General features: G+C 39.1%; 4 protein-coding genes across 5 annotated transcripts; 1 reads left to right on the plus strand and 3 right to left on the minus strand.

The window, feature by feature from the left end:
• The first annotated feature begins 311 nt into the window (after nucleotides 1-311).
• LOC121943924 (transmembrane protein 255B-like) lies at nucleotides 312-1,791 on the plus strand. The gene is made up of 2 exons (XM_042487537.1): nucleotides 312-440; nucleotides 1,555-1,791. The coding sequence occupies exons 1-2, from the start codon at nucleotides 312-314 to the stop codon at nucleotides 1,789-1,791; spliced, it is 366 nt and encodes a 121-aa protein (XP_042343471.1).
• Nucleotides 1,792-4,241: 2,450 nt separating this feature from the next.
• Nucleotides 4,242-22,240, minus strand: gas6 (growth arrest-specific 6). Its single transcript, XM_042492565.1, has 15 exons — nucleotides 21,716-22,240; nucleotides 21,334-21,494; nucleotides 18,576-18,600; nucleotides 18,409-18,471; nucleotides 15,634-15,756; nucleotides 14,507-14,626; nucleotides 12,844-12,966; nucleotides 10,808-10,929; nucleotides 10,500-10,618; nucleotides 9,580-9,769; nucleotides 9,326-9,490; nucleotides 8,529-8,697; nucleotides 8,182-8,321; nucleotides 7,901-8,102; nucleotides 4,242-6,246 (listed from the first exon to the last, which is right to left on the minus strand). The coding sequence occupies exons 1-15, from the start codon at nucleotides 21,786-21,788 to the stop codon at nucleotides 6,095-6,097; spliced, it is 1,947 nt and encodes a 648-aa protein (XP_042348499.1). The 5' UTR covers nucleotides 21,789-22,240; the 3' UTR covers nucleotides 4,242-6,094.
• A 4,032-nt stretch (nucleotides 22,241-26,272) lies between these two features.
• pros1 (protein S) lies at nucleotides 26,273-39,543 on the minus strand. The gene is made up of 14 exons (XM_042492577.1): nucleotides 39,379-39,543; nucleotides 38,161-38,318; nucleotides 35,710-35,734; nucleotides 35,529-35,609; nucleotides 35,290-35,412; nucleotides 34,986-35,111; nucleotides 32,140-32,268; nucleotides 31,725-31,965; nucleotides 31,086-31,272; nucleotides 30,128-30,292; nucleotides 29,772-29,940; nucleotides 28,867-29,003; nucleotides 28,544-28,772; nucleotides 26,273-26,905 (listed from the first exon to the last, which is right to left on the minus strand). The coding sequence occupies exons 1-14, from the start codon at nucleotides 39,455-39,457 to the stop codon at nucleotides 26,712-26,714; spliced, it is 2,043 nt and encodes a 680-aa protein (XP_042348511.1). The 5' UTR covers nucleotides 39,458-39,543; the 3' UTR covers nucleotides 26,273-26,711.
• A 1,809-nt stretch (nucleotides 39,544-41,352) lies between these two features.
• Nucleotides 41,353-99,860, minus strand: rasa3 (RAS p21 protein activator 3). 2 transcript variants are annotated; one of them, XM_042492609.1, is made up of 24 exons: nucleotides 99,631-99,860; nucleotides 81,185-81,302; nucleotides 79,062-79,165; nucleotides 76,643-76,737; nucleotides 70,702-70,778; nucleotides 62,739-62,819; nucleotides 62,569-62,641; nucleotides 59,384-59,457; nucleotides 59,197-59,301; nucleotides 57,238-57,394; nucleotides 56,994-57,142; nucleotides 55,854-55,968; nucleotides 55,645-55,719; nucleotides 55,424-55,547; nucleotides 53,838-53,944; nucleotides 52,325-52,402; nucleotides 52,094-52,171; nucleotides 51,862-51,935; nucleotides 49,115-49,221; nucleotides 48,027-48,109; nucleotides 47,717-47,925; nucleotides 46,085-46,188; nucleotides 45,771-45,954; nucleotides 41,353-45,430 (listed from the first exon to the last, which is right to left on the minus strand). In XM_042492609.1, the coding sequence occupies exons 1-24, from the start codon at nucleotides 99,683-99,685 to the stop codon at nucleotides 45,355-45,357; spliced, it is 2,502 nt and encodes an 833-aa protein (XP_042348543.1). In that variant the 5' UTR covers nucleotides 99,686-99,860; the 3' UTR covers nucleotides 41,353-45,354. The 2 variants fall into 2 exon arrangements, with proteins under 2 accessions (XP_042348543.1, XP_042348536.1); XM_042492602.1 differs by lacking the exon at nucleotides 99,631-99,860 and adding an exon at nucleotides 81,469-81,572.
• Between the last annotated feature and the right edge of the window lie 6,185 nt (nucleotides 99,861-106,045).

Consider the following 106,045-nt stretch of genomic DNA (forward strand, 5'->3'; position numbering starts at 1 on the left):
TATCAGTACTAAAAACTCAGTAAATGTCAAAACATGAGTGGTAGTCTTTCTCTTACACATGAAAATCTCTTATTTTAATAGTGTTAATGGTCCTGATTTTATGATTATTGTTCCTGCAGTGCATTAGGCAGCAATCATACTTCATTACCTTTTATGTAATGAATTATGTTTCATGTGTAATTGTAACATGCTTCATCAAATGTAGCCTGAAGGCAAATCTGAGCGATTTGCCTTCAGGCTACATTTGATGACTTCCCATCTTATCCAAAAGGTATTTTTACTTTTTTCTACTGTAGAAACCGACTCCTCCAATGGCTCCCAGCCCCACGCCGCCACCCCACATCGTGTACAACCCAAACCAGCACATGCTTACCTACACTGGCTTCTGCCCTTCAGGACAGACTCTGCCCGCCTACCCCAACTACCCAATGCCCATGCAGGTAAGAAACCCACACCATAACAAAAAAGAAGCATTAACAGACCCTTTTCAGAGACGCGGTAGGAAAAGCACAGCTGTCTCACTGTCTTAGTTTACTGAAATTCTGGAATATAACTGAACCACTGTTGATGTTATTAGCAACACCTGTCATTTCTGCAGTGAAAAAGGCCAATATTTCACTTCAGTGTGTTAGTTCTGCAGCCAGATGAGCAGCACTGGATCACATTTATTTTTGCTGAAGTTGCACAGCTGTTTAACATCAAAGCACCTGACCGGAGAAAAACCGTCATATTACCTCTCTAAAAGAGAATCCCTGTTGAATTAACCTAGCTCATGCACATCAAGTGTAATTTTGAGGGGTTTGGATCTTTTTCTTTATTTTTTGTAATAATTTTGTTTTGATGGTTTTTTGCGTGTGTTTCTAACGATTTGTCTGCATTGGGTAACTTATTTTCAATACTTTCAGTACATTTCCCTGAGCCTACTTACTTATTTTTGCTTAAGTACCATTTTGATGCAGGGATTTTACTTATAACAGGGTATTTTTACAGGATAAAGGATCTGAATACTTCTTACATCACACATTTAAATCAGCCTCAGTTGTACTTTGTGCTTATTGCTAATTACTTAATATTAGAACTAACTAACTTAACTAATAAACATGTGAAACGAACTTGCTAAACATCAGCATGTTAGCACCGTCATATGTTGGCATGCTTTCGGCTCAAAGCACAGATGTGCCTAAATAGTTTCACAGCGCTGCTACCATGTCTATAGTTTCCTCTACTGGTCTTGTTTCATATAACAGAGATCTTTTTGTTTGGTGATCTTCCAAAAGCCTGATAAAGACAGGAATGTGTGATTGATGCTTTACAAATGGGTGCCATAAAGTAAAATGGGACATGAGCTGTAGTTCTAAAACAATCAAGGTGACTTTTTGTCTTGTTTATGGTCAATCTTTGCTAGTGTTTCTGTGGCTGCTACCAGACAACCAAACTACACAAACAGAATAAAAACCACACCTCACATAAAAGTGTCAGAGATGAATTTAGGTTGGCTCTGCTTCCACATACTGATGCAACCTACCAATCCCTGTCTCTCCACCTCTCCCACAGCATAACAGCAGCTATCAGCCACCTGCTACTCCCCAGATAATCCCCGAAGGAGGCCCTGCCTCCAACCCCTGCCCGTCTGAGGAGAACCAGAACCAGCAGCCCTCTCAGGCTCCCACCCAGCCGCTGCCTCAGGGAGCCACCCAGGAGCCGGGGGGCTACATGCTGTCACCCAACGCTCCTGTTCTCTACGGATCCACCTACAGCCCCTTTGAGAAACCGCCGCCTTATGCCTGCTGAGCTCTTAGACAAACATCTGGGGCCTGTTGGATGAAAAATATCTTGATTTGGTCAGACTGAATGTAGCACAAGATGTTTCATAGGTGACGGGAAAAAGTCAGTGAGCTTCATGACTACTCTGTCTTTATATACAGTGTATCTGTACTAGTAGAAATGCAATGTTTCATGTGTTTGCACTGAGGAGAGATGCAGATTTAGACCACTGCAGTGTGACTATAAACATGATTTATGAGTTATTTCATGTGTATACATTAAAGGATACAGTTTCGGAAATATGCTTATTTACTTTCTTGCTGAGACTTAGAAGGCTGATACCTCATATAAAATCTCATATCTCTAACTGTAATGTAAATATAATGCTACAGCTAAAAGCTGGCTAACTTAGCTTAGCACAAAGTCTGGAAATGGATAGCCTTGCTCTGTACAGTTAAAACAAAATCTACCTGCACCTCTAAATCTCACGAAATAATGTGCATATCTCAAATTTAATCTGTACAAAAACTGCACTATAAAAATTACAAAATGCCATTTTATGGGGGGGGTTATGTGCAGGACGTTACCGCTTATCTGCAACTTTAAAGAAAGCAAATAAGTGTATTTCCCCAAAAAATTTTCTTTAAGCCTAAAGCTGGCTTTCAAATGTTTATATTACATGTGATTAAGTGTATAGTAGTACACTTGACTGTGATCTGATAGTTATTTCCGTTCTAACTTGTGTAGATTGGATTACAGGTCTCTCTGTGTATTGTCTCACTATACTAAACTACTTTACGAGCAATTAAAAGGGCTTTCTTGAATTATGAACTGGAAAGTAAATGACCCTGATGCTTTTGTTGTTTTTCATTCTATTAGTGTGAATCATTTAATGTGCACTTTAAAGTCTATACGCTGTATATATTATTGATGATGCATGTTAACTGCTCTGGGATGGGGTTCTGTAGCTGCTATAAAATACATTATGTATTAAAGATGCACCTTTAAGAGATGCATATATTCATGATGCATGCAAATACACATTGAGTAAGGGCTTCATCAGAATTGCACATTTAAAGGAGGAGTTTGACATTTTGGGAAAATTGCTTACTTGCCAAGAGTTAAATGAGAAGATCCATACCACTCTCTTTTTTGTACACTAAGTTTAAAGCTGCTAGTTAGCTTTGCTTAGCTTAGCATGAAAGAAAAACAAACAGAAAACAGCAGGCCCTATCTATAAGTAACAAAATCTGCCTTCGAGCACATCAAAACTCACTTGCATGTTTAATTTGTACGCAATCAGAAGTGTTAAAACTGCAATTTGCTGTTTTACAGAGAGAGCAAGATCAGCGGTTTCCAGTTTTTGTGCTAAGCTAAGTTAGCAACTTCTGTTGGTAGATTTATAATTAAAGAGTAACTTAAGTGTTTTTCAACCTGTACCCTATATTCTTATGTTTCCGTGTCAAAGTCACAAATGGGAACAACATTTTTTGAAACTGGTCCAGTATTGAGCAAGACCACTGCAGCCAGCGGCCACAAAATAGGCTTCAATGTAGCCAATCGGGGTATTTGTTCGTCAGTTAAGATCCAGTGAGATCAGATTGTTACTGTATGTATCAACTTATGGAAATGATCCCTCTGTAGATGGATCTTTTTGTTAAAGCAAAAGATATTTTTTGTTTAACCAGAAACAGTCCACAAAGTGCCTCTATTTAAATAAACAGTAATTTTAGTGTGCATAAAGTCAGCATATTTTACCACCTAACTGTGTGAATTAAGGGTTTGTTTTAACCTAATCAGAGTTGGCGGTTGTTGGAATAGTGAAAAGATGGAACAAGATGTTTTTTTGTAAGTTTTATTTTGTTTCTGTCGACTTTGAATGAAGTGAGTTTTATGATGATACAAGTTTTGTTTATGTATATGGACTCTGGTGGGTTTGGCAATGGCAAACAAGAAGGTCGATCTCTGTAGGGACACTTATAATATCATTCTGAGCCTGTCAGAGGCAAAAACAAGCACTTTTAGTAGACATAAAATCACAGCGCAAAATAGCACATTAACACTACACTGGAACCTGGATCCCAGCTGCAGCCCTCAAGCTGAATACTGAACCAGCTTCAAAAGTTATCTCCATTTATCACTTGGAAAAAAAACAGTCTTTCCACAATAAACTATTTCCTAAAATGTTGAGCTTTTCCTTTAAAATCTCAATCATCAGTAGTACTGTTTTTACTGCCAGTATTTTAGTGTATTGTTTTGCCTTTAAGTGAAGACTATGTGTGTAACTTTTCAAAGAAATCACATGGTTCTTCCTCTTAGAAATAAAAAGCTGAATTCATACTCAATACAGTCAAAAGCTGTTTTGGAAAAAGCTAGCACATAAGTTAACCTTGAGCTTAGAACTTTATATGTTGGACATGTTTAAGTAACCACACGGCATACCATTATTTTTTTGAAAATACAATTTTACTCTATGATTTTCATACAACTGCTTTTATTTTTGTTTTTTTTTTAAATAGGATTTTCACTGTTGAGGGAAGTTAAAACTCAAAAGGCAGACTCCTCTCAGCATTGTACACATACTGGCAGTTAAAGTGAAAAATGAAAACTAAAGTTCAATATACAACACGATAAAAAAACAAAAACAAAAAAAAATTACTCGTCAAGCTCTATATTCTGGCATTCATTCATCAAAAAATAGAAAATAATACATTACAGAGGGAAGTAAAATAACAATGGAGCCCTTTTGGCATTCTCAGTCACAATGCTCCTGACATTCTTTGTTTTTATTGTGTTTTGATTTGCTCAGCACCTATTAAATCAAATTAAAAAACTGAAGACTTACACTACTTTGATCCCTGGCTATTGCTTTCACGGTCTCACAGGTCCTATTCCAAGAAAATAAGTGCGCATTTGTTGCTTTTTAAAACGCAGATGGAGTTGAGTGACTTGGATTACGGTTTGACTTTGGATCAACTTAAATGTGCAGAAAACCTCAGTGAGCATAAGGTAGTGTTTTTGTTTTCTGTCTTCTATAAAGCATTGTACAGTCACATTATTTACATATTCAGTATATTACAGCGCACTCTTTTTACTCTCAGTAGCTTGTGTGGTGCGTTCGGTGCAGTGCTCACTCGCTCTCCTTCGAGGAGAGGGCCCCTTCCTGTCTCCCTGTGCTTCTGAGACTTAAACTCATCATCCTCAGATTGGAATATGGCAGGTTTTAACTTTAAGTGGGTGATTCTGAGGGAAAGAAGGGGCCTTTGTGATCAAGTTAGTGATGAAAGATTATTGAGAATCAGGGTGTCAGTTCTTTAAAATATACTCTAAAATGCACAGGTGGAAATGCATAGTGTGTTAACTGCAATGAGTACAATTCATTACGAGAAGCTTAAGCTCTGTTTGTGTGTTACAGTACTGCACCTTTGTGAAATGATTCACCGGTTTGGAGGGAAGCTGTGGTGAAGTTTGGGTTGGTTGTTCTTAGTAGGCACATGGTTGATTTTTAAGGTTGCAGGCAGACATGGAGTGCTGCTTCAGCGGGTTCACAGGCAGTCCATTCCTGCCTGCAACGATGTGCAAGGTTTTCTACAGAACACAAAGTTGTGCCTAATAGCACGCCACCGCTGCTGTGGTGACGGAGGGGATTCAGCTTGTTAGGAGCAAATTCAGTCCCCAATCAACCCCTAAAGTCACTCATGCAGATATGAGCACCTATTCACACATTTTCTCTGAGTAGGGCGGCTGATGAAGGACTATTTGTCTGGTCCCCATTATTTTCATTTTATCAGATTCTACATGAGCACTTGATTATTTCAAGCTCTGTGAGCGTGGGTCTTAGGTGGACTGGATGTAAGCAACATGACTGCTGCAGCAAAGAGTCACTCTGCCTACAAAGTTACAGTCAGATCTGCATCCAAGCACAGGACGCCAGGCGTAGTAGGCTGACCCAAGACCAGCCACTGGACATTGATCTAGATAAGGCCCTGTGTGTTCCTGTGGGCTTACAAGGCTGTGATACATGGGCAGTTTTTGAGGCAATGTTGTGCAGCATTTATTCCCGTATCTTCTGCCTAGTACAGGGGATATTGCTCACTGGCTTGAGAATACTGTGAAAATTCCTGCAAATGCCTCTAGGCAGCAGTGTAATCACAGTAAAAGGACAGGGTGATCCTGGGCTAAGGCTCCAGCTGAACCACGACACCTTTTTTTTTGACATTCCAATCTAAAACATCTCCCCACTGGTCAAAGCTTTTATAAATATAATGGAATAATCACCATTGCCTCAATGAACTGCTTATGGATCCGTTTTGGCAGACTGGTGTGCTGGTCACTGGTGAGAGTCCAGCAGGGGGCAGGAGTGTGAGCGAATGTCATTGTGTTTGTGGATGGCCTGGTCTAAGTCCAGAGGCTGTCCGTTAACACTGACCCCCATGCAGCCGCTGTAGGGCGCCGACACCAGCGTGGACACCAGAGGAACATCTAAGGGAAGACAGGACAACATGTTGTTAACAAGAAAACAAGATGGACTGTGTGGGTGTCCTTACTGTGACCTGATTTGTGTGTATGCAAACAGTATTAGTCACTGTACAGAATCAGTAAACACATGAAAGGTCCAGTGTGGAGGATTTAGGGGCATCTACGGGCAGAAATGTTCTATAATATTCATAACTATGTGTTAGTGTATAATCACCTGAAAATAAGATTCATTGTGTTTCCATGACCATAATATGAGCCGTTTATATCACCATAGAGTCCGTCATTTTGTTTTTAAGTAGCCCAGAATGGACAAATCAAACTCTGGCTCTAGATACGGCCATCTGCATTCCCACGTCTGCCACTGCAGTTCTCCTACACGCTTGGCACAAAAGAGAGGTTTCAGTTCTGCAACCTCACTGCTAGATGCAACTAAATCAAACACACTGGACCTTTAACCAACACTTTTATTAAATACACATGACAATGCTCATCAAGGCAACAAGACAAAATCTTTTTTTATGTTTACTTTCAGCTTAGAGAGTGTTGGATCCTGAAATATTATCACGGTTTGCTAAACTCACAATAAAAGAAAACAATGTTAAATGTATAGCTGAACTTTTGGCAGGAGTCACCTTTTATCATTCAATGGATGCCTAATATATCCATATCTTTCCTACTACAATATTATATGGGCCAATACATTTATTTCCCCAATCTAACCAGTATTCCTTCTTAAGAAATGGTATGTTAGAGTTGACAGACATTTTCTAGCTTCATGCAGCCATCTGCCTCAATATTTTAAAAAGTGAAAATGTCATCTGTTTTTGATATCAACAAATTGTATCATCAGGACCAATCAGGACTGTGCCGATTCCAATCAGAAAAAGCCGCTGCAGACTACCAGTAACTAAAGCTCGAGTCCAAGTTGATGTTTATGGAGGAAATTTCTTCAAAACCATCTTTTATCACGCTCACAAGAATGAGACCCAAGGTGACAGTGACCTTGAACTTTGACGAACAAAATCTAATCAGTTCATTGTTGAGTCAAAGTGGACCTTTGTGCCAAATTTCAAAAATTTCCCTCAAGGTGTTCTCGAGATATCCAATTCACAAGAATGAGACAATGAGGTCACCGTGGCCTTGACCTTTGACCAACAAAATCGAATTAGTTTGCCACTGATTCCAGGTGGACGTTAACGCCAAATTTATAAAGAACTCTGAAACGCGTTCTTGAGATACTGAATTCACGAAAAATGGAACGGATGAACGGATAACCTGAAAACATAATGCCTCAAACCATGGCTGTCCCCGGCGCTGAGGCATCAAATAAAAGAGAGAATCGCTGCACCTTAGTAATGGTCAGGAAGACCTTGCGGTTTATTCTGACATCATGTAATCATGACATTTTTATGTAAACAAATGTAGACATGTAAACACAACGGGAATAGGTCATGCCTATACATGATCTGAGTTGATAATGTAATTATTCCTCCTCCATTTCCACCCCGATGTAAAATATGTCTGACAGCTTAAGATGTCTCTACTGTTTATTAGTGCTCAGCATCAACACGTTTCCTGCATGCTGAGGACATAAAACTCTGCATACTGCATAAATAATATCTTGGTTAAATGTGTAAATAAATGTGCAAGTTCTCACCAGGTAGGCCTCCTATAAAGGTGCTGGACTGTGACAGGACGTCAGTAGGAATTTCGGTGTCTTCACTACGTCCAGACTGACCGTCGACCAGCAGCAGGGATTGGTTGCCTGAGATCGTCACATGGATTTCATGACTCTCGCCGTCACACAGGGGGGCAGGAGAGCTTGCGATGATGACATCACCAACAGATACCAGAACAAACTGAAGACACACAAAAGGTCAGTTCGTAGATCAAACACACATTAACAAATACACACAGGTCGAAATTTTAAGTACTTACATCTCTCCACTCGTCAGTGCCGGGATGATAGTCAGCCAGAGTGATGGAGAGAGGGACTCTGTCCTGGTGAACAAGTGCAAACAGCACTCCGATCGCAGAAGTTGGACGCAGAATCAACTGTATGGTCAGGTTCTGTGATTCTGAAGTAGCAATAACAGAAAGTGAAAGAACAGGTCATGAACTTTGTCGACAAACAAAATGAGGAAAACTATTGACAAAAGTGTTGGTGATGACGAGAGCCAACTAACATTCACCCAAACAAAATTAAACATTGACTAAGTACTTGAGTAAGAATGCTAAGATGTGCAATCCCTTTGCATACAGTCCCACACATGCACACACTGCACCATAGCTGATGTTGAAGAGAGCGAAGCCTGTGCCGGGGTAATACGCTCCAGGATCCTCGGTGCTGAAGCACTGCATGTTATCATTGGACCGAATGGTTTCTTGTATGGACGTATCTTCACCAGTCAACCACCTCCACTCCTTCATACAGCCATCAAGACGGGGATTCACCTAAAGAATAATCACACCAGTTGAGAATTATGATAAGAACTTCTCTCTGTGGTACATGGTTCTATGCTAGAAATTTAGCCTTGCCGTTGTATTCTTCAGCTAACCAGTCAAGTTGCTGCAGCAGTTTGCATCCATGTCTGTCCAGACTCATATGTGGCCATGACAGTAGAGAATGCGTCAAATATGGATGTTGCTGCACAGAAGCTGCATATTCTAAAACGTAGATGCTTCACACACATCTTCAACCTGGCAGCACAGAGGATCTATACAATCAGCACATCTCAAGGTGGACACCCACAATTGTCACCAATTCAGTATCTGACTAAATGTCTCCCCCCTTCTGTTCCTGAGTTATGGCCAAAAAAGTGTTTTTGTAGAACATAATGATGTCACAGTGAAGCTGACTTTTTCAAAAAATATATTAACACTTCAATTTTATCCTATTAGCCATTTGTGTGAAATGTTGTCATTAATAACAAACAAATTCTTGCGTTACAGCCAAAAATATGTTTTGAAGGTCAAAGTGACCCTGACATTTGACAACCAAAGTCTAATAAGGTTATTTTTGATTCCAAGTGGACATTTGTGCCAAATTTGAAAAATTACACAAACACATAAAAATAAGCACCTGATTGACGAGGCCATCTTCTCTGAAAGGGACTCCTCCGACGGTGAGGTTAAGCTCATGCATGCCCTTCTTGAGTGTAAACAGATCACCATTTACTGCAATCTTCATGACAGCCTCCCTGTCTATCTTAATCACTAGACTCCGCCCCTGCTCCTCCACCGAGATCTGAAAACAAGAAAACCAGACATTTACGGAACTTTGAATAACCCAATGAAGCTGATGTAGACAAGTATTTCATAACAGAAGCCTCCAACCTTTCTCCACTGGCCGTCATTGACGATGGGTCCGCTGCTGGTGACCCTGCTGACTGAGCCATACTTCAGCTGCAGCTCCAGCTTCCCATGATGCATTGCCAGCACGATCCAGGAGCTGTTAAGGTGACCTCCGGCAAAGAAGATCACCCCCTCGGGGTCATAGGTACGGAAGTCAAACTCTGCAGAAAAGCTGGGGAGCAGTAACCAGTAAGTATGTTTTATGACGAAGACAATTGAGAATAAATAAGAAATAAAGGGAAAATGTTAAAGACTGGATAAGAAGAAAAACAGTTATACGTGATATTTGACATTTTTTAGAATGAGTTGATTCAGAGTAACTATGTATGGTTAATTCAAAAATTAATTAATCAAATTATTATACCTTTTTTTTTCTTTTGTAAAGATTATTTTTGGGCTTTCACCTTTATTCTGATAGGACAGTTTAAGTGTGAAAGGGGGGAGAGAGAGGGGATGACACGCAGCAAAGACAGGTGGCTGGAATCAAACCCGCAGCCACTGCGGCGAGGATTTAGCCTCTGTGCATGAGGCGCCAGCTATACCAACTGAGCTACTGGGTGCCCTCACTTTATTATTTTTACATGAACGTGCACAAAAAACAAAAATATGAAACAAGAATTGAAAACAGAACTTGATTAAAGCCTGAAGCTTAAATTGTGCTTCAGCTCATTGCTTTTAAAAATGGAATTATTTTACCTTCTTAATCTACCCAAATCAACAAACACGAAGGGGGTTAGGCAATATGTTTTAAATTTAATGCAATTCCTCGGACAGCATTGGGTTAATTTGTAGCCCGTGTAATACTTAAACCAACGAGCATGCTGGAAAAGTTTTGCTCACTCCATTTAATCATTTATCTGTCATTATACTCAAGTAAAAATAAAGCAAAGCAGTTTTCTCACCCAGTTTGAATCCTACGACGGAAACGCAGCCTCACAACTGGCACACCACTGAACATGCGGCCCAGGTAGAGGGAGCGAGAGTTCCTCTTCAGAGATGGCGACATACAGGGAGTTATGGGCTGTGAAAATACAGACATAAAGCTAGAGATAACTCACGCTGCTCCTTCATGAGAACCACTTGTGTATTTAAGACTTTTAAAATGGTTTAACCAATTATGAATGCAGTTTTTTGTTCACACTTGACAACAAAGGTGAGAGCTGAACTATGAAATTGCCAGTTCATATTTGCTACAGTTCATGTATTTCACCTTACAGCTCCTGAGGTCCTGGCCAAGCTTCATGCCCTGACGACCATCACAGAAGCAACGGAAACTCCCAGGAGTGTTCAGACACTCCTCTGCACACACACCCGACTCACACTCATCCACATCTGACAAGAGCAGGTTGGAGAAGTAAAAGAGAAGGAGAGGAGAAAGTCATGAGTGAAGTATAAAAGGTTACAGAGAATCAGAGAGTTCATTAAGTTATCAGAGTCCCATCTGTGGAGGATTCAGTCAAAACTTTCCAAGATTTAAAAAAAAAACATCAGTTCCAGGAGCATTAACAAATGTCAGATGTCTTTCCTGTCAACATATCAGGGAATGCAAACAACACTTGAGTCAAGAGGTCTTTGACGTTGACTGGGTGGTATCTCTCTGCTCCATGTACAACCTTACATGGCCATGAGAAGGTTGGCTATAATAAACGTTAATTCTCAGAGGAGGGACACTGAGGTTATGAAAAGTCTGGTTTCCACTGCAGAGCATAACAGGGCACACGAGTGATTAATGACTTCGGTTAAAATTCTTATTCCATGTTTTACCAACAGAGCTGTTGTTGTGATTATTTATCTTAATATGTTATCTTATTAAATACCACAACAGCATGTTTTTGGCCTTGGACGTTCGCCATTCTTTGAGTATAAGTATATGTTGAGCAGCTAGCCGCTTGAGAAAACATGAGATAAAACTTGTTTGACATACAGTAAACAATATCATATTTCTACATCTTGTGCTCTTAAAAATAACATTTAATAAGATCCAAGGCTCCTTGAGGATTTGGCTTAGTGATGCTTCTGTAAATGCACAGATGGCTATGAGGGTTTTTTCAAATCATTGCATGTTTAAAACATGATTTTGTGTGCTTAAAGGGCTTATTTGCATGTTTTGAAGTAAGGATTTATGAGGTACTTTACATAGTTTTACCTGCAGTAGATGTCTGTCAGCAAACCCCAGTTTGGAGAAGCTAAACACATTGCAGCCACCTAAAAAAAAAAACCCACCTAAAAAAATCTATTAGACTTTTAAGTGTATGCAATATTGATAATATTTTTACTAATGCACCTTTTAGTCCGACAGCCCGTTCTGACAGAGAAGCCGTTAAAGTCTTCAGTTCCTCATCTATGTTCCCCTTAAAGCCAAGAAACTCCATTGATCAAACCAGTAATTTTGGCTCGCTGCACACAGGAGCTGCTGGTCTACAGCTGCCTAGTTTAGTTAGCTAGTTTATGTTCTTGTGCTTAGGTGAATCCAAAATAACCCTTTAAAAGGGCAAAGAAACAAACTAATTGATCAAGGCAGCAATAGACCAGAAGCTCCTGTGTTCAGCAATGTTAAATTACTGCTTTTCTCAATGGAGTCTGGCTTAAAATAGAGCAATATTACAGCTTCAGTTCCCTGTCGGGAATCACTGTCTGAAGGTAAGGTAATGCAGTAAAAATATTCTTAACATAAAGCGCACTTTTTTTTAGGTGGCTAAAATACATTTTGTTGCGGATCCTCAGCAGCGGTACATTGTTTTGCCTCAGTGCCAGACTCAAGCCTGCTTCTCCAAACTGTGGACGGGCTGACTAACATCTACTGTAGGTAATAAGTTCCCCATAAAACCACCTTCAAAAGATCCAAAATATCCCTTTGAGATGACTTCGAAAAGTGAAAGACACTTCTCATACCTGCAAACCCATCACATCTCCTGTGTTTGTGTATTGCACTTCAGATTTACCTTATCTATTTTGCATTTATAACAGTTTCTGTCCTGACCCCATTTAAAATCAAAAAGACATTCTAGCAAAAACATTAAGTACGGAACAACAGTGAATCACAGGGTCAGTCTGTGTATTTTCCCACTGAAATGGAGACGGTGACCTGTTACCTACTTATGCAGAATTTCTTCAAATGTGTTTGCATTCCTTTCCTGACCCCTCAACACAGCTGCATCAAGTCCTGCTGAGGCTGAAGCTGCTCCTCACTCAGTTCTCATGAAACTGCGTGTGTTTGTGTGTCTGTGTGTGTGTATATTCACTTACCAACACAGCTCTTGGTTATATTGTCATAGACATATCCGATATCACACAAGCAATCGTAGCTGCCCTCCTTATTCTCACATCGTGCCGTTCCACACACACCTGGATCCTCACACTCGTCCACATCTGAAAGACACAAAATGCCGTCAGCTGGTCAACATCTGGTGGAAGTTCAACAGAATCAGGAAGACCATAAAGTCAACTCCTCTGCTGGAACAACATGATCTGAGGTGGTTATCTGTACATTTGCTCATTAGTGTCAGGAATAAAGTGGGCCAGGAAAAGACACCAGACACCTAAAATTAATCTGGATTAATTTGAGCAGTGGGAAATTATAATCAGCCGCAAGACAGATGCTCAAATCTCGTGCTGATTGATTAACCACTTGAATTAAAATGACCTTAATATTAAATTTACCCCATCAAGTCTTTAAAATTAGGTTAGTATTTATTTTTTATTATATAAATTATTAATATTACAAACACAAATTAAACTTTTGGTAGCCTAGTGGAATAATAAAATCAACCTGCTATTTCAGTCCATCAGATACATTTTGCTGCAGTAAAATAAAGTGTGATGAGCAGACTGAAAACTTTATCTTATTAGATGACACTGATGTTGACAAAGTTTTGCTTCAGGGACATAAACTGCAGTTGAAAAAAGGTAATAAATCAATGAATCCCAATATATGGTCTCTGGTGATTCCAACCCCTACAGAAAAAATGGTAACATTTTCAAGCACTGGCCAAGTGTAAATTTGATTGCCAAAGTCTTATGTTGCCTTACGCCAAAACAATATAGAAAATGCAATTTAATGCAACTTAGTACAGCTTCTCTTAACTTTGACATGTTTAATAATTGACATTAACATTAACAAAATGAAAATATATAATCATTTTTTATTTAAATTGACAACTCAAGATCTTTGTAAACATACGGTACATAACATTGTCTCTATTGTCATTCTATTCTTGCCATTGAATCTCCTTTTTCCATTCACTCCTGAATGGTTGTTGTACCTTTGTTTTTCATGGTCCCTTTTGTGTGTTTCTAATTTTTCTGTAAGGATAGTTTCAGCGGTTTGTGTAGGCTTAGTAAACCTATGCTTCAGTCACTCCGTCATATGGGTAGCCAGCCAGAAACAAGTTTTATGAATTCAAGTAATGTAACCTTTATTTAGACAGGTAATCTCACTGGCACACAGTCTTATTCTAATGAGAGACTTAGTAAAACATGGTGGCCACAGGGAGGCCACTGACAGGCAATATATGGTGGCCACTGAGTAACTTTTTGTGGCCACAGGCCATTGGGCCATTGTTAATATCAAACCCTGTGTAATGTTGGACCTGGCAAAGGGTCTGTGAAGTGGATGTTTTTTTGTCGTACTCATTGACTAAACCATTTATTGTTTATGGACCTACAATGATGATTACATCACAAGACAGAACGACTCTAACTTTGGATTACTATTGGGATCGAAAACAGAAAAACTCACGTTTCAATCCTTGCAAATCAATTAAAAATATTCACATAACCAAAACTACATTAATAATATCCATTTTATAGTTTGAAGTGAGTTAAAGTTTGTTCAAACACAGACTGAATCAAAGTGTTACTTGCATCTACTGTATTGACAGGTTTCTAGCTGAGTACATGATGTACTAACCGTTACACATGTGGCGTCCCACCAACATGTAGCCTTGGTGACAGGAGCAGCGGTAACTGCCCATAGTGTTGTTGCACTCATGGTCACACCCTCCGTTTCTCTTGCTGCACTCGTCGACATCTGCAAACAGGATGGTGGTACAGTCAACATGAACGCAGGAAAAACACCATCATGGGTTTGGGCTGTCTGGCTTGTGTTAAGATTTCCCATAGTAATTTAAAATCACGCTGTGCTTAATGAAACTGATTTTTAATGTTATATTTTGAAATCCTGAACAGGAGCGCACAGTTTGAAACAGTTTGAATTTGTACTTTGTTAAACGCCTCACAAATAACTGACACACTATGTCATTGCGGCTGAGTGTTGCAGCTGAGTGTTTAGGAGGAGTGCGGTCGTCAAGTGGAAAAGGCTCAGTCCGAGTCAAACTGAATCTGTTTTGGTTTCCTCTAACAGTAAGGTGGCAGGATGAGTCACAGTGGAAATGTGTGGAATGGTGGCTGTGCCATAAATCAACGTGTTTCCCTCTCCCACACAGTGTGTGTATAAATTATGTGTGTTTTCCAGTTCCTGCTTATACTCTTAATATTTGTTACATTTCCCTTGTAAAGTGGAACCAATGCTCTAACTTTCAATGCAAGCCTCCCCTTCACATACACAGCAACAATAGCTTTGACCTCTAATGAGACAAATAGATTCCTGTTGCGAGTTCCCGTACATGCAGTTCATATTGACCTGACACACAATTCACACATCATTACTAACAGCAGCAGCTGGATATAAAGAGGCAAATCAACAACAGCTTTGATTGTAAAATAGAAGTGAAAAAACATTAGGAGAGTTTTGCAAGATCAAAATAAAACATAACCATCAACATGATGAGAAACAATGAAAATATTTGACAATTACATGACTAATGAAAGTGGTGGGAGGCCTGATCTTTGTATCTGTGGACGTGACAGGAATTAGCTGTGAGAATCAAGGTCACAGAGACCATGACATCTATCCAGAGACACTGATGTGACACTGAATGACGTTGCAACAATTCAACCTCTGCTGAGCTCTAGTACACACAGTCCACCTATACCTTTATATATATCCTTCCTCACTTTCCATCACAATGGCAGTACCTTTCTCACATCTGGCTCCTGCCCAGCCTGTGAAACAGTGACAGAGGAAGTCGCCCTTTTTGTCCTCGCAGCGCACTGTACCTCTGGCATTACAGGGAGATGGTGAGCACTGGTCTGGAATATCTACAAGTGAGAGAATAAAAAATAGACACACACAGAGGGAAGGAGTGTTATTATTGCTTTAAAATGAGTCTGTGCAAACCAGAAGCATGCAATGAGTGTAATTGTATACTGATACTGGACAGAGGAAGGGCATCTCTTATGTTCTGCATATCAGGAGTTCAATAAAAAATAACCTGACGCTGGCTAAGCCCTCCTGCCGGAGATGCCCTAATTCTGTCCTTCCCAGCATACCTGTCCTCCAGCTCACAAAACACAAGATCAAACGGAAATTCAATCTTACTGTTCACTTTTTTTTTTCTATTAAATGTTTTCACTTTAGCCCTCTCTCTCACTCCCAGCTTGTGTAAGTGAGCACATGTGTAAATCTTTTCTCTCCCAATACGCTTTCCTTTTCTTAGAAGCGGAGACTGCTCGACAAGTCTGGGCATGTTAGTCGGAGTTCAGAGAGAGAACAGGACAGTGTGGAGAAAATGAGGGGAGCAGAAGTGAGATAAGCTCACATGTGAAAAACAAAGGCACAACCTTTTCACTGAATGATGCACAGTATTATAAATACCTCAATTTCATTAGTGAAACCTCCAGCGCTCACAGTGATTTAAGTTTAAGTAAACACTTTGCACATAATCTAGCTTTAGTATATGCACATTGACAGCAGACTCGCCTAAACAACACTTCTTACCTGCTAACACATGGGTGCTACATATAGTTAGAAAATCAAATCAGCATCAGTTAAATCTTCAGAATAAACAAGGTGATGACAAAACGTAATAATACCTACAAATGTAATCAAAACTAAACTTAACCTGACCGAAAATGTAATCAAATTATGTAATAACTTGATCAAAAATGTAATGCATAGTCAGTAGTAGTATTGTAGTATACTTTTAGTTGAACCAGAAGATATAGCTTTGATATTTACCAAAACCCTTTAGTTGATGCGACACTGTCGGACAATTACAAAGAAGCTGGAAATGTTTTACAAGGTAAATATCAACAGGGCTCAACAGTAATGTCTAAAAGTGGTTGCCAGAGTCTCAACCAGGCATCAGCTACTCTCTTAGATAATTTTGTGAAATTTGTCAATATTAGCATGAGTTATGTCCACTAACATGTTTTGTGAGGTCACGCTGACCTTGACCTTTGACCACCAAAGTCTAATCAGTTAATCGTTGGTGCCAAATGGACATTTTTGCCAAATCTGAAAAAAAATTCCCAAGGTGTTCTTGAGATATCGCTATCATGAGAATGGGGCAGACGGACGTACAGCCAACCCAAACACTTACTGCCTTTGGCCAGTTATCGCCGATCACAAAGACATAAAAAAAAAAAGGAAAACTCTGCAAAAATAAAAAATAAAGAAATGTGAAAATATCTTTATCAGTATTGGTACTTGATTCTTTATACCGCATGCCTTCTTCTAAGGGCAGTCTTTCAATAAATCAGAATAAAGCTCCTGGTCAGTAATATATCGGTAACATCAGGAGTCTCACTTGTTTCCTCTCCTTAAAGTTTTAGAGGTCCCTTAACAGCATGTCCGAGCTTAATTTCATGTAATAAAGCTCACACTGTGGGCTACCACAACAATGACTTGGATAAGCCTTTCAACGTTTACACAGCAGCAACATTTCATGTCACTTATGCTAGAGAATGGGCAGACGTATTTTTAATTATTCTAATTTTTCTGCTGTAACTCATAATACACTTGAGTCTGCAAACTGCAGGAAACAGAGAACAGAAATGAAGAGAAGGAGAGTGATAATTAAAACTGCTGTGCTTACAATAAAATCAGCTTTTTGTATGTGTATATATGAAGCTGAAACTGTATCATTCCATACCATGCCATGTATGTGAAATCCCTTTTCTGAAATATTCCATAAATGGACTTAGTGGAAAGTCATGATCCGCTCTGATACTAGTGTACCACCCACCATCTGCAGGAGACAGATGGGCAGAGATTTGCAGCGAGAAAGAGAGATAAAGAGAGAAGTGGTGAGAGAGAGAAAGGTGCTGAGCTGCCGTGTCATGATGCTGCAGCTGAGTCATGGAAACCCCCCCCGAGCTTCCTCAGCCAATAGCAGTAAAGCCGGGTCGTTCTCTTGTATCCTGATGCAGCAGAAATCCTGCGCTCCTCTCACGTCAGACTTTTTTTTTTTTTCACGTCACTCCTCCTGCTCAGCTCACGAAGACACTGGTGCAGTCACCCAGAGAGAGCGAGTGAGTGAGTATGTGATGTGACGACTGAAGGGGTGTGCCACTCATTCACCAATCTGCAGCATCACTGTAGCAAAGTGCTGCAATGTTACTCATGGATACCTGAGCTCACGCACATATAGCACACTCAGGCTACTTCAAAATCACAGTGAGGTGCGTCACGCTGCAACAACTGACCTGCAGTTGCTTAAGAAATTCAGCACCTTTTCATCATCTTTCCTCCTTTTCTGCTTAGAGAGTGTGTGCCTGAGGGTGATGCAGAGCGGTGCTACTGCAGTGCAGCCCAACCCCACACTATAACTAAGCGCCTGTCCTTAGATGTAATAGTACTCACAAAGTGAAAAGACAGAAAGGAAGAGTGAGAAAAAGACATCGATCAATCTGTCTACAGTCCTGCCATCAAGCTCTAAAATTAAGTAAGGAAGAGGGCATAAAACTCACTGTGGACACATGTAATCAGATCCTGTTTCTTCTTTTCGGCATCTCCAAACTTCTCCACACAGGCTAGACGGAAACGAAAATGAAAGCAAAGAGATAACAAACATATAATCAGTCAAGCCGGCTGTTAGAAGTAGAGATGAAGAGCTTTGGTCAGCGCAATAACTTACCTAAATACTTGGGATAGAAGTAGTCCTAAATCAGGGAAAAGAAGTGGAAAGAGAGAGGGATAAAGTTACGAAGGCGTATAAACAAAAATCTAAACAGAACAAGATAATCTAAATAAATGCTTACGATTAGTGCAGGGTTTTTTTTTTAAATACTTGACAGAATCTAGGATTTGGTTTCGTTTCACGGCTGATCTTTACGCTCACTCTCATGAAAGTGAAAGCAGGCTCATAAACGATCATTAATTTTGACATTTGTGTTTATGTATGTGTGCTTAATGTCCAATGAAAGATAACAGTGATTAGTTAATAATATGTGTTTGTTCTCCCTCTAATGGGTGCGGCCCTTTGCCAAAGGCTTCCTGAGAATTCTCTGCATTCCTGATAGTAGCAGCATCCATCCCGCCTTCTGGCTGCAGTACTCCTCCACATGTAGGTCAAAATTTTGGGATGATCTACCAATGGAAAGACTTGCTCTGGAGGCACAGAGCCTTTAGAGAGCTTTTGCTGCAGTATGAGCCACATGCAGCAGGATGAGATAAAAAAAAAAATCAGATATCAGGCAAAAGTCTAGGGAAATATTTACACAGCATAATTACCTGATTATACCCCTGATTTGCTGCAACAAATGATTTGCAAAGGTCAGTCACATTTGGTTAGGATATAGTGCGGCCCCAGAACTAGTTTGCTTTACTTAGTTTTTTTCACCTAAGAAGTAAGAAACCAACAACTTGGGAGTCTCCAAAGATAATCAGGAGTATCCAGGAGGAACACCCTCTTCCTGCAGAGCCAGAAAGCTGCAGCAGAAGAAAATGCGGAGTCAGAGATGGGCACTTTCAGAATGAATAATGCAGCTATGAATGAGTCTGCAGCTTTGTGGCACGAAATGGAAAACTACAGGCACGCAAATGCTTTTGTGATGATGATGTACGTCCTCGAACTGAACCAGAAGGGACATCACCTGACTTCACCTTTTCCTCTGAACCCAGCTCAACTTCACTTTAATCCTCCCTCCCTCAGCTTCCATGTCTGTCCACTTCGCTAATCTGACGAGTAATCTCTGACTCTGATCGATTGCCTTATGCACTCCCTTCACCGCTGCAATTCACAACAGCAAAACTTAATAGTAGTAATAGCGAATGTTTAAGACCACAGCATCAGCTGTCAAAATGTCATCTGAATCTGATTTACAAAACAAGTAAAAACATTAAACAATGGCAAGAAATACTTTGGACAGCTAATATTTAAAAAGGGGTTTGAGCAAGAGTGCGCAAAAAAGACACACACACACACGCGCAACACACGCAACACACGCAACACACTGCACACAGCCATCCTGTAAGGACTTAAAAGTCAGATAGCCTATTTTCCATGTTTTGTGATATATTATGTAATTTATAGCCTATCTTTGGAGCTTGTTTGCATATATAGCATATATTCAATAAGCCTATGTATTCACATGAATGGAAAGGCTAATCTGTGCATTCATGAATGCAGAATGGAAACTAATCTGCAGTAAAGATTTCTGAATGCACACACTGTGATGGATTTTGTTTGTTGGTAAATATCGAATGGAAAAAGAGGGTGGAAGCTATACAGATTAATGAGGCAATACTGTGTTGAATGAATGAGCCACATTTCTCAGCCCATGTTCAACAGGAAACAGCTAATCAGCTCCAAGAGAGACCAATCAGAGTCAGGAGTTTGTTTGTGTAATTTGCATGCATTTCAGTGTGTGGATACTTGAGAATAGTCATGTGTGACATACAACCATACAGGTAGCGAAAACAGGGATAGAGTTTCCCATATTTAGGAAGAACCTATGCAGATCTCAAGTAGATCGGGCTAAATTTAACTAAACTGAATTCATTTAAGCTAAAAAGAAATTGTGTTTATGTGTTCATATATGAGCATGTGTGCATGTATGAAGCCGAGCATAGGGATTGCAGTGTCTTCATTGACACTGTATTTCATAAACTACAGCTTAGTCATGTTGACTCAATGTCTGTCATAGAAACAAACAAAAAACATGCCAAGTATTTGATGAGAATATTATGTGCACTGACAGCTATCAGCTGTCTGGACTTATTGGAGCATGAACACCAGCAGCCCAGACAATGAATCATTAGTCTACTGAGGCCTTGCACTCATCAATTTACAGTCAACATGAACATGATGTAAACAACCAGCCTTGCAGCTGTATGTTTTCTTAAAAATACCAGCTGATAAAAACTAAAGATAGAGGTCAATTCTAAGTGGTTATGGTGTTTTTGGAAAGTTAGCTGACATCGTTTGTCTGTCCATCCTGGAAGGGGATCCCTCCTCAGTTGTTCTTCCTGAGATTTCCACCATTTTTCCCCAGCTAAAGGGTTTTTTAGGGAGTTTTTCCTTATCTGATGTGAGGGTCCAGGGACAGAAGGTTGTCATATGTTGTAAAGCCCTCTGAAGCTACTTATGATTTGTGATACTGGACTTTATAGATCAATTTCAATTGACAGGAATTACTATTTGTTCAGCCCTTTTGGGCATGCTTTGTGATTGGGCTACAATGAACTTTGAGTTGTTTAATCTGTAAAGAACTTTGGGTTCCCTTTGAGAATGAAATGTGACATAAACAAATTTGCCTTGCCTCTGTTTTAGTGCTGCAGTAGCTCAGTGGAGAAGAAGGTGTGGTACTGAGGTTGTGTTTTGGTCGCTGCATGCAACCTTAGCATGAAAACCATCAAAACTTTAATAGTGCCATAACATTTAATGCACTCACCGTCTCTGGGTCGTTTTCAAACACTTCTCTGGCCTCTTCTTTGCTGCACTTTTCCTCCACACACTCCCTCTCCAAGTGTCCTTGCTTCGTCTCCTCGAAAACTTGGTTTGCTCTCTTGTGTCTGCTCAGAAACTGGTTCGCCTCTTGGGCAGGCAACGAAACTTAAAAAAAAAGACACCCCAAAAATACATTAATTAAGCTACAGGAACATCAGAAGGTGAAATAAACTCTGGATTCAAGCACTATTTTGGCTCCAAAAGGTTGCGAAACATCCAAGCACCATTAATGACGTTAATAACATGTCTCATCATTAGCCACAACACAAATGTCAAAGGGGACTTAGCGAGCTAGCTAGCCACCTAGCATGTAATTGTTTACTTACTGCTGTCGGACCAGCGGACAACCAGCAGGATTAGCAGGGCTAATGAAAGGGACTTTGTCGGGGTCAACCGCATTGTTTAACCGCTGTGTCTGCGCCAAGCTTTGAGAAACTTTCTCCTGTCCCGTGTTGTAGTCCCCTCTGTGTCTCTCAATCGCTCAATGTCACCGAGCCGAAGCTAACGTTGGAGCGAAACACACTGCAGGTATTCAGGTAGTTTCCGACCGTCGGTTGTCAACGTTTTTGATGTGAAATCACCGCCGCGGAGCGCTGCTGCCTAAACTGTCGTGTGTTTCTCCCACATATCGTTCAAGCTAATCAAGCGACCGTCCTGTTGTCTTTGCGGTTCAGCTCGTCCCCCATTGCGGTCTGTACTTTGTGTTTTGACCCTCCTCTCTCGTGTTGAGCCCTCTCTGGCCGGACTGAGTCCCCTCTCTGCGGAGAAAGACAGCACGCCTCTGCTGCTTCAGGAGGGGGAGTAGCTCTGGAAAGTGCAAGCAGGAGTTTGTAGCGATGCAGGCACCTCAGCCCTCCCTCCCCTCCTTCACTGTGTGTGTGTGTGTGTGTGTGTGTGTGTGCGTGCGTGCGTGCGTGTGTGTGCGCGCGCGCGCAGACAAATAAAAAAAATGCAAAAATTATAGCTCACTAATAGGCAATGGTATGCTTTAATCTTCAAACTGTTTGTTTTGATGTCTGGTGGTGGAAGAAGTATTCAGATCTTTCACTTAAAGGGTAGCTTAACTTCGATATTTTTAAAACTGGACCCTATTTTCCCATGCTTTTGTGCTTAAAAAGACTGATGTGAACGTTTTTTAAAAAAATGGTCCAGTATTGAGATAGACAGCTGCAGCAGAGAGCTGCGCAAAGCCCCCAAATATAAGCAAATGGGGCAACTGTGCACCGTCACTGAACATGCATTTAGGGTGGTTTTACACTAGAGACCCAGGCCTGGATCAGAGTACACACAATTTTGCAACATTTTGTCATGACAAAGATCTTCATCAGGCATTTTCCTGTTATCCAAATGCCTGACGAAGTTCTCGGTCAGAGAGAAACATTGAAAAATTACATTTTACTGGGAGCTTTTAATACAGTGTGCAGTTCTTTTGTTTGATTCTTGTCTTGGTTTCATTTTTTTTGATCCAGCATCTGTAAAAGTCCTTTGGATATGCATGCCCTCCACTTTGCTTATTTCTAAATATCTTATCCCCAAAGTCCAGTTTATTTCATTAGTGTGAACACCAGTGCACCAGACTCCACCACAGTTTGTGAACCGTGCCAGAGTCTGCATAAAATGTGTTGTCGGGCACGATTCATGTGTACTTGATTACGGTCCACAGGAGGTGTCGAGCCATGGTCACTGCCATAATAACATAACTTTTGTCACTGGTTAGTTAGCTTGTCTATACTATTTTATATTCACTGTAGAGATCAAAAGAGAATATTCTTGTCATCAACTGGTCTGTTTTTCACCTCATGGACAACCGCAAGTTGCAGCCAGCGAGAAAAGTTGTAAAGGCATTCCTCAGAGTCTCTTGTCTCTTCCAACACCTTTGGCCAATTTCCCATTCGGACCATAAACAAATGTGCCTAGTTGATGCAAGCCCCCAGGAGGAGCACCAGGCTTTGATGCAAATTTTACATAGTGGCCAAAAGTGAAATTACCTGGTGCGTCACATGATGCCACAGGGCCCAAAAAGACTTTTTCCAGTTGACTTACATTGGGAAAGAGCCGTCTGTAAATCAAAAGTTGAGAAATGACTCATTTCACTATTTAATAAATTAAGTTTGATAACATTTGGAAATTCTAAAAGATCCACAAGATTAAATGATTTGATCGCAATTCAAGATAACCAAACGCTCAACCAGAAGAAGATCCCAATAGTGAAATAAGTCATTTTGCAGGATCGTGACATTTTAAAAATATATCCACCGATTTACAGACATCGACATTTTAGGCTTTCATTACACATTGAAAGAGAATCTAGTAAGGATACAGTTTTGGGGATCAAATTAAAGTTAAGAGTGTGACAACCAACCCCGTTCCTGGGGGCCTGCCTCACATGGTGACTGCCTTAGTTTTTATACTTGCTAATAATACATATTTTTACTTAAGCACATATTGGAATAGGTTTTTTTCTCATGATGGAGGATTTTTTATAGTGTGTTATTGCTAATGAGTACTAAGTAAGGAAATCTGACAGCTTTTTCCACCTCTTAAATTGTGCTAACTAAGCAGCTTAAATGAAACTTCACAGGAGTTTATTATAGACCCATATCTTCTTTCTGAGGATTTTTTCTTTGTTTCGTTTTCCCCAAATCTTGTGTAAGCTAAATTCTGTTGTAGTTCCTGTCCCTGCTTTCGCTATCTCATTTCTCAAAAATTCAGCCTACGCAAGTCCTCTTTTCTGATTAATATGCTTTTTCTCTGAATTCCCATTTCTCTGTAGGCCATTACGTCATAGATTTACACATCTTGAACTTCTTGAACTTCTACTATATGAAAAATCAAGATAAAACCGAAGTAACTACTGCTGAGTTATTGAGTGTGATGTGCATGAAAGCAATATTTAAATGTATGTTTTAATGTTACTTTAAATGTTAACCATTAAAAAAAAGAAACACCAAGAACATTTCACAGGCTATTCTAACCAGTATTAAGAATAAACCAAAAGTCTAACATTGACTGATATAACAGAAAAGTATTGCAGTGATTTCAACAAAAGCCATGGGTGTGATGCTACTAACAATACAACACCATACTAATATGTGAAGTATATTTGGCAGAATTTGCATGAAACTATGATTTTGCAACCTAGTTTAATGGAGTTCATCTGTCCCTGAAGATATTTAAGGCAGAATGACTTGATTTTGAACAAAAACACAATGGGGTCAAACAGTGTTTTGTCAATAAACATTTCTAAGAGTTTGTTATGTCACCAAGGACTTAGGAAAGACAGCCACAGAAAAGTTTGAGTTGAAGATACACCTGACACTAAATTAATCGTCAACTCTTTTTCTTGTGTCATTCTGATCAAGCTGCTACCTTCAGCTGTGGACTCGCATATTGTTTGATATACTAAAATATGGAGCATTATTATTTCAAGACTACCCGAAACTAATTTTTCAATATCTTTAAGAAGAAATTGCCTGTGTGGCCTTCTCCCCTTAGCTTTGGCAAGAAGACTGACAAATGCAGTGTTGAAATTCAGTACTAATAGATAATGTTGCTCCAACCATTTATATTAAAACAAACATAGACACAATGCTGGACAACTTTCAAGTTATATATTAAAGAAGGCTTGTTTTATGTACAAAGTAAATTCTGAACACAGACCAACCAGGAGAACCCTGAAGATGAGGACAAAACTGGTCATGATGAGAGATGTTTACATCTGAAGACAACCATGGTGGTTCTGGGTACAATAAAATTATAGAGTGCTCCAAGGTTGACGTTTTTCTGTAGGTCGACCCAGAGGCTAACGTCGCCCTGGTTCCCCTGTCAAAAAGGCAATGGGATTTTTCCATTGGATTTTGGATCATTGCAGAAAGTTACATGTTTTGTTTTGCAAGATAATCTTCACAAATTAATTCCACTCCCAGGATTTTTGAAACATAAATGCAATAGCCAGAAATAAAAAGCTAATGTTGGGCTATAAATGAACAACACTACGGTCGCATAATCACCAAAATGAGGCTGTAAAGCCGCGTTCGTCGTGGTTCGCTGTGATGACAATCGCACCACAAACAACTTTACATCCTCATTGTTGTGGTGACAATGCAATCATACAATTATGGTATTGTTCATTTCTAGCCTGACATTATAGGGTTAGGACAGCAACAGTATATTTAGCACTGAGACCAAAATTTGGTATTAAAAAAGAAAATATTTGCACTGAAGACATAAAATATTATTTCATTTTATTTTATATATATTTTTTGCATTCTGATGAATTTTTCAATGACAGTCAATTTTTTTCTTCACATCTTTTTTTTAGTGTTTTTTTTAAAATATATTTTTCTCAGTTTCAACTCTGTCACTGGTGTGGTGTATGAAACAACTTACACTGAAAAGTAAAAAACATGAAAAAAAAATAAAGATTGTCATTGAAAAACAAATGACAGCAAAAAATATTAAAACAAAATAAAATTATTTTTAATGCTTGCTTTATGCTGTTGTTGTTTTTTTTTTTCAGTTCCAATGTTTTCCCTTTTCAACACCAAATTTTATTTTAAGTACCAAAACTTAATGCCAATGTTTAGCTCCATATATTGTTAGCTTTGCACTGGCAACTAATATGGTTCAAAAATCATATAATGGACATGCATTTGTGAAGATTATCTTGCCAAACAAATCATGTAAGTATCATGCATGTTTGTGTGCCACAGTGCCTATTTTCTGCAATAATCCAAAAATCGAATGGAAAAATACATTTGGCTTTTTGTGGAGGGAACCAGGGCAACGTTGACTTCAAGGCTGGCCTGCAAATAAACGTTATCTCTGCAGCACTCTACAAGAGGATCAAAAGATGATGCAACAACATGGAAAAGAGATGCAGGTGGTCTCAAAGCCTGGTCAACAGTGACCATTTGTTTATTTGTCTACACAAACATAACCATTTCTTGCTCAACACATGGTATGTGTGCTACAGAGCTCAGCTCTTGTCGAATGTTTCTTAGAGAGCATTTAATTCATTGCAACAAACTGTCACAACTACGTCATCCAGTCATCCAGCTTCTGACTAGCTCACTGGCAAGCCAGCTTTCGTTGTGCCTCAGAAAAAAAAAAAGATAGAACAATGCTCCTAAGACAGGAACAATAATACTGTATGGATGAAAAGCATAAATGAACCCCATCATTGAAAGTCGACAAAAATGACTATAATCGCCTACCCCCTTTCGTCCCACCCATCTCCTCTCCTTTCTGTATCTCTCTTTCCAAAATATCCCAAGAAGTGGGATGCTGCCTAACGTGAGGGCTTTTTAAGGTTAATTAAGGTCACTTTCGGTGCGGGTGTGGGAGCGGTGCATCAGGGGGACTCTCAGGGACAGATACCGGAGGACAGGAATGGGACTTAATGCTATTATGTTTGCTGAGAGCCTCATCGAAGTCCAGCTGCTGGCCGTTGATAGTGATGTCCATGCAGCCGTGGTAAAAGGCCGTCACAGGGGTGTTAGGTAATGGGACATCGTCTGAAAGAGAAGGAGAGAGGGGGGAAAGTCTGTGAGACTTACAGAGAGATTTTTAATGCCAAAGTCATAACATGCTACACAAAAATGCTTGAAATAATATCACAAACAACAAAATAAACTCATTCAATAGGTACAACATTTAATTTAGGTTTTAATCTAGCGCCATCACCTGGTCATAAATGTAAACTGTCCAATGTTTTGGTGCAAGAATCCTGCAAAAGTAATGATATTCCCTCTCACCTCAGTTTTACCTATGCATTTAATGCTAATAGGATCTCTGTACTCTGTTATATAAATGAAGATGATGATGGTAAACATCATTCCTGCTAAACATCAGCATGTTAGCATTGTTACTTTATGACAGCATCCTGATAGGCATTCAGCTCAATGTTTAAGTATACACTCACAGAGGACCTCACATGAGTAGCCAACAGTGATGTTGTTACAGCACATTAAAGAGGATTTTCCATCTAGCTTTGCTTGAACATTTTCCAGGGTAAGGATAATTCAGATAAAGCTGAGAAAAAGATGAGGACTGGTTGGTATTCATACTGAAATGAGTATAACCAGGAAGCCACGATGGCCCAATAAAGGAACACTAAACCCATCAAATGACCATTTTTACATCAAGTGCTCAAAAATATATGATATAAATTGTTTTGGAGTTTTCTCGCATGCTTCAAGTGAACAAGAATCCAAAAATGGCAAATACTAGCCCCTTTCACACTTGCACTGCAAACCTGATATTATCTAGACATTAACCAGAGCTGTGTGTGAGAATGTAAATGTCCAAATCAGTTGATCCGGACATTAAAATGACTTTAGCGTGCCTGCTCCCTGGTACAAAGTCTGTGTAATGTCCAATAAAGCTCATGTGAATAGAGTAGGTAACTGTCCAGTAAATTCCCAGCAAGCGACTGGGCTTGTTATTGATGTTTCTATCATGTAGCCCATGCAAAAAAATCCAAAAAACTGGCATCCAAGGGTGAAGAGGAAGGGTCATTTACACAAGGACCGCAATAAAAATGTCCAAATGGAGACATTTTGGAACTTCTGTCAATAAAGGCCAATGCCGAAATCATCAAAAAAATTCAAGGAACAGCAAGAGACTCTCTTGTTTATGACCAAATGACCTGCATCCTGCATATTTTATTTTATCCGGGCGCCGCTCCTTGCCTGGACCAAAGGGAGTATTTCCAGTAGGTGGGAACGCTTCTTACTCAAACAATCTCCTCTTGTCCGCTACATGTGTAACACTGAAGCTTTGGATATTGTTCAGACCATTGGAGTTCTTATAAAGAAAATGGCTTTGATGAATTGAAGTCACTGGCGACTGGGTTACACAACAGCAAAACTATATTAAAACATCCGTTTACAAACTCTCTCACAACTTATCCAGTACAATACAAGTCACGTGCATCCAAGAGCAATTGCGTCATTTTTGGATTCTTTGTTCAATGTAAAGGCATGTGTGAAAAATGTTTTCTTCATAAATTCAAAGGTCACGGGGTAAGTTATTGATATACAAATGGTCATTTGGGGGGTAAAGTATTCCTTTGATGGTTCAGCTTCTTAATCATGCTCATAGTTAATTTTGAAATAGTTACTTTTGTACTTTTGCTCTGTACTTAAACTAACCTGGTATCCCACCAATGTAAGTGCTGACAGGGTTCTGCATGGTGCTGTTGAGGCGCTGCAGTGCCTCCCGCAGGTCCCCAGACTGCATGTAGGTAACAGTGGACGAGTTGGCTGAGATTTGGATTTCTGTAGAAGTCACATTCAGCTGCAACATCAGCCGGTCAGGGTAACACAACATCAGCGAGTCCAGCGTTGCCACGGAGACACCGTCCAAGAACACTTGCAGGTTCTGGAGCACCACATCGCAAAAGTTTGTTTGTTTATGTGTGAAGACACACAGAGATACACATGCTAACTTCCAACAAAAGTGTAAATAAACTTACAGCATCTTCTTCTCCCTGCGTTACAACAGCAACCGACAGGGGGACAGTGTGGTTGTGGACAAGAGCAAAGAGGACACCTGTGCTGCTGGACGGACGTATATTCATCTTAACATCCACGTTCCAGCTCCCAGAATCACCTAGACGTACACAAAACAAAACACAGAAATCTCTCTTTGAATATTCTCCAAATATGCTTGTCAAGAGAGTTTTTGTTCCTAAAATCTTGAAAGGTTCTTGCTGTATAGCGACAGCGCACCAATTTGTTTTTAAACCCCTTGAGTTATGGGGCTGAATAATGTCTGAAAAGTATTTTTGCAGAACATTATGATGTCACAGTGAAGATGACCTTTTAGCTATAAAATGTCATCACTTCATCATTTTATTCTATTTTTATCAAGACATTTGTGTGAACTTTTGCAACAACATAACATAACAAGTTAATCTTGAGTCCAAGTCCACGTTTGTGCCAAATTTAAAGAAAGTCATTCAAGGTGTCCTTAAGATACCAAGAATGTGATGGATGCAAGATCAAGGTGATCGACATTTGACCACCAAAATCTAATCGGTTCATTGTTACATCAGTTCAGTTCATTGTACAAGCAAACATCTGTGCCAAATGTTAAGAAATTCCCTCAAAGCATTCTTGAGAATGGGACAGATGGACGGACAACCGGAGCACATAATGCCTCCTGCCTTGGCTATTGCCGACCTGGAGGTTTAAAAAAACACACACATTTGGTGACACCCCCACGCTGCCTTTAAAATAAGGCACATTGCTCCAAATATTTGGTCCTGTGACACTGTGCTTTGGCTGCTTAATGTCACAAAATATTTATGATGGATCAAACACAGAGGCCAAACTTTCCCATAGGGGTTAATAATAAAGTGTAACTTAACTTACTCACTGTAGTCAATGTTGAAGTGTGCCAGTCCTCCCCCGGTAAAGAAGGACCCTCGTTCCACATACACAAAGCAATGTTTACTCTTCTTCTCTTGGATGACCTCTTTCACCCCAGACGCTCCCTGATTCATCAGGTTCCAGCCCCGGATGCAGCCGTCAAGTCGAGGGTTGATCTAATGGATAAGTGGATACACACACTGAGTACAACACTAGTTTGGAGCTAGTCCAATGTAAATCCTAATTTATTGATTTCACTAATTTTATTAAGGTGATTCAATCAGATGTGGTCAAAAGGAAGAAAGAAAACTATGTTTGCCAGCTGATTGATTGTGTGTGCATGCTATCAGACCACTTGCTTACTGGTTTGATGACGTTGTCGGTGCGATTGGGCAGACCAGCGATATACACCTTGGTCTCCAATTTGCCGTTAACTGAGGTGAAGAGACTCTCTGGGCTGTTGATGCTCATCACAGCTTCCTTGCTGATCTTCACGCTGATGCTGCTCTCCAGTTCATCCACAGAGATCTGCATGTTGCAAATATAGTATTATCATAACTCCTTCTCACTGTGAGATAACAGTTTAGCACCACTGCACATACTTAAACAACCCACTTTCCATCATTTCAGTTCATCGATAAGCACTTCAGCTCCCAAAATAGTTCAGAAAACGTTTATGTCACCAAAGGGGCAATTTGTGGTAAAGCACAGCAAACAAATAACATAACATGGACACAATTTCAACACAGAACATTAAGACGACAAACGTCTATGATCATCATCTACCAGAAGAAGTACCGCCTCAAGGTTCAACGCCTCCGCCAACCTGTCAAGTTACAGTTTACATCCAAGTCTGTCCAGACTCATATGTTGCCATGACAATAGACAATGCTTCAAATATGAGTGTTGCTGCAAAGACGCTACAAACTCTAAAAAGTGGACACCCAAAATTAGTTAGTATTATCAATCTGAACAAATGTCTGCCCTTCTTTGTCTTCTTCCATCTTCAAACTCCTTACATGTGATCACCAATACACAGCGATTAAGTTTTGTGACTGCATCTTGCACAGTTACAACTCTATTGTTATTCTGTCATTCATACAAACCCCTGGCAATATACTCAAAATGACTTTGGTGGTTGCTACAACTGGTGCCATTAGTCCACATGTTGCCATGATGACACAAACACACACACTCACACAGACTCACAAAATGAAAACAATACCAGACATTGGGACATTTTCATGGCCGGTTAAGACATATTTTTGCACCGTTGTATGTGTATTGTTTAGGAAATTTGTGGACGACAGCTCTTTCTCACCACATGCCACTGTCCATCGTTGATGGCTTTCCCTCCGCTGGTGACCTTGAATGTGTGCTGGTTTTTGAACTGGACTTCGATGCGACCGCCCCTTAGCCCCAGCATGAACCATGAGTCCTGCGAGGACTCTGCGTACAGCACGACTCCCTCTGGGTCAAATGTGCGAAAGTCAAACTCTGCTGCAAACCTAACAGCCAGAAACAGGAAAACAGAAACGTGACTTTACACAGTAATGTAACAGTAATTATACTCAGATGTTATTGTATTGTACGCATATACCAGTGTTTTATTCCAATCACTTTCCAAGCATTTCCAGATTACATTCATTTCAGTATGATATGAAAATCAATTTCAAGCAACCTGGAACTTGCTTGGGATGATTTCATAATTGTCTTTGACATTTTTGTTTCACGTTCTCTGAGATGGAGCTTTAAGCTGCATCTTATGGTCTGAAGGTGATCAATATTTATCTACTCTATCCTGAAAGCAGAAAAAGTACTGCTTCCAGTGTTAAAGATACTCTGACTTTTTGTTGTGGCATAAAGCAGTCCAGGTGTTAATTTACACTTAATGAGGTAAAAGACACACTTTATGATCCTTTAATAAAAGTACATTTGCGTGTCTGTAAGAAACCCTTACTTTGTGTTCTCTGGCAGACGGAAGCGCAGGTAGATGACAGGAAGACCTGTGAACTGCTCCCCGAGGTAAAGCATCTCTGGGTGTCTGTAGTCGTACAGTTCCACACACACAGGAATATTTTCACAGTATCGTTCATCCTCCGCCAAACGCAGACCCTGACGACCATCACAGTGGCACGCATAGCTGCCAACTGTGTTTATACAAGTCCCGTCGCACACGTTAAACTCGCACTCATCTACATCTGCAAAGACGAAGAGAAGAAAAAAGATTACAGGCTATGCAGTCTGTTGTAGCTGTTTAACTGAAGGTGTGTAATTACAAAATATGTACCTTCAACACACAACAGTCTGATTCAATGGTACAGTTTTGTCAGATGTTGGATTATATGACTCTTGATGGTAATTTCAGGGCTCACCGTTGCAGGTCTTGGAAGTGAAGTTATATTTGAAACCCAGGGGACACTGGCACTCATACATGCCCGGCGTGTTGACACATTTAGCCGGTTCTTGACAGATACTGGGGTACATCAGGCATTCATTGATATCTGGAAAAACAGTAAATAAAGATGAACAATGGGACACGACTGAAAATACTGCCATTTGTTTTTTGCCGAGTGAATAAACATGCTTGAGTTTAACTGCCTCATGTATTTCAACTCTGTACTGTTAGGCTAACATTACTAGGTAACTTTAGCTACTACTTTCTGCCTGCTAGGTCAACCGTTACAGAGATCAGGTGAAATGCTATTAAAAATCTGGGTCTCAGCTGAAAACATGCAGAAATTGTCACAGAGCATTGCGATAGCAACCAACTTGAGCCGCTGCAGCAAAGACCTAGTCTCTGTACATGAGGCGCCCACTCTTACTGAGCTACTGGACGCCCCTAAATCTGCTGTTTCTCATTGAATTTTTAATATCTTTTTTATTTCTCCCTTTTACATCCTACTATTTTTGGGAATTTGTTTGCTTTTGGCCTTTGTTTTTTTTCCGAATTTAATTAAGCTGTAGCTTATGTCAATTATAAAGCTAAAACAATCTCAACTGTGAATATTTGCTGCTGTTCTCTTTACGCTGTTTATCTGACAAAATAAACAATTTGAAGATATTACATTGGGCTTGGGGAAAAGGTGAGGCTTATTTTTCCACATTTTCTCATTGAGATATAAATGATTTGCTTTAGAAATATTACCTGAAAAATTATTATTGCTAACCTTAATTCTTAATCAAGAAATAGTTATAACAAAGCAGTGTTTGCTTGCAACTTGTATGTTTTGTTTTGGAACATGTCAACATCAATCACTCAACATTCATGCATAATTTGGGATACGGGCCACGTGCAAAACCATCTGTACGTGCTTCTTAATCTCTGCTGTCCATTTTAAAAAGGACAAAGCAAATTTACCAAAGTGATTCAGTCCATGTTTGTGAAGACTTTGTACTCAGCAAGCCTTAACACACTCTTCGGTAAACACTGAGTGAACATCCCACTCAAAAAGTGGACAAGTAGAAATATGCAGAAATCAGATGAAAATCATCAAACAAGCAGGTTCTGACAACTCAGAGATGTGACTCTGGTGGTCTGTTTACAGTGAAAAAGGATGGATCTTTTCAGATGTTAAAAGCTTTTTCACATGCTGTTACATAAGGGGTCACCTCAGGTCAGCTTTGAAATAACAAATGGATCAGAGCCCGAGGACAACAGCTGGACGACAGAGATTTTGTTATGAAGTGCTTAGGGTTCCACCGTCTATATGAATAAATAAAAAGGAAGTTATCAAAAGGGATAAAGCGTCCTGTAGAAATGTGTGTGTTTGTTCAGCTGCTTAACAGCACTATATGTCCCTCTTCCATAGAAAAACAGATGGATGTCTTCATATACAGTATGGGACATAAGAGCCAATAATACACACATATAAAGTACATAGACTGTATATTTCATTTCTTTGCTGTAAATAATTAATTAAAGGGATAGCTCACCTCAAAATCAAACATACATATTTTTCATCTTACCTGTAGTGCTATTTATCAGTTTAGATTGTTTTGGTGTTGAGTTGTCAGTGTTGGAGATATCTGCCTTCTCGTGAATATAATGGAACTACTTGCGGGGCTCAAAGCACCAAATAATACATTTTAAAAACTAAACAAAGCAGCGTTTTTGGATAAAACAGTTCTGGTGACACTCTAAAAGAAACGGCCCACTCAGTAGCTACCCTGAGAACTACATACCTTCTGTTTGCACCTCAGTGGTTATATATGACAACTTTCGCTTTGACGAGTCAAAATCGCATTGTATTTCCTCCACTGCATATATTCTCAGTAATGCTTGGACTTCACTGTCACATCTGTCTGTGTTTTCTTTCGTTTCTTTCTTTACAAGCTGTTGGGGTTTTTTTGTGTGTTTTTCTGTTGTTTACACAGCTAAAAAGTTTTTAAAAATGGTGGTTGCTGGCAATGCATTAGCTATATTTGACCAAAAAAATGTACACTTACAACGCCTGGACCAATCACCGTACAATTACATCACTCATTGTTCCTCCTCTGTTTGAAGAGAACCAAGTCTAAAATAGGAGCAAAAAATCCCTCAAAATGGTTCTATAAGAACTACAATCATTCTTAGTTCTTATGATGTGAACACAACAAAAAGGGAGGGAACAATAAAAAAGTTCCTCAGGTTTGAAAACACTTTAGTCCTTTTCCAGAAATCATATCCCGGGGACTGATCCACAGACCTTGATATGAGCAGTTTCATGTAGGAACTATTTTCTTTCTACTGGCCACCATATCACTGCGCAGAAGGAAGCATGCATCAGCTCATGGACAAAAGGCTCATGCTCGTGACAGCTCAAGATGCAAGCAATAACGGCGTCCTCCTCGGCTGAGCTGTAACATTAGTTAGCTCAGTGATGCTAGGTGAGCTCACAGTAGATGTACACTTTCTTCTGCACTATTATACGGATGGTGGGTGAAATACTAACTACATGAAACTGGTTGCAACAAGTTTGTTGATTATCTTAAATAACCAAGTCATGATTTCTGATGAGAGTCAATACTGTTGAGTTTTTCCCAACGTATGTTTTGGCACTTTGAGCACCACAAGCCGAGTGCCATCTAGTGCCATTATATTAAAGACAAGATGATTACACATCTCTACAGCCGATATCTCCCAACACTAACTGACTAACTAACTGTCACTTTAAAATTTAAATTATTCATAACATTAATGCAGTTTAGCTGCACAAATTGCAACTGAACGGAGTCTTACCCACACAGTTGATATTGTCATTGATGAAGTAGCCATCTTCACACATGCAGTGGAAACTGCCGGGTAAATTGTAACATTTTTGGTTGCATCCTGCTGGAAATTCAGGATCTGAACACTCGTCGATGTCTGCCCAGTAAACACAACACACGACATTTATCATCAGCCCATTCAATGATTTCAAAGAAACTTAAATTTATCGCTTTATATATTATTTTTATATATACAATAGATAAAGAATGTTAGACAAAAAAACACAGAGATGTTTGCTGAACTAAAACATTTAAAATCCCAAACCACAACTCACCATCCTCACAGCGTAGCCCTTTCCAGCCAGGTTTACACTCACACGTGAAGGAGGCCTGGCCGTCCACACAGCGCACTGAACCTTCCTTGTAGCATGGAGGTGGTGTGCACTGGTCACTGATCTCTGCCACGCAACAAACAGTTTTGGACACACACAGGATGTTAATAAAAGCCTTGATAGAAGCCTTTTAGATTATCTTTATTAGCCCTGCAGACTAACTGACATAAAAAGCCCCTCACCCTTCACGCAGGTGCGAAGGTCTGACGGGATGGCGTCTGAGTTCGGGTTATTGATGCCGACACGATGTGAACCCAGACATGCTGCAACAAAAAGTTTTCTTTATCGGAAAAGACTGGTAGACGAAAAATAAAACTGATACCAAAACATATTAAGAGTCACAAAAAAATTCTGCAAACTTACCAACATATCTGGGGTAGAAGTATTCCTAGAAAAAACACAACACGTTTATCCAGTTTATTTAAACTCACATTGGACAATAAGGAAAGGAAGACAAAAAAAGGAGAGAGATCACAGCCCACTGTGCTCTGAATACATTTTCTACATTTTCCAAAATATTCTGAAAGTAATTGGATATTTCAAAATAGGGCTGGGTGGAAATCAAATATCACAATGTTTCTGACCAAATAACCTCAAAATTGATATTGCAAAGATACCATAGGGTTGACTGTGTTTTTACAAAATATTTAGATGAGATTTTTTTTTATAAATAATCATCAGTAATGAAGACTAAGTGGGTTAAGAAAAAAAAACAGCATACTCACATATTACAATATCCTAAATGTAAGATGTTATCTTGTCTTGTGTCATAATATATATGTATATATAAAACAGAGCCCTATTTCAAAGATAAAGCCCTGATCTGGAGCTGAAATGTTTAGTCTATAAATCTACTAGTCAATTGAAAGTTTTTATTTCAGTATTTGATTTCAGTAAAAAGGAAAAAAACTTAAAATGAATTAGCGCTGTCTTAATAATATTGTCATGATATGTACAGGAAAATTGAAAAAAAAAATCATGGCAAATAAATTACGCTCAGAATAGTGTAAGGAGAGTCCATGACATTATTTGCTATTTTCAGCTTTTTTTTAGCAACACATTCATCAATAATAAAAATGATCATTAGTAGCAGCCCTAGTCTGACCTTTTCGCTCTCACTGCTTAAATGTCCAGTGTGTGGGATTTAGTGCATGGATGTACACAGAGAACCAGATACAGCATTTGAGGCCGCCCTGTTCACTTCAATGAAAGATGCTCAGTGGCCCACAAAGCAAAAAAAAGCTCGACTTCTCATGTGTGGAGCAAGTGTACTGCAGACTTGTGCCGGCCAAGGGGCTAAATTAAAAGTTTAGCCCTCTGCTAACTTGATTAAAGATAAAATTATTTAATAGTGTGGCTCTACTAGACTTTCAAAATGTTAACAGACTGAATGGATCATATCCCAATAGTGAAACCAGTCATTTATTGGGGGCTGTGACACAACAAAAATGTATTTGCTGATTTACTGACATCTTTTTTACAATGCGATGCAATGTTTTTTAGGCCCAATGGAATCTAATGACAGACCTGGAAGCTGTAGTTACATGGTTTGGCTACTATCAAAAAAATGGCCTCGATGCCTTGCAAACTTTCTGGGGGACAGATTCAAGGGCATCTAGCCTTGAGGTTGCAGAAGTGAAACTGAATTTAAACTTGGGGCAGCTTTGGCTCAGATGGTAGAGCGGGTCGTTCTCTAATCGAAGGGTCAGTGGTTCGGTCAGTCAACATGTCAAAGTATCTTTGGACAAGATACTGAATCCCAAATTGCTCCTAATGGCTGTTTCTTTGGTGTGTGAGTGCATGCAAATGTTTAAAAAAAACTGAGTAGCAGGTGGCACATTGTAAAGCGGCCTCGAGCACCAGTGTATGAATGTGTGCGTGAATGTGACTCAGTGTGAAAGTACTTTGAGTGGTCAACCTACTAGAAAAGTGCTATAAACGTGCCATGCAGGCCTAAACTTCTCCCGTATGCAAGGTGTGTGGAAGAACTACGGAGACTGACGCAAAAACGTGAAAAAGCGAATGGCCGTATCTACAGCCACTAGGTGGGTTTCCATTAATGCAAATTGAAATTGTGAATACAAAATACGCCTAATGGAAACAAGTCAATTTTAAATAAACTCCCATTTATCACAAATATGTTTTTACGCTTGCATGAGGTGGTATTTCAGGCAATCCGAAAAAGCTATATTTCGCAAAACGTTTTTTTTTGCTTTTATAGGTCACATGATGAAGAAAGTGGCTTCCTCGGGCAGGCGCTACAGGAGGTGTTATTGCATCACATAACTCTTCAAAAGTTGATCATCCGGAAGTTTTGAGTCCATAATTGTTGTCTATCACCTCCCTCATACGTGGTCACTCCCATGTATAATCGCTGGCATATCACGCCTACATTGCCTTCAATTGTTAATAATGACGGCTGGTGCGGTGGCTGCTACAGAAATAAGCCTGCTAATATTCACCTTGCTTCTTGGAATGTTAGTTTTGCTCAAATCTGTAATGGGAACCCACCTACTGTTTGGTTTGTCTATTCTGTGCTACTGTGAAAACAACATGACAGACTCTGTGGAGGAGGACCCACTCCATTTGTAGATATAAATGGCTGATTCTAAGTTAACTAAAACAAACAAAAATGACAACATTATAAATATTTAATATAATTTCTGCTGATAAATGATGCAAATCCCACACACTAGACCTTTAATCCATCTCCGACTTTTCACTTCTTCTTTCACACTCCTAGGGGGTCTGGAGCCAGGCTACCTTTCCCTCATAGCAAACCAATAAGATCAGGGGTCGCTGCTCATCTCTTACCGTCTCCGGCTGGTTCTCAAAGATCTCCCTGGCCTCCTCCTTGTTGCACAGCTCCTCGATGCACTCCCTCTCCAAGTTGCCCTTCTTGCTCTCCTCAAACAGAGAGTTGGCTCTCTTGTGCCTGCTCAGGAACTGGGAGGCTGTGCTCTGGCTCAGGACTATAGAGAGACACAGATACAACTCATTTAAACATGCAATGTGAAGTAGGGGTCAACAGATAATGGCAGATTATTGGGGCCGATATTTGGCATTTTGCCGATTATCTGTATCAGCATATTATCTTAATGATCACTGATAAAACTGATTAATGAATAAGTGTACGTATTACACTCAGCAAACACTAGGGCAGGCAGTCTGCAATACATGTAAATAAAGTATCAGCATGGAAGGCACTTTTACATTGTTAAACCTCAGGGAGCTATTGTTATTCATTCATTTTATCATTTAAACTTTCATTGAACTTTCTCAAAAAAAGGTGAAAGGATTTTTCTGCATATGATGTTGAAAGTTTCACTTTTAATTAAACATTTTCTGAAGGTATTTAAACAAAGTTTTGTGTTGGAGTTTGTTATATTTCAAATTCTAAATATATTAAGATGTATTTTAATCATTATTGTAAATATTAGTTCCAAAGAACAGTTATCAGTCTCATTAACTACTAATAATCGATATTGGATGACCCCTATTGTAAGTGCTCGTCTACTACAAAAGCAGAACTATACAAACCCATTGACTGTGCAGTGATACTCTAACATGTGTGATTAATACAACCAGGCATATGCAGCTACATTATAACAACACATGACTGATCCCAGCAGGAATTCAAGTCCTCCTGACAGATGGCTGATGTGGCTGCTGTCTGCATGGACAAAGTGGACAACCTAATTACTCTTCTGTGATTTGGTTTGAAAAAAAGAGGGGGTGGGGGGTCATTGCGAAATCGTTATTTCCCAGAAATGACCTCTGGTTGTTGTAAGAAGCAGCTCATGTTGTCCAGGCATTATTTCACGGAGTAGAAAGGAGTCATGACCCCTCACGCTTCCCATTTTGCTTCTAAAGTTATAAAAGCCGTTTCCAACTAGTCACATCCAGGCTGAAAGCTGCTTTCAATCTGAGGCTCTGGGACTAAACACAACTCTAACAGGCGATTCCGTGAACTGCTTCACTACGTAAGGGTTCAAAATGCAAACCGCAAAAAGCAAACACTGACATACTTACATCGATAAGCATCGACGAGCGTCACGAGAAACACGAGACAAGCCAAGGATTCCCCAAGTGCCCGTTTCTTTCTCCACATAGTCGAGCCGTTCTTCCTGCTAGGCCACGGTTTGGCTCTGCGTAAAGACTGGCTGAGGGCAGGAAAAAACTTTATTCTTCCCGAAAGTGTTTTCGTAGGGCGAGGGGGGAGTGGAGGAGGCTGCCAGGAGAGCAGATATACACAGGGGTATGACTGGAGGCAGCTAGGGAGCGCTGCTGACACACACACACACACACACACACACACACAGAGACACACACACACACACACACACACACTGTTTACTTAAGGATACATGCATGTTGCTGCTTTGAGTAGCTGCAACTGGCAGAAAATATCTCTCTGCAAGTTGCACTCACTTTGTAAGTCACACACTGTTGGAGAGCAGTGAACTACATCTGTGCAAATTGGTTTGATTTTGGAGAGAACAACTTAACAAGCCATGGCCCAAAAATTTGGAATTGAAATTACTGGAAAATAAGGAAAAAGAGTAAAAACTAAAACAAAAAACAATGACCAAGTGTTGATTTTTTTTAAAAGGGCATTTATTTAATAAACACATATTTTAAAAATAATAAAAAATAAAGCACTTTATTTATGGGCACCTTTCAGGACACTCAAGGTCACCTTACAGAAATAACAATAATAAAACAGCAAAATATCAGGACATAAGTAAAACAATATACTGTAAAAGGCTAAAAAAAATACAGTAAAGGTCACAACAATGGTCACAGAATAAGCAAATATATGTTTTGAGGCTGGATTTGAAGATGGGGACAGAGACGATGTCATGGATGGTTTGTGTTCCAGTGATGAGGGGCTGCACAAAAATATTATAATTATTATATAGTTTTCTGGGCATTTTCCTTATTTTTCTTTTTTCTTTTTTTTTTAAATAATGTTCCAATCAACTTAGTATTTTTATTCCTTCTGTCTTCTAAGTTCTTGCAATTTATGGTTTATTTCTCTTCATGTTTAAGAAAGAAATTAAACCAATCTGCTCAGGTTTCAAGGGGTCAAATAGCTTGTGAAAGGCGTCTGAACGCAGCACAAGACAACTGATGTAAAATTTTGCAGTAGTTCAACTATAGTTGCATGGTCATTTAAAACAGTAACTTTTTTTGCCATTTTTGTCTGTAATCAACTACTACAGCCTACAAACAATTTCAAAATTGTTGCATGCTGTTTAAGAAGTTACATGGTAAACTATATATACATATACATATATTCCATTGGAGTATCTGTACAGTATCCCAGCTTTATGTTAGAAGTTGCTAGAATGACATTGCAGTTTGAATCCCATATTCAATGTTAGTGATTTCACGAGTGTAAAAGTACCACGTTTCTCCACATCTGCTGTTCCACTGAAAGACTCGCACCAATGGGATCTTTTTGCTCCACCATTTAGACAGAATAGAATATGCATGGCATGCAGTAAATGCAACAAAGACTAGGATTTCAAATAGACATTTGAAAACAGCATCCTTTTGAAGTTAGGCCAAAAAAATCCGATGATTCACTACGTGATGGTAGACAAAAGAAAGCCGGTGGACCACAGTGGAAAATAGCTTGACATCATTTGGAAGGCATGTATCTGACATTGATTGTAGACCTTTTAACAGCAGATGTTTGACTTTTTTTGTGGGAAAAAAACACATAAAATCTGTTCCATTTGTCCCACTAAGCCACACCAGGAACACACATTAATTTATGTTATTAATTACACCTGTGCTTTTCCATCAAAATGTGAAAAAGGTCCGGAATGATCGAATTGAATTTGCAAAAGGCAAAATGCACCACAGCTAAAAAGGCAAACATGAAAACATCCTCCCAAGTCCATTGTGTGACTTAATTGAAACAAAATTAGGCTTTTGATATGAGTCTATAGTTTAGAGGCAGACTGCATGTGTATAACAAATGACACAGACACCACATTTGCATTAATATTGGTTTCATTTAGTTATCCAGGGGAAAAAAACACATCACATTTTCACCATTCATTCAACTGTTTTATGTACACATATAACAGGCTTATTTAATACTTTTAAAATATTTGTACAAAATACACTGTTCTCCCTTTGTAATATGTGTTTATTTTACTGCAGTTTCACTGCAAAAGGTCAGCAGATGTGCGTTAATCATTTGTGATAATTCGATGGGCTTACTGAGGGGTTGTTATCATTATTATTGCATGCTGAAACACCATTATTGCATAAGTCATTCCTTTGTGGGGCTTTGGGGCGGAGGAGTTGCCGTTACTGTAAGTGGCATTACCACACCGAGTGAGCCGATGTTTCTGGGAAGGTTTCGCAGAAAATGATAATAAATATGATTACCAACTTAGGGATGAGAGCTGTTTGGTGGTTTATGCTTCAGTCTGAGTCTCCTCGGTTTTGGCAAGAAAAGAACGCAGCGCTGAGTTTCATAAACCTGAGAAGAGTTAGTATCTGGTGGAAACAAACACTCAAAGTTCAGAGGCTACAGCAATGTCTCAATGATACTGTGTTACATAGATAAAATGAGTGGGGAGAATATATTGGCAAAAGGTTCCTTTAAATGGAACAGTGGTTCTATACAAGAGAAAAGAAAAGATGCACCATATCAGGCCAGAGTAGAGTGTTTCCACACTCTGACGACAGTCTTTAGTTTAATTACAGGCAGTGATTTCTCTTTTTTAACAAGTGGGACTCTGCCTTTCCTGACCTGTAACACTGGGATAATTCAATTGGCAATACAACCCGTCACGTCAGTCGCTCATGCACAGACTGACACACACACATTTGCACAAAACACGCACACACACACACCACAGTCATTCGATTCAGATATACAGCGAGATCTCTGTATGACAAGACAAAGATAGAAAACAGAGTCGAACTGTTGTTCCGTATAGATCAACACGCTCGATAAAGAAAAAGATGTCATCGGAATAATCGCTCGGCTGTTCTGAAAACAGTTTTGAGATTTATAAAAAAACATCTCTCAACAATGATTTTTTTTGTTTGTTTTTCAAAAATTTTATAAAAGTGATGACTGGCACTGTTTGGGATCCTGTGATCACGGGAAACACCCGTGAGGCTACATAACCAGGTACTTAGTTTTGGAAAATACAAAAAAATTGTGGTGGTTTGTAATCACCTGGTTGCACAGGAGGCTACCGTCGCTGTGACTACAGGTATACTTCACATGCACAGGTTTTGGCGAGAGTGAGTGCTGATGAATATGAACGCCAACAAGAGTGGTTGCCTTTGGGGAGTGTAGAACAACACAAAAACAACGATAAATCCGGTACCTTCAACAGATTCTGGGGTTGCTGACTGGTAAGATTCACAGCAGGCAGTATTCTCAGAGGAATGCATATAAATAGGTTTAAAACTACAGGGCGCAGCTTCTCCAAAGTAAGACAAAGCTAACTCACAGAAACAGAAACATTATTAGGCAGCCAACAGGGCAACACAACCAGTAACACACTATCCATTTCACAATCATAACTGGAGACAAGATTGGTTAAAATGTTTGTATATCAGTTAATTAGTAGTTAAAAACTGTCCTTGTTAATGAGCTGTGCTAACATGTAATTTCTGCTTTGTGATAGTTGAAGGAATAGTTTGGTGTTAGTGACTTTTTCCATGTACTCATGATACGTATCCACAGGGGCGTTTTTGGATGTGAGAGGTCACGCCGCTACCCGGCTTTAGATGCTTAATGGGCGCGCCACTAGGTATATGTTCTGTCTTCCCCTGGATTTCAAATCAGACCAACATGGTGGCTGTTTCCCAAACTTTCTTTTAAACTAAGAAAGACTTTCATTAAAATGTGTTTCTGAAAACATCTGAGGTGAATCATTAGTCATGCAGTTGCTGAATCGGTCTTCTTTTAAGATTGACAGCAGTTGAAATGTTTTTCGGGGGTTTCCAGAGGCAGTGAGTCTCGGTGGATGCTGCTGATTTACATAAAGTAACCTACATTCAACTTTATGCAAAAGAGGTGCAGACACCCTGTCTCTCCAAATTCAAGACAGCATTACCAGACTGCATTGCACTGCTGCTTACATAGACAGTGAATGGGAAAGATGAAAATGGCAGATCCTGTGGACACATGTCAGCACCGTCAAACAAACATGGACTTTATGATGTCTTTATGATGTCAAAAATACACATTTTTCCTCTAACTTGTTCTATGTATCAGTCTAGATTGTTTTGTTGTGAGCTGCAGCGTGTTGGAGATATTAGCTGTAGAGATGTTTGTCTTCTCTCCAAAACAATGACATTGGATGGCACTCTGCTTGTGGTGCTCAAAGCGCCTAATCATATAATTGAAAAACAGCAGTGTCTTTTTCCAGAAATCATGACCCTGATTCTCTACATAATTCCCAGACCATGTTGTGAGCAGTTTTATGTAGGAACTACTTTCTTTCAACCATATCACTGTGCAGAAGGAAGTGTGCATCTACTCATGGACAAGTGGCTTCGGTTTGTGACAGCTCAAGATGTGAACATTAACAGCGTCCTCCTCAGCTGAGCTGTAAAGTTTGCTCTCTCAGGGATGCGAGGCGAGCTGGCAGTAGTTGCACTCTTTCTTCTGCGCAGTGATAAAACTGGTGGCTGTAGTTCTGTAGCAATTAAACAGTTCCTCCATAAAATTGCTTACAACAAGGTCTGTGGATTATCTTGAGTAACCAGGTCATGATTTCTGTAGACGCATTGCTGTTGAGTTTTTCAAATGTATTTTTTTTTTTGGCGTTTTGAGCACCACAAGCCAAGTGCCATCTAGTTCCATTACAGCCCATATCGCCAACACTCTTCAATTCACACTAAAACAGTCTAAATTAATAAAGAGCACTGAAGGTAAGAGGAAAAATGTGTATTTTTGATTTTGGGAGTGAGACATCACTTTAAGAGAAACTCCAACTTGACATCCATAAAGATGGTTTTTTAAAAAAGGCATCCATGTGTTTTTCTGACTCATTGTCAAAACTCTCTAAAACTAAACTATTCCTTTAACCCAGATTACACAGGAAAGTGATCTCTAACCGCAACAGAACAAGGCTTCAAATAAAATGTGAAAACTTCATCTGCATCTGTTAGCATGCTAATGATGAGGATTACAAATGAGGGATGAAAGTCATAGCTAACATCAAGCTGCTCTTGGCTGTGCTTGGTCCCGACAATCCCTTCTTGTGTGCCCTCGACCTTCACAGCCTTCCTGAGGGAGTTGGGGACAAAAAAAATAAAAAATAAAAATGGGGGCAACACCGGCGCTTAAAGAGGGGAAAATTACAGTCTGTCCTTCCTTCCTTCTGGAGTGAAATACAATGAACATTTGAACCAATAAAATACAAATCAAACAGATAAAATAAGCTTTTTTAAAAGTGTGCTGCGAGGCTTGTTCATCCATAGATTTGGAGGCAATTAAAGTGCGTGTCATTCACTGTCAAAACTGTCCAGTGAAAACGTTTGTTCTCTTGTCACATCACAGAAAGAAGACCCAAATAGATGTATGCTGTGATTATCTCTTCATTCGTATCCCTCCTTTCCTCCACAATTGTTCCTCCGTTTTTTGTTTTTTCATGCTGATCTGAGGTCTGTCCTCCAAATTTGGAGCGATGCATCTTGAGACACTGCAAAGAAATGTCCATCTAGACAATTCACTCAGTCTAGTATTGACTATTAAAACTATTATTTTCCTTAAATAAGCCAATCAGATGACACTTGTTTCCAAAACAGCATCCAAAAAAGTATAGAAAAAGTGAAATATTCCTTTTGAAGTATGAATACATTGCTTTGGACATAAGTAAAAATGGCTTTTTAAATCTTGTTTTAAGGAAAAATAAAGGTTTCAAACTGAATACTAGACACAGGGCATTGTTAAGATGGATGTTTTTGCAGTAAAGAAAAATATGCTGGTTCTGGGCATCATAAAAACAGTACTCAGGGCTAGATGGAGTAGGTGGAGCTCTCAGACTGCTGGCGGATGTAGCACTGAAAACTCTTGTCTCCGATCGGATGCTCCCTGAGGAGACAAAGAGAAAGATGGTGTTGGCAGGAGGTTACAGAGTGGTCTTTGGAGCTAAAAATAGAACATAAAGAACTATTTTTTGTGGTTAGATTATCAGGTAAGCCTGCAGAGCTACAGGCCAGTGTTATAATGCCAAGATTATGTTATTTGACGTGTCAGCATGTGCAATTAATAACGGGTAATTGTTGACTGTACGACTGCACCACCCGCTGGCCCAAATGGGAAGTTGCTCAGTAATATCTCACACCTAACAATGTCCCCACAGTTCTCAGCCTCTATTGCATTTTAGCTGTTGTTTACGGCTACAAGCATAAATAAATATTAAACTACATACTGGCTGCCGATCTTTGTCTTCTTGAACTTGTCCCGTTTGTACTTGGTATGCTGCTGCTCCAAGGTCTGCACGGCTGAAACAATGAGTTTCAGTGTTTTGTAGGTCTCCTGGGGGTCATCGATGACGAAGCTGGAGTACTCCTCCTGTTCGGGCCCGTCGTACACAGACTTACTGCCGCAAGCCTCTGCAGGAGGACACAGAGAAACAGGCAGTAGAGAGTGAGAGAGAACAAAAGGGACAATGTGAAAGTAAACATGGAAACTGTGCAGTCAAACGCATGCCAGATCACTTGAAAACAGTCGTGTGTGTCTGACCTTGCATCTTGATCAGTTTGGTCATGTATGTGCTGAACAGGGAATAAATCCTCTCGGTCTCTCGGTCTCCATCTACGTCCAGCTGGATGTTTGCTGGGAGACCACTGAAAACAGATGCACAAAGGAGAATGAGAGAGCGGAAACAAAGAAAAGGAACCCTATGTTGGATACATTTTACAGCTGGAAAGATGGTCTGGGCTGTCAGAATCATAATACGATTCACTGACAAGTAGGTTTTCACATACAAGGCATTTGCTTTGGTGTATTGATGCAAAACATGAACATAATAATAGAAAAATTAATTAAAAAGTAAAAAGAGGTACTGCAAAAATAAAGAGACATAAATATAGGATATGATACAGTTATAATAAAAAATGCAAGAAAAAATACTAACATTATGTACAAAATATCTGCATTAAAATGAAAGAGATGTGAATTTCTTAGAAGTGGTCATAAGGAAAGAAATGTGCAAAATTTGTCCAAGGGATGTGCAGTGGAAGGAAGAACATAATTGGTGCTACATGACCAGAGAAAACAAAGGAAAACAGCTGTACCATTCACTTTAAGTCAAGAGGCAGAAAAACCTATAACTACCAGAATGCACTGTGCTGCACCAGACCAAAAAGCGCTATCGCTGGCAGGTGACGTAATGCAAGTAAGTTTAGGCTGACATAAATCAATATGGCAACCAGTTGGGAACAAATGATCCTGTATTACAACTAAACCGTGCACTAAAATATTTTCTGAAGACATTTTAAGTGAGAATTATACAACGCAGCAACACAATCCTGGTTTATATTTGATCTGCACTTCTTAGCTTTACTAACTAATCTGAATTTGGTGTGTGTTTAAGAGAGAGAGAGAGAGGGGTGGCTCCCTCTCACCATGCACTTTAATACTCTTTGTGTCCATGGTGGCAGCAGGCCTGTAAAATTTAGGAAATACAATCTGTAGTACAAGCAACAGCCCTAGAGACAACAAAAATCAGTATTTTCTGTTGACTTTGAGCACGAGTGAGAAGATGGTTTAAACTAACATTACAGAAAGCTCTTACTGTCGGTGAATGGCGTCAGTTATTTTCCGCACCCCACACTGATGCATTTGCCAGTGATTGTCTTAACTGCATATTACTTTATTATAAATTCATGTCATCACCATTTTAAGTTTAAAGTCAAGTAGTAAAGAAAAGACAAAGTACTGATTCTCCTGTTCAGGGTTACAGTGATTACATCAATTTATGTGTCAAAACAATCCTTTTGAGTTTGAGGTCCAATACTCTCATAATCAAGCATATGACAAATACAGTCTATAATCATTAATATTATGGTACAGCAGCAACATGGAAATTTGACTAAATCTTTTAATTTCTTTTAGACAAGATGATTAAAAAAAATTGAATTGTACTGACACTGTTTTTTGTATTCATTTTTGGGTAAATGAACTGTTATATTAATTGATAATAATTTTAATTTGATAGATTATTCAATTACCTGAAAAAAATACTTTCTAGATTAACTGAGAAAGAAAAAAATGGCAGGTGCAGCCCTAGTTCATTAACACCTACAAGCCACATCGTTATGATGCAAAGCTGGTTGAAAGTCATTAAAGCATCCCTTTAACAACTCTACGTACCCAGTGCAGGGCGTACACCCGGGGGCTGCGTCCGCTGAATGCTTGCAGCAGAGCCAGTGGCCGTTGAGGTAGGCTGAAGGATGGTAGGTGCTGAGGCGTTTACGGTTGCACTGGCTGACTTTGGTCAGGATGTCGATCCAGTCCCGCGCCTCCACACAGTTGTTGGCCTGGATGTACAGCGCCCGCTCCGGCTGAATGACCTGGAACATCTGGAGGAGAGAAGAAAAGACAGAAAGTGAGAGGAGACTCTAAATGTAGGTGTGATTTTGGACCAAATGGTCAAAGCTCCAAAGATGTGTGCGGTCCTTACGTTCTTCATCTTGAAGGACTCCTCTTCGAGCCTCTCCACAGCCAGGATGTTCTCTATGGGGATGCTGCACAGAGCGCTCTCTCCTGGAGGAAGAAGGAAACACATCAGACAGAAATGACAAAAGAAAGTTAGGATGGAGAAATGTGAAAAATTGTAGCTACATAGATTAACATGAGTTGATAAAACAGGACGCCATGTCAGTCTGCCATTCCACTGTCCATTTTATTTTGGGACAACACTGTCCATCCACAGCACAACTAAAAACAAAAACTGAAAAAAAATGTAAGTCTGCATTAGGAGAGGTTTATTATAGTTAACCAAAACCAGGGTTCCCACACATTTTCATGGATAAAATTTCAAAACTTTTAAACAACTTTTCAAGGACCCACAATATATTTTTCTTTGTCCCACTTTTTCAAACACAGTTTCATCTGGCAGGGATATATGAAGATATGAAAAACAAACTAAAATTTAAAAAAATTGCAGGAAATGTCTTTTGTTTAATTATTTATCAAAAGCATGAGGAGGCATTGTAATACCTCTTCTGAACTTCTTGAGTCTTACTACTGACAAATATAACCATATTGTAATAAAAAACTAAAACTTACTCTGACACTAATAAAAACCTGATGAAAACTAAACACCACAAGAAACCACAAAACTGAAATAAGCAAGCCCACTGTGGAAACTAAAACTAAACTTAATTAAAAATTATCTATTAATTAATTAAAACCGGATAAAAATAAAAACTAATTAAACATACAAAACAATAGCTTTACATACTTATTTGAGCATTTTTGATTTTGTCACTTTAAGAAAAACCTGTTATTGTAGTATGAAATCTAGAAACTGCTCATCTGTTTTGGCCTGAGATTGTTTGGATGCAGCACAAATGTGTTGCCTTCGCAGTAACTTAATCTCCTCCACATGTGTTGAACGCACATTGTGTTCAGACTAAACGCACCTTCAGCAGATTCTGTCTCTCCCTCCCGCTGATTCTCTCTCTCTCTCTCTCACACACACACACACACACACAGACAAGGAAACAATGCCCCTGTAAGAGGATCCTGAGTGACCTCTGAGCTCACCTTTCGTCTTGTGGTATGTAAACTCGTGGTTAGTGAGACGAAACCATCGCTTCTTGAAGTTCTTCATTCCAAACCGGTTTCTCCCCTGTGCCCTCTTTATCATAAATCTGAGGAGAAATTGGCGAGAGAAATATGACTGAAAACCCTGACAGATGAGCTCATGTTTCACAGAATTTTTTATCACAATATTTTTTATTTATCTGGCACAATGCATCCATATACATGTCTACAGTACTATATGTAAAAGACCATTGTGAATATAAAATGATTACTTTGCATAATACAAATCCTGTGCAGTTACTAGTCGGCATTTATCATTCCGTTCACTTGCTTGCAGTTTCTTGTACTCACTGTTGCTGTACACGTAAAACACTTACAGCACTCGATTCAACAGTATGAGTACCTGTGTTTTTGCATATTTTAACCAATGACCTAAAAACTGTGTATAAATACCTACTGACTTTTTGCCAAATCATAACACAAGATTTTAGTTTTCCTTCCAAACAGCCACTGGTTTCAAATATTGTTTCAGTGCATTATAATAATCAACTTGCAAAGACAACAATTCAGTGTCATGTTTATTTTTGTTGGTGTGTTATGGCCCAACCCTCTGAGCATCCTTTTTAATGCAAGGTAGTGATGTGGTCACAGTCTGCACAAAGGGTATAAAGGGTCAGGATGCGGGATCCCAGAAATGTTTGTACAGTAACCAAACCCTGCTGTCACTGTCACACCAAGCATGTCTGGCACGGCGAGGATCGAGAAGGGCTGTCAGCACTACAGAGGGCTTAAAGGCGTTAACACTTTACTTTATACCATCATAGTCGCTGTACACTCAGTCTGCTGCCATGTAAAATGCAGTGCAACAGACAGGCCGCTTATTGACCGGATATAAAGTAAAGTGAAGCAGCATCTACAGCAGCGCGTGTTGGTGGGAGAGAAAATGGCTGGCTTGGTTTAGGGAGGTACAGTGCACACACACGGGGGGGTCACAAGGGCAAAGCCGTCATTCAGAGAAGCTCTTACCTGCCCTTCGTGCCTTTTGACCCCTTCCCATCAACCCTCTTTATAGTGAGTTTTACACTCCTACGCCCGGTAGCAGAAACAAAAGAGGGTGGGGATGTTGATGAGCGAGGCGCTGGCACAACTCCGCCTTTACAGCCTCATTAGAAATATCATTACAACAGAAGCCCATGTGTTGTTAGAGAGGGCTCACTTTACAGCCTCGTTACTCCAACTGCTCATTTTGTTAATCAATCAGATCACAAGGGCTCAAACATGTGAAGGTAAAATCCAGCTCCACTTCAGTGACAACTCAAAGGAAACAGTGTGACATTTTGTGAAAGTATTCGTTTTCTGGCAGAGAGTTGAATGAAAGGACTGCTACAACTCTTGTGTCTGTATGTTAAATATAAAGCTACAGCCAGCAGCCAGCGTACTTACCAACTGTCACGTGTCCCTTCCAGGGGTCACAATTCTCACATATTTTTCCCAATTTATGACAAATTTCAACATTTTTTTTCCTTTTCCTTACTACAACCTGTCTCCGGCAGCCCTAAAAGTCTACGGTCTCCCGGACAACAAAACAGCTACACAAAATGTTTTGTGGAATGGGGTTTCCTCCTCAGTGAGAGAGACGGAGAGTATTAAGAGAAATAAATACTCTAAATACTAGATAAATACTAATACCATAAATTTCACCTGTCCTGGAAAGCAGAATTCTCATATCTTACATAAAAGGCATGTGATAAAATGAAGGACGTGAGTATTAGTTGATGCCAGAAAGTTACATTTTATGATGTAACTATGTTCGGATTAAACAAACAATGTACAATATGTGTAACCTTTGCACAGAGATAGGCTGTCTCACCGGCTGCTGTCCACAGATACAAATCAATTATAGTGACGTGAGTGGTGTCAATCAGAAGAAAAATACTTCTAAAACCTCCTTCATTCAAACTGCCATAACCATCTTAAATAAAAGGTAATGATCAATACATCTATGCCACTTTGCACACAGCAGTATACTGAGATTTGTATTTGTCTAAATTATTGTATTAGGTATTTATTCTGTTTTATTTTTAGGAACACATGCTCTATATTTATTGTCAAAGTTTGTTTTGCATTGTATGTTGAGCCACATTTGTTCTGTCATGACAGACAATAAAGTTTTCTGAATCTGAATCTTCTCATCTAGCTCTCTGCCAGGAAATGAATATTTCCAAAAAATATCAAACTATTCCTCTTCATTATCTGGACAGTTGAGTCAACCCAACTGTGTGACGCTAGAAACAAGTGCCAAGACAACCTTAAAAGTATACTATGCAGGATTTTCCTAAAAACTTCAGAACCCACTACAAATGTGTATTTGCCTCTCGAGACCTGTCTTTTTTTTCATATCTTCTTCTAATTTACAAAGAAGCTGCAAAAACTGCATAAACAATACTAAAAAAATGCAAATATTGCAAGGCAAAACGTCAAGTTTCGCTTTCACCGTCGCTGGTGATCCTGTTTACAAACAGTCAGCGACTATTCCTGCATAGTAAACCTTTAATAAGATGGTAAAAAGACAAACATTGAAGCTGCATATTGGAAGTAAGAAGGTGATTAATGTTACTTATTTAATATCACAGATGTAAGACTTCTTAGCAGTGGTGTTGAAAGATCTGTTACATTTTTTAGTCATGTTTTTTAATTTAGGTTTTTTTTTCCATGAATATGAGCTTAACAATAAGTCGTCTCCTTACCCTTCTTTGAGCATGATCGGTGTTTCAATACTCTTCTGATCCCATTTGCCCGAGGTGGAGATCAGGTCCAGGAACTGTGAAGGAAATCAAAGCATGTCTTATAGTATCTTTGTCAAATGTCTCCACACTTTCACTACCTATCTGACATACAAGACAAAGCGGATATCTGTTCGCTGGTCTTCAAACTGACTGAGATTTATTGCACGTAACACAGAACAAAGCCAACACTTACATTCTTCACAGCGTCTGCATATTTCTGCTCATTGAAGTAGTCGTAAAATGCAGCCATGTAAGACTCTTTGAAATTGGCCTTGAAAGGAATTAAGTAAGTGAGAAGAAAGAGTGACAGAGAGAGAAAAAGGAAGATTAGCAAGTTGTGCTTAAAATGTAACTTTTTCTGACTGAAATTCAGTCACAGAAATGAAAATAGGGAAAAAAAAGGACTTTACTCAGAGAAACTCACAGATTTAGACTTGGCGAGACTTCCCAGGGTCTGGATCGTCTTGGAGATGAGGGTGAGAGTTCGAGAGGTGGCGGGATCCTGGAGAGAGAACAGAGACAAAATCGAACCTTGAGAAATCAGTGATTATACTTGACCACATTATAAAAGCTTTGCATTTGTAATATAGAGTGGACCTGGTGGGGTCATATAAACAGCTCTTTTTGGTGAGTTTCCAGCTTTGATGAACCTGACGGCTGATATAACAGAAAACAGCTACTTTGTGGATTTCTGTCGTGTAGCTGCAATTGCAGCATTACGCTGATGTGGTGGCACTGCATCATAATCAGCATAATGCACCGAGAAAGGCGCTGCCAAAACGTCCAAAGAGGAAGAAAAGAGCCGTATGTTCTGGGATTGCAGCTAAACGAGGACCAGCTCAGTGGGCCACAGTGTTTCCACCAGTAACATCTTACCACCACAAAAAAAACACAAAAACCCTTCTTTTTCCTGCTGGTCGATGATATTTCCATATTGCCCGTTGGGGTTTATAAATGCTGCCGCAGACTCAGCATTTGTGAAAAATTATCCTGTACTGAGACTACAAGGTTTAGCCCAAACTGGTTTTAATCCACTTCATTGAATAGAGAAGATCAAAAAGACATCTGTAAAACATGATACGATTTCATCATGAGAGCATTACTGCCACATTTACTGGCAAAATTAAATAATTTAAATAGGAAGTAAACTCATCAAAATAAATTACATGAAAAAGAACAGGCTGTGTTATAAAAGTGTCTTGTAAAAGTGTGTGAGAGGATATTACTTAAAATACATAAAAATACAAAAAAAAAACATTAAAAATATATTAAAATTATTTTTTAAAGGCTTCAAAAACAGGAGAAGATTTACATTTGTGTTATTTGTGTTTATATTCTCAGTTCAAAACAGCTTAAACAAGCCACATGATCTGCTAGTTTAGTACACAAACAAATATTACTTGGACCACAGAAAACTGCAGATGAGACAGACATTTAATATCCAGGAATTCGCATTACAGACACAATCTATGCAACCATTTGGTCACAATATATCAATAATTGTAGATTTATTTTCCAATAATATAATTTTTTAATAAGTTATAAATTGTGTGATGTGTAAAAGTGTTTCCTTGAGCCAAGGGAAGGCTCGGTACACATGCATGTGTGTGCTCGTGATCAGGATGGTAACGCGACCGGCTCATTTTGAACCAAGAAAAATCCCGTTAAGCTTTTACACCGAAAGACATGAGAGCTCCTTGATGTTTAAATTTAAACAGAAAAAAATGATCTAAAAACTAACTCTGCTGGGGAAAATAACATGACATAATGGAAAGCTACTGTTTCCAAAGTCTAGAATGAACTTTAAATATTATCTTAATATCTTTCTATTTTTACATTCTTAGCTGCATTTAGCATTTCATCAGCACTTATTTTTGGAGGGACATGTTCATATGCAAACAAATTGGTTGCGTGTTTGTTTTAAAAACCAAACTCACTGGATGGTGCGGCCGTAGGTGGAACAAGTTGGGGGAGAGGATGGCTGGAGCGAAAAAACGCAGAAAGATGAAGCTGCTCACCGCTGTGTATCGTACATCTTGGTCAACTAGAGAGCAGAAGGAGAAAAAAAAAGATTTATCTGACAAACATTTGACAAAATTACATGTACGACAAGCAGTGTGGAAGAAGAACAGCGAATCTGTTCGATGTACTGTCTAAATGATATAGAAAATTAATTTTATTCTTAAATAACTTGACATTTTTTAGGGCTGTTAGCATTAACACGTTAATTATGAGGCAATTATGGTCTGTAATTAACACGTACATTTTTTAATCATTAATTTCCGATATCCCTGTCGTTAAGAGGCTGTGCCAGTGTTGTGTTGAAGACTGTTTCCACGTTAATAGGTGTCCCCCATCTAAACTAGACCCAAGCTCGTAGTTTTTTATGATGTCTGGACGTACATAATTTTATTTATTATTTAGAATTTTTTGGTATCTTTTATGTATCTTTTATCCATTTTTATATATATTTAGTTTCTTATATTTGTGTTATTCCCTCTTTCATCCTCCCCCCCTTTTGTTATTCAAGATGTCATTTTAGTAACTTTAAATGGTAAACCATAAGAGCTACATAACTGATCCTTTCTCTGCCCCTCCTGAGCATGTGAAATACACCCTTTTTATTCTAATGTAATTTAATTTAATTAAAAAATAACCATATGTGATTTTAATAAGGAGAACTTGAGCTATTTTTTACTCACCTAGTCCATGTGCACCAGTGCCCCTACAAAACCTAACCACTGAGGTGGGAACTATGCATTGACGGGAGGAAACACTACTTGATGGGGGAACACAGTTTGGTACAACACCAGACTTAGTTTTAAAGCTGGAGTGATGATATAGTTATCATAAGAAACTAGAAGACCTGAGGAATCCTGTGGGACCAACTATGTCGTGTTAGCTTCTCAGTAAGGGCGGAATAATGCTCCAAAGTTAGGCTAAATTGTGGAAATGTAAAAACGACATGGCCGTTTTACTCAAGATATCTGAATAAAAATGGGCTCTGTGGATATCCATGAGTCTCCCCTTTACAGACATGCACACTTTATGCTATTTCCATACATTTTTTTTGCTGTCATTTGATTCCTAATAAAGACAAACAGGTAAGAATCACTTCTCCTTGTCAATATGGACATAAAAACTAGTTTGAAATATAAAGTAATGGAATTGAAAACATGTTTAAAAAATGTGATTAGTCACAATTAAATATAGAAATTTAGAGATAATTTGTTTTCACAACAGCTTGCACATCTTGTGGCTGCGGCGCCCTGTGACGGCCAACAGGAGGCAGCACAGTATGCGACACTGGCTGCACACACTCCACACACTACACATCTCCATAATGAGTGTGTGGGAGGCTTAAGTGTTTTCAGGTTTGACACAAATAGCAGAGTACGAAAAGAAGAAAGTGTCCTTGGACACATCTTGCACATCCTGTTCTTTATTGTCTGTTTCCTGTTCCTTAATAGCAGCTTGCTTTCTTTCCTCCGTCTAATGGTAGGTCTGTCAGGAGGTGAGTTACCTTGGAAACGAGTGGCAGCGGACTCTCTCAAAGAGAAGAAGATATCACACATGACAGTGGGGCAGCGGACACCAGAGGTGGTGATAACATTGAAGATACGATCCACGTACTGACGGAGGTTTTCCTAAGGAGAGGAGGCAGGGCAGATGTGTCAGATAACACACACACACACACACACACACACACACACACACACACACACACAACAAACATCTTCTTACCCTGTTGGTGTCCAGGTTCTCAGACTCTTTCAGCTTCACTGGGTCGATTTCACAGGGTTTGTGTTCTGTGCAGATCTGTGAGGAATTATCAAAGTATTGAAATATCAATTCATACCTGATTTAGCTACAGAGAAAGATGTGACACGACTGAAATCAAGACATAAATAGAATGTGACGAAAACAAATATGTAAGTATTGCAGCGTTATACCTCATCTATGATGGGTTTGAGTGTGACCTGCAGATAGTGCATTCCTGCCAGCTTCATGGTCTCGTCAATGCACTTGGAAGTCAGCGAGTTTCCCCGGAAAATGGTGTTAGGATCCCTACGCAGAGAACAAATTGAAAAATCTTGCTGTTTATTAAGCTGCAGTTTTTTAATAAGCAATAATAAATTACATCACTGTGGCTGCCTATATTTTAAGAGCCAAGTCAAAATGCGAAGCTACTTGATTTTCCCATACAACCTGATGAACTCATTTCTACAGTCACTTTAATTAATATGATTTAAGAATAAATCTGCACCTGATTTATTACTGAAATAAATCCCCATCCATTTAACACTCAGAGGGCTTATGTTTAAGATTGTTTCATATAATTGCTAACAACAATGAAAATGCACATACATGTCAATGAAGGATAAGATGTCAGCAAAATTAGAGATGGATATATGTTATTTAATATATTAAAGGTTTAGGTTTAAGATTTATTTCAGGTGATATAAGACTGGAAATATAATAAGTATGTTTTCTTTAGTGTATAATAACCTGAAAATAAAGAATTGTTGTGAGATTTGAGAGAAGGAGAGATTTATATATCTACATAGAACAGACAAACCAAACACTGGCTCTTAGTAGGGCAATTTGCTTTTTTTGCATTTGTCAGAAAATCAGTGATTTTTTTAACATGAAACTGCCTTATTCAGTGTTTTTAAGAGTTTAAATCACCAGGTCGGTTTGTCTTGGAAAGGAAGAAATCTCTGCGGAGAATTTTGCTCCCAATAAAACTCTCCTGAACATCTGGATCTTAATTTATAAAGAGAAAAGGGGAACACACATTAGCAGGTGCTGGGCCGACAGCCTCTCCCTGACATGCTGAACACCATCTACGAAACACTGATTTGTGATGGGAAGCTGCCTTATTCAGTATTCAGTCAGTATTCATCCGTTTTCCAAGAGGAGGAGATCTCTGCGGATGATTCAGCTCCCAGTAAAAACTTCAGCTGGTTGAAATCTGCAATCCTCCCTCTAAATCTTCAACACTGCTAACTGACTGAATCTTGACAAGCATTAGTCGATTAGCTGTAGTTTCTGGTGTTGTTCGAAGATAAAAGACCCAACGAGACACTCACTGTGTGCGGTTAACTTCAGCGTGAGCAATGGCGCTGATAAAAGGCACAATCTTGCCATAGTGGAGAAACAGTCGCACAAGGGGAATGGCAGCTTCTTGTTTTTCTCGACACACCTCCCCGAGAGTGTACGCCGTGGATGCCGACACGGGCTGAACAGAGAGGAGGAAGCAGAGCATTCAGACAGTGAAGTGTGAAGCTGTAAATAGCACAAGATGCTGCTGCAGGACGTCATACACACACACACCTCTACATTAGCAGAGTGCAGCAGCAGATCTCTGAGGGGAGTGTAGTGTTCGGAGGGGAAGACGTGGTCTTCAGTGTAAACGATGTTCAGACGCAGAGAGCCGAGCTCTTCTACTTTCACTGACTTCCCTCCGTTCTCTCTCGGCTGGAGAAAGTACCTGAAGAAGAAAACGTATATAAACTCACAGATCACACTAATCAGATCTTCTCACTGATTGGATTGTGATGAAAGCTGAAGAGATGATGCAACAATTTTCTTTAAACATTTAAAGATTAGACACGCAATAGTGCTAAAACATTTGTTTAAGCCTTTGAAGCCTGTGACTTTTCTCGTGCTGCTTTCAGACATCTTTCACAATTATTTAAACCTTTGAACAACCTTTGAGCAAACTGGTGTGATTTCTGTCAAACATATGGGGAAAAAGGCAAAAAGCAACTTGGACAGAAAAGTTTCACAAATTACAAGAAATTAGTAGATTTAGAAAATTATTTCAAGCTCATTTTCCAGGTCATTTGCTTCTTTTTTAGTTTTCTTTCATTTTTTTAAACTAATTTTCACAATTTTTGAGTCAGTTCTTTTTTTGTTGCTCATTGCCTTCTTCCCATGTTTTTGAAAGAAGTCAAGCCAAATTGCTCAAGTCTCAAAGGGGTTAAAGCTGCATCAATTAATATTTTTATATTAGCAGAAATAAAAACGTCTACGGTCCTAAAGTTGTTGCTTGACCGACAAACCCATCAAGAAATATCACGAGTTGTGTCTTTTAGGTTTGGTCTTAAGGCCCCACAACTTTATTGTATGGTTCCAAATGAAGTAGCTTTGTGTCTAATTGATGTATAAATAACAGTAAATAAGCAACATTTTACTAACATGCTGACCTTATCAGTCTTATAGGTCATTATATGTCAATATTGTGTTTACAGCTTGTCCTAGTGCCACCAGTTCAGTCAAATAATTAAAAAAAAAAATTTACAAATTCATTAAAAGAAAAAGTAATATTATAGACTGAATCACTGTAACGTTGAGCTAATGACAATAACTTCTGGGTAGACAACTAGCATTGAGATAAATTGTAAACCGTAGCCATAACATTCAAAAATATATAGTTAAACACAGTGATCCTAAATATCTGATGTCTCTGCTATGCACATTTAATTTACCGTGTTGCTTTGGTAGCATCTTTGATAAACAAAATTTACTGGCACAAAAGCTGAGTGTATTTAAACCACCTAGACAAATCAACATCAGTTTATGTGTATGTTATATGTGTCATATTTTCCCAGCTTTACCTTACAAACTAACTGGCTGAGGCAGTGGTAGACCTGCAGCTTCTGTGTTCAGCAAAGTAAAATGATTGGTCTTGTCAATGGAGTAAAGCCATGAAAATATCTTAAATATAATATTCACTTAAATTTGTGTTTTTACGTTTTTAGATGGCTAAAATTAAATCCATGGAGATAACATTAGCTCTGTGCCATTTTATTTTATGTGTGTGACACAGGGGTTTTCAATCCGGAAGTCATTGAAAACACACATTGTGATTTGGTCTATTCCCCTCTGACTGCACTGAAAAAACAATTTTTATTCTCTTTATTTACAAGTCAAAAGCAGTGATTCGATCAGTCATGGAAGCAAAGGGTTTTTCCAAAAGACATGAAAAACTAAAAAAGCCTCTGTTGGGTAGGCAATGTTTGAAAAGAGCATTCATGCTCAATAAAATCTACCCTGGTTAAACAGAAACTTTAAAGACGGTCAGTTGTCAGTGTTGATACTTGTTGCTATGGCTCTGCTGTTGCTGTGGAAACACATACTCAAAGTGTCAATGATGATAAAATCAAACGCACCCAGCCACAGCAGGGTGCTGTACAGTACTAGTTCAGTAGTAAACAAAACATAAAAAAAAACCAAAATGATTGACAGAGTGTGTTAAAGAAGATGATGTGTGAGCGATGCTCCTCTCACCATGCGTCGTGGACTCCAGCCTGACCCAACACCCGCAGAGGAACTCGCACACCTCCCAGGAACTCATCCCCGAATTTTAGGTTGCTGGCGTTCCACAGATCCACCCTGAACACAAACCACGGCATACAGTTCAGACATCGGAGAAGCTTCAGTGCTAATACTGACACACTTTCCTCAAAACACTCACCTCAGTGCCAGCTTGTCAACATCCTCTTCTTCTACATCAAACTGCCGCTTTGTGTAGCTTAATGGCCGCGTCACCTAGAAATGAAGCAGAGTAAATATTTAGCATACACTATTCAAAGGTCAGTTTTTCCTCCGGGTAAGTTACAAGGTCAACTATATTCCCAAAGCAGGCTGGTGAAAGCAGAGAAAGAACACTGAGACTAGAACTCAAACCAGAACCACAAATCAACTCGTTATCAAATTAAAAGCACTAAAATTCAGATATTTGTTTGACCACAAAACGGTTCACATCTGATACTATTACCGCACGGTATCCAAAAGTAGTTTGAAATGAAAGAAACTCAACAGGACTTGAGTGAATTTTTATATTTACAAAAAGAATTAGAGTGGAATGCTAGATAACACTGTATTACAGTCAAAGGAACATTAAAGGAATATCTGTACTGCATAAATTAAATTATTTAGAACATTTAACAAATTGAACACATCTTTAAATACAACATATTGAGGGGATTTTTTGTTTGATTTGATTGGTGTGTTAATGTTGACCACCAATGTGGAAAGTTTCCATTGAAAAGTATTTTGGTATGCTGTGATGACATGACCAGTGCACTGCCGGGAGTAAAGAATAAAAAAGGAAGCAGTCTGGTAAGGAGGGAGGATGGGATAGATGATAGGTCACAAAACAAAGGAATTTTCCTCTCTGAGTCATTTTAAAGTATGTCCTCAATATGTTTTCTTTCCTAAACCAAACTACAGTAGTTGTACTTGCCTAAACCCAACCTCCATAACTTTACCTTAAGTGCATTATTTTACGTTAAGTACATCATTCATGGGGCGCTTATTTGTAGGATATCACATCTTTTATATGATGGTAAATTTACATGTTTTTTCAAAAAAAAAAAATTCTTAATTTTACTATTGGTATTCACATATTTTGAAAGTCACCTATGTGACTATTTTCCAGCATTTTACAAACAAAACAATTCATCCAGAAAGTAAGGCAGATTAATAAGTAACGAAAATGGTTGGGAGCTGCAGCCATGATTGAGACATGAGGTGCTTCACTATTACATGCAAAACTTTTTTTCAAACTGCACACTACTATGTTGAAATTAGTTGTTGTTTTATTGTTGAGCCAAATTGAACTCTCAGCTCAACATCTGGCAGATTTGGATCCACATGGAATTTATCAGAGTCTGTTTAAGTTTGGAAAAATGAGAAAATAAAATCCAAAACAACAACAAAAGACAACAACCACATGAGAGCAACATGATAGATGGCCTGTGTCTGTGCATGGACGAGGGCCTCAGAGGGGGGCTGCAGGCAGAAAGCACCACAGGGTACGAGTCCCGTTCATGTAGTGGTCGGGGATAAATGAGACAGTCTTGTTGGATAGAAATCAATGGGCCAGATTGTTTGGTGGTTTGTCCGAATCAATCATACTCTTGTCCTGCCGTCTTTTGGTGCTGCAGCGGGGAGGCCAGAGGGAGGAGCGACGCAAAAATGTCAGAGCAGAGTGGCTGGTGAGCGAGGGTTAACGGGGGCAGTGTGAAAGACAGTGTGTGTGTGAGTGTATGAAAAATATCTATAAATATAAACTCATGAATATGAATAAATGTGAACTGTGACAACATTTCACGATTCAGTGATAAAAAATACAGCAAACATTTCTGTGTTTCCAATTGCTTTTGCTAATTTTCATGAATTTTTATTACACTCTCGGGCTGTTTCTGGACCTACAGATTGAACTTTTTACCTCCCGCCACAACGGATGCAAACAGTGTAGAAGTGGCAAGCAGCCCCCCTGTCTCTCACAGTCAGACTGAACTTGGATTAAACGGTAAAACTAGAAAGTGCTGATCAAACATGAACCAAAATTCTGTTACTGTATTGCCTATTTCTCGCCCAAAATGTTTTCAGAAACATTTTTTTGGCTAAAATACAAGAATTTGTGAACATGAAGAGGCATCGTACTGTTTCCTGTATTGTGAAAACAGAGACTGAAAAAAATTGACATCAAACGGTAAAACTAAGCAGGGCTGGTCAAATATGAACCAAAATTACTGCATTGTCTATTTCTTGCCTAAAATGTTTTGTTATGATGTTTTAAGTTACTCTTCAAGAGTGAAATTGCATTGTTTGTTAACATCTGGCCACCATATCGTTTTCAGAAAACCAACTTGCATACGTGACCAACCAGCATGAGCGTTAATCAGTTCGGTCTGGCACAGTGCATTCTGGTAGTTGTAGATCTTCCACCTCTTGAGAAAAAAAACCGAATGCCACAGCCCTTTTCCTCTGTTTTCTCTGATCATATAGCACTAATATCAAGAGTATCTGCATCTTTCCCTGCTTGACATCTCAGTTTTGTGAAACGACCGACTTTTCAGCACTGAAATACTTTTTAATATCTCAAAACCATTTATATTGCACATAAATCATTTTTTAAACTTTTTAATTGGAAGATTTTGGTTATAATAGTCACTTTGGTAAAGGGGCTGCTGCATCTTTAACCACCTGGAAAATGTGAGGTCAATCGCTGGGTGCAACTCTTGTGCCAACTCTGTGCCAACTTTCAAGAGCACAGAGGCATGTTGTGTCTGAGGTTGCTAAGCGACCACGACCAGCATCAACTCATAGCCTACTAACCAGTAAAGAGCTGGTCTTCTGGCATGCTTTGTTCTTTGAAGTGTGTATGATAAAACTGTCTTTCGGACAGATGTAAAGCTCAGGGTAGCCCTGCACTAAAATCATCAACAGTATTTACCTATATTTACCTATATCTATATTATATTTTTGGCGACGGTGACAAAGTTTGTCACCGGTGACAAAGTTTGTCACCGTCGCGCCCTTAAAAATAAGTGCTCGGAAACACTTGCACATCGCGACAGCATTACTCCCACTTTTCTAGTGTGCCTTATGTATGTTCACATTGAAGACAATAGATTTGATGGCACAAACAATGGAGTATGAGTATGGAGGGGGTCTAATTAGACCATAGGTGTGTAAGATACTTACAAACAACAATTAAATTTGATTCAATTGTTGAGATGTCCACATACTTTTGGCCATGTAGTGTTTTTATGAACCCTCACTAACTATACCTCTAGCTTTGACAGATACCCAACGTGAAAACACATCTTTACAATGACAAACAAGTTACTGGTAAACAGAAATATTCACCTCAAAATAGAAAACCTCCTCAAACTGTGGATTGTTGGTTTTCCTCTTCACTTTGGTTTTCTTGGCTTCCGACCTTTGAATCACAAAGAGGGAGATAATACCAAAGTTAAACATGCGACAGATAAAGTTGTGTGTGTTGAAATCATGTCTGATCGTGTTAGAGATCTGACCTTGAAGGTCCTAGTAAGGAGACAGCAGCGTAGGGATCACACTGGCCGTTAACGATTGGAAGACCTTGGCACTCCAACACTCTGTAGAAAGACACACAAACCATTAATGACGAAACATTGTACTCCACACACACACACACACACACACACACCTGTAACACATTAACACACATTAACGTGATGCTAATTTAAATGCACCATAAGCACCGTCTGATCTCAAACCAGTACTCTAGTCTGACAAAAATATGTTGAATATTTATCTCCATCACAATTTTGGTTTTCCCCAAATAGATTAACATGATCAGCTGCAATACTGATGTTTAAAATTCATGCTCTGCTCATAGAAAACCTTTCTGCAAATAAAATAAGCTGCCTCCTAAACTGGCCAGCCTCCACTCTTGAGGACTGCACACACACCCTGCAGTGACAGTGTGTGAAAATCCAGAGTAGAAGAGAAATTTAGAACAGAGAGCAGACAGAGAAAACAAAAATCAAATGTCCAGAGCAAAAGCCGAAGAACTTCTTGAAGATGGATCATCATCAGTTGTTTGGAAGTATTTTGGATTTAGGGCAAGTGATTTTTGGCAAGAACAAATCCCATTGGGGCAGCAGTAGCTCAGTCCAAAGGGACTTGGCTTGGAGAACCAGAGGGTTGCTGGTTCAAGTTCCCAAACACACCAAGTATGGAGTGTGGACTGGTAGCTGGAGAGGTGCCAGTTGACCTCCTGGCCATTGCTGGGGGGCCTTTAAGGAAGGCACAGGACCCCAACTGCTTGGGACGCCTGTCCATTGGCAGCCCCCTCTAATATCTCTCCATTTAGTGCATGTGTATAGGTCCTGTTTGTGCATGTGTGTGTGTTTCAGGCCTGTTTGTATAATGTGAAATAACAAGAGTGAAAAAATAGAATTTCCCCTCTGGGATTAATAAAGTTTAACTTCAAAGAATGCAAGAGACTTTTTTTCTGCAAAGCAACACAACTGACTTGTTCATCCACTTGTGAAAACACCACCACAATCTCCAGTACGATGAACATACTGCCAACGTTACCTCACTGAAACCCCGTCCCTGTTCAACAACATCAACTCAAATCACTGTATCCATCTGCTTCTCAAAGACGGACTGAAATAACTAAGCGGTTGCATTCCAGTTGGCCAAAGTACGCAGCCATGATTAATGCTATAATGACATGTCAGGATGTATGCTATAAAAAAAATAATAATTTTGCCAAGTGCAAATACTTCTCTTTTTAGTGGTTTATAATGACAAAATGGACATACACAAACACAATTTGCAACCACATGAACATGTAGACCTTTAAAGTGTAAAAAAAAATTTAAAATGTGCAATATGTTTGTAGTACTTATTTAAGGTCAAATATTTGAGACGTTCTCTATCCATTTTTTCCAGTTCTTGACAAAGGTGTCTAGGTACTCAAATTTAAATTAATTCTCCCCATTATGTAAATATTATATACAAAGTCAATCTACAACACAATCAACACAAGGTATTTTTTTATTCAGACATTTCTTGGTTATTTCTTACAGGCCACCAGTTTGTCCAGACTAATCAGGTGCAAATACAGCTTTAAGTAGCTCAAAAACAATTTTGCGTCTACAAATATCCACATTATCTGGAGAAATAACTCTCCTGTATCAGTCTTCAGATAATTTTGGGAGAGCCGTGAAAATGTTTATTTTAAAAAAAAAAAGAAATTTTTGACATAAGCAGTCAACACATAAACATGCATTTGATTGTAACAATCTCTGTAAGTGTTTGAGTGAGTGAAAGAGTCCGACAATTACATGTAAAGAGAGCATCATATCAAGCAATCCAGTGAAACACCCCCTTTTCAAAACATAAAACATCTGTTTAATTCACACTGCAGCTCACTCCTACGCTGGGAGTCCTTGATAGTAAATTTTGGACCAAGTTAAGAGGTCTTTGAGAGATTTTCCAGCATGTAAAAGTGGCCCCTGGAGTCAGTGTAAGGTGTGTCTGTATGTATGTCTGTATGTATGTATGTATGTATGTATGTATGTAATATGGGCAGAAACAGAGAGAGGAACAGATGAAAAGAAATGGAGGGAGGTAATTCCATTTGAGCTGCTGGCGAAGAGTTGTGCCAATTTTAAATCCTGCGTGATCCAGAGACTACATACAGTACGTAGCACGGAGACCACTTGAGAGAGGCCGGAGAAAAAAAGAAAACAATAAAAAAACAAAAGAGAGCCTATCTTCAGACTTCTGACTGCATGACAGACAGATCAGACTAAGCACAAGGAAGATGAGAAAACAAAGCACAGGAAGGATTTAATCCTAAAACATATCTGATCATTAAAGGAAGAGGAAAGATTTCTTTCCAAATCACACTGCCTATATTTATACACTTTAATATCAATACTAAGCCACATACAATGAAGTCTTTTAAAACAATATTCAATTCAATTTAGCCCATTGTCACGAATCACAATTTGCCTCAGAGGGCTTTCCAGCATATGACATCCCTCTGTCCTTAGACCCTCACAGCGTCTAAGGAAAAACTCCCCCAAAAAACCCTTTATGTCGTAAAGGATACAATACATATCTTTATATTCAACTCAACATTATTATTGTTATAGATCATTTCACTGAAATTGCATTGCTAGGCAACAGCTGGGGTCCATGTTTACGTCCTGTCATCTGATGTCTTTCACATACTACAGTGTGCACTATACAGTATACCTGACATGTCGTTCAACAGACTTTTGTGTAGATGAACAGCAGTATGTGTCTTTTAGGAGCTGTAATAACCATGCCACTTTCTGAGAGCCTCCTTGCCAGCTGGAGAAGCGTAATTTTTTTTCCACCCAATAGCTCTACCGGTCATTAAAGAAATGTTTTTAAACTATTTTGAGCCTTGCAAAAAGACACTCCTACACTTCCTCTTTACTTCTTACATACTTACATATAAACTGAAGTGTTATGAATGTTGTAAAGCTGTCTAGACGTAGTCCATTATGAATGTTGTCAGCTACAGCAGTGCATTGTGCCATGCCAGCATAGTGTCCAGTGTTTGCATTCTGCAATATTTCACTGGAAATACTACGTGGTCAAACAAGCCCGCCATACTTAAAAGAATCACAAATAATGCTTTAATTTGCTCACTATTATGTTACTATGGATTTTTGGATGCAGCCAAACAATGCAAAACATTGCAACAGGAAATGGAAAGGGACCAATTTAGAATGTTTATTTTGTCATGAGTAAAATAATCTTTAATTGCATACGATGCACAGATTTGTCGGCTCGAGTCGTACCTGCTAAAATATTTAATAGTAGACAATTAAATCTAAAGGTTATGTTCACAAGTACGCATGGGGATTTAAGCTGTTTCGCACTGTTCACTGTACCAACACATTCTCACCGACAAATTGTAGAATACAGACACTTGGTCAGTGGCCCTAGAAACATCAAAATATGGATGACTCTTAGTCCTCCCCTCCTATGCTCAGGGACGCCGTTTTAATATACATTCCTTACATGCATTGCCTCTTTAAAATAAACTTTCACAGGAAATGTATAGTTTCAGGCAAAAAAACAATGTGGCTGAGCTTACAAAAGACATCATGGTTGGGTTTCGAATCAGGTGGTTTTGTAACATCACGTCTTATACGTCAAAAGCATAATATGTTACACATACTAGGTAACAAATTTTGTTTTGCACAGGAAACGGCCAGCAGTCTCTTGTGTGAAAGTCCGGAGTTTGTTTGACAAATCCACCTCCCCAACCACCCACTCTATGTAGACTGTCTTGCTCTTTTGTACTATGACTGTTGCCTGGAGCGCCAAAAGATGTCGGCACGACGTGTATAACACCGCCACTAAAAGGCGCCTCAGTATCTGATGCTGACGGCCACTGACCAACCATCGATATTTGAAGAGTTGGGAGTCAAGTCAAGTCAACTCAAGTCGATTCTATTTATAAAGCCCAGTATCACAAATCACAATTTGCCTCGGAGGGCTTTACAGCATACAACATCTCTCTGTTCTTAGACCCATCAAACCATTTATCAAAATTTTAGTCTTATTATTTACACTGAATGTTTCTATATGCTAAGTCATACTGTACTGTACTTTAACATATAGGTCTTCAAATTGTACATGTAGTACAAAGTATGCTTCCAGAAAAAAATATTCAGTATTTTGTTATATAGACAGAGGGGGTTAAAACAGATGTTTGTTTATCTATCTATCTATTCTTGCATTCAGTGACATCATGCTGTAAGGGGATTATCACCCAAACAGGACAGTACACCCAGCAGGACGAATCACTTCCTGTGTGTCACGGTGATGCACCACTACTCACACTGCATGACGAATTACACAGCACATCGCTGACCTGCCCACAACTGAGCTGACTACACATGCAGCAGCTTGCTCCATCCTGCTGACACACACACACACATACGCGCTTTCACACACACACGCACAGAGGTTCCTAATAAGGAATAAGGAGAGGGCTGGGTTAAGCATCACTAATGCCAGAGCGCTTCCTGTCCAATAAGCTTGTTTATATAACCCCTGCTTGGCCTACTATCCAGCCCCCTCCCCTCCCCTGCCTCTCTCATCAACACTGTGAGCTCTGACATGCCAGACAGCGGTGGCAAAGCAGACTTATTTGTTTTAGTCGACATTACTCATATTAGGTTAATGTGCTTCTTTTCTGCGCCCACGTATCCTGTCCAAAACAATTTCACTCAAATATGAGGGAAATGAGTCGCATCACAGAGCCAAAACCACATGCACAAAAAGAGGATGTGATTATGAGTCTGTGCCACTGACGGGTGCAGTGTTACAAGTAAGCGGAATAAATAATTTAATTTAAATCAGAACTCCCAAAAGTGTTCAGTTAAAAGAAGTTTCATGTCCTCAGAAACTATTTGTGGTTTTACACATCCAGTGTGTATGTCAGCGTTTTTCAGTGGTGAAAGAAATTTTTAGATTTTTTAATTAAGTTAAAGGTCCAGTGTGTGGGGAAAAAGGTATATAATATTCAGATATTCCAGAGTTGCCACAGACAGGCTGAGATTGTTTTTCTAAGCGTCTGACAACATGGTGGAGAAGGCCCAACAGAGAAATAAAACCTTTTTTGTCACCTGTCACTGATCTGCTCTGTTTGTTAGTGTGCGTTACCAGGTGTCGCTCAAGGAGAAGTCTTGTTCTGAAATCTCGCAGACTTTTACAACCAGACAAAATCAGCTAAATATTCAGCAATGACACTAGAAATATTTTAGACAACTAAGGTATGCTCTCTGTACTCCAACACAACAAACTCTTCCCAGCACACCTCTCTCCAACTCTCACACGCTTCCACTGTTGTTTTTCCTGCAACAAGACACTTCTCACAATATTTCAGAACAAGACTTCTCCTCAAGTGAGACTTCATCATAACAACAAACAAACCAGCAAGTGTTAAAAAAAATGTTTCATTCCTCTGTAAGGTTCTATCAATAATGTGTTCAGACACTTCCAATAACAATCTGAGCCTGTCAGTGGCAAAAACAGCAACTTTTAGTGGATAAAAAACTGAGAGTGACAATTACCCATAGGGGTTATTTACAGCCTTTCTTACTGCTGTGGCTGCAGCATTCTCTCTCAAAACTGGACCAATTTCAAAAAAACACTTAGACACAGAAACATGGGAAAAAGGGTCCAGGTTGAAAAATGCCTTAGTTTCCCTTCATGTAAAAGTACAGATGAATGTATAAGTAGTATTCAGTGTTTTTATTTCTGAGGTTGTTGGAAGAAGTACTGATTTTAAATTTACTATTGGGTTGTTTATTTTTTTATATTATGTATTTATTTTTATAGACATTTTTGGGGCTTTTTATTGCATTTATTTGATAGGACAGCTAGAGATATGAGAGAAAATGTGGATGAGAGAGAGTGGGGATGACATGCGGCAAAGGGCCACCCAAGGCGCCCCGAATATTAGGTGGTTTAATCGATAAAAATTCATTATATTTTAGAAATTGATCATATGTTTCTTTTTTAAAAAAAAGTAAGTCGTAACTTTAACTGTCAGATAAATGTGGTGGAGTGCGAGAATTAATTTTATTACAAAAGGTGGATTTAATTTTTGTACTTAGTCTACTGCATATTTACGTACACATTGCTTGTGACTAAATGCATTTTAATGTAAAGCACATGAAATTTACCTGCATTAAAATGTACAATGGTAAGTAACATTTCCTGAGCTCGCCTAAAGAAGATTTCTTCCAGTTGGGTTGTTTGATGTGCAGAGCTGAATGGACGCAGCTTCTCTCTGTGTCTCTCTCATACACGTGTCTTTCTAGAGAAATCTGACTAGATGACCTCCTGCTCTAAGCTCCTTACCCTCAATGTGCTCTGGGAATGGAGCCACGCTGGCTCGTCATCGGACTTTGCTGCTGCATGTCACACAGGAAGAGCTGGAGAGCAAGCGAGCACACACACACATCCACACATACATACACACAATAATCCATCCTGACCATAATATCATTGATCCCCTGCAAACACTGAAGTTCACACATGACATGCGTGCAATCACATTGTACTCACAGTGAAATAATTTACTGAGAGAAGATTTACTGACATCCTCAGTGTATTGACTCCCACATTTTAACACAGACATTTTCTCAACATAAAGGTTTAATCTCTAACCATCTCAACGCCTGTCATGAGCTGTTGCCAGGCAAAAAGCCAGTGCACCTTAAGAGCCCTGCAACCGTACAAAAAAAGTGCTGTCCGTCGCTCAAACACTCCCAAAGTGCAAAAATTGACAGCTGTACGACTCAACACCTGTCAGTGATGACACAAAGCGATGATGAAATCTGAATTCACTCCTCACTATTGAGTAAACTATTGAGTGTCCATTAAAAAGGGAGTAGTGAAAAAGTGAGGGAGTGATTACCCAAAGTTTGCTCCTAACAACAGCAGCACAAGCTATCAAAACAGTTAGACAAACACAACATGTGTATACAAAGCTTGATGGAAATTTTACAGTAATATTATTCAGCTTCCAAGTAACAATACTGTGCATCAGTCTCAGGCCAACACAAACCCCCAGGAATAGCTCCGGGCTTCCAATTTGACATGGCAGCCAAACTGTGTAATGACAACTCCCGGCTCCATCATGTGATGTAATTGGGCCAAAAAAGACTTTTTCCAATGGACTTACATTGAGAAAGACATGTCTGTCAATCAATGGATACATTTTTTTGAACATTACAACTCTTGCAAAATAACTTTAACTATCTGCATTTCATGATGAAAACATCTGGAAAGTCTGGAAGAGCTGCATGAATAAATCACTTTGTCACAGTTCAAGTTAGCAGAGCGCTTAATCAGAAGTTAGCAGCTTTACCGGGCAAAGTCTCTTGTGTGCCAGCTCTAGGTACTTTTATTCAAAAATCATCTGCCTGATTCTGATCTGACCAGCCAACTGTATACATTACAGTAGCACAATTGTCTATGAACCACGACAGAGACAGTAAGGACAAACCGAGGCTGACTGCATGAGTCCTATGTGAGAATAATGTGATTATATGAAACTCCAGCATTAATTTGGTACATAGCCTACTCTGAACAGCCCCCGCAATAACAACAAATATCATATCATACCCATCCAATAGTTTATTTCAGTTTAGGCCAAAGTGGTGGCTTAAAATCTTTACATGGAATTTTACAAATCTGTGCAATTCTTGTTTACAAAAAAATGCACATTTTTATATAAACTGCAGAGAAGCACTCTTTGAGACTACAGGATGTGGTCAAGAAACTATTGTCTTTTCTTCTCTTTACATAAACTCAAATTTTTTTTTTTATGAAACTGCACAGCCCGAAGAAAAACATGAGGTTTAGTATCATTAAGTATGAATAAGGACTCTGTGTGTGTGTGTGTGTGTGTGTGTGTGTGTGTGTGTGTGTGTGCAGACTCACCGTGTGGCTAGTTTATGGTTGATGACTCCACTGTCTGTGATGACTTCACTCAGACGCAACTCTAGGTGCACTTTTCCCTGCAGATCACAAATAAACAAAAGGACACTTTTTATCCACACACGGTTGAATTTAAATATTCAAAGTTATGCAGAGTTCCTATGAACACATCAGCACCTTTTTAACATCTGGGTCCACCACACAACCAGGTGCCCAGTGACGGGTTTGTTTTTTGTGTATGTGAAATAGAGTTGGCTTGTGATGCAAGAAGACTTTCTATGAAATCAGACAACAACGTGCATCTTAATCTATTCTAGATAATGTCAGCTTTTAAACTTTTTTTAGGGCTCAGGGACAATCCATCTGTCACTATAAATAATTTAATGGGTTCAACCATGGGTGTCATCATTTACTAAAGATGGACGACATGACAGCTCCCAAAAAGAGAAGCCAAAACATCTCAATCACCGTCTGGTGGCTGGCTGCAGTTTAGGTCATAAATCCTGCCTCCTTCATGTTAGCAGATTGGACATGGACCGAAATCAAAATATATGTCCAATTAATTTTTACTAAAGATGGTTTCTGTTGTTTTAGGTACTTCTCATCTCCCTGAGTGGTCGTTTTTTTCTGATAAGTTTGTTATTAATTACCTATTTGATGCTATAAAAAGGGAATTTAATGTCATGATTGACAGCAGCGTGTGTCAATTGGTGTGCTCATGATCAATAGTGCTGCTTGTAGTTGGTTAGATGCGTGTTTGGGCGGAAACTCAAAACCACAGTGAGTGAAGATGCATCATCCATCTTTATATGCAGACTATTGTCTAAACTCCAAAAAACATGCAAAATTTCATACTGAAAGCACATTATTGACTAGAGCTGCAACTGATGCTGATTATAGATCAGTGAGTTGAAAAAAAATTGATCGCCCACTATATTAATAATCGATTAATGGTTTCAGTCATTGTTCAAGCAAAAGTGTAAAATACCTGCTGGTTCTAGCTTTATAAATGTAAGAATTTGTTGCTTTTCTTTGTCATTTATGAGAGCAACTGAAGTCTTTTGGACTATTTGGTTGGACAAACAGAGCAATATCTAGACATGGGCTCTGGGAAATTGTGACCATTTTTCACAATTATTTTACATTTTATAGACTAATCAACTATTGATTAATCAAGACAGCAATCTGCAGATCTATCTATAATTAAAATAAGGATTAGTTGCAGTTCCATTACTTTGGAAATGTATGGTTTTCATTGGATTGTGTTGAGTCCAGCTGCTTCAAATTGCTGCTTTATGATCTCTCCCATTGCTGCCAAAAATCATATGAACTGTCTATACTGAATAATTGAGACTGAAAATGGTTGAAACTTTTTCTCAGGAGAGGCCGATCCACAGATGGTAAGCATGAGCGGAAAAAAAACACTTATAAACAATCATTCTTCTTTGATGAATCCCTGTACAAAACAAATAATACACAACCGTGAAAAGAGTGGCATTCCTCCCCCAACAGAGACACTGTATGTAAATAGCTGCGAGCCTGAACGTCATGGTGAAGTTATTTTCCCTCTGAAGTGATTGGATTAATGACATAATGACAGTGTAGTGGTGCAGCTGTCTAGAAAAGCTCCATTAATTAACAACATCAGTATGCAAACTCACAGGCGTTGCTCTTTCTGGCCGACTCAAGCAGGGGGAACAAACACACGCACTTACACATGTGCGCACAGGCCAAACAATGTGTCCTCTATTGAAAAGAGAAGAGAGACACTCTATCTTCCTACTTCATTTGATCCGTCTCCCTCGCTTTCTCTCTTTTCTCTCATTCTCTCACACATCCTTCCTCTCCCCGGCTCCTCGGATGAATGTGTCTCTGTTTCAGATCGCTGCTCCAGGGCGACACACACCCATCTGTCTGCAGATGTTACTGTTCACTGTGTCTCTCACTCTGTCTGTGTGTGTGTGTGTGTGTGTGTGTGTGTGTGTGTGTGTGTGTGTGTGTGTTGTGTGTGTGTGTGTGTGTGTGTGTGTTACAATGTGCTGGGTGTGTGCGTGCAAGCGTGTGTGTAACCATGCGTGTGGGTGAGTAAGACTGCTGAATACTGAAAAGCACTAGAAAATGTTGCACATGTGTCTAATAAGCATGCAGGACATGAGGGAAAATGACACAGCTCCAAACATCATAGAAGAAAAATAAAAATAACGATAGTTTTCTATGTCTTTAGGGCCAGCAGCAGGTCAACTATCCATGTGTGCCAAATCACTTTAACTTTTCAGCTTGTTTACAACTTGCTGACAATACACAATGAGAAGTGCTTACATTGCAGCTGTCAATCAGACACAGAAACTAAATTCACTTTCAAATGCCTCCATGAAAAGCAGCAGACTGGAAACGTGTCCGTCAACACATTCCAGCATCTATTTGTTCATGCATGGTTTCTACAGGCATGAGACACATAAATTTGATGCATTTTAAGACCTTTTTTTTTTTTAGATAATTTTAAACCAAATTTAAAGGTGCAGTGTGTAGGATTTAGGAGTATCTACTGGTGAGGATTGCAGATTAAACCATAAACTCCCAGTTAGAATTCCTTTAGTGTTCATTGTTAAGGACCAAGTGATCAAAACAAACACTAAATAAAGTTTGGCTTGCCGCAGACAGGCTGCCAGCACATCACCTGCTAATATGTGCACACCTTTCTCTTATACTTTAGGATCCAGACGTTCACAAGGGTTTTAGTGGAAGCTGAATCATCTGCAGAGGTCCTTTAAAAAAAAACTGACCCAGTGATTTAAACCAGTAAAAACACTGAATAACACAGTTCCACTTTAAAATATGTGTTTTATTCGATGCTGTTTGACTCATTGCAGAGGAGCTGCATTCTGTGGTGGCTAACATGAACACGCAAATGGTCCTGACAAGAACGAGTGTTTGGTTTGTTCCGGGATACTTTAGTAAAATTGTGCAACATGGCAGACTCCGAGGACAAGGACCCCCTCCCTTTGTAGATATAAACGTCTCATTCTAAGGTTACAAAAACACAATGATTATTATTTTCAGGTGCTTATACACTAAAGACAACACTCTTATCTTATTATATTTAATTAATCTGCAAATATATCTTCCTAAATCCTACACACTGAACTATTTTTGGACAAATCATCTTTTTATTATTTAAGCATTCATTACAGGTAAGTATAAAGCTATATTATATATATGGTATTACATTTTGTTAATAGGTAAGTGCAAGTATAAAAAGTAAAAAGTAAAATGACAGTATGAGGACCAGTGGCAGACTTAAAGATCTGCAACATCAGAAATGTGGACTTTCACGCATGAATGCTTGACTCATTTGACAAAAGGAAATGTGAACAAGAATAACTAAAATTAGGCAAAATTTTTGGCAATTAAGACTTCACAACTTCAAATTTAGGACTATACTACTATTTATACAGATGAATTTATGACAGAATAAAATGCAAACACTGACATTAAACAATGAGATCAAAGTTAACATGTCAGTCATTACTGTCTGACATTTGGTCTGATCTGCTTTTATGTCCATCCAATAAGAGCCAGGAACATATTTCTGTAACAGTCAGTGATATCAGTGATATCCTGTTATTAGTCTCAACAGCACATTTAAATCACAGCCTGGGACCCAAACACACATTTCACTTCACTTTCACAGCCAGCTGACACTCATTCATAAAAGGTAAGACTGTGTGAAATATAGTGACTCTGATAAAAGCTGTGTGTGTCTCTTTCACCAACTGAGCTGTGACGGAGGGGAACAAATGGGATCAGCGGTACACATGGAGAGCCAGGTGACTTTGACCCTCCAGGCTCAGATGTTTCAGGTGCACACATGCTGTGTTTGTTTGGGTTCTGCCCTACTTCAAACATTAACATGCAGACAACACGATCACACATCAGTGCGTATACTGTATGCAGGCTAAGTGTTTGAGGCTGAGTGTTGTTTGAAACCAAAATAATACTTATTCATACTTTTACTTAAGGAATATAAACATGTTTTCTACAAAATCCTTTTTTAAACAATAGAAGCCAAACATCTCCTGCAGCTACATCTTCTTCTCCCCTGCTGACATGAGCCCATACCAGACAAAGTTAGGTTGTGGTAGCAAAACCCATGAGTGCATTGAGGTTAGGAAGGTTCTGCCTTCTGCTTAGAAGTGGTGAATTTACAGCTCATAGCAACTTAACACTACAACATGTCTGGCTTTTGTTTAAAATCTGGTGTCAGCAAAACATGTTGCACATTTCTGATCCATCCTCAGCATTGTTAGCATGAATTAGCTCAAAGGGCTAACTTGCCTTGTTTACTATAAATGTCCGAACAAACTGTGTTCAAATTCTCAACAGCTATATGGAAAAAAGAGTGAAATGAACGGCTACATCTGAACTGAGTGACATAAGGAAGAAGAAGAATACTATATATATTTATATACTTCTTACATAGTTTATAATAATGTTAATAATATGGCTATAGCCATATCTAAAACTTTTAATGTGAAAATCATGGAAAAAGTGTTTTACTCATGGCAGCTTCACATCGTTTAGGGTTAAAGGCAAAGTGGAACACCTGATAAGTTTTTGTCCTGGTGAAATTAGTAGTTCTGAGCTTGCATTAAGGTTCCCATGATATAATAAAAAATACATTTTCATGGTTTTAATCCTGTGTCCCTTTGTTAATTGATTTTGTTGATTGATTTTACATCAAAACTAATGAGTCTTTCTCTTTCTGTAAAACCAGGTTAAACAGTTTCAGCTGATTGATGACTCATCCTGCACTCCGGCGTTTAACAAGGTTCATCCAATTAAATCAGACTTTGAGAGACCAGCTCACCACAATGGTCATATAAAATTGCACTTCACTGTTTATGGGTTGTAGTGACTGTCAGAGCAGTATGGAGAAAGATAAGGAAATATGTGTTTTGGTATCAGTGGGAAAAATCTTTTTTTTTTATTTCTAAAACAATGTGGCGGAGGTTCAAGTCTGATATCTCCCTCGTTCTCCTCCTGACCTAACGGCTTGGGAGCCAACGGCTCAGCAATGGACATGTTTGGGGATTTTATGAACATAATTTTAAAAAAAAATTGTCAAAAAAAAAAAAAAATATATATATATATATATATATATATATATATATATATATTAAAAAAACACTTTTTCAAAAGATCCTTTTAATTCCAAAAGAATACAGGCTTGGTAATCAGTTTTTTTGAGACTATTTCAGGCTTGTTGCTTTTAATTGACAGGATGGTTATAGCGCGACATGGGTAGAGAGAGGGGAAGACGTGCAGCAAAGGGACGAGGTTGAAATTGAACCTCATAACTTTTCCAGAATTTCATGACTTTGGGAGACCTTTTAATAACACCTATGTGTTTTTTAATCGTGCAGGAAAATACCTGACTCATTGTGTTCTCAGGACCTCTTTATGCTCTCTGTCCTAAATGCTCAGACAGATATTGGGAGACGGGCTTTTGGATATTCTGCACCAAAAGCAACTTAGTGTTTTCACTGCCGACTATCTTGGCCTGTTCTCCCTTGAAAAAGAGGTTTTTAATCCCAACAGGACCAATGTGGTCAAATAAAGCTTAAATAAATAAAATAAACAATTGAAAATTCCCTACGTTACATGTCAACTCAAGCAGTTATTAAAAAGCTTAAAAGAGAAAGCATTCAACACCAGCAAACTTACAAAAACACATCCAGCTCTGTAAGTGTCGTGTTGTTTCTGTGAAGAAGCTGAAACAACTGAAAGATCTACAAGAGATGAAGAAAAGACCAAGAGAGAGCTTTGTTTTTAAAATCTGTGTGTGTGTGTGTGTGTGTGTGTGTGTGTGTGTGTTGTGTGTGTGTGTGTGTGTGTGTGTGTGTGTGTGTGTGTGTGTGTGTGTGTGTTTCCTCTCTGCACTGACCTGCACTTCTGAGTCAGCACTGACAGGTTGCAGCTGGAACCAGGTGTCTTTGCCGTGATATTTCTGCAGGTCCTCTTTCTTCACTGCAACCTTGCCTACACACACACACACGCATGAACACAGAAACACAGAGAGACAAATGAGCTCAAACCATAACTCACTTTTCTAAAAAAAAAAAAAAGAGCTACATGTTCAGATACGACAAACACCCACACACACGCTCACATGCTGTCAATCCACACACATATCTGTTTTTTTTAAATGCTTTTAGGCACCTGGTAGAGAAACACTCGCACAAAGTGTTCTGTCAGTGGCCTGGAAACGACCTCATCATTTCTACTCCGAAACTAACAACCTAGTTTTCTGTTTACAGCACCTACACACACCCAAACACACATGCACACAAACATGTACAGGAGCTGGTGATGATACAAATCACACCCTGAGAAAGATTTTTCAGTTTGTGGTCGGAAGTTACATACACATAATAATACAAACCCACCAACATGCACTGACACACCCAATGACAAAAACATCCACCCACACACAAACAGACACACACACCTTTGCAGTGCTAAAAGTGAACTGTATAAGGGCCATTCTGTCAAGTGACCTTGCTGAGATAATTCAGCATTTTGTGTGTGAAGCTTTCTTGCTGAGAGTTAGAGGAAAAGATCAATGTCCCTCTCATGTTTAGTATGAAGCTACAGCCAGCAGCCGGTTAGCTGAGTTTAGCATAAAGACTAGAAACAGGTGGTAACAGCCAGCCTGGCTCTGTCTGACGGCAACAAAATCTGTGTGCCAGGGTGTGCCAGGGTCTTTCTGTGTGTGTGTGTGTGTGTGTGTGTGTGCGCGCGCATGCATGTGCATGTGTTCTGACTGACACAAGTTACAGTGGGAAGAGTCGTGGAGTTAGGACCATGTGTGCAGGTGTAAAAAAAAATTTGGGGGGGGATTTTTCGAAAAGAAAAGAATGGGTAGGAAGTTAGCCTGTGCAGTGACATTTTAATTAATTTAATTTTGATTTAATTTCAGTTTTAATGTTTTAATTTTTAATTTTTTGACATTTTTTCCATGATTTGGTTTTGCTTACTGACAACAGTCACACAGTCATTGTTAGTTAAATACTTTTACAGAGTGAACTATTTTTTTTCAGGTCTTTTTACAACATAAAAACAAATACACAAACCAAAAAAACTGAACATGGGGTGTTTTGCATTTGAGATTAACAAAAAAAATAAGAGTTGAATAAACATTTTCAATGTTTATTCAAATTTTCAGCTTCCGATATTATTAATAATATCATACCAGTTCGCTGTGGATGGGGCTTCTGGCTGACACCAATTTCCTGTAATTGCTCTCGAGGTTGATTTTATTTTGCTATAGTCTATTATTAATATTTTATTTAGAATCTGAGTTACTTTTGTTGTCTAAAAACTAAAGAACCCACAGATAATTCTGTTTAGTTTTTACTGAACATTTAAAGGCAAAATGTATTGTTTAAGTTGATGTGAAAGTATAACACTTACTTTATTGCAATTGTATGTTCTTGAAATTAGTAGTAAAATATTTCTCAGTATTTTGTCATATCATCAAGAATATTGCAAAAATATCTTGAAATATCAAGTTTTAAAATCTTGCATGTAATTATGCCAGTGCTTGTTCTGATCCTCAGGTTTGATTGGCTAATTTAAATAATCCGTAATATGTATTAAACAAAAGCACACCTGTGACCACAGCTCATTTAATTATTTAACTGTTAAATATTTCAAGATATAAAATATTTATACGATTTAAAGATGTTATAGATATAAATGTTTAATGACATTAAACATTAACGTTAATATTTGACTGCGCTATTACTTAGCAGACACACCGTTTTTTCTTTGCTTGAATAACTTTAGAGCTGCCAATATCAGTTTATTATTTATTTTCAATTTAAATAAAAGATTCAAAATTACAAGTTAATGGGATTTCTTTAAATACAGAAATACCTCAAGTTCTTACATTTATTATGTATATTTTTAACATTTTTTTCTCATAAAATATTCAAATGATCCATCAGTTATTTAAAATGCTGCCTTATCGGGGCGCCCAGTATTTCACTGATATTTATTTTAATGCACATTTTCATGTTTTTTGACCGTTACTTTAAACTTGAGTTTTAATTGTTGAGTTGTTTAAAAAAAACTCTGCTTTTACAGTTTATATTACGTTTCATAACTCAACAGAGTGGTTTCATAAAAAAGAAAAGCCCCCTGACGTGTTGCTTTGCTTGCTATAAAATCACTGCAAAGCCTGTAACATGAGGATTATTTCTCCTTCCAAACACTCATCATGGAGAAAGTCTCATTCATTTTCCAAGCTGCGTTTCAGATACATGCGGGAGCTTACAACAGATTGAGAAGCGCTCACTTACCGATACTGGAGTCCCTCCTGAAGACGTCCCTGTCGAAGATGTAGAAGGAGAGATGTCTGAAGCTACGTGGGATCTCGCAGTAAAAATCCTCCCCGTAGAACGGACTGAGAGGAGACACGAGGCAAACTGTGATTAGAGGGTCTTCTTGTCTGATAGAGCATGTTTCACCACAAACACAAATGTAGTTTTAAATATTTAGTTGTGCAGTAAGTAAAAAATCTCCTGAACAAATGGTGGATTGTGTCAAAAACTAAATTGATAAAATAAAGTAATAATAATAATATAATAATAAAATAAAAAACCTTTTTTTGTGTGATAATAACATTGCCTCTTGTTCTCATGCTCTCACTCGCTCTTTAAAATATCCATTAACCGACAGACTGATTGATTGATTGGTTAATCTGTAAACTATTCCTGCCTCTAGCCATGTGTGTCTTGGTTGGTAAAACTAACAGTCCAGCTGCACGTGTACTTAAACCTTCATGCAAACTTCTAAAACAAAATTCTACGATCATTCTTGCATAAAAATGATTAAAGTTGTCGCTTTGACAGACATAAAATGAAGCTCACATGCATTTAAATTTTGTCATCAGTTACGTGGACTCTACAGCTTGTTTGCCTATGACAATAGCAGGCCTGTTTGTCACCACTGCCTGGAAGGTACATCGACTGCCACGCTCTGCCTCACCTAAACGACAACCATGGATAAATGACAATAATGAGGATCTCGTGAAGTGAGCCCTCAGGGCTGCTGCTAACAATTACTGGCTTCTTCTTTAAATCAGCAGACATAAAGAGGCACAGAGGGGTGGGTGGATGGACAGGAACCCAGAGGCATGACTGCATTCATAAAAAAACCCACAAATACAGGATCCTTAAATAAATCTAATTCAATTTGGTGAACTCTGCGTGCAGGAAGGAGCTCGCTTGTTTCCTCATCAGTCAGATGAAAAATGTGAAAGCTCTAGGCTGTGGAATAAAAGTGGAAGCTGTATCAGAGCATTCATATAACAGCCAACCACTATTTCCTATTTAAATATATAGTGGAATAATGGCATCCCGAGCAGAGAACGAAATCCTGCTACCTTTGTGTTTGCTGTAGTCAGAGCTTCTCTGTAGTTTGTTGTGGCCACGTGCATGCATGTATGTATCCCACTGACTAGCTCATCGCCCCACCTTTGTATTGCGCTCATACGGTGTTTACCACTGATATAATAAAGGCACATCTCACATCTCACATTTCCATTTCACACAGAGCCCCTTTAAGTATTACTGTAATACAATGTGCAGTATCTCCAAAGAGTCTGAGCTAATAAAGGTGATTTATTATTTATGTTTTAGTTGTTGTTAAATGTTAAAATTACATATGCGACAAATTCCTTCATCATGCAAAATTTCCTGCAAAGGCCCAGACACACCAAACGGACAGCAAAAATGAGTGGCAATGAGGGCCAACTGTTGTGTCGACTCATGTCGCCTGTGTCTTGCCAAAGAGTTGCACTTGAACACAAAGACTACAGTCAACAGCCAACAAGTGCATAGGCTCTGCTCCTACAGAGAGAAAATATCTCTCCATACCAGCAGGCAACAATAGTTTATCAAGTAAAACATTCACAACAAAACCTAATGATGAAAGAGCTAAGAATATTTACTGTGCGAACAATAACACAATTAGGAACCATTTCTGCTAAAGAATCAAATGGCTAAAATATATATATATATATTGTTAATTAAAATAAACATAATATGACAAGTTTGTGTCACTCTCACACCCTTTTGACTTTATCTGTTTGTTTGTTTTCTTCACTTCTGTTTCTGTTCTCGCACTAAGCTGAACTGCCAATCAGAGTGATTTCATTCGCCAATGGGCTCCACCATCTCCAACGTCAATTCAGCATGCTGAATCTGCTGAAAAAAAGCGAACAGGGGCAGACAAGTGCCAACTGTGTGGGACACACTACAAAAAACGTAGTGTGACAGACGCTTGGTGTGTCAGGGCCCTTTTCAGCTCTAACTTGGTGAATTAAATCATCCAATTCATACAGGAAGGGAAAAACAGTATGTAAAAAATATGTGTGTTTCTGTATGTACAGACTAAAAGGATGGAGGAACTGTCGACGTACCAAAGCGACTTCTCAATGATCTTGGTCCTGAAGACCTCTTCTTGGTCCAGGTTGACGGTGCAGTAGCAGTCCCTCATTCTGTTTGGCCCCGGGTAAGGAGGGATGTTTTTTGCTTCTCCTGCACAAAGAAAAAGGAAGGAGACAGGGAGCAGTTATTATTTAGAAACGCTGTTGTAAGCAACAACAATGTGTTTATTCAGGCACACTGCTGTAAGTGATTACTTATTCAAGAACACTGAAAGCACGCAAAGTTTAAAAAGAAATGGTATTATGTAAGTTCATACCTGTTTTAGCTTTGAATAATCTGGCTGCATGTATAATGAGCTTAGCTCTGCCACGGTGACGACTTTTACACCAGACGCACAAATAACAAGCCATGCTCTCTGAAACAGACACACTAATAACAAATCACACTCAAAACCACACGTGTGTTTGTGTGTTGTGTTATTAGTGTGTGTTGTCAGATCTGTGAATGAAAGAATCTGCGTGGGACATTTCCTGAATCCTGCTGAAGCTCAATCTGTTCATTAAACATGTGTGACAGATAGCACTCCCTTTCACAAGAATGTGGTCCAACCACCCACCAAGACACTCACACACACACACACACACACACACACACACACACAAACAAACCACAAAGGTGGTGCTCAGCGGTCCCTCAGGACCAATACATTCTCCTTTACAGAGCCATGGATCCGTGTTAGTCAGTACTCTGCTCAGTCTTATTCTGTCTCTCTTCACCCTGAGGACCCAGAGGACTCAGTAGTTTATAGTTACACGCGTGTTAGTGCAGCACTGTCATTGTTTGCTCCAAAAACGCTCCATTATCTGCTGGAGAACCTGATGCCGCCTTTCAGCCGACAAGCTCAGCTATAGCAAATCTTGTGCTTTACCAGTTCTTCACAATGACACGATGAGGCTGCAACTATGTGCTGCTATTTGCAAACTGGGAGTTTCAAGAGGCCTAAACAGTCCAGTATGTAGGATTTAAGGGCATCTTTTGGAAGACGTGGTATACAATATTCAGAATTATGTTTTCATTAGTTTATAACCATCAAAAAAATATATGTTTTTGTTACCTTTAGATGAGCTGTTTATATCTACATATGGACAGGTCCTCTTTTCAACTATGTTTCTACAGTAGCCCAGAATGGACAAATAAAACACTGGCTCTACATGGGGCCATTTGCATTGCTTGGCACAAAAATTTGCATTAGGATAGCAAACATGACTCATCCCACTCTGCCTCACTCTGCCTCTGATTGGCTTACTTTGACATTCTTACCTTAACCCTGATCAGTCTCACTCTTCTAGCCTAAACCTAACCAACGAAGGCAGCAACTACCAGTCAATCAGAGGAAGAGTCAGGTGTGTCAGACCTTCGCTGTCCAAGGAAACATAAATTTGTGCTTGGCACACGGAAGAAATTTCATTTCTGCAACCTCATTGCTAGATGCCAAATCCGACCAACGCACAAATACTCTCTTTGAAACCTGAGCAAATTGGTTTGACTTCCTTGAAAAACATGGCAAAAGGCAAAGCACAAGTTAATATGATGTGGCCCAAAAATTGGTAAGAAATTAGTAAAAGAAAAATTACATGAAAATTACCTGAAAATAACTATAAAAAGGAAAAAAAAAAATCTTGCAATTCTTGCAATTTGTGGGACATTTCTCACCCAGTTGGTCACAGCCTTTCTCCCCATGTGTTTCCCCAAAGAAATCAAACTGATTTGCTGAGGTTTCCAAAGGTACATTGCTTGTGACAGGCATCTCAAGAAAACTGATGCTGATCCAGGTTAAAGGGTTAAAAGGTGAAGAGTTGGGTATTTAACCAGAATATAAACATATTATAACAATTCCCAGTTGGAGAACAACTGCTCTAGAAAAAACTATTAGAAACGCAGAAAAAGAAATTTATCACTGGTGTGGATTTCCTCCTGCTTCTGTTGTTATAACAGCCAATAATGATTTCTACAGTCTGCTCAAAAAGAGGCGTGTCTGTTGCTGCACATCAATTTAAAAATACTATGCCGTGTAAATCTTGAGTTGCTTTCTGGCAGAACACATAATGCTATTGTGCACGGTGCAGTGTTTCCAACCCTGGAGGGGGGAAGGGGAGAGAGCTGACATATGACACTCGATAACCGGCTGTAAAACAGAAAAACAGATCCTTTAGATTAAGGAAGTAATTTTTCCTAACAATATATCTGCACATGAACGCAGCAGTTCCATTAGATGTTTTGTTCTTTTTTTTTTGGCCACCTTAAATAAATTAATTAGATTACTTTAGGATAGCGAACTCAGTACTTTCTTTTAAATCACTGCTCATAACCTCTTTTTACAGGAAGGCTTTCTTTAAGTAAATCTGTTTTTTTGTCATGTTTCTATCCCTCTTTTATTACTTTTATCATTTTTATTATGCACTCTGTTTTATCTGGTCTTATGTTCTAATGTGTTTGTTGTTTTTATCTTGTTATCTTGTTTTCTTTAGTTCTGTAAAGCACTTTGAAACTGTGTTAAAAAGAGCTATGCAGATTAAGTTTCTGATGATTTATAAATTATCTGGATGGGAAACACACTGCACCCTCATGTTCAGGATTTCACAAGATCTGCATCTTATCTACGTAAAAACCAGTTTGAGAATTGAGAAGGAAGAGTTGGTGTTGCAACAATGAAAATGAGGAGAAGGAAAAAGGAGGTGAGTAATCACACTAGTCATGAAGCACTCAATAACATGCAATTACACTGTTTGGATAAAACCTGTGATTTATTTACACACTGGTAGACTTGTTCTACAGCCATGAGACTGTCGGTTAAACAAAAGTCCAATGCACTCAAATGTCACTCTTTAAAGGATATGTCTGGTGATATTCTATATTTGTCAAATGTTGTCCCTACCTTACAATGAACATGGGCACTGTAGTTTATTTTAAGTCTCACGAACACAAAACTGCAGCCATAAATACTCACTAATTCTTTAGTGAACTTAATGTGTATTAATAAACAGGTGAAAATAGTCCCCGACAAACGCACTACTGATCATGAATGATTGATGTCTGATGTTTCCTTTAACTTTTTTCTGTTAAATATCCAACTTAGAACAAAGATCTCTGATATGCAGCGCCTTTGGCTAGCTTGACCACACTGTTTTCACCTGGAGTGTGGAACAAGATGGTGGAGTGTGCACAGTCGGCATTGGCTACACCTACAGTCCATGCAGCCACAAAAAATGGGCTGCACACAGACGTCTGTAAACAGGTCAATGCAAACCTTGATTGGATGGTGACATTTACATCATGCAAACAAAGGTAGACCTTCACTGAAATGCAGATGCAGAAACTATAGGATAGGATGGGATAGGATTCACTTTATTAATCCTCAAGGGGGAAACAGTTCTGCCACCATAGACATGAAACAAAACAACATAGGCAGCATGTAAACAATAACAGACAGAATCCACACATTAGATCACCAAGGAGAATCACCGAACAGAAGCCCAAAGCTCAACTGCAACAAAAACAACAACAACAACAACAACAACAACAACAACAAACAACAGCAACAAGAAAGCCACTAAAACAAACACTGTCAATTGTCAAATGGGGGGAATGTCATTTAAGCACTAAGTGCTTAATACCTTGGTACCTATCAAAGGGGAAATTCCTCTCAACACAGTTGACCGCTTAAATTTATTTATTAAATTTTTATTGTCAGGTAATGGTTAAACAATTATTACATCCCTAAGTTTGACCACCTAACTAGCATTCGTACTGGCCACTTTAATCATGGTTCATTTTGGATTTGTTGACAGTAAGAGAAAAAGCAGGTATATATTTATATATATATATATATATGTATATATTTATAATATGTATATATTTTCACTCCTCCACAAAATCTGCTTTCGCTTTCAATCATTTTCAACGGTTTGTCTCGGTGTGGTTTTTTATTTATACTTATATATTTTCACTCCTCCACAAAATCTGCTTTCGCTTTCAATCATTTTCAACGAAATGATTGTCATCCACATCTCTACCTTTGGTTCATACTTTTACACAAAGGACAAATACAAAACCACACCGAGACAAACACAGGTGATTAAGTGGCTCTCTGTGGGTTTTGAAACACAACACAGTGTTATGACTGCTCCTCTGGAGGCTGAATCATACAGTATGTGGCTCATCACACAACAATTCACAATAACAACATTCATTCACAAATTAAAAAGACACCTGAGCTGTAAAACGCGACACACGCTTCACTGCTTCGATTTGTTGTTACAGAATCTGACTCTGTCTGTGTTTATGTGTGAGAGCAGAGCGATGACGCAAGTCTCTCTCATCTCTGTCTTTATCCCTTTACTTCCCACAGTTATTTCATCTCTCTCCTGCCTCCTCTTCTCCACCCATTTTCTCTCATTTATTCTCCCACATTTATTTTATCTCCCTCCTGTAATCCTCCTCATTCATTCACCTCTCCTGCTCCTGAATTCCCTCCAATCTCTGTTTTCCTGCTGCTCTCATTCATGACCTGCGAGGTCCCTTGATTGGATTGCACCATCCAAGTCACTCTAGTAACCAAAACATCATGGGATTACCACAGCTTTCTCAGCTCTGTGTGTGTGTGTGTTTAATGACTCAACTTGCAGTGTTAAAACAAATCTCTGTGCCAAAATCTGAGCTACTGGAAAGCACAAAACATTCAATTCATGTAAAGTTTGTATATTTTTAGGCATCTACGTATATTTTAACCCAAACAGTGTATTATTTACTATACTGATGAAGCGTCTCAGACTGATAAGTGCATTTTTCTGCATTTCTCCAGCAGCAGGCATGCCAATATGGTATGAAAATCAACTTTGCATAAACTTAAAACTTGCTTGAGATAAGTAATCCATCACAGAGAACAAATATTTGTCTTCACTTCTCTTTTTTTTTAATTGAGGTGTGGTAACAAGTGAAAAGTTCTCTGCGTAGGCTGATGCATGTGCAACAACTAAGAATTACAAACCAACTGTGATGTTATGATCCAGTTCTCTCTTGCCAAAGATAACAGAGTATAAGCTGATAGATGTGGCAAGAAACAAAAAAAACGCAATACAGAAATACCGACAGTGCCTAAAATAATTCATAATCAGTGCCACATTAAATCATATGTCCACCAGTTAGAAGCATATTTTCCATATACATAACATAACAACATTTACTAAGAATTTGTTTCTTTCCAACCCTAGCTTTGAGCAACTGAATGCATCACCTGAGAACTCGTGAGAAAAACTGTTGCTTCTGACTGCGTCTCCATGCCACGATAACATAGTCTTGATTAAAAATGCACTCTGTATTTGTTTGGCTAAAAACATGGAAAACCACCAGTTACGTCTGTTAAGTAACATCAGCCCAGTCACTACCACAGTTACAGATGCAGAGTGACATCCACAGCTTCCTGTTTTGGGCTGAGGGAAGTGCTGGACAGCCGTCTCTCTGGATGAGTTGATAAGCAGCAGAGGGAGGGTCAGTTTGAGGGAAGTCTACAACAACAGTAAGGGTGGAGTTTTGTGTGTGATTGTGTTTGATGGACAGTGAGTGAAGAATAGGCCTCTCCTGTAAGCTGCCATTTAACACATCACATTAAAGCCTTCATTATAAAACCAGAGTGTGTAATCCTCGGTCTCAGCACATCTATCTTCCTCTATCCTGGTCCATGCATTGTCGTTTTCTTTTTTTTTTAGCTTTTTATCTGTGTGGAGCTTGTGTTGCATTGTCGCTTTCGTTTTTTAAAATTAGCTTTAACCTGATTTCATTTTTCTCTATTTCTAGTTGCTTCCCTTTTTTTCATCTCTCTCTCTCTACTTTCCTCAGAGGGGGTGCTTTATCTCTCCTCCAAGATTCAAAAATGAGCAGAAAATTTAAACAACAACAACAACAACAGCAGCTTTCCCTTTTCATCAAGCATCACTGCGGCTGCCCTTGGAGAATATCTTGCCCTAGTATCTGAGCAAAAACACAGTGCAAAGACACACTCCTGGCACGTGCGAGTGCCGCGGTGGTATGCACGCAAAACATGGGGGCGTTAAGCAGAGCGGCAGAGAAACTGTGATGACATGAACACCCCAAAGAGGGCGAGAGCGAACATCAAAAAAGGTCGACTCCCCGTCTCATTCCTGCAGAGGAAAGTGAAGAAAAGGAGGCAAAGACGGCAGAAATGAGGAAACACAAGTGATTGAAGCAATGTAATGGATGTGGTGAATGTGCGGCTTTGTTCCTCTTCCTTCTCTGGTGACCGGTTTCAGTCGACTACGCTCGTGTGTACAGTTGTAGACACGCCATTCGCCTAGTTATTCTAAGCTTCTCTGACATGAGCACATTCGAGGATACACAGGCGTGAATGCTTTCAGTGGCTGTGTGCTCGACTAGCAGGCCTGGGAAACACAGGCTTTAAGGAAAGGAAGGTGGGGGGGGTGGGTAGTTGGTGAGAAAAATACAAGCAGCGCACTCAATCAAGACTGAGAGAGGAGGAAGAGTGCAGAGAGAGAGAGAGAAGTCAGTCAGATAGAAAACTGGAGAGCAGTTAGCTTTGGAGAAAGCTACAACAGGAAATGAGATGAGGAGAAAGGAATTTCGACTGGATCCAAGATGTAGTTTAAAAGCAGTGAACAACCCAGTTACCCCTGAGTGTGTGTTTGTGACTGTGTGTGTGTGGGTGGGAGTGTAAGACGGAGAGAGAGAGACATCGTGAGAATGGAAAGAAGGACTGAAACTTGTAAGATGACAATTTATTATCCCACAGTTAATACTGAGTTCCTCTGACAGTCATAAGTAGAGAGGTGAAACAAGAATTGAAACAAAACTGTAAGTCATTTTCTGAAAGTGACTAAACATAAAAACATGACACATACACACACACACACACACACACAGACTGAGATATTCACAGCAATGGCTTTGATCCCACACTAAAATATTTCTGTATCATTGAAACTAGGGCTGCAACTTGCATTTAGTTTTAATATTATTCAACTTCTTTATTGTTTACGCGATAAAATGTATAAAAAATACAGAACATAAAGCTCATTGGCAGTGCTCTGATCCCAGTCTTAAAGTCGAGTCGAGTCTTAAAGTGTTTCTCCTGCAATTAAGTATCAAAATCTCATAAAGTTGGGGCAAAATAAAACACGAATGGTTCAACAAACAACGAGACATCCTGACTTTTATTCCCTATTGCAGGCCGCACTCCAGAGTGGCTGCAACTGAGGCAATTTTGGCAGAGTGGCCAGAGTCAGCACTGCAAGTCGTGTAGCGCCAAGTGGCTAAAAAAGACCTCTATTTGCAAGCTAATACAAAAAATGGCTATAGATTTAGTAAATTAACCTTTATGATAGTCAAATATATGACTCTTTGTATAGTCAAAATGAGCCATTAGGTCCTGTAAAAGAGTGTAAGAAAAAAATGTAAATTGCAGTTTTTTTATTCGGAATTCTTAAACACTAACAGTGATTCTTGAAGCTCTACCTCCAAAACTGTTAACACATAAATGCATTTACCAAGTGTGCCAAACTGAATGCATGTTTTCGGCTTTACAGTAGGCTTGGTATCTTATAATACCATTTTTTTTTTTCAAAACTTTTAACAACGGTCTCTATTTTGGTGCACCATTTTGCTGGTTGCCTGTCCACACCAACGAATATGCTACCTAGTCTATGCTGGATGATGTGTTAGGGCCAAATCTACAACGAAGGAAAGATTTAGCCTATTTTGTTTCTGTTCGTTTTTTTCTAAAATAAATGTTTTGGGGGTTTTTTGGACTATTTTGTTTTCTGAGGATTGTTAAAACATTTTGAGAGAAAAAAAGTTCCCCCTTATTTGTGTTCATGGCGTATTATGTGTGGAATACACATCCATGCTTAAACATTTGGATGCCTGTGTTTGTGCATGTTTACTACATGTAAAACAACTTAACTATATTGCAAACTCCTTAACCCTGCACATGAAAAAGCAAAAGCCACAAGTGGTATTAATTTTAACTATCAGGGTGGAGTTGTTACTTTCTGTTTGCCTGAATCCAAACCTTTGAATCTGCCCACTCAAGAAAGTGAGTGAAACGAGCTGACAGCTCTGTCTGATATCAGGCAAACTCTCTGCTTATTCAAATGATGGTTTGAGGGAACTAGTTTGACAAAAAACACAAGTTTAAAAAATTATTTGCTTGTTTTTGCTTTTACTAACAATGTATAATCTTTTGCTAGTTGGTGTAAAGTTTTCTGGTTAGTGTGTAGAGTTTCACAAATGTGGCCTGTAGTTGTAAAGATGGTGTCTGAGCGATGACAAAAAAAACTGTAATAACTTCATGCTACACAGCTTCAGTATGTAACACAAACTTTCCATTAGAATCTGAAGATAAAACCCCGAAAACCTCCAGTCACAACATCCTAAACACACTTTTAAAGTACCTTGTTTGGCAAAAATGAAAAAGATAAAATAAAAAAAAACAATAAATAAATAAATAAATAAAAGCTTAGTTGTATGATATGAAATTACGCAAGTGAAAGAAAATGTTTGTTTTGCGAATTTCCTACAAGAATCCAAAGTGAGCACTTGTAAAGACACCTTATAGACGCCACTGAAATGGAAAATAAGCAACACCCTCACCCACAGGTAGCCACATTCAGCACTCTGAACTCTCATTTTGAAACCACTGAATGCCTGGTAACCTCTTCAACCCCATTTCACCCTTAAAATCCGCCTTTATTTTTAAGGTGGTTGATTAAAGGTTGAGTCCTCTGTGGTGAGCTTGCATGTCGGTCACAGTGACGTCAGACAGTGACAACATTTCAAAACTGCAGGATACCACCATGGCAGCGTCATCCACTTCCCAACCATCCAAATATGCTCCTAACAGCTTAAAGGGGCAGCTTCAGAGCTCTGACGCCGGAGAGTAACAACACCACACGGTAATAAAGAAGTGGCTAAATGTTTGATGCCAAAGACAGAGTTTGGGTGGAGAGTAAGTAGCATAAAGGTCAGATAAAAAAGATCCCACCCTGTTTGACAACATGACTTATATAGTATCACATGACACACAGTTTACAATGAATCTCCTTGTTTCATATTTAATTGAAGCCACATTTATGTCCCTGATACTGAGCAACAAATTCAAGCCCACTATAGTTTTCTAAATCTCCACCAACATTAAATGGTACGGATTGTGTGTGCATTGTTTAGGAACATTTCTCCTAAATTTAGGACGGAAGTATTTAATTTCTTGCCAGGGTTGAACAAATCTAGTCAGCACAAAATATATTTGTGAAACTGGGTCAGCAACTTAACTGTCGATGTCAATAGTTACATTGCTCTTATCAAACAGCTGGTTTGGTATCTACTGACGTTTCTGCAAATCACAGATATGTTACATTTGCATGTTATTATGTGGCAGATATGTTGAAACTTTCAACAACACTGTGGGTGGATTTAGGTACAAAAATAACTTGGTTATGGTTTGGAAAATATAATTTTATGGCTTAAAATACCCAGTTTTTGGGTTACAATCAAGAAAAGCAACAATTTCTCAAAAAAAACCCCAAAACAACAACAACCGCTTTTCAAGCTACAACGTCAGGAGAAAAAGCAGCGACATCTCGGTAAAAACCAAACACTTTTTGGGCCACTATCTTGGTTTGACAAGCAATAATATCTGGGTAAAAAGACATTGCTATTCAGGCCACAACCCTGGCAGGAAATGCAGCAATGTCTAGGTAAAAAAAAACACTGCATTTGAAAAGCAGGGATGTCTCAGTAAAAACCAACTGCTTTTGGGCCACACAAAGAGGAGTTATGTCTTGCCAATAAAAAAAAAAATCGCCCTTGGTGCCACTATCTCAAAAGGAAAAGCAGTGATATCTTGGTTAAAAATAAAGAAAAAGAAAAAGCCACAATATTCAAACCATAATCCCAGCAGGAAAAGCAGAAATGTTTTGGTAAAACAAACAACCACTTGACAAAAACATAAAAAAAACAGTGACTGGTTGTTACAAAACACCCTCGTTTTGTGCCTGAAGAACTGCGTGGAGCACAGCAATGACTTGATAAATCTGCACTTTGTTGTTTTGGGTGTGATCGGTGGTCTGCAGTGGCACGTCACTTTACAAACACTGGAATCATACGTATAAAACAAATGTAATGGTTTGTGGTTTGCAGAAACATGCAATGCCAACATTATCTCCTGGCTACCAGGCTGCAACTGCTGACTGTACCAACTTGGACACAAATCATCCACCAGCTGTGCTGAAGCTGTTGAGCAGTCGAACAGAAACATTGTGGGGAAAAAAAGTGAGTTTAAAGGGAGTTTACAGTTTAAGACTGGCTGCGCTGCACACCACCGTCTCTGTGATAAACCAGTGCTCAGTTACTGATCAAACTCGCTCTCCATCTAGCGCGTCCTGGAGCTAATGTTCAAACAGATTCGTTAGTCTCAATGGAAAACTCGTGTAAAACAAAAATACACAAACACACAGAAGGGCATAAGCAGTGAGGTTGCACTGTGAGGGGAAGATCAGCTTTAAAATCTGCTCACATGTTAGAAATCAGGCTCAGAAACCTGGTATGTTCATTCAGGATGCGAATGTAATCTTTCAGGCCAGTGTGGTGTCACGGTGGAGTTCACAGTAAAAGGAGCTGGTTTCACAGCTTTAAACAGCCTGTACGTCCTGGTCAGTTTAACCTCAAAACTCCCTCCGGCTTCCTCGACCATTTACGTATCAGATGTTTGTTTTTTTAAAAACGTAAAATGATTGACAACTCTCCCCTACATACACTCACAAACAGGCTTGGCACACACAATAGTGAGAAGATATGATATCTTTTGCAAGCACAGGAAAGGGAGAGTAGGTTGGGTGCAAGTTGCTGTATGTGGCAAGCTGACATTGCTTGCACTGCCAGAGGAGAGTAACACTGTTGCAAAACCTGATTTAATCAGCATGTGTGGAGCAGTTTGCTACAGTCGGTTTTTACCACTTTCTGTTGAAGCAATTTTACTTTTTTCATAACACGAAAGCAACACAGTAACTTTTCTCTGACACTTTGAGTGTCTCTCATTCTCTCTCTTTTTGTTTTTCATTGGGGTTTTTTTTGCATTTGTAACTTTTTTTAATTATGAGTCCAAAGTAATCAAGTTAGTGACAGGCAATGCTTACATTGGGGTGGATGGAGATGGGCATACAGACAAGGCGGGACAGGACAAGGCAAAACTAGACAAACAGACAACAAACATACAAAAGGTAATCAGGCATAATAGTATTCTTGCTGTTATTGATATGCAAACTGGTTGTTTTATTATAGTGTGGGTGTTTATTGTGCATGTGTTTAGGGGCGTGATGTCTGCAGCTGATAAAGAGAAGAGAGAGGAGGGGCTGACCAGAATTATTATGGAATCTATTATTATTAGATGAACTGTTATTGCCTATATAAAATATAAATAATGAGTGGTATATAATACTACATATACATAATAAGTATAATAAAACGCCTGAACAAATAAATATTATTATGATGAGGTATTCTTATTATTATTATTTTATATATATATATATATATATATATATATATATATACAGAATTGCATATGTTTTTCTGCTTGTGTCATTGTCAGCAGGTAGAGGTCGTCATGGGGAGGGATCAAGTCGACTTCTACCGTGGGGCATGTGAAGGACATCCTGAAGGAGCAGCGTTCTGGGTGCAGCCCTTTATTTACCCCTGCTGACCCTGCATGCTGGGCCTATATGGCGTTACTTCCACACTATTCCTGGTACTGTGTTCTCAAGGAGGGCACATTACGGAGTGCAGAGAGGGCTACTGTACCCAACCCGGATTATTCCACCAGCCTGAAGCTGCTTGGACCGAAACACGGCCTGCGTCTAAACAGTCAACATATATGTTTACAGCAAACGGTTTCCCAGAGAGCCAGCCTTCTAGGACAAAATGGAGACATATACGTAAATGCCTATACACATTAGTACATAGTAATACACATATACTGTACACATTAGGGGTGGTATGCAAGCTTCCTCCCTCTACACACAAAACTTTTTACAATGCATTCATAGCCTCAGATGATGTTATTTTTCCTAAATAAATAAATAAATAAATAAAACCTACACCTAAATAAGAGTGGGAGTCCTCCACATATAAAACACTCCTCTCTTTCCTCTTCCTGTCACTCTACGTCTCCCATTCAGTCTGGACAGGAGGAAGTTTGGGAACCTCTGTTGGCCAGCTGTCAATGGAAGCAGGGGGGGCTCCGTCACTGTAAACTTTTCCCTCCCAGACTCACCCCGCCCAAGTCATCCAGCCTGAGCTGCCTGAATTCAGCCGCCCACTCCTGTTTCCTCGACCTCCAACACCTCACCTCCTCTACTCAATACGTAATCTAGTGTGTTCTGCCACTGTGGTCCCTTCACGCTATCGTCACAACATCCAAAATTACACTGATACTGTTACAGCACAATGCTGCGGCAACACTAAAGCCTCAGCGGCAGGTCGAGTAGCTTACAAGGAGAACTGATGCCAAGTTCAGTGGAGATCTACCTTCAGCACAAATCCAATAACTTATATCCTCGGCTGCATCACTTTTTACCAGGCACACACTGAACTCTAAAGGGATCTAAACCTTTACTGTAGGGATTAAATGGCAAATTATAAACGTACAGCAAAATCTAATTCATTAAATGATTAAACGTTTCACAGCTGCAGTACCACTTGCTGACCTGGCAAAGAGGTTTAAAATTAAAGTTACTTATTTTTACATAATTAAACAAACTAATATATGGTTATCTCCGCCAAGGAGGATATGTTTTCGGTATGGTTTGTTTGATTTTTTTAGCCTAATTTCCACCAAGCAATGAAAACAATGAAACAATCAACAAGGTGCAGACATTTATCTGCATCGCCGGTGTAAAGGAAGTTAAGAGAGAGCTGCTATATATATATATATATATATATATATATATATATATATATGCGTGTGTGTGTGTGTGTATGTGTGTGTGTGTGTGTGTGGGTGTGTGTGCACCCCTGTTATGTATAGTTCCAGGGGTACTATACTGAAAGTGTTTGGTTAAAATGTGGCTTTAGTCTGTTTGTCAGAAGGATTAGGAAAAACTACTGGTCGTATTTTAAGGAAACTTAAAGGAAGAGTGTAGCATGAGTAAAGGAAGAACCCATTAAAATTTGGAGCAGATCTGAATCACAAAGCAGCTAAACAAGCTATTTTTCACTTTTGTCTCAAGATAGGGCATTTGGCATTGGCAGAATAAAGGCCATACATCTTAAAATACGGTACATGGTATTTAAGTTCAATAGTGACATAGCAGATTGTACACGTATGATGGCTCCATATCACATTTTACCTTCATGAGTACCAGTAAACGTTTAAGATAAATTTAGTCACTCAGACTTTAAACAGAAAGCAGTCATTAAGAAGTATGTGGAGACAGTTTGGGAGAACTTATACAACTGTAACCACGCTTTTTTCCCAAACTAAGGTGCAGCTATGGAAATGTAAATACACATATAGTGCGCAATTTATTTCATTCACACCTGAATTTACATTGTCTGAAATTAACTCCAGAGACATTGAGGAAAAATGGAAATATCTCCAAATTAAAGTAAATACTAAATGCACAACTGAGGTTGCATCTTGTGACAACCACATTTTGACATAATTCTAAAAGCTTTGAAAGCATATTCGGACACATCTAGTGGTTTCATTTGCAGATTTGCATATGATAGAGGACTGCTGGCCTTGGTGGAGGCCTGCCCTCTCTTCTAGTCTGATGTGTTTTCCAGTGATTTTAATCTGTCCGAGTCTGTCAAAATATGTTCCTAACAGCGACAGAGAAGTCAAATGCACATATGTTGTTGTTAATTAGTGACAAAGTCCCAACTCCAGCTGTGCCACTGAGATTCCCCCCGTCTCGCTGAGTGCAGACGGAGACACAGCCGTTGACAGATGAAGCACAGCCTGCTCCTGTATGTGAGACACCACCTCTGTCCCTCGCTCTGTGTCTCACTACATCTGCTTTGCATTAGCTTGTTGCCATGCAGGAAAAAACACAATTCTTTTGTAGTCTATTCCAGCCAATCAGGAAGTGAATTGGGGGTAGTTTCCTGTTTCCTGTGTTCGCCAGACAGAACGGACTTGGACCCAGTAGCCCCGTTTAGTTTCTGAAACTCGTGTGTTCCTCCAGGAAACTGAGGACAGTCATCACCTGGTGGAGCGTAACGATAATAAGCTCTCTCTGCCTTTCTTTCCTGCAAATATGTGGCAGATTTTCAGCTATGAGTCATCCGCCAACCACAGAGTCTCATGCCAAAGGACAAGACTTTGATGAAAACAATGTGATGCAAGGGTTACATGGACATTACTGGGAGCAGAGCGCCATGAGGATCGGACTGACAGCGAGTATGACTGCTGCTTGGTAACAAGGTGGTGTAAACTCCACTGTCGTCACTGTACGACATTACAGAGAAACAAGAACTGAGGAAACTCAAGAGTCCAGGCTGGGAAGTGACGACAACATAAGTGTTCTCCGTCAGTAAACAGTAAAAAGCGAGTCATGACATATTTATAAAGCTTGTAAAGTGTTATTCTAGATCGCACATTTTGCCAGTAAAGGAATGTAACCCAAGTACATTTATGTAGAAATTTCAGCTAGTTGTACTTTACTTCTGAATTTTCATTTGATGTCACTTTACACTTCCACTCCACTTCTCCACTCATTTCACAGCTGTCAGTTACTTGTTACTCAACTAACAATTGTTTTCATCATCAGGTAATTCATACATTATTTTCCTCATATTTTCATCGTTTACGCTATAAAATGCCACAAATTCACTATCCCAATTTCTCGTCCAGGGTCAAGGGTCAGGAATCTAAGTCCCTTGTTTGGCCGAGACGCAAAGATATGAAATTTACACTAACATAAAAAAGACAACCTCAAAATCTTCATATCCGAGAGGCTGAAACTATTTTCTTGGCATATCTGTTTGAGAAAATGACTTAAACAATGAATAAATTATAAAAAAAAAAATAGTGCAAATTACTTTTCTGACAATTGACTAATTTTCTAACTGTTGCAGCTCTACTAGTCACAATACAAAATAGGATTTTACTTCCAAAAACAGTTTAAAAATGATAACACCTTTACTGACTACAAATGACTGCACATCAATTAATTTGTAATAAATCAGTAATATACAGTATAATAACTCACATGTTTTTTTTCAGTATGGAATACTTTGACTTTGGATAGTTTATATAACAGAGTGTTTTACAGTGTGCTTTTGCCACTATTATTTAAAAGAACAGTGTGTAGATTTTAGGGGGATTTAGTGGCATCTTGCAGTGAAAACAGCAGATTGCAACCAGCTGAAACTTCTCCTGCTTAGGAGTCTTTCAGTTTTTATTGTTCCGGAGGTTTTAACTGGGAGCTAAATTATCCACAGAGGTCGCTTCCCATCCAAAAGAAATGGACCTAAGGCTTAAAAACACTAAATAAAGCAGTTTCACATTACAAATCAGTGTTTCTTTGACAATGTTTGGCATGTCGGGGACAGGCCACTCGTCCAGCACCTGCTAATCTGTGCTCACATTTTTTCTCTGATAACTTAAAATTCAGATGTTCAGGCAGTTTTTACAGAGTTATCTGCAGAGGTCTGCATTTACCAAAAGTACGAAGTACTGAAAAATTGGAACGTGCATTGGTGTGTGATTCTGGTTGTGACTGACAGTGCCAGCAACATGATTAAAGCATTTAACCTCCTCCCCGCCACTGAGGAAGAGGATAGTGAGGTGCCCGCAGGTGCCAGCAGCAGCAGCAGCACTGAATATGAGGAAGAGGAGGATGAGGGACCACCTGCGCTGTCACAGGTCAAAGAAGCTAAAATTAAAATACAAGGCAGATGTTTTTATTTTCTCTTTCTGGAGCGAGCGCTGAGCGATTTCAGTGGAGCAGGATTAAATCTGAGTGAAGGGTGGCGCAATAATTAGCAGAGCGGCCTGCATCGCCTCTGAGTGGGCGAGCAGGCAGAACGTACAGCTCTGTGCGTGAGGAGCAGGAGTTCTCATCACTCCTCTCCGCTCACATGCTACACGCCCAAACAAATGGACCCTGTGATTAAAACCGTTAAAAACACCAAATAAAGCAGTTTCACTTTATAAAAAAAGAAAAAAAAATTCGCTGCTACCTACAGGGGCCGAGAGAAATGTGAAAACGTAAATGGCCCAGTCTAGAGCCAGTGTTTGGTTTGTCCATTCTGGGCTACTGTAAAAACATGACAATGCAACATGGTGATCACCGTAGACAAGGACCCACGGCTATGGCTCATTCTAAGGTAACAAAAACACAATGATTCTTATTTTCAGGTAATTATACACTAAAGGAAATATACTTATTGCAGTATATTCCGTTTCTGCCAATATATCCCTTTAGATCCAATGTAAAACTGAGTTCTTCCTCCACCACTCACTGCTCTTTGCTGGCGTGATTACTAAGCAGTCTTGTATCTAGGAAAAGTCATTTGTGAAGACCAGAGGTCCTCCACTCATTCAGTTTTCATTCACAGGAACTCAGCGCTGCTGGCTGACTGAACATTCATTCAGAAAGTGCAGCAATCTAACAAGGCCTTTGTGACTGAACATTACCACTTTCCCTGGAGCTACAGGTCTGAGCATATCATCTCACTGGGGCTGTGACTATTTGATAATCTCAAGTCCTCCCTACAGCTGTTTCCAGCCAATTTTAACAGCAGGTGAGGGGCTTAAAAACACAGCCTGTACATCAGCTCAACTGATAAAAAAGGGGGTGTTTTTGTCTGATGCTGTCTGGCATCATCACACAGCCCCACCACAGCTTGTATGTGTGTTTGTTGTCATTTTTTTTCTCTGCTCATCCCTCCCGTCGCATGTTTGGAGTCAAAACAAACCGGACAACAGAGCCAGGATGAACGGCCCCGCCAGATGTCATTGAAAAACGACAGCAGACGCTTCCAAACGCACCATGTTGACCCGAGATAACAGTTTAGAGCAGACAGAGGAAATGATTGTTTGCTTTAGATGTTTTGATATTAAACAGGCGAAAAAATAAGAACATGTTATCGAATGGGTCAGACTGCAGCATCTAAGACTCCTTCCCCTAACCAAACAAAAACCATAATGTTTACTATAATTACAGCTGGACAATGGATAAGCATCTGAGTTAATTCATTTATCATTTAAATTCTTTTCTCTGCAAAACTGGCACAAATTAATGAAAATCTGCGGCTTTTGTTGGTTTTAGAATTTAGAATATTTGGCTTTTCAGCTTCTAGCTGTACAAAGCGAACTATCTGAAAACACTAAATCAATTGACTAATCCAGAAAATAATGTTGAGATTATTCAATAAAAAATACAAGAAAAAAATAAATAAATAAAATAAAAATAAATAGAAATATGCAGCTTTAATTGGTTTTATATCACTATAAATTTAAAATATTTGGCTTTGCAGCTGCTGGCTGGATAAAGCTAACTATTTGAAGACACTAAATTGATTAACTAATCCATAAAATAATGCTCAAATTAATCTATAATGAAGATTCCTTGTAATCCTACTTATACTGTACAGTCAAGAGTGTAACCTAAAAGTAAGTTTACATGCGACTTGATTTTTCTGTCTTTCTTTACCATATTTCGTCATTATTATTATCATTTATTGTAACCCCTGGTTAGGTATAGATCCCATTGTGTAATTACTCCAGTTTTACTCAAAAATCACTAAAAATGAAGTTATTGTAAATACAAAACAGTCTCTAAATAACATAAATAACCCCTCTTCACTAAATCCTCCATGCTAACTGTACTCAAGTCTCCATTCACAAGATATGCATGCATAGCATGCCTCCTACAAACCATGGGTACTCACTGGAGACCAGCTAGATATCTAAAAATAGAAATCTGGGCTAACAATCAATAGCTAGACAGTTAAGCATAAAGCTGTATGGAGGGGGAGGGCGGGGGAGTACAGTAACATGAATGGGTAGCTGCAGCGAAAGTGTAATAAAGGTTTATTTGATCTGAAGTGTCCAGAAAAAGCATCTGGATATGTGCAGCTGTGAAGCCGTTCAAGTCTCCATATGTGAGCCTCAAACACACATGATTTGGATTCTTATGCCAGCTGCCAAATTCCCACAAGGCTTTGAATCTCCCGATTTTCCCCCTTTTACATTTTTTTTAAGTTTAACAGCGCTGAGAGGAAAGCGTGTGATTTGAATTACAATAACAGCAGGAACAAGACAGATCTAACCCCCACCCCCCCACCCCTCCAGTCTCCAGCCCTCACTGCCTGCTTGGCCCGTTATTAACATGGAGCCATCCATTGAGGCGCTCAGACTGGGGGTAGGGATTTTTCTTCTTACCTATTTTTATTTTAACGCTCTGGAAAACCCGGAGACCTTCCTCTTCTACCGCCATGCTTCCCCTCTTTCCCTTTTGACGACTAGATAAAGGCAGTCCTCCACGGTGGTCTGTTCTGGTCTCTCCAGCGCACGGATAATCCAGGGGTTTTGCACATCTATGCTCTCCGGACAGCGATCATACTCCGGTCCCGACCACTGCTTCTGCTGGCTGGTTGAGAACAAGCAGGCAGATTGAGTCTTAGTCCCGCAGCAGCAGCAGCAGCAGCAGCACCAGTGGAGGTGTGGCTCCAAACAACACCGCCCACACAAGTGTATGAAGGCTGATCCGTGCCACCAACAGGAGGAGAGGAGGGCTGTCATTGAGGAAATACAAGAGGTCCCTCCCACTCTCAAAAAAATGCAATTAAAAATAATAATTATTATTATAATTATAATGTTGTAATTAATAACAAACTACGCATAATCAAGCTACAGCAGAAAATGCATGTGTTTTTAACATAATATAGAACTTTTTTTGCCAGAGCTAAATTTTGTGCATAGTTGGAATAAGTAGTTTGTCTGGGTCCAGACCATAGACTCTATATAGTGCCCCAGGGATGATGTTTTTTTAGGCCAACACAGAGGCTATTGTCACCCTGGTTCCCTCGTCAAAAAAGCCTATTGCCAGAAACACGTGCGTGAGCGTCACTGAACCTGATGGGTTTTTTTTGTCGTTGTTGTTTTTCGCGCCTGTGTTAACAAGGCAGAGCAACCACAATGGCCGTGTGAGCAGTGCTGGTCAGACACGTCTCAGCTGCTTGTCAGTCGCGGCACATTCAGAGAAACAGAGGCTCACAGAGGAGTTTACTTGTCTGCAGAAATACAAGGTGAAAATAGCATTTTGATAATTACACTGACTCTATACTCCTTTGTACTTCAGTATTAAAGTCTCTTAATTATACAATCAGGTGACCTGAGAGATGAATGTGCTTGTGTCTTTATATTGCTTGCTCTACTTTGTGATGATTTGAAAATGCCTGATGAAGATATCCGTTAGATAAAAATGTTGCCCAATTAAAGTTTAGTATGAGCTTTTAATACAGTGTGCAGATCATTTGTGTGATTCTTGCAGGTGGGACTAACACCACATTCAGGCATTGTCAGGTGGTGTGCCAGAACCAGTGAGGAGTAATAACAACAAAGGTGAGCGCTAAAGATAAGATAGCGCTGCTACTGACGCTTTTCTAAGTAGACATGTCTTTTAAATATCACCCAACATCATAGCTTGTTTTATTTTGCTCTGCTCCACTCTTAAAACCCCAGCAAAACCAGTATGTTGTCATGGCTAGGTATCTGTGTGGACTGAAAATGGCATTAGATTCAGGCAAATACGTTTGTCTTTAGTGAATAGTACTACCAAACCCCATCAAAAATAACAGTAGTGCTGTAAATGACACAAGCCCTTTTTACATAGAGATCCAAAGACAGAATCACAATAAAGACTCTTCATCAGCCCGTCTTTACTTTCATATAAAAAACAAACAACGCAAGAACAGTGCCACCCCAGTGAGTGATTTTAGATAGCGTGCTATCCAGAAGCAAAAAAGGCAAGATGCAAGACATGTAACAAAAAAGACTTTAGTGTGACATATGACATATGTATTAGCAGTGCTTTCTAAACAGTAATAATGGCATAACATGGCAACAACAATCATTTATGATCCCTGCACACATAATAGGTCATCAAAATTTCACACCTGCCTCATCATGCTGGCTGTCCCATTTACATTTAGCACTGTTACTACTTCTGCTACTGGCTTAAAGGTGAGACGACTCTGTCACCCCATTCCATGAGGGGAGTGACTGCTCTTTTTTTTTTTTTTTTTTTTTTGCATGAATCACCCCTCATACTTTGCTTCAACTTTAATGCTCCTCCTTGGCATCAATCACCCCTCATACATGGCCACAACGTCATGAGGATGGCTAGACTGAATTAACGAACTAGCTCATACATAATGTTGAATGATTTTAAAAATATAATTGGAGCTGGTGGCAAAGCTAGGTCACCATGCTCATATAAAATCACCTTTTTTATTTTTTTGTTCACTACCTGAACTGGCAGTGCATCTTCTGTTCAGTTTTACTCTCTCTTTATGGGGCCCACATGCAGCAGCATTGGGTCTGGCTGTACTGAATCTGTACAGATTGTTTTCTACATCAAATAGACTAGAGATACAAAAAGCAACACAACAGCTTTACATTGTTATTTCTGTAGAGCAAATGATCTTTTGCTGTTCCCACGATCCGAGCTTTGCATGCTGTAAATGACTGCAGATTAGCCTCACTCCCATTTCAACTACTGTGTGGACGCTGCCAAACTCAGGACATGGTGTACAATAATGTGCTTTAAAAAGTGCAGCACAGTGACATTTAAGGAGTCCACAGACATCGTCTTTGTCCTCTGGAGCCTTAACTGAATTAACCATGTTTCATGCAGCAAAATAGAAATTTCGTTTTGGGGGGAGTACTTTTCTACCACATGGCCTTACAGTGACATAAACATGCAACAAAATTCAAAAACTAAAAACAAAGTCCCTCTTTGTTTAAAGTCAAACATAAACCTGCTATTACTGAGTGTTATTATTATATGATATGTTTCAAATAGCCTAAATTTCCTCCATGAACAGACAGTGTACATCACCAAAACTGATTTATCCTGTTCAAGAGGTTATTCATCCTCGAACACAGTGTTCGACAGAACAAAAAAAACCTCTATTATCATAGTTAAATCATACTGATCAGTCTTACTTATTTTTACATGCACATTATACATATTTATATATATATTTAAATTCATATAGGCCTACTAGTTCTAATTGTTTTTTTTATATTTTACGTTCATATTTTTACACATTCAGCACATTATACTTATGAATTTTCTTTTAAATATTTACATACTGGTGCTACTTGTTTTTAATTATTGTTGTATTTTCAATTTTCAGTTTTTACATACTTTGTGCTGGTACTCATTTCTGCTTTCTATAATTCTCTATGCTTGGCATCAGAGCAACTGAACCACAATTTCCCTATGGGGATCATAAAGTATTTCTGATTCTGATTATCAAACCATCTTGCTGACAAACAGGCAAAAGGAACAAATAAAAACAGGGTAATTAAAGAGCTAAAGGAGAAAATGTTCCTAAAGGCAGTCACAAAACAAAACAGCGATAACCTGGAAAGAATTAATTTGTCCCAGTGTTCCTGCTGACACTGATCTTGGGCCAAATTTAACAGATGGAAGGATGGACAAGGTTCTGGCTTGCTCTGTTGGAGGGATGTCTGGAAAGGGTTTAACATCCATTCAGGTGAAACACACAGGGTCATCATCAGCCTACACTTGAGCCTCTTAGGGCCACGCCTCTGAGATCACCATGACCACATTCCTCAAAATAGCCCGACTCTGGTCTGGAGCACTCTACAAACCCAGCTGGCCGAGCCCAACCCAGTAGAGATGTGGGACTAAAAGAGCAGTCGGACAGTCTCTCTACCAGGAACGACAGTTAGCTGCAGTGCTTCTGCTGCCAGCTAAAGTGTTGGGATTAGCTGTGACTCCTTTAGAACAGCTCTAAATCTAATTAGGCTATATGTCTCGATGCTATACCGTCAGCCTGTAAGACCCGCCTAAGGAGAGAAATGACTCACAGCGACAACCAAAGCTAACTGAACAGTGGAAAGTGATTAAGTGCAGTCACTCAAGTGCATTTCCATTTTATGTAACCTATATTTTTATGCCTGTAAATTTCTTTGGAAATACTGCATTTTTGTCTTCACTACAAAACAGTAAAATGCTCCTTACAAATTAATGCATCAATACAAACTAATAATGTTGTATGTAATAGAAGACTCACAGAGGCAATTTTCCTGCAGACCTAGTATTTTCACTTTCAATATTTAAATGATACAGTTGGTAACTTTTATTAAAAAAAGAACTTTTTGTCATATTTGCTGCAGCGGTTTCTACACCCAAACAGAAGCACATGAAAAGATTTGAAAAAGTCACATTCCTCCTCCTCCTCATTGTGCCTCTACTGCTAGAACCTACTGTAAATCACAGAAAAAAACTACAACAGCCAAGGAGTCAGTCAGGTCAATAATTGGTCATGAACTGCGGTTAAACAGTCGAACAAAGCAGCGCTGATAAAATATGAATCAAGATTCTGTTACTGCATTGCTTATGTCTTGCCACAAATGTTTTCAGAAAGATATTTTAGTGTACGGTTAAGCTGTAAAATGAGAAAATTTGTATACAAAATGAAGCACTGCCAACCAGCTGGAACAAAGTTTTTCATTTTATAGCTAAACAGTACACTAAAATATGTTTCTGAAAACATTTGAGGTAAGACATAAGCAATGCAGAAACAGAATCTTGATTCATATTTTATCAGTGCTGCCTTGTTCGACAGTTTGACCGCAGTTCACAAACAGCGACTGACATGACTGACAGCTGCATTAGAGACCCCTCGGCTCTGATTGGCTGTTTTTATCCATGTGTGGTAATGCCATTAGACATGCTACAAGGCAATAAAGTAGGCATAGTATGATTTTTTTTCCACTAAAACATGTTTCTGAAAACATTTGAGGTGAAATAGTCAAGGCAGTAACAGAATTTTGTTTCATATTTGATCAGCACTATATAGTTTGACAGCTTTTTTTATCTGTCTTATGTGCCACTAGGTAAATATAGTGACAGTTTCAGCAGTTATGACAAAAAGTCATTTTCATAAACATTACTAACTGTAGCCTTAAGTAAACATAAAGGTGGGAATTTGAATGCTGGTGACAGAATATTTTTTAAAAGGTGAATTTTCATAGTGCCTCTCTAAACCTCTCTGCTTTTACATTACTTGCCACAGTCACTCATACACTGGTGGCAGAGGCTGCCATACAAGGTGCAAAATGCTCAACATTCACATACAATCACACACTACACTCACACACCAATTGGGGCAATTCTTGCCGACTAAGAGCCGGAGATCAACCACCTATCCTTGAAGTAAACAACAACTGACTAGTGTATTACATGCTCTACCTCCCACAGCCATCCCATTACTGCATTGGTACTCTTTCTTAAGTAAAGGAATTGAATACTTCTTTCACCATTTAAAATCACTAATACAAAATACAATTAATGTTCTGGTGCATTATTATGAAATAAACTTCGCAAACATGTCTAAAGTAGTTATAAGTAGCCCCGCCTTTACCAGCTGCAACATAAGTGACACAAACTGCCGCTCACACAATGATGCATCAATAGTTACAGTATAATCCAATAGCACTTTTACAGTTGGTACATTGGGTGTTTTTTTAATGCTAATATTATACATAAGCACTTTTTGAATGCATGCATTTTGCTTGTATTTGATTGTAAAGGCCTTTGCACACCAAGCCTGAATTTTTCATGTGTTTTTTTGATTCGTCATCCAATTAAACAGCACTAAAGTATATCTGAGACCTTTTTCCACTACTGGCTGAATGTGCATATCGTGCTTGTGCGTGCATATCAGTGACACAGTTGGTTTGTGTACCTTTGACTATCTCCTCTTAAACTCTATTGGTACTTCAATAGATAATAACCAGGGTATTAATTGTGTTATATGAAAAGTCTCTCAAGACAAGTATATATTAAAGAAAGCCCAGCGCAGGGGGGAAACAGCAATAATGTAAATCCTTTATGTTGGCCACATCCTGTCAGCTGCATGTTTGTGCAGTCAAGACAGGAGATGGATTTGCGCTCTAACTTTATTTAGATTTAACCCAGCAGGTAGACTGGAAACTGTCCTCCTGACTATACATTTGCATGCACAGATGTGACACCAGCCAAACCACTATTATATAAGACTACAATGCAGGAGTCAAAGGTTGTTGCTATCATGACATACAACCAAAGTAGAATCATATCTACAAGCGAAAAATGAAAGGAGGAGAGAACAGTTTTTTTTAAGCTGTACGCACAGCATCACAAGGAAATAATGCTTTAAAGACGTTTATGACGTGCATTTATTTCTGTTTAGCTAGAGTGGCGACGCCCTGTGGTAAACCACAAGCCTATGTGTGTAACTGCATGTGTGTCTGTGAGCGTTAATAAGACGGAGAAACAGAAAAGCCCCTCATATTTTGGAGGGCTAACTTATCTCAAGCAAAAAAGCAAACAAAGATATTAAAATATGTGTCCAAGTGACATTGCCAGTGCCTGTGCAAGTGTGAGCGTGTGTTTGTATGTGTTCCCGTGACAATGCACAGCCATTGACAGAAAGAGGGAGAGAAGGCAGATGCTGACTCTAAGCAGATTAGTGAAAGGATGCTCACTGTTGTTTTATTATGCACAAGCCAACCACCAGAGCAGCGTTCGAGGGCATTGGCACACTTAAAATAACTG

The sequence above is a fragment of the Plectropomus leopardus genome, chromosome 1, assembly GCF_008729295.1.
Source record: "Plectropomus leopardus isolate mb chromosome 1, YSFRI_Pleo_2.0, whole genome shotgun sequence".
Lineage (NCBI taxonomy): Eukaryota > Metazoa > Chordata > Actinopteri > Perciformes > Serranidae > Plectropomus > Plectropomus leopardus.

Excerpts from the sequence above, each read along its gene's own strand:
- gas6 (XM_042492565.1), bottom strand. The coding sequence starts at position 21,788 with ATGCGGTTGACCCCGACAAAGTCCCTTTCATTAGCCCTGCTAATCCTG. Across the intron at positions 18,601-21,333 it reads TTGAAAACGACCCAGAGACG|GACTACTTCTATCCCAAGTA; the intron begins GTGAGTGCATTA and ends TCCCTGATTTAG. Across the intron at positions 9,770-10,499 it reads CGTCGTAGGATTCAAACTGG|CTTTTCTGCAGAGTTTGACT; the intron begins GTGAGAAAACTG and ends ACTGCTCCCCAG.
- rasa3 (XM_042492602.1), bottom strand. The coding sequence starts at position 81,562 with ATGGCTTGTTATTTGTGCGTCTGGTGTAAAAGTCGTCACCGTGGCAGA. Across the intron at positions 52,172-52,324 it reads GTCTCGCCAAGTCTAAATCT|GCCAATTTCAAAGAGTCTTA; the intron begins GTGAGTTTCTCT and ends ATTCCTTTCAAG. Across the intron at positions 49,222-51,861 it reads CCGATCATGCTCAAAGAAGG|ATTTATGATAAAGAGGGCAC; the intron begins GTAAGGAGACGA and ends ATTTCTCCTCAG.
- LOC121943924 (XM_042487537.1), top strand. The coding sequence starts at position 312 with ATGGCTCCCAGCCCCACGCCGCCACCCCACATCGTGTACAACCCAAAC. Across the intron at positions 441-1,554 it reads ACTACCCAATGCCCATGCAG|CATAACAGCAGCTATCAGCC; the intron begins GTAAGAAACCCA and ends CCTCTCCCACAG.
- pros1 (XM_042492577.1), bottom strand. The coding sequence starts at position 39,457 with ATGTGGAGAAAGAAACGGGCACTTGGGGAATCCTTGGCTTGTCTCGTG. Across the intron at positions 32,269-34,985 it reads TGACAATATCAACTGTGTGG|ATATCAATGAATGCCTGATG; the intron begins GTAAGACTCCGT and ends CTGTTTTTCCAG. Across the intron at positions 29,004-29,771 it reads ACACTTCAACATTGACTACA|GTGATTCTGGGAGCTGGAAC; the intron begins GTGAGTAAGTTA and ends GTGTACGTCTAG.